This window comes from Motacilla alba, chromosome 10 (genome assembly GCF_015832195.1).
Source record: "Motacilla alba alba isolate MOTALB_02 chromosome 10, Motacilla_alba_V1.0_pri, whole genome shotgun sequence".
In the NCBI taxonomy this organism is placed as follows: Eukaryota; Metazoa; Chordata; class Aves; order Passeriformes; family Motacillidae; genus Motacilla; species Motacilla alba.
In genome coordinates this window covers 14,027,487-14,170,143 of record NC_052025.1, presented here as the reverse complement: position 1 = coordinate 14,170,143, position 142,657 = coordinate 14,027,487, and the positions used below count along the sequence as shown (strand labels likewise).

The window sequence follows — 142,657 nt, the reverse complement described above, 5'->3', positions numbered from 1 at the left end:
GCAGTTGTTTGCTCTGACAGAAGTGTTTTTGTGCCTCCTGCGTGTCTGTAGGAAGAATTACACTGCAGTAATTATGTTGGCTCTGCCAGTCAGTGTCCAGGTAGTGTGGGAGCTTTGTGCATGTACAAGTTCTTTGAGTAAAACACTGGGCATTTGCTTTCACTCTGGAATCCAAAGTCCTACCTGTATCTACATTTTGCAGCCTCATCAATACCCTTTCTTCTGTATATGTCTATATGCTGTGTTATTTTTCATTTTTATTTAAATCCAGGGCTGCAACTACTGATTAACCTCCATGTTGTGCTCCTTCTAAATCATTACTCTCTGTAACATTTAATACCCCAGTCCTTCTCATTACTTAGCCAAAGGCTGAGAATTTGTCTCTGGGAGAGCTCAGCTATTCCCTTTTCTCTGATCAGCTGGAGCCTCCATTCAGACACACTCGTGTATTCAGGGCAGCTCGGTTTTGCTTTACGGTAATCAAGGGGAGGTTAGGGGGAAGACTTGGTTTGTAGCCCAGAGACCTAATTTGGAGTCATTCAGAAGAGAAATGGTGCCAGAAAGCATTTGGTTCTTGCATACAGATTAGTTCTTCAGAATTGGATCCAAAAAGTTGTGAAAAATTGTGTGTGAGGCAGTGGAGAACTGCCCATTTTTGCTTTGTTTTGTTTTTCACTGAAGGTCCTAATGATGTCCCTAAAGTAAGTAAATAAGCAAGAAAAACAGCAGCACTTTGAAAAAGTGACTTCTCTTGGGGCACACTTCTTAAAGAAAAAAATTCAAAATTAAATCCTAGAGCCATTATGTGCTTGCATTTTAAAACCTGTTGTATAGATTTGGCTGGAACCCAAATTAATAACCCAATAAATCATTTATGTGATATTAAAGGGTTTATACCAAGCATGCTCACTGGCATGGCTTTCTGAAACCCAGTTGGTGCTTTTTTGTTGTTGGTGATGTCAGTCAATACTGAAATCTTATGTTAATTAAAAGAACAAATTTTTATTTCTTGCAGTTTTTTTAACCCAAATGCTTTTGCCTTTCATACAGAAATAACAAGCTTTGATCTGCAAATGCTGGATTTCAGCAGTGCATCTGGAGCTCATTTCTGGTTAAAGCTTTTCAGAGCATCATTCTAGGGCTGCAGCTTTTGGAGTAGGGGGTTATTTTTCTGAGATGAAAGCTCAGGCTCTAGAGTGACTTTTACCAAATTAGAAGGTCACAGTTATTAAATACAAAAAGCAGCAGTGGAGATTGGTAGTTTATAAATGCTGCTACTCAGCATTTAGAATAACAGAGCTACTGTATTAAGCTGAGAAAAACTGGTCTGAGGCATAATCAAACCAGGAAAGAAAACCCTTGCTTTTTTTTTCTTTTTTTTCTTTTTTTTTTTTTTGGTCTGTATGAGTTTTTAAACAGTTCTTTTTTATAACGGCTTTGGATTTGTGCATCAAATGTAATTGTTTTTTTTCTTCTTCATGCCTTGGGATAAATCAGCATCCCATTAGGTAACAAAAGTTGTCCATCCCTAAAACCTGGTCCTGGTTGTGTGAGGAGAAGGTTTGGACATCCAGGAAAACCCACCTGACCACGCTTCTCTTTGGGTGTGCTGGAGCTTGGTGGTGGCTGTGGCTGTTCAGGAAGTGATGGGGTTTTCACATTGGCTTCTGTGGTCAATCTCAGCATGAGAGGTCCTGAGCACTTCCAGCCCCACCGAATAATGTCCCTCACTTTAAGACTGGTGTCTCCTGGATATTGGCAACCAGGCTGTTTTTCCAGGTGCTGCCGGTTCCTTTGGGCTGTCAGCTCCGTGCCAGCCGCTGTGTGGTGGAGCTGGGATGTGGGGATATAACATTTCCCCTAACCCACAAGCCTACAAGTTCCCATTTCTTTCTTTCTTTCTTTTCCTCCCTTCCCAGAGAACATCCCTCGGGAAACACTGATGCATTTTGCGGTGAGGCTGGGTCTGCTGCGGCTGACGTGGTTTCTGCTCCAGCAGCCGGGTGGAAGAGGAGCTCTCAGCATCCACAACAACGAAGGGGCAACGCCTGTGAGCTTGGCCTTGGAGAGGGGCTACCAGAAGCTGCACCAGCTTTTGACAGAGTAAGGATGATTTGGTGGTTCTTCTGCTGGTTTTCCATTCTCTGCCATGTTTGGCTTTGCTGTACATTATTACTCAATGGTGTCTGAGTGCTATATTCTGTCCTTAAAGGCAATTTTGGTATAATTTTGCTTTTACCGTTCTTGCTAGCAGCAGTGAGGGCAGTCCTGAAGGTTTAGGGGAAATGCAATAATTTTTTTGGGGGGGGGCGTTTCTTGTTGCTCAATATTCTGCTTCCAGCTGTCTTGTAAAGTCCAAAGTGAGTCACTGTAATATTGACTAATTAATACAAATCTTATGCAAACACAAATGAAAAAGCTTTTCTTCAAGCAAGCACAACTGCCCAAAAGAGGGGAGCTAACAGGCATTGTGGTGGTAGTGGACTGTTGTTTCTTACTTTTTAGAGAGGGAGTTTTTTAGTTAAATGAAATAGTGATCACTATATTGAAATGAAGCAGCACCTTGAGATGAATAGGCATTTTACTGGTGTAGGTTAAAAAAATAGGTAAGAAATAATGCAAATATTTAAAGGAGAGCAGAATATTTAACAGAAACAGGTCTGTTGTAAATGGTCTTGAGAAAAAGCCAGGTCTTACAACACATAGCAAGTAACTAGTGGCAGGAGCATTCATTGCACTGCTTTACAAGGAATCCTTTGGAAGATGGCAAGTTAGTTTTGAGCAGCAAATGTTTGGAGATCTAGCTTTAATTTCTGAGGCTAATAAAGACAAAGAGCTTAAAAAAAGTCTCAAGGGGGCTGTTTGTATAGGAGAAAAGATTTAGTCTCCGTGTGTGTTATTCTGATGCCTGGTTCTCTTAAGCTTTGTTATAAACTTTGTCTTTCTGAATTGATTTCTCAGATACTTGGAGTTTATGTTGAGTGACCCAGTGTCATGTTTAGGAGTCTGCTGTGTTGTCCACATTATCACGCAACATTCCCTGTTACCAGTTGTAAATTATTCTGCTTTCTGTACTTGTTGGGTTTAGTGTTTTGGGGCAGAAAATATGATCTGTATTGCTGGAGTGATTGCATTTAAGTTTTATTCTTAAATTCAGGCAGCCACTTGGAAAGTGAGGGTGAAGGAGAAGGTGTAGGGTGGGATGGGACCTATACCCAAATACCTTCTCTTGCCACCCTTGCTGGCATCAATTCAGAGAGGATGACAGTGTTACATTATTCTCCATCAAGGTCAGTCATACTGTGAAAACACAACTATCTCACAGGCTATATTGTAAAAATGGGATGTGCAAATTCATCCTGTAACTGCAGCAAGGTTCTCCAAAGTGAGACTAACCACATTAACAGGCTTTACATACTGTCAGAAAGCTTAAAGTTGATTACAGAGCTCACAGCAAATACTGCAATCCTAATGCGAGTAGAGCTGGTAATTTAAATAAAAATGGGAAGTAAACAAAACTGTTACAACAGCTATTCATGTATTTGGTGAAGTATTTCACAACTGGCTCCAGTTTTGGAATGGCAGTTCTCACTCAGTGGAATGAGAAGAGGACTGGGATTCCATGACACTGTCCTGTGTCATTGGCTTTAAGGAATGCTGCTGGCCCAATCCATGGAATTTCTCTGATGACCTTTGCAGTTTGTATTTGAAAATAAGACACAAGCAACTGCAGATAATCAAGGTCCCAGTTCTTGTTCTTCTTGGTATATCCATAAACTGTTCTTTGTGATTTGTTTTCCTCTTGGACTGCTGTGTAGAAATACAATGTATAAACATCTGACAGCCATGCCACAGGTCCCGTGACTTTGAGAACTCTTCTATTCCCATGAAGCCCTACAAACAGAAATCCATGGATACTGGAAAACCTGGTTCCCTTTCTCAGTGAGTGGGATGGTGGTGGACCATTGTGATATGACCTTGGGACTGACTGGAACAGTGACATGGGGATGGCCACAGCCTTTCCCCACGGGAGGGTGATGGTGACAAAATGGGCACACCCTGATTCCCCAGCAGTGGTTTTTTTCATTATGCTGAGAATTTTCTGCAATAGGATAGGATCAAGACTTGAAAATCCCTCTTGGGAGGAGAAATACTGAGCTTCAAAACATAGAAAATTCTGTGAGGAGAGTGAGTGTCATTTATGTGCTGTCAAAACACAAAGGACACTGTACAACCTCCTTTCTGCACTCTGCCTGTGCTCACACTGTATAATCCATGCACACAAATTTGGCACACAGCTCGTCCCACTCAGCAAAACACAGAGCAGCAACACATGTTAGTGAGGGCCCCTACAAAGGAGTCATTATTTTTACAAGTAATTAAACTGCACTATGCCAAATAAATGAATGCAGCGTGTTTTGTGATGCATTATCCTTGGGGGGAATTTATTGTTCTCTTGCTTGCTAATTTGCAGGACCCTGCATTTTACAATGATTCTCCCAGCCAGCATTGAGAAGGGGTGAAATTTTGCCATAATTAGGATACAATCATTAAAGAGCAGACATAAAACCTTCTCCGTTGTTGTTTGGCCTTGGTTTGTCTGTGAAGTAGCTTGATTCAGTTGCAATGTAAATATTTCTCTCAAAAACTAATTTCACTGGTGACATTTTGAATTTCTGTTTATCTGATGAACTTCCCCTTCTCAGCTTTTGCAGTATTTCATGTGAAAAAAATAAAAGATGCTTCCTATGTAAGTTTTCCATCCCTGGAAGTATTCTGCTCTGTGGTGTGCACTGGCTTTTCATCCTCAGACAGGAAAGGTGCATGGACTGGTTCTTTTGGAACCCAAACAGGAGCTGTCAAGGAGCCCGTGTAGGTCACCAGGGATTGAGAGTCAATAGCAGCATTCATTAATAAATATTCATGTAAGCAGATAAATATTCATTATCAATAAACATCCATCAGTTGTGTATCATTCCTGAGTTTTATCTCCAAGATGAAAACTGCAGTAAACAGTGTCCTGCAGTGTAAATGGAATAGGATAGTGCAGAAGTGCAGTAGTTTTATAGGGGTAATATATATATAAAGATTTCTGTAAAGATAACTTTGGAAATTGCACAGTTTGCAAAGCCTTTGAGTTTCAGCTGATTCCAGAGTGAGTGGTCTGTGGTTGGAGCCTGTTTCTCCTCAGTGCTGGAGCTGGGTGATGCTGACTGCAGGGTGCTGGCTCTGGAGAGGCAGCACAGTCATTAAACAGGCTGGTGGAACTCCCTGAGTAACTGGACAGCTGCAGAGTGCAGGAGTTGGTGTTTCCCAGTGCAGTCAGGGCAGTAACACAATCCCCTGCCAGCTCCATGTTCTGCAGGGCTCTTACAGCAGTGGGGAAAATGGCTTCAAGGCACTGGGGGTGTGTGGGATTGCTGGGGTTGGAAATGCTGCTTTGTAAAACATACAAACGCTGATCTGGTTGCTGATTTTCTTTCTGTCCAGTAACACTTCTTCCCCCAGCAAAGCCAAATGCTTGTAGTTCCTTCACAGCTGAGAGTGATTTATGTCCTCTGAAAAAGGGAAGCAAGAGAAAAATAAAGCCCATTTAAAAAAAAATAAAATTGCATTTTTCTAATTCCTGCAAAGAGTTGCAACAGTCTCTGAGTTTTTTTACTGTAAACTTTTTTTTTTCTTTTGCAGGTTTCTCTGCTTTTTGCTTTAAAATGTTTCTGCACAGCTCTGGGATTGCTTTTCCCTTCTGATTTCCTGGTAACAGTCAGGAGGCTCACTCTGTGAAACTGTAAATTAGTACAAGTCTGTATTTTCAAAGTTAAAATGATTTCATTAACACACATGAGGAATAACTCACTGGTAGCAGAAGAGTTTTGTGAATGTTTTTCAATTCATGATTATCATTTGCTATTGTTCTGATTTTACATAAGTAATTGGTGAAGTCTGGGCTGTAATCTCCATGGTGCCTCTCAAATAAGGATGCTTTTTCAGTGACTTTACTTTTATAGCTAAATCACTTTTCTGCTTTTTGAGCCAGAGCTGCAAGAAGATTTGCCTTGTACGTATTTTTTTTTTTTTTCCACCCCAATTTAGCAGGGCCTTTAAGCAAGTGTTTAATTTCAGAAATACTCAGTTTATGTTCAGCAGAGTGTTTAAGCATGATCTTAAAATCAGTCACATGGTATACATGTATTTTATTTCTGGCTAAGCAGAGTCAGAGGCTGTAACGTTTATTGAATTAGTGCTGATGTTTCTCCATCTGTTCTTCCACTCCAAACCAAGCAAATCCATTTGATTGCTGTTTGGGGAGCTGGCTTTGAGGTATGGCTTGTTGTGGTGAGGCAGGAGAACAGTTGACTTTGTATCTACAAGTGATAGCACAAGATTAATGTGTTAAAAGGGATTCAAAAATGTTTGAAGGGCACTGGAAGAGGACTCAGGGAGGTGTGTGTTGAGGAGATGCTGCTTAGCTATAGACAGTAGTCTGTCTAGGGCAGTGTGGGGGGGCCAGTGGTCTACAGGGTCTAGTTTTGTAGCTGTAGGATTTTCAGTTGAAACACCATCATTTAATAGCTTTAACATCATGATTAGAAAGATGTTGAGGTGCTGTGGATTTCTTCTGGCCACAGCAGAGGAGCAGACTGGGAGTAGGAGGATGGGGCAACCAGGTGTGAACATGGTGGAGCAGGAAGGTTTGAGTTTCTCTCTTCCACCTACTCACCCCACATCAGGCTCCAACTTTTACTGACTTCCTCACGTATTCCCACATCCCTGTGAAGACTTTTCATTCTTTGGCTCCCTCCTCTCCTTTGTTTTGTATGTAATCACCTCTGAATACAGAAGAGAAAGAAGGCTTAGTCCATGTGATAGGAACAGCTTTTTAATGTTTATGTATTCCCACTCAGAAATTGTAGTCCTGGGAGATCATGGAAACAGACCTGTGAGGATGAGAAAGAAGAGATATAGAACAGATTGGAGAATATTTGCAAAGATATAAGAAGAAATTACTTTCCTTCCCCCAGCAATCCTGATCTGGAAGTGTTCCCAAAAACTATAGGGGCCATAAGTGCTGGACAGCCTTGTATGGTTGGTAAGTGATTATGAGAGACCAGCTCTGTTTCAGGATAAATTTAGAAAATGCAGATAAGTGCTTTCCCAGAACTGCTGGGTTTTTGGCCTCAGGCATGGGCTAGCTGGATACCCGGTTAGGATGCTCATATTTAGTCTCTGGAGCAGATTTGCTCCAAGCAGTGACATTCATAGTCGGGGTTAGAGTTTGAACAGATGATTGTAGAAGAAGTCTTTGTAATCTGCTGTGTCAGAGGCAGCCAAAGGCATGGCTTCTTCTCAGGGGTGTGTTGCAGTGCCAGTGATCACGCTTGCTTGCAGCATGTGGAGATGTTTTGCAGAGACAACTCTTCTTCCATATCACTTGTCCTGATCTGAGGTGCTGTTTTTAGCTGTAAACACTGCTTGCTGAAGTATTCTCCATGATGGTGCTTTTTAAATTTAAAATGCAACAAATGGCATCTGTTTTCACTCTTGAGTGGGTTTCATAGATTCACCTTAAATTCCCTTTGTTTACTGATGAGTCTCCAGGTGGACATTGGGTTCTTTGTTGGACCTGCAGCTCCACATCCTGAGCAGGGCATCCTTCTTGTTAAATAATGCTCTGAAAAGAGAAAAAATGGAAAATGCATTTAATAACAGTTACTCTTATGGAATGCAGACTGTACTTTTTGGCAAATATAGTTGATAAGAGTTTGTAGCTGTATTTTGATACATTTTTTTAATGTGTAATTAACATTGGGGTCTAAGAAATGCTTGGGTGTAGAAGTACAGACCCGTTGTGTTTGGAAATACTGGACATGTTCCCTTAGCATATGTGCATTTGCAAACAACTTTTGAAGGATCAAGCCAGCTTTTCTCTCTATGATTTGCTGCTGTATAGTGTGTTGATCAATGAGAAGTTAGCATTATGTATTTTGAATTGAGTTATAAAATATTTAATCTGATATTGAAGGGTAGGTTATGCAATCCTGAATTCAGTTTGGTATCAGAACCCACTACTGAGTTCATGTTTGTGCAGGGCACAGTAAGGGGTTAGTCATTATTTCTACATCACATGAACTTTTAACTCTTTCTTTCAACATCAAAACTCTTCATATTAGTGAGCAGTATATAGGTTTTCCTTATATGAGAAACATACTTTTTTTTACTATCCTGGGGCATTTGGAACACTTGGAAACACCTGAAGTATGAATTCTGTGTTTATTAAATATCTTTCAAATTTGAAAATAGTTGATTTATTTTAACCCATTCTAGCACATGCTGATTGCATGTGTTTTCTGGGTCTCATATACGACGAACATGGATGGTTATAAAAACGAGGAGGAGCAAAAGTGTGTGCATTAGTGTTTTGTATATCACTGAAGATTGTGGGTGCAAAGTTGGTCATACAGATACAAAGCCTCCATTACTCTAACACTTCTGCAAATAACACTGAAGTTCTGTTTGGTCAGATTTCTAAGATTGGTTTAAATGCTGGTGACTGCATTGAGTGTGGGTGCTGGGTTTTTCCAGGAGGGATTGTTGGCTTGATTTGAATTGCCTGTGCTATGGGCATGTTGCAAAATCACCACCAATCCTACCCCTGTAGGCACCATTCCTTGTTTATACCAGTCACAGTCTGTCTGATCTGGTATTTTCACTGTGATACCATAATAATAGTAATAAAAAGAATGTAAGATTAGAATTCAATTTAATTGCATTTCTATTTTCCTTACAGATAAGAGCATCTAAATTATGGCCTTTTCTTAGCTTTTCATGCAGCCATAATGGTATGGGCTTTGTTTACATTTTTTAAAATAAATTTTTCCTTTTTTCATTTTTTCTTTGCCTCGTGGATCTAGGGGCTGGTGCTTTCACAAGAAACCCACAGCTGTTGTCAGGCGTGCAGTAAGATACTAAGACCTGGCAATGTTACTGAGCTTGTTCTGTTTCAGCTCAGAAATCTGGAGGGGATATCCCCAGGAAATAACACCTTGAGTTCCCACACTGCCTTCCTCACCCCTTTGTGAAAATGTGGGATAGATCTCCCTAACGTGAAGTTTTGCTTAACTCACTGAGGCTTTTTCATTCATCTTCTGATCTCTTCCTCCCTCCTCTTCCTCTCCCTTGCAGCTCAAACCTTGTCTCTTGGTAGTGGAAAGCACGCCTGCTGCAAGCACCAGCACCTTGAATTTCAGACCCTTGTTACTGAGCAGTTTCTGCAGCTTTTGAGGCCAGGCAGAGCTTTTGATCAGGTGGTGGTTTGTTGTTTTTTGGGGTTTTTTTTTTTTGGTTCTCCTTTTCTCACTTATCTTCCCTCTTCTTAAAAATCTCTTGCCTGTATCTGCCGGAAGCCAGGAGCCGTGCGGTGTGGGCTTTCCTTTCCTTTTTCCGCTGCTCACTGCCTGCTCCCCTGCCAGAAGAGGAGAGATTCAGCACACAAGTACAGTGTAGCTCTGCTTTGAAAAGGGACCAGTCTACTTGGCTGGTGCTGGGAGGTTTAAATAAAAAACACTTCCTACTTACTGTCCCGTCCCAGCTTGGATGGGGCTTGGAGCAACCTGGTCTAGCGGAAGGTGTCCCTGCCCATGTTGGGATGATCTTTAAGGTCCCTTCCCACCCAAACCATTCTGTGATTCTGTAATCTATCATCTTGTCTTACATGTCAGATGAGCAGGAGGTGATCCTGTAGTTTCAGCCATCTAATCAGCTCCCAGATGGAGCAGGACATGGCCTGAGAGTGTTTTGAAGTATTTTTGTTTCTCCTCTCTCTCTGTTTGGTATTGTCATTCTTCTCTAAGCCACCTTTCTGCAGATGAAGGGTGGGCTGGTAAGTCTGTTCTTCATTTCAACCAAAAATTTCCCTTCTGGGTTTGCCTTCATGGCACAAAAGACTGACCAGAGCTGGAGGACTTCCTGCAGGCTATTTCAGTGGCCCAAGGCATGGTTATGCAGAGGGGAGAGCTAGTGAACGTTATCAGCCTTCTCAGGCAGTGCTTGCTTTTTTAACCAAGATACTTTCTTCTGTGAAAGTTGAGCTCGGAAATGTTTCTTACAAAATGTTCAGTTCACTGGTATCTGTTACGTATTTTGATGGGAAACTGTTGAAAAGGGAAGATGAGAAAGATTCGACCCAGGATGGTTAAATCTCATAAGAAGACAGATTTCCGTTGTTTCTGGCAAAGCACAGCAAACTGGATTTTTGTGCTGAACAAAAGCAGATTTTCAAACTTCTTGGAGGCTGGAGTTTGTATACCTATTTTTGCTAATAAATCTTCAGTAAGTATTTGCATATCTGTTTTTATCTCTTAGTAGAGCAGCTTGGATAAGCACTCCTATACAACCACTACAAAAATTCCAAGTCTGGACAAAATAAGCATCTTTCACAGCCAGGAAGTACAAAATGCGTAACAGCAAAGCTTTTTTCCTGGAAGAAAATGTGTTTTTATCATCTCTCAGTAAAACCCAGGACTTGCAGTGAGACATGCAGGAAAGGCATGAACAGTGAAGCTCAGTGCATGAGGGCAAATGAGCAGGAGTGTCTTCTCAAATAGCCTTGGAAGTGATTGCCTGAACAACAGGAACAGTGGTGGGAAAATGAGTTAACCCTTGTGAATCCTCATTTGTCCTCTCTGCTTCAGACCATTAGTGCTGGGATGGAGCAGAGTATGAAAGGGATGGTTTGAAGCAGGCAATAGATTGAACCATTCTCTATCTCACTGTTTAATATTGTGTAACGAAGGTGACTGCTATTGAAAATGAGAGCTTGGAGTTTGTACTTGGCTGGATGTGAGAAACTTCTTGCTTTCTCAAAAGGTATAAAGCTTTTCATAAAGTGTAACACAGACTGGCAGCTTGAATATGAAAAGAAACTGCTCTCTTTGTAAGCAAAAGTGACTGTTTGATCCATCTGGGCCGTGTGAAGGTTGCGGATTGCTGGAGGGGTGGACACACGTGCGGTGTTGCAGGGGACTCTGCCTGTCATCTTGCTCCAGATTGAGCCTTTTGAAGTTGCTGAGGGCCCTTTGAGGCTCAACAAGTCATGCAGGCAGCTTTGTGGGTGCTGATTTGGAGATGCCTGTGAGGGTCCTTGAAGCTGATGAGAAAGTGGAGCAGATTCATTGCGCGCTGTTCTTTAATCTGGCTGCTGTTGTCCCCGTGAGTGGGTGACTGTGGGCTTTGTGCTCACTGCCTCGTTGTACTCTGAGAGTGGCCCCCAGTACAGTGGTTTCTCATACATGACAGCTGAAGAGAAAAACACTCCAGACAGAAATGTCTGTGTTTTCCTGATAAAGGAAGGTCATTTCTTTAGTTACTTGTAATGGCTCAGCTGACTTCAGTGCCTCTGTTGATTTATACCAATCACCTCCAGACACTGGCTGCTTCCTTCTGTTTCTCTATGGAAATATTGATTCTGCTTATATCAAGTGTAATTCTGCTGAAGTCAAGTCATGACTGAGATAAATCGTAGAGAATGGTAAAGCCATAGTAATGCTTTGTCTGAATTTCTTTGCAGATTTAACCCAAAATGAGTCACAGCAAGGGGAGTGTGACTGTGCTGGGCTAGCGCAGGGGCAGCCGTTGCCTCCACCATTGCCTGCACAGGTTTCTCTGCCTCTGATGAAGCTTTTGACCGTTTCCCCACCCTGCTCTGCCCATTTCTGTTGCTGATCATGGTGTTTGCTCATTATGACTTTGCTTTCTAGATTGCTTGGCTTCCCAGAGAGATAGCTCTGTGGTTTGCTGGGGGGCCCTTGCCCATAAGAAAGATTTGCGGATTTTAAAGCAAGACCTCTCAGCAAAGATTCTGAAAAGTACGTGCAGTTTTACTTGGTTGATGGCATGCATTTGTGTTTATGTACCTTTCTTGAATTCCTAATTATTTAAAAACAGTCACAGCTCTGCCTCTTCCAAGGGAATTTGTAGCTGGGCAGGAAAGGGAGATCTGAAAATGGTTAGTCTCAGCAGCAGGGAGGGGACATCATAGAATCACTGAGTAGTTTGGTTTGGAAGGGACCTTTAAAGGTCATCTAGTTCAATCCCCAAACCAACTCATATATGGGGCTGTGGGACAGTAGATGCATCCCTGGTAGAAGGAAGACAGGGCAATTTCCATTTCTTGCACCCCTGAGAGGGTCAGTGTCATCCCCTGTTCGTGCAACATTCCTGGGGTTTGGCTCCGTGTCTCTCCTCAGAGATGCAGGGCTTGGTGGGGTGGTGCACAAGCTGCTCTCTTGGGGATGATCAAAACAGGTTTTGGGTTTCCTGAATCAGTTCTGATTCAAAATGAAATCTGTAAACCTGATGGTGGTGAACACCCCAGTGTTTTCTCACCACCTCAGTGAGCCGGTGTAGCTGCTCTGCAGTTTGGTGAGATCTGAGGAATTACTGCTTTGAGTGGTGCAAAATCAGGGTTTGATGTTCAAAAAGAGAGGACTGAATAGAAATTTCTACTGACTTCATTTACCTACTAAGTTATTTTTCATTCTGATCTACAGCATCTTTTTTCCTTTCTTTCCTTTGGATTGGTAAAAAGAAAGCCCATGATACTGCTGCAGAAAAACAGCTGTCTCACAACACCGAGAACATCTTGCACAGAGGCAATTTCACAGAGCAGGTTTAGTTCATTTCAGTAGTAAAAAAAATTGCTTCAATTTGACGGCTGTTGGGTGTTTGTGAGCAGTGTGTTGGCTTTGGTGGAGAAGTTGTACCATGATAGTTTTCATTCCTTCCAACTTATCCCTTTGCTCTTCTGCCTTTCAGGTCTCTGCTGTTCTGTGACAGCTGCTTTGGTGATCTTCACCTGTGATAAATCTGATTTTAAATGCAGTTGTCGTGCCCTTAGCTACTAGTCTGTCACAGTCTGGTGTGGAAACCCAGAGCACTGGGAATATTTCTCTGTCTGCTCTGCAGTGCCCTGACCTCCAGGGGAGCACTGACTTAGACCTCATTCATGGAGAAAGCTTCCTAGACTTCAAGATAGACTAGAATCCACAAAAGTGTGAAATAGATTATAGAGAGTAGTGTAGGGGTATCACTTGCTGAGAAGTTTAGGTTTTGGGATTTTTAGTATGTTGTGGATGGAAGCAAAATGGAGGGCACAGGGTGTGGTCCTGGGTTTCTTCTTCATGCTGCTTCCTTCTTCTTCATGGGTTTGGGTGGCATTTTGCAATTGAGCAGAAAATCTGCATCGAGTCCTCTTTGGGATCAGTTATTGGACTAAAAGGGAAAATAATCCTGGTGTCAGTTCTTAATTGGATAGTTTAGTCCTAAAAGACCCTGCAACAAGAGATTGTTAGCCATTTTGTGCCTTTTTATGAAAAGCTACCGAACTCATGGTTGTGAGACTGTTTTACTTATAAGAAATAATAAACACTTGAGTCCAAACATTAGCTACTGTCTCAAGTGTCTTCAAGCCAGACCCAGAGAAACTGACAACTGGTACCCCGACAGTCTGGGGTAAAAACCACTGATCTCTACCTGAGAAGGACCTTGTGAAATAAAGCTTATGGCTGGCATTAGCGCTAAATTGCATTAATTTTCAAGACTGAGGAGTGTGTGTGTGTATCTGTCTGTCTGGCCCTGGAGCTGGTGCTGCTCTGCTCACTCCCATGATTAGATGCTGTCCAGAGTGTGTGTGTCCTGCCCTGCGAGATCCCTGCTGGCCTGCCCACTAACCCACCCTTGTTTTGCAGGGAGGGAGCCAGGGAGCCGGACTCGTGGAGCACCCTGTCTCACACCGTGCACTCAGGGGACTACAGCGTGAAGCACCACCGCGGGCTCGACGTGTACCTGCTGACAGCTGAGGCCAAGGAGGGGACAGCAGCCAGCTGGGAGAGGGACATTCAGCACCTGCGGATGCACATGCAGAGCCATCAGCACCAGGTGAGCAAAAGGCTGAGGGGATGGAAGAGAAGCAGATCTGGCTGGCTGCAGCCTGGCACCTGGGGAGGAGTTTTACGTGTCAGCATCCTTCAGGGCATGTTTCCCTAGGTGTTTTCTCTGGATTCATTATCAAGCATCCAGGGGAACACCTGTCCATTTGCGTCTTAGTTGAGCATGGGGAGATCTGACTAAGCTGTATTAGGCAGCAAATGTTCTCATTCAGAAGAGAAGCAGGCTCAGGGCTCTGCAACACCAGCTCTGTTTTGCCTCTCTATGCTCCCAGCTCCTGCCTGATCTGTTAGTTTTGGACCCACTTGGATGGGCAGGAACACTTTCCTGGAGACATGCTGACCCTCTGCCTGTCTGGCAGACACTGGGCAGCTTAAGGCAGGCTCTGGAGTGAGGCTGAGGATGTGGACTTTAAACACTGTGGGGACATCTGTGTTCAGATGGAAAGTTTGAGGTCAGAGAGGAGACTGAGAAGAAAGTTTCTGAGATGGGAGGTGGAAAAAATGGCTGTTTCAGTAGCAATTCAGTGTAGGACTCAGAGGGCAAGCCTGCCTTGGTCACACAAGGTTTGTGTCAATAATGGTCCCTTCACTGTGCTCCTCTTGAACTCTATGGTGGTTGGACCACAGGAGCTGTAGGGCTTTGGAAGGGCTTTCTCGTGCTGCTTTAAAATCCATGCCATAGGGTCTGAGTTGGGGAGGTGAAACATCAGAACACTTGTGCCCTTTCTCAGAAGCACCCACGTGTCTGTCACCGTTGGCATCACTTGTGGGTGTTCCTTCATCAGCTCACATATCTGGGGCTGCAGAGGTGCAGGATCTAAACAACAGGATATTTTTGTGGCTTTAACTAAGGGAGGGGAGAACTGTTGTGTGCAGCCACACAACAGTTGGGCTGGGGGAATGAGCAGAGGAACAGGCTATCCTGAGCCATTTTCAGCCTTCCTGAGTACCTGAGATGTTGATTACTCCCAATCTCAACAGGAACTGTTGGCATGAGTGACAAATCCAAGCTAACTGTGAAATGTCTTCCCCTTTCCATCAAAAGACCCTAAGCCATGGCAAGCATATCCATCTCACTGCTTGTTTGCTCATGCAAATGCCAGATTGGGAACATTTTGCCTGACAATGAAACCAGAAATAGACTTTGCTTTCCACCACTGTTTTACTTCACATCTAATCTGATTTGAATTTGGAAAGCAGCCCTGTAATTATTTCATTTAGGTTTATTTTGGGTCAGTTGAAAGCCTGTTGGCTTCCTTTGGTGATGGCTGTATTTTTCCGGCTATCAGCAGAGTGACTTCACTGTGAAGATGCTGGGGCTGCTGTGGCCCCTCCTTTTGAAAACCCTGCTTGTTCCCAAGCAAGTGTCACTGTTGTGTGTCTGTCCATCCTGGCTAGGATGCAGGAGCACAGTCTCCATGCTCTGCTGTGGGGTTACAGCCACCAAAGGCTTGGCACATGTTTGCCCTTGCAAAAAATACCTGCAGCCTGTGGGTACCACTGCACGCAGAGCCCCGTGTCCCATCCCTGATGCTGCACAAGGGATGGAGATGCCATGCTGCTGCCTCCAGGGCTAACCTGGCTTGGGATGCCTCAAAACCAGGGAGGCATAGCTGACAGCATAGATGGGAGCTGGGCAGCAGGGTTATTTTGAATAGCAGGGTGATTGGTGGCAAACACCAGAAGTACATTTAGTGGTCTGTGACTCAGGGAGTCTGTGGCCAGTGCTCAGTGTTTGCAAACCTCAGAGTGTGGAAAGACAAGTAAATGCAATATCCTTAAGGACGCAGTGATGATTTTAGCCACTCTTAGTATATGCAATACCCAGAAGTTCCCGTGATGCATCAGTTAACATAGTGGCTGCTTTAATTATCAGGGTGTTTAAGCTGTGAAGTTCTATTTCTCTGAGAACTAAAAACTTAAACAAAATTTTCAGGGAGCTGTTCAAGTTAGACTTCTAGTATGTGTGTATTTTTTGGAATCCTTTAACAAATAAATGCAAGAAAAGCTCAGATTTTACACAGCTCATTAGAGTTTTATATATGTGGAGAGTCTCAGGCACTTACTGAAAAACCAGTGTGACCTTGGAAAGCTTGTGGTGCAAAGCCCCAAGCAAACCTGTGGGGAGCTCTGTTGGGTGTACACTGAGGAACTGGGGTTGTTCAGTAATTTAATAAGCCACTATTTCTAAGATGTGAACATTGATATGTTCTCTTCTACAGAGATGAGAATATGAAAGGAAATATTGAAGCAGACAGTTCTTTTTAAGTAAAGGTTTGTTTGTATCAAACTGTAAAAGCTTGACAAAGCAGGTACTCTGGAAGGAAAAGGCAGATTAGAGAGGAATTGATTATGATCCTACTGTTCCATGATAATGCATGTATTAATTTTAATAATATGTTATAATTTTGAAATTTTTATTTCCAGTTAGGAAATAAATTTCAGATATTTAATTACGCCTGCAGTTCTCAGGAATATATTAGATTATTAGTTCAGTCCTGTGAGCAGGAGACAGTTGGTGTGCTTGGACATTGCCAGCCAATGCCCATGTCTGAAGTAGCATTTCCATCAATAGAAAGGAAATTGAGGAATGCTGGCAAAAGATGGGGAGTACTGGGTGGGGATCTAAAGATGCTCTTAAGCAGCATTTGCTTGAAGTCCTTTGGGACGAGGCTGGTATATATTTGCATTATTTGGTAGACTGAATTCTGTTCTTTACTGATTTTGAATTTAAGTGCACTCAAGAACTGAGACTACAGCTTCTCAAAGAGCAATTACCAATATTACAGTTCTTTTCAGTGATGGCAGATGGTGCAGCAGGGGGATGGAGAAACAAATTTCAGCTTTGGGTTGTTCAGGCTGGCTTTAGGGAAAATTCTTCACGGGAGGGTGGTGTGGCATGGGAGCAGACTGTCCAGAGAGGCTGTGGGTACTCCATCATTGGAGGTTTGGCAAGATAACGTCAGGGTTGACCTGATGCTGCAGTGGCACTAGGCCAGTTTCAGGCAGGTGGTTGGGCTAGATGACCTTTAGATGTTCTTTTCAACCAGCGTTTCTGTCATTCTAATAATTTCAATATTACCTTCTGCTAATAAAACCAACATGTAAAATACCCACTGCAGTACATTTGTAGCTCTTTCCTGGATGACACCAGGAATAGGATTCATGTGGAATAGGATTAGGTAGATACAGGTCTTGAGTAACTGCATGACAGAATAAACTTTTTTTTTCTTTTGTGTGTTGTTACAGAGTTTAAGGCAGCAGACGGAGCCTGTGCTGGGAGATTCTGGAGACAGCTGTGCTGAAGGAGCAGAGGGTCATATGACCACCACCTCTCAGAGCCTAGAAGAAATGGCAAGAGAAGAAAGGCAGGAAAATCCATCTGATCTGGTTCACCAGGACATTGGGCAGCTCTCAGACCAAACCCAGCAGGAGGAGAAATGCAACAGCAGCAGTCTGGGAGCTTTTAATGATGCACCAAAAGACATGGTTAGCCCAGGGGATGCAAACAACCCAGCCAGCTTCTGTGAAAGTAAAAACACAGAGATATTGCGTGAAAAGGAAGGAGAGGCGGGGCTAAGATCTGCAGAGGGTTCTGGGACTATATCAGATGAGGACTGCCCGGTGAGCCTGTGTGCAAGTGTAAATGGTGCTGTAACTCTTCCATGCTCTGGAAATACAAATGAGGAAGCTGGAATGACATCGGCTGGAGTTGACCTGGATCGGGCTGGCGTGAGCAGTACAGACAGTGCCCATCAGGAAGTGCAAACTGCTGAGGAGCTTGCTGTCAGTGCTGCTGCTGTGGCTGCAGCTGCAGGTGAAGCCCCAGCTTCCTCGGAGGGCCTGGATGTGGCCATGGGCCAGACTGAGTGCAGGAACTGTGCCGGGGCACCTGAGAGGGCTAAGGACCAGCGGCGGGCAGAGCATGGCCTGGCAGAGCCTGGTGAGAGGACTGCAAAGCTGCAAGAGAAATACCCAGCTAAGGAGGAGTCATCCAGCACTGCTCAGCCCTTACTCAGTGGTTTCAACAGCACTGAGTGTTCGGATGGGGAGGATGCAAATGTGGGAGTGGTACCGGCCTGTGACGGTGCAAATGCAGGTGGTGACATTGGCAGTGTCTCTGTTGACCTTTGCAAGACCAGCAGTAACAAAGAGACTGATGTGGACTCGTGCACTGCTCAGGTAAATGGTGACTTCACGGAAAGCCAGGGTGATGCCAGTGTCACAGCAAGGCAGGAGGTCACTGCAAGCACTGCAGAAGCATTGCCAGCAGTGAATGGAGTTCCTGCATGCCCATCAAAACCTGCTGCTGGTTTGGAAGTCCATGGCAGCAGTGAGAGTGGGGAGCAAGAAGGGCTCTTGGAAGCAGGCTGCACAGATGGAAAATCCAGCCTGCCCTCACCTGAAGGCAGTGTGGCAACTGATAGCGCTGATGCTGAACCTGAAAACAGAGATGTTGGTGGATCTAATGAAAGTGGTGCAGAAGCTGCACATTGCCAGGAGAGTGGTGAGATTGCTGACCATGGAGATGCAGCCGTGGAGAGCAGTGAAAAGGAGCCAGTAGGAACTGATACCAGCAGCTGCAGAGATGGAGGAAGCAAAGATTCTGCAGGCGGTGGTCAGGAAGTTGCTGCCTGTCCCCCTTCTGCTGCTCAAACTGGTGTTAAAGCTGAAATGGGCAACAACTTCAAACCAGACACTGCTCAGCAGGGTGAACGTGAGGAACGTGAGCCTGCATCGCTCCCTTCAGAGGATGTGAGCGCAGGCCTGGCAGAGCAAGAGCTTGCCCAGGCTGGAGCAGAGAAAGCAGAAAGCACTTCAGAGCAGGAGGGGAGGAGCAGCAAGGTGGAATCTCCCCTACCCAGAGGAGAGGGGCCGGCTCTGAGTCAGGAGGGAGATGCTGTAGTGGCACCTCCCGGGCAGGAGGCAGCTCTGCAAGGTAATGACCCTGGATCAGCTCCATGTGCCAAGGGCGCAGACTGTGCCGAGGATAATTTAATAGGCACACCCTCTGCAACTCATAATGAGGAATCTAAACAAAACCAGGAAGCGGTGGCGGCGAGGGCAGGCTCGGCAGAGCTCGCCTGGCAGCACGGTGGGGAGCATGGCGGGGTAGCTGCCACTTGGCCCGGGGACCATGCTGGGGACGAGGGCTCCCCGGGTCAGGGCCACTCGCAGCAAGTTGAAGGAGGCAAAGCTGAGCCTGAGCAGGAGGCTTATGTGAATGGCAATGAGCAGGTTTTGTCGGAGGAACTTCTTGCTGCTGTTGTGAAACCCCCCTCCTGCAGTCTGGAGGGGCCTGTGGTGGGCAGCAGCAATGTGGATGCTGGGCTGAAAGCGATGCACCAACCCAAAGAAGATAGCAGGGCTGCAGTTGCAGCAGAAGGCACCATGCATGGACCTGCATCAGCAGATGAGTCACTGGGTGCAGAGAGTGACCCTTGTCTGAATGCTGAGCTGAACCAAGAACAAGACCCCACTCAAACCCTACAACAAATCTGCCCCCACAGCAGCACTGATGAGTTAAAGGATGCCTCAGAGGTGGGAGCCCCGAGCAATGCCTGTGAGGGTGAGGAGGTGCCGAGGCCGGTGACAATAGCCCCTGTGGCAGGGTATGCAGAGCAGCAGGAGAACACGGAGAGCGTGCTGCCCCGGGCAGCGCTCCAGCCCATCGCAGAGGAGCCCACGTGTGACAGCGACTCCAGCACCGACACCATCTGTCCGGCTGGGGACAGCGACACTGCTCCTGCCCTGGCAGGGCCTCAGGGGGAGGGCTTGACTGAGCCCCATAGAAAACAAAGCCGAGCTGTACCTGCAGTGCCCTTCTCGCCGTGTTCCTGCCACCTGCAGCCTGTGGAGTCACTGGAAAATGTGGGAGTAAAGAGTTTGGTATCGGCTAATGGTGCCTCTTCTCTGGATAAAGTTCCTAAAATGGTCCAAAGTTTTGATGCAGTGGTTTTTGCAGCAGAGACACCTTGTTCCCCTGAAGTACCTGCCACAGAAAAAGTGGGGCTTGAGCCCCAGACTGAAGTGGATGCCAGAGCCAGCCTTAATGGACAAATGGATTGCAGTTCCTCAGCAAAGAAGAAGAATGTCAGCCTGGCAGTGCAAGGAGCTGAGCCTGTTACAGGTAGGAAAAATCAATTGGTGTTTTACTTTTTAGTTTTCTTTGTAGGCGTGTCTCTGTCACGTCATCAGCAAAGGAAAGGAAGTAAGAGCTGGATGCTAGTGTTGGAGAGGAAGTGTTTGAGGTTTTCTGGGAAACAAAAAATTTGTAGTTACGTATAAAAACTTCCAATTCAAATACATGTTGCTTGTCTGGCACTGGAGGTAAGAACAGAACATCCATTTTCTATGAATTTGTACAGAAGAATTTCTAGCATAGAAATTTCCTCTCTGGACAAGAAATGAATGGGCTTGAGCTATTTGGATTACTTTATCTTAAAGTTACAAGCTTTCATGTGGGCATGAGGGTTTATTTCCTTGGTGTTACTCCTTTGCTTTTTCCCTTTATTTTTGCTGATGTGGAGCCAGTGGATACAATGGGACTCTCCTGATTTTCTTTGTTTGTCGACTTGAGCCAGCTGCCAGTGTCCCTCTGAACTGCCCGAAGCTGCTTCCTAATTGGCAGCATTAGGTCATTTAAAACAGTCAGTGAGCCCTTCCCCCCGCTGCCTTTTCCTGGCTTCAGAGGTTTTTTGTCAGGCAGAGCAGCTGGTGGTGTTTGCCAGTGCATTTCAGCAGTGCTGAACTCGGGTGATGAGTTTTACTGGCTCCTCTGGGCCGGGAAGTGGGGCTGGCGTTCCCCATGGATGAGTGGTGATGGGAGAGAGCAGTGGGACTGAGGGGACTGCATAGAAGCCTCAGGTCCATGCAGCAGAAGCTAATGGAAAACATCACCAGGTAATTCCAGGAAGGGAGATAAAGGGGTACATTGAATGAAAAAGAAATGGGTTTGTTGCTCCAGCCTGGGATTTAGTGGTAGGTGAATTTGGTACTGAAGCATGGAGCTAATCTGATCTGTGTATCCCACCTGTTCAGGCAGCTGTTAAAAGGAAGCAGCTGAACTTTTTCAGTTGCCATTTTTTCTTTGCTCTGAGAAAATGATACAGTGCCTCTTGCTTTCCAAGCACCTAACAAACAAACAATCAAACAAAGCATTTAAATGCTTTAAAGAAAATCTGCCGTGATATAAATCATGAAGTTGTGAAGTTATAAATCTGTTTCACTGCCGTAATGCTGAGAGCTGGTTCTGCAGTCTAAGTGCAGCATGGGATGATGGTAGAGAGCTTGTTCTGATATGTGACAGCAGAATAATTGAGGGCAGGAGAAAGGCTTGGAGGGGAGGGGGGTGTCAGTGGAGGGTCCAGCAAATCCATTTTTAGTTGAGTTCGGGATTTTTAGGTTGTTTGTGTGTCAAGAGATAACCAGTAAACATGAGTCAAGAGATCACTAGTAAATAAATAGAAAGATCTAAAGGTGGATTAGAAAACTGTTTTCAGAAAGAACCTGTTTTAATGCTGTGTTGGTTTGGCATTTCAATAGATGGGAGTGGTAAGTCAATACTTGGCTGGACTCCTTTTCCTAGGAGCCTCTGGTTCTGCCAGCTCTATCTGTACAGTCCAGGTCTTTACCTCTGGTTGGATTCTTGGAGCCATGACACTGCCTAGGTGAGGTTTGAAAATGAAAAGGGACCAGACAGTCCAATAAGATAGTAGCTAAAGTAGGAAAGTAATGTTAAGTAATGTTAAGTCATCATTCTGTATTGGGGTATGGAAAGGGGAGAAAAAAAGAGGTGATCCTGTTACTGATTTAAAATACACAAGGATTTAGGGCTGAAAGGTCTTGGAATAAAATGGTCTGACGTGTCCTTAAGCAGATATTGTTTATGTGCAATGAGATGCCACACAAAACAAAATTTAAACTGTAGTATTTTCTCTTGAAGTACTTTAGGATTATTTTGAATCAAAATGTTGGGGAAGCCCAAATAAAAAATTTGCTTTAAGCAGAGGCAAGTGACTGCTGTGAATCCAAGCTCACCATTTGGAATATTTCTGACACTAAACTCCTATAGAGCACCATCTAGAACTCTGATATGCAGTAATTCAATAGAACTGATTTGTTGTTTATAATTTTTCATGTTGGTGTCTAGCCTTTGGTAGCACGTTTTTTTATATGAGTTCAGTGGCAGCCTTCAATTTTTTTCTGCTTTGCCACTTCTGGGGAGTTTTCCCTGAGCTCTGGATTTGTACAGAGGATTTTGTATCTGTGCCAGAGTCGGACTCGTCAGTTCTCAGGATGAATCACATCTTTTTTTGGTGGAATACAATAAAACCTTCCCAAAGGAAGTGTAGGTCACAAGGCCATTTCTCAAAAACTCGTGTAGTCAGGGGGGTTTATTGTCATGGTACTTTATCAGCGATGTAATCAGCTGATAATTGCTGCTGCCATTACTCCAGATCATTTAATTTTTTTATTCATATTGTGGAGCTGCTCCCGAATATACACCTGTTTATCTCATTGCCTCTGCTTAGTTTCCGCCTACCCCCAAAACAAAGACTTCAAAAGGCCAATTTCCTTATCCAGACAGGTATCTAGTGACTGGTCACAACCCTGACGGAAGCTGATGAAGGTAGATCCTGCTTTCCTGAGGCATCTCCTCCTACTGTTAGCTTTAGACTCAGAACTGCATTAGAGCTGAGTAATGGGTTCTGCAAGCACATCATCTGCAAGTCAGGCAGGTAGATGCTACTCATTAAAAAGGAAAGGAGTTAGGTTATGAAATCATACCAGTAGCCTGGCTGGGTGAGAAGAGATGCCATGTGCTTGTGCTGACAAAACACCTTGGAGTAGTCGCAATTTCTTGGCAGAAACCAAACCAAACCAAGCAAGGTTACATTGTATGGTTGGGGTCTGCCATTTAAATACTGTAATTACTGCTCCTTAACTATTCTCCTGGGAGAAATATCTCCTGTAGATCTCAACATTTCAAGAAAATATTCCTTGACAGAAGAATATCACCTTATGAGTCTTCACCTCATTTCTATTGATGGCACCCCTGTTAGAGTGGCAGGATGAGCAGGTAACAAATGTCACTAATGGTGCCACATGTGCAATAAGAGGCACTACTCCCAGAGGCCTCTGTGATAGCTTTATAGTGCTTTTCCTCTGGGATATTTCTTAATAGAAATTTAGGAAGAAGTGACAGTGTGAAAAAAATGAATTTCATCCTGAAGGCAAAGTGTCTTCATTCTTTTTAATTTCCTCCATTTCTTATCCAGCAGGGTGAGCTTGCTTCTCCCATCCTCAGTGCACCAAATGTTTCTTGCTTGTGTGCTCTGTCTTTGGATCAGGATCTCAACCATGGTGGCATTGCCATGACCCTGAGCACATCTCCCAGCAAATTGAACTCACAGAAATTTGTAGCCTTATCTCTGATTTTTGAGTCTGCCCACAAATTCATGCAATCGAGGCAAAATCATTGCAAAACCAGATGGTTCCAAAAAACAAGGGTAGACATTAAAGGCAGTGGAAAACCATTTGCTACAGTTGTTAGGATAATTTCCTCATGAAAATGGGAGGCTCCTCTTGCTAAATCCCTGTAGGGCTAAACTCACTGCAAGCATGCATCACCCTTAAGAAGGCGTTGTCATCCATCCAGTGTTTGTTTTTAGTAGAAATGAGAGAGGGAGTGGGATTAGAGGGGGGTTTAGCCATGACACAGCCACTCTCCATCTGGGTGGCTTTGGTCAATCACTTCACTCCTCTAAAGTGTCCTGTGTGTCATGAGAGTCCTTAGCTTAGGGATGAAAGAGAATGACGATGTTGACTTCCTGCCAGAGAAAGGTAAGCAGGGGGAATCCCTGGGGAATGGTGACTAATGAAAACTTGGCTGGGCAGAGGAAGCAGCTGGGACCTGAAATTTGTACAACTGTGGTGGTGACACCATCACGGGAGTGTGGAGAAGGGGAAAGTCAGCTGGGACTTTGTAAACTCCAGCAGCAAAGATTTTGTTTTCCTAGTCCAGGGGGATAATTCTCTCATCCATAAGGCAGTGCAGGTGGGTTGAGTTTCTGCAGCTTGTGATTTTTTTTTTCAATGCTTAAAATAGATATTGAGGGCAGACAAGGCTAGTTTCTTGTGTTATCTTTGGGTTATGGTAAGGAGAAAAAATAGCAAAAAGTTTGATTCTTTATGTAGATGAATGGGAGCCAAGAAAATACATGAACAAATTACCTGCAGATGTGCTTGGCCTCACCTACAGTTTGTCAGGCATTTCACCCTATGCTTTCTGCTGTTTCATCGTTTCCTTCAGTCCCAGATAGGATAGTTGCTATAATGAATATCAAGGAAGCAGTGAAGTCAGCAATGAACCCAAAATTTGGAAATCAAATGGCCTTCTAGGGGTTCAAATGGACTTGTTGAAGGGCCTTGTAGGTTAGGTTTTCTTTTCTTTTTTTTGGGTGGGGGGGTGACTGGTTTGAGTAAACAAAAAAATGTTAGTAGCAATGAAAGAAGTTTGTTTTTAAATTACCTTTGTGGACCTTCTGTTTGCACAGGGACATTGGAAATGACAACTGAAGACGAGGTGGATTTCCAGAAGAACGGCACAGAGGAAGTGGTGAGTGCAGGTGTTGTCACCTCGTCCTTTGCTGTGCTTTATAAAGAAATGTCACGGCTGCAGTGACGTGCTGGTTTCCTTTCTATAGCCTCTGCAAAGCTGAACGATGTCCAGTGACATTGCTTTAGCCTTTTAAAGATAGCCTGGGCTTTTTTAGCCCTCGCATTTTCAGCTGCTGCATTCTGGCACATTTATGTTTTCTCAGCCAGTCACAGACAGATTGAGCCAAGAGGTTCCTCGTGGGGCAGGGTTGTACCAAAATTTGTGTATGATTTGACAAAAGCCACGTCCTGGAATGCACTTGAGGTTGGTGATGCTGTGTGGGGCTAGCAGCACCTTCAAGGTCCCTGCTGCCGGGTGGTCCTGGACAGTCTGTCCATCCCTTCTGGTGCTTTGTGTTTCCAGGGAGGTTTTGGCAGAAAGGTCCATGGCTGTGGTTTATGTTGGTGTGTGCACAGACTCCAAGGTCTAAAGGCATCATGGGCTGGAAGTGTTTGTGTCTTAGCTGGAAGAAAAATGAATAATGGGAGGATATATAGGGATCAAATCTGGGGGGGAAATGCCATATTCCTCATGTCAGTGGAACAATATAAAAAGCTCATGCCAGGAATCAGAAATCCATGGGTATTGAATTTTTTTACTTGTGCTTTGCCATATTCAAGGATTGTCTGTGATTACAAAAAAAAAGAAAGGTTGATATTTAGCTTTACGTGAACATAATTTTCATTTAAAGCATCACTAATACAATTTCTACTTTGTCAGTAGCTTTGTCAGTGATTTTTCTGGTCTTGCCTTTCCTAGATGGATTTGTATTTGCTCCTGTATTTTATGTGTGGTTTCGTGTTCCTGAAAAAGTGTTTTGTAAATGGCAAATTGATGGCAGCCTTGTGTTGAAGCACGTTGCCTTTGAGCAGCTGTGTTTGTGTCTTCCCCTACCATTATGAAGCTGTTAAAAGAGAAAATATTGTTGGGATGAGTTTACGCTACTGGGTGGAGCTCCAAAAATCTTTGCTCATCATGCAGCAAAGCTCTTTGAGCAGCAGAACAGTCTTGCCAAAGCTTGTAATAAAATCAGGTTTATTATGTTTTTAACAAGTTAAGGCTTAATTTCTGTAGCTGTTTGCTTGGTGAGTTAGCGAGGGACTAGAGAAAATAACTTTCCAAGCCAAAATTTGTGCTGTCTGGTATGGAAGTCCTTCATTACTGGAATGTGTGAGTGTAAAGATGCTACTGATTTTTTTTTTTACTGGCCCTTTATTAAAGATAATTTTCCTGACCAATATTTCCAAATCTGGTAGTGAAGTAAGAAGACTTTAGAAAACGCAATTTAGGACATGGCCTTTTACTTTCAAAGAAGGAGAAAAGAAAAAAAAAAGTATTGAATTTAGCTTCCATTTTGCATGTTTTACAGGCATTTTGGGTTTTGTGTGTGCGCTTTCTCCTCTTCTTCCTCTCCCTCCCACCCTGTCAAACACCTTCAAACACCTCTTTAGAAATCTGGCTTTTCTGAGGCAGGAATGGGAGTGCCAGGGGAATGGAAAGTTTGCTGCAGGACTGACAGGGTTTCCTGTTGCTACGTTCAACAGAAACAAAATAACAACTGCACTATATTTAGGTCATTAAAAAAAAAAAAAAAAAAAAAAAAAAGAAACAACCAAAAAGGAGTGGAAGGCCTATAAATAGAATTTAATTCACACGTGTGGGCGGCTGGGTCAGAGGTGGCCGGTGAAAGCCACCATCATGTTTTTTGCCTTTCCTGCCACATCCTGACTTTGCTATATTTAGTGCTGCTGCATTTTGTGGTCAGGAGGTTTCAGGTACTTGGGCTTCTCGTTGCAGAGCTATTTTGTGGTTAGTAACGGTGGTTATCTTAACTTCCGGCAAATAGAAGTGTTATTGCCTACCCCTGGTCAGGAGCTTGCAGGTATCTTGCAGCCTCACTGGTGCTGTCGGCAGCTTTGGGCCGTGGGAATTATTGCTAACTCCTGTTTTATGGGTGAGACATTGGCGCACTGCTTTTCGTAAGCACAAGTTACTCAGAAAAAAACCAGTCTTGGAGTTGAAAAAGTGCAATTTCTTGTGTAGTTCAATCAGGCTGAAGGACAGTAGCTTGAGTACTCTGGAAAGAGAAGGGGGAAAACTCTTTCTTCTAAGCTGGGTTCTGAAGAATGAAAAACTGTGAAGCAGTTTTAGAAGTAGCTGGATCTGTGATGCCAGTGTTACAGATATGAGATCTCATACTTTCTCCTGTAGTTGTTTCAGAAGATTCTTGTACCTCATGGAAAAGCTGCTGTTAAAAAATGTTTAGGAAAATAATGATCTGTAGGGTTTTAAGCACTGAAGAGAAAATAATGGAAGCATATTTTTTCCAATTAAAATGAGTTTTTAAGTAATCTATTTCTTAAATTTCCAGAATCTTTTCTCAGAGTTTGTATCTGTTCAGCTGTAAAACTCAGAACTTCCCAGGCTTGTTGCATGTTGCTTATCCTGATGGAGACTCTCCTGGTCCTTATCTTCCTGCTTAGTTTGGGAATCTTGAATAGAGCTGGGACAATCACTTGATGTGATCTATTAAAATGAGACTTTAGTGTTTTTAAAATGGAATAATTTTTAACTGTGATGAGAAATTTGGTTTGGCTTCTGCCTGCTGCAATATTAAAATAATTTAAAATGGAGCCTGTGGCTTCAGTATCATAAAAGTAAAGCAGCAGTTTAAAATGAGCTGTACCCTGATATGCTTCTCTTGTGTTGATCCCAGAAATTGGTTGTGATTCATTATTTACCGAATCTTTGTCTCCACGTGGCAGGATGGATAAGGTTGTGCTGCTGGGTTGTCTGAGCCTGTGACTGAGAAGTTGTAGCTGGTTGACCTCAGGACAGAGTTCACTGGGAAGTAGCCTTCCCATTGCATTTATTAACTGTATTAGTTAGTTCCTATTGAATTGAATGCATCCTACCTTTACCAGAGGAATCAGTATTTAATTAATGTCTGTGTTTTCAAAAATTGCCAAGAATGAAGCTTAGAAAATTCTTGCACTTAAATCCCTCACTGATCCAAGTAGTGCAGTAACAATTGATATATCAGCAAGGTCACTTTCTGAGGGGAAACTGGCAATATTTTCAGTCATGATTTAGAAGATGGAAGTATGTTTATAACACTCGGATGATATCAGGTCAGGAGGGATTGTAGGCACTTGGGAGAACAGGGTCAGGGTTCAGAGTGACCTTAAGAAATCGGAGAGCACATCCAGATAAGAGATAAAAGCAGACAGTGAGTGCTGCATTTGCGAAGGAGAAAACAAAATGCACTTTTGCCAAGTCAGGTTTAAGCTGGAGAGGGATAGGTTAAAATAAGGCTGAGGATTTGTAGTGGATTACAGATGAACCAACTGCAAGAGCTATTGCAAGAGAGACAAATGTTGTTTGGAGTTATATTTGAAGGAGTCTCCTCTGTAAGGTGCGGGAGGTGACTTACTCATGTGTGGCACTGTGGAGCCATCATCAGTGCCATCAAATCCAGTTTGGGGTGCCCTGCTCAATGGAAGACACAGGCCGGTTGGAAAGTGTCCAGAAGGGAACAATGCAAAGAGATTAAGAAATGTGAGAAGAGATTGGGAGAACTAAATTTATTCGATGCAGCAAAAAGAAAGCCATTGTGCAATCCAGCAGTCTGCCAACATGTAATAGTGGTTATTAAAGTTCCAGATTTCCATGGCAGTTTAATTTACTGATTTGCTAATTTGCCAGGATGATTTAGGCTGGATGTTGTGAAAACATCCTGTTACCATCATAAAACTGTTGCAAGACCACCTAGGGAGACCAGGAAACCTCCTTCCCTGGGAGTTGTTGCAGATAAGAGAGATGATGCTGTCAGGACTGAGCCTTAGGTCTGTTGTTGCCCTTTGGTTTTGGTTTGTAGGCCCCCATGTTTGTGCTTTGCTGAACAGGGAGAAGAGCAAGGAACTGCTTGGCCAGAGACTGGCAGGTTGAGCACAGGAAGGGGACTGGGACAGCAGGGCTGCAGGAGATGAGGGTGGGGAGAAGGGGATGGACTGAATGGGATGGTAAAGAGCCTGTGGGAGAGAGTAGTGACCCACATGACACTGAGATGAGTGTTGGGAAGGACAGTAGGTGTGAAGAATGCAGAGATTTTTCCTTCCCCCAGTTGTAATCCCTCACATTTCTCTTCCTTGGAGTCATCGGATAAATGGATAAAATTCTGGCCAGGGTGTACACTTTCACTCACCTCCTGTGGCTGGTGCTGAAGTGCAGAGTCTGGTGCAGTTCCAAACTACTGAACCTTGCTGGTGACCCAAGATAAGGGATTGCTATACTTCTCCAGGCTCTAATTTATTTTCTTAGGAATTTAACTATTTTAATGAACTGCTCACCCTGAGGACCTGACAAAATTCAGGTTGTCTGTATGCACTGAAGTTCATTTTCTCCATATGCATGGGTATACACATGTACATACTACGGGATGGGGGTTGCAAATCCCTTTTTTCCAAAGGGCCTGCAGAATAGCATAGGAATTTCCTCAACAGCTTGGACAATTTCAGAGCAAGTGGCTGAGGTGTTGGAAACAAATCAGAGCTGGGTCTGGTGGTGGAAAGTGCAGCCTTAACAATAGGCTGTGTTTCTCACCCTGCCTCTTTAAAATCACTTGTGTAACCCTCTCTTTGTAAATGTTGTCCTGTAACTACAGTAAACATGGAAAATTGGAGCCAAAAGGGAGCCTGCCCTAAGCCTGGCATTAATGCTGGAGGCTGACACACACTTACCCATCGGCTCAGGGCTTTGGGCTAGTCATCTGCCAAGCCCTTTCCCACACCCACCAGCATCCTGTGTCTGCCCTGGATGCTCAGAGCAGAGGCTTTGAGCTCTGTGAGGAAATTGTGTCAGCTGGCCAGCCCTGAGTGAATTCATGGCTGTGTAGGACACATCACCCCGGCTTTCGCCGGCTGCTCTGGCCATCGCCACACAGGCTGCAGGGAGCGAGAATAAAAGCTGGGGGAAGGAAAAGAAAAAGAAATTCAAACCAGGCTGAAGTTCTTGTTTGGCCTTTACCATTACTCATGCCTTGAAGGCATTTATACAACTATTGTGGCAGGGTTTTTTTTGTCCTGCACTGAATTTCTCTGGATGCTGCATTTCCGATGCCTTTTTATCCAGACTGCTGATAATCCCTAGCTCAAGACAGTAGTTTCCAAGCTCAGTCACAGGATTCATGGATGTTAAGGGGTGAGGCAGGAAGGTGGGCACAGAGCCAAATCCTCAGCTCAGTGCAGGGATGTTGCTCCCAGGTCTGGCTCGGGGCAGATGAAGGTGCCCACACCGCCCCCACCGTGGCCACGGGGCTTGTGCCAGTCCCCGCTGATCTCTGGAGATGGTGAGTTAATTCTCCTCCCCTTTGCCTTCCCCTTCAGCCTCTTCAGAAGCAAAGATTGCTGCCTGATACTCTGCTTTTTCATCATCTCCTCATTTTCTCTAACAAAACATCTGGCTCTGCCAGCCTCTCAGTCACAGCGAAGTTTATCCCTCTGTTTTTTTCACACTCATTGTTAAAAGCACCAAGACCTACCTGCACTTTCATCTGTAGATGCTGTTGCCTCAGAGTTGTTTGTATATTCTGGCTATAGTTTTGAGATGGTTTAGATTGAAGACAACTGTTTAATAACTACAGTTCTGCAATGCTCACTTACGGCTTTCTTCAGACAAAGGGGTTCATTCATAAATTATTTTACATCAGTGTATTAAAGTAGCTTTCAGAGCCTTTTTAGGATCAGGACTCTGTTATTTTACAAGTTTGTAAAATACAGACCTAACAGATTTTAAGTATAGAAAATCCTGGGTTTGGAGCTCTCTTCCAGCAGTTTGATACATTGATTTTTTTATGCAGTCATGATAGTATGGATCCATACTTTCCATAAAATAATGGATGTTTAAGACTGTTAGTCTAGCAAAGGAATACTGGCATTTAATATTGTACCTTATGAAGGAAAATACTGTGCTGTTTCTGAAAGGTCCAATCTCTTTTATCCTATAGGTTCTTTTGTTTGCGTTTGAAATATTTAAAAAGTTTTGTGGTGTAACTGTTGCACAGTAGACATGGTTACTGCACACTGAATTCCTGGTCTAAATATAGAGAAAACTAAGGTGATAACGTGGGAGACCAAATGTGGACTTTTGATGGAGGCTGCATTATTATGACAAATGGGTGCTTTGGTGTATCAGATCACTGGGTTTTTATCCTTCTGAAGGAACTTATCTAGTTCCATTCTGATATTTTGGAAGCCAGAGTTGGCCCCTTACAGTGTAGACAGGCCACTGTTTATGCTTTTCTATAGATTACATTTTTTTGCAGTTTATTGGAATTTACACCACTTCAGAGAAAAACCTTATAAATGCAATAAATAGATTTTTGATTATATTCCCTTACATTTGTTCTGGGTTTTTGTGAGTAGTCATGGGACAGACAGGAGAAATGAACAGGAACTTGACCACTGATGAAGCAGGCTCTAACAATATCCAGGCATAGCATTTCTGATTTTAACTTCCAGCAAAGGATAAAAAGAATGATGGGAGTAAGAAGATAAGAAGTACTGTCCAACTTTTTCCATAGAAACATGGAATCAAAATGCCTGTCACCTCGTGGTCCTTTCACAGATTTCCCTTTTTGTTACTGTTCTCAGCCTTTTCCCACCTATTTTAGGTTGTTTGCCTTCCCTTATTATATTATTTTCATGCAAAGGTGGAAAGCTGTTGTATTTCCTCCATCATCTCAGCTGTTTCTGCTCAGTGTCTGTTTCTGCCTGGTGTTACATACACATCCTGGTGTGGCCCAGGGTGACTCAGCTTGTTGCAGAATGTTTCTGGGCTCAAACTGCTGTTAAAACATCACATGAGATAAAAGCCTGGGTGATAACTAAATGTTTTCCTCTTCATGCAGCATCTTTGCACTGAGCAGACTGATGGCTCTCTGGCTTGGCAGGGACATCTTTGCAGTTGTACAGGACAGACTGGTGGTGGTGGGGAGGTTTTTAAGCTTGGGGCTGTGAAACAAGAATAGATGATTAATGTTGCAATGGATGATTCAAATATTGTAGTCTGCCCAGAAGGACTGTGTCATTTGGTGTCCAAGAATGTGATATCTAAAATAAAAGTTTGGGAAAGAGTGGGTTTGGCTGAGCTGGGGCAGCTGCAGGTCAGAATTAAAACCCCCAAGGCCAGAGCAGTGCCTTGGTGTTGTGTTTGGCTGTGGGCAGTCATAGCTCTCGTTGCCATAATACCAAATTAATGGGAACTTACAAGAATAGGAAACGTCTGAATTTTGGTAGAAGACTTTAGTCATAAATTATGCCAAAGAAGAGGTGATGTCTCCAAATGACATGTACAAAGCATGGATAAGAGTGACTTCTTTTTTGGAACCCCGGAGCGGGTAGACACAAAGGATAAGAGTTTCTTCTCTGTGCTGCTCTACCTCCTTTCCATTGCTGCTTTGGCTTTTTACTGCTGTGTTTTGGACTTCTGCTTTGGAATAACCCCAGCACGGAGGCTGTAACAAGAACATAAAATGTTTTGCAATGGTTTAATAAAATATACTTCATCAGCTGTATAGGAATTAGCAGATGGGAGCAAATTCTAAACTAGGCTTTCTTTTGCACTTGGTCTCTTGCAGATAATAAAGTTCTTCTTCCACTTCTCTTTCTGCTTCACTTATATATTAAATTTATGCCTAAATAAACATGTACTTGATGTAGCAAACTTTCTGATTTTCTCTTGAGCAGTGGTGAACTTAACTGGTCTCTCCCTTCTTACTGACTGTGATTATCATCTTAGTGCCAGTGATGTACTTGGTGAAAATGAAGGCGGTAGCTGTGCCCAGGAGACTAATCCAAAAAACAGAGCCAATATTTCTGGATTACCTTGTTTGCTTTCTCTTCTGTTTGTGTAGTTTGAAACAGAGGAATTGTTGTTATTCCATGTTTAACCTGAGTTATGCTGCTCTCCATTCAGATCTGCAGAAGGTCCGATGGGTGGCTTATGATTTCCTCAACCTGGTTAGATATTACTTCTCCCTAAAGACTTTGCCCTGATACCATTACAGCCACTTAATAGTAATTTCTCCTTATTTTTGCACTTAGTTATTTGGGGGCATATTCTTACCTGCATCTTTACCAATACCACGTGCCTCCCTCTCCTGGAGCATTTCCATCTTCCCCCCTGGAGCACCAGTACTGTGTTTGCAGGTACCTGGGGGCTGGCTCTGCCTGTGCTCTCCCTCCTCATGTGGTGTCCTTCCAGCTGCTGAGATAAGAGGCAGGAACATGGAGCCTCGCCCCTGCTCGCTCATTAGTCTGAGCTCTGGTACTGAGTCTGCTTAGCATCAAGTGACTTGTTTGTCTTGTGTCTGAGACTGTGCTTACCTCCATAAATCAAAAAAAAAGATCATAATCCTGAACTACTTGACACTGAACTTTTGCTAGGTTTCTTAACACAGCTGGATATACTAAATGCCTGAAAGTGGTTAGGAGGAATATTTCCAAAATACACATTTTCAAAGACTGGAGGTGCAGTTCTCTGAAATGTTAGTTTCAAGCTGAGATCATCTTCTGTTTAGGAGTATGAAATCTCTTTTGCCTTTCCAAAATAATGGACTGATTCTTACCAAAAGCATGGAGAGGGATGGGCTGTTAAAATCTACTGAGATTACAGAAGGATTCCTTGGTAATTTGTTCCAATATTTCTTTTTTTAACTTACTGGCCATAACAAGGTGAGGACATGCTTACTGATCTGCTTGCCCGGGAGGAGTTAGATAAGTTTTAGCTTCAAATGCCTGCACTCCAGGGTTAAAACAGAACAGTTATGTACCTTTTTGAGCCTTTTAAAAGAGAATGAAGGTTGCTTACATCATGTCCAGATATTCCTACCTGGAGATAATCAGAGGGAGGCATGACTGTAAAGATTGGGGTCTTACAAAGGGAAAGGGTGAGAGAAACTCCTCCCTGCAGCATGGGCAGAAATGGGTTTTAGGGCATTTTGCAAATTCTGTATTTTAATATGTTTTGAGGAGATGTCGAGAGGCAGCTCAAAAAGCTTTCTTAGTTCATAGCTGTATATTTGGGGGACAGTGTTTGATTTTTCTTGTCAAGCCTTGTTTATTTCTTCTTTTCTGTCTTTGAGGAAGCTGAATTTTACTTCGTATGCTATAAACGATAGAAAAAGCACCCAAAAGACTGTAGATGGATCCTCTGCCTTTGTTATAAATCTATGTATATAGACTAAATAAATAGCTTCTTTCTGGGCTTAAAATCCTTGCAGTGCAGCAGACAACAAAAATTTGTGTCTTGGAGTAGCTCCGAGAATTCTTTAATGCTGAAATATCTCTGCTTGAGAACCTGGGGCTCTCCCTCCTCTAGATAAGCAGTTTCTGTGAAAACTGTTTTTTTTATGACTGTCCTGTTGGGCAAGCATTGGCACAACTGACAGAGGCTCTAGGAGTGCATGGCAGGAAAATAAGAAGTTTGAAGGTAAGATTAAACAAGTCTGTTAAAAAGAGCAAGGGGAAAGAAAAAATCTGTGCGTGGGGTATTGGCTTTCTTTGGCTCTTGACAGTTTGAATGTACACTGAAAAAGACTAAAGCTCTTTAAAAGCTTTTTAAGTTGTTTTCTTCTCCTTGAAGAAAACAGAATTTTAGATAGAAACATCTTGTTTCAACTAGCAGCTGAATTAAATGTTGAAAATAGAATATTTTGGTTGAATTTGTCGTTTTGGTTTTTTTTTTTTTTTTGTTAGGCAGTCATTAGATTCACAAGAAAAGTACATTCTGTTTTTATGCAAGCCTTCCTGTGAGCAGTGCGTGTTCTGTGTCTGGGAAGGAGCACTGTCTGAAGCACCAAATATCTTGTGGCAGCTTGACTCTTAAAATATATTGTGTGTTATCTTTTACAGAGGATGTTGGCAGATGTCTGGATCCCAGCAGTGAAATAGCAGGAGGGGAGGCAAGGCAAACCTGGGGTTTATTGTGGATTGCTGTTGGAGGTGCAAATGGGAGCCAGGAAGACGGGCAGTGGAGGGTGTTTTAGTCCCTTGTATGGGCAGAAAGCAGCAACAGCAGTGGGTATTTTAAGCCAGTATTTAGTGAGATGTATTTCCTTTATTTCTTGTCTGAGTCTGGTGGGCAAGACCAGATGTGGGGGGCAATCAGCCTTTATCCCCCCCAAACTCCCAGTGCAGGGGAGGGAACGAGGTGCTGATTGCAGCCACTAAAAAGACACCAAAGCCAGGAAAGGAGCCCAACTTTTATTTCCTTCCAGTCTTACCAACTTGCCTAGCCAAAATAGAGCATAAAATAACAACAGCTGTTGAAAAAAGTCAAAATTATGTGCCTGCATCAACCGATGTTTCCATAAGCCATTGATTTTTAGGTTGGCCCAGCTTAAATGCAATATGAAGGTGAAAGTCAAAAAGGTAAAATCTTATCTAGGAGATGTTTCTCTGGTTAGGAGAACTTTATAAGCTGTCAGAGAAGCCATAAACAAAGTTGCACCAAAATATATAGTGGCTTTTAGTTTAAATTGTGAAAATATTTTGCTTTCAATAGCTTTCAGATCTTTTGCTGGGTATTTTTGCTTATGCGTCTGCATTAAGTAAGCCCATTTAAGAAAACCTGATCCTCTTATAAACATGGAATAATGACAGTATCCCACATATGGGTTTCATTAATTTTTGCATGTTTTGAAGTTGCCTTTTTTTTCTCCTAAAGGCAAACTTCAGAAACAGAAGAGACTAGTGCTGCATGATAGCCAAAAAAGACTAACTGAAGAATAATAACTTGAAGTAGTTAAATTATTTAACTGTTGTATAACAGATTTTTTTTTTCAATAGAGAGGGATGCTGCATAATCTGCATTCCTCCCAGTTGCTGTTAGCTGTTTTCTTTGATGGAACTGGCATCAGTTCTGCTGGTTATCTGCAAGCTTTTGTGCTCTTGAGTCTTGTAAATGTTTTGGATTTTAGCCTGAAGAGAAAGCTTCAGAACATTTTCCTCTTTCTTCCTAAAAAAACAAAACCAACCCTTTCCTTGTAGTCACTGGCGAGAAATCTCAGATGCTCCATTTTCCTTATCTGCAGCACAGCAATTTGCAGCTCCTGGGACAGTCCAAATCAGAAGGATAACTCAGGGAAATTGCAGGATATAATAAATGCTGCTTTTTGACATTTTTGGTGCCATTTATCATCATCCCTTGTCTTAAATGTATTTATCTATTGAAAAAAGCTGTCAAAGATATGGAAATGCATAATCTCTGGCAGGTGGGGAATGAGAGAGGGAAGCACAAAAACTCAGCAACTAAAACTTTGCTAAAGCACCTGTATTGGCCCGACATTCCCATGTTTGCAGGGACATTCCCTTGCTTTAACTGAGTGGAGAGGCACAGGAGCAGGGCTTGGGACCCATTATTCCAGTTAGGATTTAACCCTGCAACAACAAATGTTACTGTAGAGGGGTCTTTGAAAAGCTGCTAGAGGTGTAGGATATGTTAGTTTATAACCTTAGAATAAATATTTTATTATTTTTCTGCAGCAGCATCAACTGTTGAGAAAATTCCTTACTAATGATGATGCTTCCACGTATCTGGCTGAAATTATACATGTTTTATGCCCTGAAATTCCTTTAAGAACACTTTCTAAAATCGGGCTGTAGGGGAGAATATACTCAGCATGGATTGATGTAGCAATCCTTAATGATGGCTTTGTGGGCCCAATGAATCCTTACCCTTGTATATACATCCTTAGTCCAGAGGGATGAAAGTGGGGTAAAAATGGATAAAACCAGGGTTTTTTCCACAGGGTCAACATTCTCTCCTGGGCTCTTGAGCTGTAAAGACATGTTTGTTTAATATTCTTTACAGAGGACTACCAGGGAAACGGATAAAACAGTGAGCAAAGGAATACTCATGTGGTCCTAAAGCAGACCTCCCAGGCAGGAGCTGGATTCCAAATGCCTCCTCTCAAAGTTTGCATTGGATTTCATTTCAGGTTTCCAAATGCATGGAAAGAGGGCACAAAAATACTGGTTGAATGAGGGTGTAGGTAAGAGGGTGATCTGGAGTGGCTGTTACTGCTGGGAGAGGGGCTTGGCTGCACTCAGAGCATCTCAGTTACCTGTTGGGGCTGAGATCCTCCTTCCCACAAAGCAAACAGGAAAATTGGAAGGGCAAAACAAATGCCACAGAGTCCTCAATCCACTGCCTTCATTAGCAGCCAAGCAAAAAAGCTGACAGGGAATATGATGGGTGCCTTTGTACAGCACTCTGCTTTCCCAGTGCTTCCCCTCCCAGATTTTCAGTTACAAGATGAAAGAAAAGATAACTTTTTCCCTTTTGACAGGGTGCCTGGCCAGGACAATACACTGGGTCGTGCGGGCTTCCGAAGGGCTGGGTCCTGGGGACTTCAGTTAAAAAGGAAAAAAAAAAAAAAGAAAAAATAAAAGAAGGGAAACTGAATCATTTTCTGGCATGATTTATTCATTTGAATGACCCGTCTCTGTTTTTCAGTTAGATTACAGTGCCTTAAACTGTAGGCATGAAAGAATGGTAAAAGCTGAATAATTTCCTCAGTTCAAGATGTGTCATTTTTATATTGTCCATTAATTTCACTCACTCATGCCATACGTCATTTTTGTTGGGCTTTATCTGCCAATTCATCTACATAATCTGCTACCCTGTCTCTGTTTTTAGCTGAAGACATAATTCATCAGCTAGAACCATCCACCAGGCATTTCATGGCACTGATCTCGTGTTGTGCTGAGGCTTCCTGGAGAGGCTCAGATGATGTCTGCCTGCTCCTGTGCCCTGCCCACAGCAGCAGGGATCATTTCAGAGCCCAGGGATGTTTTACTGCACTCTGGAAATGTGAGGTGCTTTGTTTTCCTGCACAAAAACTGAACTAATTTTTAACCTCATATCTTGAACTGTAGAGATTCAGTCTTTCTAGAATGTGTTACTATTGTGTTTTCAGTTGTATAAATCAGTACTTTCTTATATCCTATATCTATCCCCAATCATGTCAAAATATGCCTTTACATTATGGATTATATAAAAATGGAAAAGTCCTTTGATTTTTGAATTTGTAAGCTTTACAGATAATGAAACATCCCCTTTTTCTTGCATTTGAGACAAATGCAATGGTCTCTTCCTTAACTTCTCTGTAGGACAAATTATTAGACATTGCTTGATTGGGCTTGAGCAGGCCTTCAGGTATTTGAGGGATGGTCTGTGCAAACCAATTTCAAGTGACTTGTACAATGTTTATGGTGGTTTAAAAACTCCTGTAAATGCAATTTGCTATTTTAAATACTTTTATTTATGTGATTATCTTTCCAGATCCCCAAAACTGTAATCCTTCCTTTATAGGAGAATAACAGTAATTAGCAAAGATTATCACTCATTGTGTGCATGTAAAATTTACATGTTTATTGGCAGCAACTGAAAACCATAAAGGAAAACATAAGCAAATCCATTGTGACCAACTTTGGTGTTGGATGAGATCAGAGAAGTGAGCGTCATTTCTTCAGCAGCAGCTCCAGGCTGGGCTGTGCCAGCTGTGAAATCAAAGCATTATCCTCCATCCACTTGTTTTGGTTGCAAATTGTATTATTATTTACAAAAGTCCTCATTTTTTGGTGTTTGACCCAATCTGTAAGTCATTAGACCCCGTGCCCTGGTGGGAAGTGCCTGGAGCACAGGAGCAGCTGACAGGAGGACACAGGCGACGTGCAGCTGATTTGTTGCTGCAGTTCATAGCTCAGGTGCTCCTTGACAGCCTCTTTTGGGACTGTTCCTGCTTTTTCCACTCATGTTTTCCCTTCCCTATTTTCAGGATGTTGAAACTCACAAGGCAAAGCAACATGTCCAGTGCTTGACAGCAGAAGTATTTCTCTCAACTCCCATAACACGCTAAATAAATATCTGTGGGCTGGTCCAAGATCCCACAGCACTTCAGCCAGCTAGACATCCCAACTGCAGTTATTTTTGGTAAAGGAAGAAGCAGATCTTGCAAAGTGATGTAGAGTCAGCTGAGGGGTTGCTAATCTCTTGAGTGGGTTGTGTTTCTCCTGTAGCCATTTGGGAGCTGTAAGATGGGCAGTTTACTTCCTCTGGAAGGATGTTCAGGCATGCTCCGTGGCTGACCAAAGCTTCAGCATTTTTCTGAAGGTTATTTGGACAATAGAAATTCCTGAAAAATGTACACCGAGTCTCTGAGAAATATTAGAAAAAGGGAATGTCAGGAAGTGGCTGAAGGTCTCTCAAGGTGTTTTTGTGTTTTCTCAAAACACATGCTCCATGTATCTGTGCCTGACAGCTTTCCAAGCCCTCCTCATTCCCTCATGGCTCTTTAGCTGTTTCTGTCTGGTTCTGTCTGAGCTCAAACACAGGCTGCAGCTGGACAGTGGATTGTTTGATGTTAAATTCAGCCCAGTCGTGTTGTCCCAAAGCATTGCTCCATGAGGAAATGCCTCTCTGCAGACCTTGGTGTGAATATATGATTTAAATAGGGAAGTTTTGGGAGAGTCCCAGGCTGAAGAATAAAACTTGTGTTGGTACTGTAGATGATTTTTCCCTAGGAATAAATCAAAGTGATGAATATGGAGGTGTTTTAGAACCAGGATTGTGAAGGTTTGTTGCTGCATCACTGACCTTCCCCCTTGGATTTGCCACAGGTGATGGGGGACTGTCCATGTCCCTCTCTGTGACTCCTTTTCTTTCCATGGCCTACCTCGTAAGGGAATTCAAAATCACAGCCAGCCTTTTGGAGCCACTTCTAGCTTGGTGGGACACTGGTGGATCGTACCAGAGGGATGAAGCTCAGGACAGAAGTGCCACCACCACACAGGGATGCAGACAGAGAGGCACAGTGGGACTGGGTCAGCCACTAAACTCCTCTCAGTGTTGCAGTGCTCCCGCAAACGTGAGAAATGCCATGAGATTTCCAGGGCTCTTGACCAAGATCCATGGTGTGAGTGCTTGCTGTGGTCAACAGCAGCCTGGTCTGCTTCAGAATCCACATTTGAGTGTCCCTTGTGGTCTGGTCTCACGTGGGTGCTGACCTCCCTCCCAGCAGACAGGATGGATGTGCTCTCCTTTCCAGACTGGACGTGCTCCTCTTACAGGCTTTGCAGCATTAGAGTACAGATTTCCTTTGCCTTATTTAGTTTTAGGAAAAAAACTATTTGTTTTGTCTATCCTTGCAAGAGCCAAAAATGTAAAATTTTAAAAAGCCTTCCCAAAAAGCTGCTTTCTTTTAAGAAAAGAGCAATTGAAATTATAATTCTTCTCTCTTACTGTCTGATGAATTTATTATCACCTCATTTTAGTGCCCAGAAGTGGGTATTGCCTTGCTTAAAACAGGAGAATTTTTTTCCTTTCATCTGTTCCTATCAGAGTTGCAGTTTAAAAAGTTAATGCGCCTGAGTATTTCTGCAGATTGCATCATTGCAGTGTTTCATAACGATATGGCAAAAGTAATTTGAAACAGATAACAATAGTTCAGTCTGTTTCAGGATAACCATGATTTCCTTGTCATTAAGAGGTCTGTTAGCGGGTGGAGGAGGAGGAGGAGTTTTATCTGGATGAGTTACAGATCATATGGCGTGATCAAGTGCGGTTGTTCTTTTTTTTCTTCCCCCTCTTTCCCTTCCCTTGAAATCCGCAGCGCTGGACTTGGGTTTGGATATGAAATGATTGGATTGTTTCAAACTCCTGGCTGCACAAAGTGGCTCAGAGCTTCCAGATGTTTTCAATAAGTACCCAGAACTGTCGCATCAGCAGCCGGTGGCCGGGGCTGCTGCTCGCGTCTCCTCTCCATTTTGAGCAACTCGCCAAAAAAAAATATTATTTACTTGTTAGAGTAGGTTTTTTAAAATTTAATCTTTATTTTCTAATTGTCTGTTTAATTGTGTTTCAGAGCATAAATGCTATATACTGTCTAAACACTTGTATGGCATTCAAGGACTGCCTAAATAGCTGGACAAAAGAGACTGGAAGCTTTTGTTCTGCTCCGTCCGGGCTGAGTCGTGTTCTGTGTCTGCCTGACAGTGCCTGTGTGGATGGCAGGCTGTGTGCAAAGCAAGATTTCTAGCCTGAAACAGTGCAGCAAAAGCCCCACCTAATGTGGGAAGAGGGTGATGGTCTCCCAAGGGAGAGTGTGTCTGGCACATTATCTTCTACTTGTTTATATTTTATTCCCCCCCTCCCCCCCCACTTCCTTCAACAGCAAAGTCTGGAAATGAAGATGAGATGCACTCTGGGTGTCTGTAGTCGTCACTTGGCCCCCTGATCTTGTGAGTCAGGAACAGAAAAAAACAGAAACAAAAAAAAACTACAAAAAAACCTCTTGGAACAAATTAGGGATTTGGAAGCTTAAATTAAAAAAGAAGAAGAGAAGGGAGAGAAGGGGTTATTTTTTTTTTTTTTTTTGTGTGTGTGTGTGTGCGTTGATTCTTTCCCTCTGTGGCTGAAGGTGTAGAGGAGTCAAGGAGATCAACTGACAACCTTTACTAGATCTAGACACATAATTAAAGGAGTAAGGCAGGTCATCATCTTGATTCACAGGACATGCACCAAGTCCTGGGACACATCCTGTGCCCGGAGTCATTCAGCCTGGTGTGGATCTGGTAGCTTCCCTGGCTGCTTCTCTCCACTTGTCTGCTCCTTCCACATGAGCTTTCTGTTCCTTGCTGCCCCCTGAAAGCCCACAACTGGGTTACTTGTGGCTTTTGGCCATTCCAAAATGCTTGTGCTTACCTCAGGAAAATTGGCCTCCTGCTGTGAAAGCTGCACATTTCCCAGCATGTCTCCCATCTGCTTTGACTGGAGATGTTTCTCATTTCCCCTTACCTGCAAGAAGGGTGAGATAATAAAGACTGGGTGTTGATGCGGCTGCAAGTTGGACCCATCTTGCATCTCTGTGGAAGATGCATTGTCACTGTTAGTGATGCTTACCTCCTCTGCATGGTGGGCATTCCTTGAGCCCTGCAGCTGGACATCTCTTTCTGGTTGCCAGAGGAGCTCTGTGGATCAGAGGTGAAGTGCTTTAAATGGAGTGTCTGGGCAGAGCTGTGCAGTTGTTTTTAGGATGAATCTTGGCTGGGTATACCAGCAGCTATAATTAAATTGATTAAATCTATCTGCTATATCAGTTTAAAAAAAAAAGTGCTCCATAATGAAACATTAGAGCATCATTAAGACACTGTGACTGTTGCAAATTCCTACACCTGAACTAAATTCACATACTTTGTTTATGGGTTCCTGTCTTTTAAATTTAGATTTGAGGAAATCCCTGCCTTTTATGGTAGTGTTTGAAAGGCTGGAATGCTGTCACTGCCATTTCTGATTCCTTGTCTCAATGGGCACATGACTGCTGGGACTCATTACTTGTGGAGAAAACTGGTGGCTCCAGAAAGTCCCCAAAGTACGACCACATTGTGTGTGTCCTAATACTGAAAGCAGAAGCTCTGCTCATTGTTGGAGAGAACGGAGTCATTGGCGGAGATCTTGAGCCAGGGATTGTAGCTGTAAGACAGCCTCGTAGAGGAATCCTCCTCAGTTCAGCTGTTGGTGTGGTGAAGATGAAGCTTTGGGATGTGAGGGAGAGACTGGAGCATAAGGGAGGTGTGGGGAGACCCTGGCACTGATTAGGTAAGAGTGTACCTGTGTCCCTCACTGGGAGAGCTCACCTGCTGCGAGTCCCGCCTGCTCCAGCACCTGAGCATATGCTCAGGTGCAAGGCCCAAGGCCAGCCTTTGTGTCAGGGCTGGCCACGGTGTCATCCAGTCTCAGGAAAAGAAGGCCTTTGCTTGGTTACTGAGTCTGCTAAATCTGTAGGGTAGCTGTGCTTTTGTGTAGTGTGACTGTACAGATCGGGGTGGCTCATCCAGGAGCTCACAGTAGTATGTGGCGGTTCTGTAAACTCCTGGGTTTTGGTGTTTTACCAAACAGGCACAGAAGGGAGTCAGGCAGGCTGTGGTGCAGTGTGTTCGGGCAGTCAGAAGACTTGGTAGCCCTGAGAAAAGAGAAGCTGGAGGTCTTGCTTTCAGCAGACGGGTTTAGATCTCTTCTGGAAGACTCATCTTGCATTCAGATGCTGAGAACTTGCGTTTTATCCGTTCCAGTAGGCTGCAGGGTTTGAGTCACCTTTGCCAGAGTTTAAGCTGGTGGCCACAAATCTCTTTGTACAACCAGGGAGCCGGGACCACCCTACAGGAGTGGATGAAAAGACCTACAACCCCCTAACTAAGCTCCAGGAGTGGAGCAAATCCCAGCAGCAGGAGGTGGGCCAGTTCTCCCGGCGCTGACGAGGGTGGCTGTTGGAGATCGGCCGTCAAACCTCGGGTTGATAAGTCCTGTTTCCAATTTTGTGTTTTCTGCTTTGTAACTTGGGATTTAAAGGTGCTGCATTTTCAGCTTTCCCATCTAGCAAAACAGCAAGTTAAGTTCTGGTCGCTACAAACTCCCAGTCTCTGAAAACTCTGCTTCCCCTTTTCTTCTCTCTTTTTTTTTCCCTTGCGTTTTGAACCGCCCCCATTCCCTTTTGAATCGGTGAATGAGAGAATGTCTAAAGCCAGGGAAGTATGGAAAGATTTCATCCCTGGAGAGGTCAGGGTGGGGTGGAAAGCGGAGGGGGCTGCAAGGGGGCAGTTTGAAAACAGGAAACCATGTGGCAGTGAGCATGCAGGGCCCAGCTGATGTGAATGAGCTATTGAGAGCAGAGAGACTCTCACTGGCCCCGGCATTACAAAGACAAAAACTTTAGGGTTTCCCTCCCCAAGAAAAAAGCTCTCCCTTTCAAGCTGGAATAGAAGAGGGAAGATTGTCTTTTCTGGACAACTAGTTGCTGAGATCTTTGCTCTGTGTTGCAAACAAACCAAGGAAAAAGTAAATGGCTGATTTCCTTTTTTTTTTTTTTTTTTTATGTGCACTGATTAAATCATAAGTTTCCATTCCTGGTTTAGGAAAGCATTAACTTTGAAACTGTCTTTCATTCACCTGGCCTGGGGGAGTGGGAAGAGTCTTTTTACCTCTTGAAAAACACGTCCCTTTGCTCTCAGTCTCGTTTTGGACCGAGCAAACACACCAAGTGCCTGCAGCCAGAGGTGGAAGAGGCTGGCAGTGAAAAGCTGCTGCTTTTTCTTTTTCTTCCCCCGCTCCCTCCTCTTTTTTTTTTTTCCTCTCTGTGAATCATGCTCCCACAACTGCAAAGTAAATTTGAAAGCCGGGAGAACACTGGTGCAGGACTAAAAAGGCAAGCAGTGACGTCCCAGCCCAAATCAGGAGGGAGTGGCTTTATTTCATTATTTTCTTTCCTTTTGCCCAGTGCTGTCATTAGAAATTTAAACTTAACGCAAACCCAAGCCGTCTTGCCCGGTGAACAGTGAACTGACTCGGAAGGAGGAAAGTACTTTTTTTGTTGTTGTTACTTTCAGTGCATGAGGGCGTGAAAAACAAAACGCTTTGGTGACAGTCTTTGCGTTGGATACGGAGATTGGTTTTTTGGTTTGTTTTTGTTTTCTTCCTGAATTAGACCCATCGTGGCTGAGCCTACCTTCTGCATTTCCACTTGGAGTGTCAGTATTCCTGCTGCACACATCTGGCTTTTGTTCTCTTTTCAGGCAGGATTTTCATTCTGGTGCTTTTTGGATATCAAAGTTGTCTGGAAAACATTTTTTTGTTATTATTACTGTAACAGGAAGGCTGATACCATTCTTAGCAGTCACAAAAAAATAATCCTATATGTATAAAGCTGTCTTCAAATATCTTTTGTTTGCTATAAGTTCCTGCATTGCCTGTATAAGCAAATCTGTTCCGAGAAGACTTTATCAGCCAGGCGCAGCGCTGGGATTTTCGTTTTCCTGTTGAGAAGCTCGGGCAGACTGGTGTGCTGAGACACGGGGACTCCTCTGAGCACGGATGTGAGAGGTCTGGGGCTCTTGGTGAGCCCAGGTTCATGGTGGGGTCTGCTCCTCTGCTCCCAGCTCTTTGGACAAAATGTACGAGCGCCACAAGAGGCGATACAGCCTGTGCGACATTTCCAAGGTGGACAGGACTGTAGATGTTGTGTTGTTAAAGGTATGGTGTTTGTATATATTTATTTATGGGTTCCCTTGCCTGTCTCCAGGGGATCGATCTGTCCCTTCCTGTACTCCTGTCCCTTGGGATGATGCAGAGGGGAGGGACAGGTGGAAGAGCTCTCACCCTTCAGCATGGAGGTGGTTTTGAGCATTATCAAACCATATCATGTCAAATATTATTATCTCTGCAACTAGATAATCTCTTGTAGCATGCACTCTTTGGGAGAGCTCCCTGGCCATCTTCCCTGCCCTCTGCCCTTAAACAGTCCCTGGTTTGAAATCCCAGGTGGGCTATTTGTGTGAGGGGAAAAGGGTTTCCACTTCCATTGCTTGCTTTTGAAATGGAAAGGCACATCTTCCCCAAAAGATGCATTCTGCCAAAAAAAGGCATGGTGGATCCTCCTTTGCCTCTGGTTTTTGTTTGTGTTAGAAGGGTTGCTGTCAGTCTTCTTGTTTGGGTGTGATTTTGTCTGAGGATGGGTTGGAGCGAGAATCAGGAGTGGCTCTTGGCTAATTGTCCCAGTGTGTTCCTCCTCTAATCTAAAATTAGCAAGTGCTCCACCAAATGGCACAATGGCAGTCTGGGAATGTCCTGTCTCTGTAACAGCTTTGTGGAGCTTCAGCAGTTTCCTGGCAGTGTGGATGGAAATAGGAGAGAAGCCAGAGGGACTGCAAAACACAGCCCAATTCAGAGATCTTAACTGCTGGAAGATCATTTCCTTTCCTTCTCCCTTTTTCTCTTTTCTCTTTTTAGCTGAAGTGGGATTCTACATGATCATATGGCTTCCTTTTTTATGATTTTTGGTTCATGCTCTTGTTTCCAAGTCAATACAAAAATATACAACAAATTTATTTTCAATTAATTCTTGTTCTATTTTATCTGCACTAAAAGAGACCTAGCTGTTGTTACCTTACTTTGTTATGAATAAAAGTGTTTTCCTTTAAATCAATGTACCCAGTGGTTTTGGTAGCACAGATAGCTGTAAGTTGTTTTCTCTACCAGCTTAATTTTTTTGAGTATTTTAGAACTCTGATGTTACTAATGCTGGTTGAGGATTGAATCCCATGATATGCAGTCTATAGACACAGTATGAGTCATTAAAAATATTGTTGTATTGTGCACACACTCTTTCTGTGAGAGGACTGCGTAATAATTCTTGGGAGGAGACCTGGTACCTCTGATAATCTTGGTTGCCAATAAAAAGCACAATCTTTTTCTTTATGAAGAGTATCTGAATGCCTGGGTTGAAATACAATTCACTAGAATTATCCAGCTTCAGTGTTTCTGATGTCATCAGTTCCTTAAATTAGTTTTTGTTCAGCAAAGCTTAGATTTTATAACAAAATGTGGCTCTTATTAGTTCCAACTGGTATTTTCCTAATTGAGTTTCAGAACTGTGGGTTACACTGTCTGTTCTTGCAAGTGACTCAGTGTCCATATATGTGTGCGTGTGTGCACGCATTGCTGCTCCCAACATGGGCTGTACAGCCTGCAGATGTTTAAAATAGGAGGGTGCTGGTGACAGCTATAGCTACAATCAACTCTAGCTCGATTTTCAGTCATCCTTCATGTTTTCTCTGGTTTCTATAACACAACTGGTCGATGAAATTGAATTTTGATGACCTAGGGATCCAAGCCAGTGCTTGAGTGCGTCAGTGGCAGATCATCTCTTGACGTTAATGGGAGTTGGATCAGGCCCTTAATGAGGGAGCTGGGGGTGGGGTTTCTGTTGGGTTTGGTTTTCATTAAAATACTGAAATAAAACTGTACCTTATCTAGGCCATTGTATTTTGGGGAGTTAAGAGGAGAGGGTTTCTTAAATATTGAAAAGCAAGTACATGTCCTTAGAAAAAAGCAAACCCAAATCAGATCCATCAAGAGTGTTTGAGCTGATGAAATTTTAACAAGATACCTGCAAAGCACCAAACAGCTTTCAATTTGGCTGCAGCTTGACTCAGGCAAGCTGTCATTTCTTGAGTAATAGATGAATATGTTCTTTGCTTCATTTTAAGGTAGGGAGCTCAGTAATCATGGAATTGTTTAGGTTTAAAGGACCTTTATGATCATCAAGGCGAGCCATTAACCCTGCACTGTCAAGTCCACCTTTTAACCATGTCCCTTACTGCCACGTCTGTGCATCTTTTAAATATCTCCAGGGATGGTGATTCAGTCATGACATAGGAAAGAAAATCAGCTGCTGAAAAAGGACAATGGGAACAAGTGGTGAAGAAAAAAATTTTGGGTACTAAGTGTTTATATAGATGAGATTATATTTGCGTTGATTGCATCCATTCTGAGACACAGTTACAAAAGAACTTTGGTTCCTACCCATACTTTCGTCATCTGAAGGGCCACTGTCTTGAGACTCAAATTTTCCATGTTTAGATTGAGCCTGAAACAGTGGCTTGTGAAGTTATGAAAAAAATGAACCTCAGCAATTTTGAGGGTTGATGCACACAATTATTTTTGGCTTTAGCATAGTTTCTTCCTCCTCTCCACATATGAAAAAGCAAGAGGCAGCAGGTTACCAGCAGTGTCCCAGTCCCTGTTAGAGGTAGGACTTCATCCTAGGAAGAAATTCCTTGCTGTGAGAGATGTGAGGCCTTGCCACAGCTTGTCCAGAGAAGCTGTGGGATGCCCCATCCCTGGAGGGGTTCAAGACCAGGTTGGATGGTGATTTGAGCAACCAGGGAAGTTGTCCCTGTCTATGGGAAAGGTGTTGGATTTGCGTCATCTTCAAGGTGCCTTCCAACCCAAACCATTCTATGACTCCATGATTCTGTGTCCTTTACTGACTGCTCCAGCAATGCAAACTCGATGAACTTGGATCCTCAGCTTAGTGAATGCAGGGAAGCCTGGATGATGCAGAAACTACATAAGAATTTGCTGTCATTGTTCCTGCTGGGTTTGCATAGTAGCAGATGAGGGAGAAGTTGTGGGGTGTGTGGGATGTCTGCTTGTCTGAACATTTTGCTGAGCTCTGAGCAGCTACGTGCAGGGTAAAGCAGTCTGTGCTATGTTATTGCAAGCCCAAAATGGGAAGTCTCAGTGTGCCCATGTGTGCCTTGGCAGCCCTGTCTCATTTTTAAGTTGTGCCTGCTACCACAAATAAAACTGCATGGACAGGATACAAAAACCACACTGGCTGGCACCTTGCAGGCACGTGGGAAGTCAGACAGGCGTTCAATGGGGATGAGCAGGCAATGCTTTGCAGAGTTACAAAGTAAGAACTGGGCTTGCTTTGGGAAGGGGAGACTGAGTAATCACAGCTGGGAATGTCTTCTAACATTTTTTGCCTATATCTGCATTTGACCTCTGTGTGTGAATGCTGAAGCTGTTAAGGGTAGGCATCAGGAATAAATTTTTTCATAGCTGGGGCAATGAGGTTTGATTTTTCTGCTTTTCAGATAAACCAATCCATTTCAGAAGATCAGAACGTTATTCATGGAATTAAAACCAGCATTAATAATTAATCAAGGTATTTTGAAGTTAAAAGGACAGCACTATTAATTGTTTTTTCTGCTTCCTGGCTGCTCTGGTAGCTTTACTCCAGCTCCAGAGAAGATCCTCTGATTGATCCCTGCCTACCTAAGGCAAAGTGTCATTTATAGCATTCTAAGCTAAAAGTAGTCTGTGGAGAAGTCCCTGAATTAACTGGAACTAGGCTTCCTTACATTTTTATGTTGAAGTTTTTCTTCTTTATTGACTAATAAACAAGTTCATTTCTTCTTTGGAGTTGTTCTGGGGGAATAATATGCCCAGCTGATGGGTATGTGGTGTTCATAAAACTTTGTGGGCCTAAAATGACTAAGCTTTAATCCAACATCTGTCCATGCTGTTCTGGTCATTGAAGGATAGAAGGAAAGATGTGTCTTTAGAATGATGTAGAGATTAGAATTATAACTGGGAGGGCAGCTTAAATTATAATATTTTGTTTTCACATTGGACACATACATGTTTGTGGGAATTTTGCTCCCATATTAGCTAAGAGATGGTGTTTTTGGGGAAAGAAAATGCTGTTATTTTTGAAGCTTAATTAAAGTCTGTTGACTTTTATTTTTGCTGGTGGAGGACATTGCAGTGCCAAGGGCTGGAAAACATACTTGGGGCACACGTTCCTTTTCCCTGCTGGGACGTTGCAAGGGGATAAATGCACTCTAGGACTTTAGTGTTGCTCTTGCACCATAAAGAGCTAATTTATTCAGTCAGGTAACATGTCCTTGATTGTAGGAGCCCTTTTTTGTGAAATCCTTTTATATAGTTCTCTATAGTACTGCTGGCTTGTTACTGTGAGAAAGGTCAGTTTGGACCTCCTTGAAAAAATGTCCTGATACAGTGTCACCAGCTCTGTAAAGATAAAAGATTCAGTGTGGCATATTCACAGTGCTAGAAGAAAAAAAAAATCTCCATAGAAATAATTGCAGAAATGCAAGTGTTGTCCCTTTTGGCATACATTCGAGAATGTCTTTGGGTTCTGCATGCAGCTGTTAATATCATCCCACAAAGCTAAGAAAATACACAGGGAGATTACCAAAATAATTTAAATAAAAATTAATGTGGAACTTGCAAGCAAATTGATATCTCTGCTCCTAATATTGTCTGGCAAGATGATTGCCAAAGCAGTGATGGTTGCTCTTGATGTGAGTTTTGTGTGTATGGAGTCTTTCTGCAGCAACAGATGTTGAAGGAAAACAGTGGAAATTCCTTCCCCAGATGCCCCATCCTTCATGCTCCTTTTCAAACTGTTTTGGAGGATCTTGAAAGGTGGTTCTTGTGAAGGGGGTAAATCAACTGTTGCTTTAGTTTCTAGTGCAGGAATTGCAGGCAACTGGATAATTTCATTGTAAATGGAATTGTAAAATTAGAAGTTGTTCAGCATAAACATTGAACTCCAGTTATGTGTACAAATTTCTTTAATCCTATATGAAATTTTCTGGAACAGGAAATTCCTAGAAAATAATTACAGTATGCATAGAACTTTAAAAAAAAATCACTGTATCATTTCTGCTTATGAAACAAATTAATTATAATTGAATTTAGAGTATTGCTTTTTTCTACTACTTTTATTCTACAATGGATGTTTAAAATGGATATTACTCAGTGTGGTGCACAATAACTTAATGATACACCAAGCAAGATACAATTACTCTCCTGAATACTTTCCTATGTGCAGTAGTATCTGGTTTTAGCTGCAAGGTAGATCATAGTCTGGAAGCTGGGGAAAATAAAAGGAGAAAAATGGAAACTTGCACATTTAGGACAAAGTTAAAATAATGTGGGGGGAAGATGAATCTCCAGGGATCTGCTAGGAAATGAAAGTTAAAGTCATCTGGTTCCTTGCGCTCTGGAGATGTTGATTTATATCACGACCAGTGAGGTTGACAAGTGCAAACTTTTGCAATAGCGAAAGATTTCCTGAAAGGTCAGTGTGTTCTCTTTATTGTGAAATAGAAGGCAAGAAGAGTTAAAATAAAACCAGAGGGAGAGGAAAAGCACTTTTAAATGCTGGAGATGAAGGAGAGGTACATAGGACCCAGGTAGTCCCTGGCCCCCGAGGTGCCTGTTCCTAGTGAGCCTCCAGCACACGGCTCTGCCCTGGATATTCTTGGAGTATCTTTGAGAAGGAGGTCCTGAGCCTGGTTTTATGGGCAGGCACCACCCTACAGGGGATTAGATAATTCCTTGTCCAAGACCAAGGGGAGAGGAAGGAAGAACCTGGGAGTGGAGTCTGGTGTCACTCACAGTTCCTGTGGGACAGAGGATGCCTCAGCCTGGGGTGTCTCACAGCTTGTCCAGCGATGTCCTTTTCTTATGCATTAAGTCACATCAAGTTTCAAGTTCAGGGTCTGCAGGAAGATGTCCCCAGGAGTCAGGAAATACCTGTGTGTGCCCAGAAAGAGCAATGGAACCATCTGCTGCTCGCAGCTCCAGCTGGTGTCCTAAAGGCATCTTTGGACATTTAGCCTGCTGGTGTTTCACAGGCAAGCAGAAAATCCTGCAGGATTCAGTCTTTGGTGCCTGGGGATGTGCTTCCATGATTCATTCTGTGTCTGAGCTGCAGATAAACACATTCAGGCTTCTGTATGGAAAAATAGCTGGTTCTCTCCTGGCATTTCTTCAAGAGCTGTGTATTGAAACTCTGTTCCCAGAGGCTGTTTCATATTCCCTCTGCCATTGGAACAGCACTGCACCCTCTGCTCCCGCTGCAAAGACTTGGGATGCCTGGAGTCAACGAGCTATAATCAGTGTGGGCAAGTAAGAAAGCGTGGGGCTTTTATCATCTACTGTGGCCACCAGCCTGTGGTCCTGTTTTTGGGCTTCTCTCAGCAAAACAAGAAACTGGGGAGAAAAAGGGAGGAATTTTCTCACATCCAATGCAGATGTGTCTGCAAAATCCCAAGATAACCTCATTTCACATTTCTCCATGCTGGTACATTCCCCAGCTCCTGATGTTCAGGTGCTTTTATAAAGACAATTTCCTCTCCAGCTGTCACTGTCTGTACCTGTAGACACTAGTCCTGAGTAAATACAAGCAGAATTCAGGTGTTGAGGAGGGATCCCAGTGCTCAGTGTTGTGCTGTGGATAGTGGGCTTTGTGTTTTGAGTATCTATGGACCACCCAGTTCCCTTAGAGCATGCAGTAAACCTCCCTCAAAGCCTGTCTGGGCTCGTTTTGGCCTAGGGAATACTTGTATATAGTAGTGGTTTCCTTTGTTTTTGTTTTGATGGTGATTATTATTTTTCCTGTATTAGGGCTACTGAGATAAATATTTAATTTCTAATGTTTTATTTTGTACATAATCAAGTATATCTGAAGCAGCACCTTAAACCTCCGTGTTACTCTCTCATTACTTTTTTTTAATAGAGAAAAGCAGACGTTTTCAATACTTGGCAAGGCCACAGGGCTGAGGAGAGAGCTGGCTGGGAAATTGGAAAAATGCTCAAATCTTTTTTGAAAAAATGCCAATGTCTATAATGCATTTTCAGTGAATGACTCAATTGGTTCTATTCAAGGAAAATATATAATGTTAATTCAGCCTAATATGGCTTATTCAACAGACAGCTTGAACCTCTTCCTAGTTTGCTTTCTTGCTGCTAATTATTAAATGGGATGTTTAATTATTCATTTCCAGTAGTGGATACCAGTATAAATCAGGAGCAGTTCCTTTGAATTTGATGGTGGCTTGTTTAAAATTAAGAAGAGTCAGACTCTTCTTAAGGAGGAAGGAGGGAGGTGCAAGTCAGTCAGAACGAGACAGAATTTGATTTTGCATCTGAAACAGGTCATTCCTTCATTTGTGTGGACTTGAGCACATTTGCATGTGTCTTTCTATGTGTGTTCAGCCTCCACCTCTAGATTTGCCTTTAATAAAATACAGGAAAGTGTGGTGCAAATTTATTCTGCTTTGTCTGGAGAGAAAAGAATAATAGCATGGTATTTTTTGACTTTACAGTCATCAAGTGGTATTTATTGACTTTGCAGCTCTTTTAACACTAAAAAAAAATTCTGTGGTTAAGTTTAGGTGCTAAGGTTAGATACCACACAGCCTTGCTGAGAACAGGGAGTGTCTTCTGTGAAAAGAATTAGAACATGACCCACTGTCCATGCAACAGTTAAAATGCAACATCCTTGTGTTACTTTGGAAAGCAAAAAACCCATTGTTTTGAAGTTTTGCTTACAAATCCTTTTTCAGGTTGAAGATTGCTTCTCTTTTCTTCCCTGCTTCTCATTTAATATGGATGTATTGTATGTAAAAGGCAGAAAATGGATACACAGGTGTGTGTGGAGCAGAGGTGCAGGGAACACTGAGATTCTTAGATGTGTGTACATAAAGGGGTGTGATGGGGTCTTGGGTGAATATCTGTATAATGCAGTCAGGGAGTAAGAGCTGCAAAGTGTACATCATCCCTAGGAAAAATTGCCTACAAAATTCCATGGAGATGGGAGGGACATCCAGGTGGGCCATGCACTGAGGTCATCCCAAGACCTGATTCTGGTAGAGCTCAACATCTCCTTCACCTCTCCTGGGAGACTCCTGCTCATTTTTCCCCTCTCAGAACTTCTCTGTTCCTTCCCTGTCTCTGTCAGCAAGAGCTGCTGACTGGGGAAGGTCATGGCATCCTCTCCACTGGAGGATTTTGAGGGCACGTTGGATTAGGACCTCTCAGATGATAATTGAGCCTAACTTGGCGCAGCAGGCAGGGACTAGCTGACCTGTCAAAGGCCCTCCCAAACCCCATTTTGTCATCGCACAAGTATGGAGGAGGACAAAGCCTGAGGAAGAAAAATGTGCTGTAGCAAGTAGCTGCCAGGTCTGGGGGAGTGCAGGGTTGCCTGTGTGGTGTGGAGAGCAGGAGGTGCTGGCAGGAGCCCCTCGGGTGACGGGCAGGGGACGCAGCCAGAGCGGGGAGGAGCCAGCCAAGGGCTGCACTAACACGTTCCATGATCTCAGTGAGAGAGGAAACAAGGACGTGGGTCATTAGTCAAAGCAGCACATCGGGTCAAGGGTAGGAGAGGCTTGGTTTTAATTTATTTTAAAAAATAAATAAGAAGAAGGCAAAACCAGTGCATTTCATAACATAGGAGAAAGGAGAACATTGAGGGGATGGGAATACAGCAAGGGGCTGCAAAATAGAGCAGAATCATAGAGGAGATTTGAACATAAGTCAGAGGCTAAAAGGAAATAGTGAAATTTTGCTATTTGAGAGGTAGGAAAGGAAATTATTTCAGGAGATAAAAGGAAAGCCAGAGAGAGGGTAGGAGAAATACTTGACTTGTAAAATCAGGCTAAGTCATCCATTTCAGTAGCTTTCTTTTAGCTGCAGCTGAACATGTGAGATCCTGTGTGTTGAGACAGGTCAGGAGGGGAAGTAACTTCTGGTTTTTGTGGTGTGGGACAGGTGAGGTTTGCATGCGTTTGACAGTAAGTAAAGGCATTTGGCTCAAAGAAATGGCAGAGAGAGTAGAGGGGCTTCCAGAGTCTGCCAGCTGCAGACAAAAGTGATGGGAAGTGAATGTTGAATGAGCCAAGGATTGTGGATAGTCCAGCAGACTTCTGAGTCAAAATGTTGGACAACACAACCCGAGTGAGGAAGATGAAAGCACAGACAGAGGGAGGAGGAGGCTGAGAACAGATCAGTCATCCTTGCTGAAAAACTGGGAGTCATGGAAAGGGTGAAGGACGGGGTGAGGTGATAAGGGCTGATGTTGAAATAAACCATGTGATGTGTCTTAGTGTTAAAATGGGTGTTTCTATCATCATCATTTCAGTTAATGCAGGCCCAAAGTGCTTCTGGTTCTTACCATGACTTGGGCACTTCCCAAGTCCTGTATTCCACATCACCAGAGCACTTTGCTATCACTGAGCTAATTATCTGTACAGCAGTATGGGTGGTAAGGAATTTCTATTCTGTAGGTAGTGAACTGAGGCATAAAGCAGAAGAGTATTTTCCTGCAGTCCTGCTACAAGTGGAGGTGGGACTTGAAGCCAAGGTTATCCAGTCCTTTACTAGTAGCTTAAACACTGACTCATCCTCCCTCTGATCTCCTTCCTTGAGCAGAAGCCACCTTCAAATCAAACTTTCCATGGAGAAATAAAGGGTTTTGGCATATTCTAATGGTTTGTTTGGTGATGCAAAGAATAAAATCGTATGTTACTTTTGACATTTTTATTATTGGGAAAAAATTAAGCCATAACTCTGTATCTGCTGGTTGATGCAGAGGGATATTGACGAAGAGACTAACAGGGGTGCTGGTGAGAGTGGCCTTTCCTGATGTGCTGTGATGTGTTTTCCAGATCAACCGTGGGAGCTGGTGTCCACTGGAGCCATGTCCTGACCCCTCCCTGCTGGAGCGCAAGCGCACTCGGGAGTCTCCAGGTGAGCCAGAGCAGCAGCCCTTCTCCTCTCCTTTTCTATCCTCCTTTCCTCCCTGCTTTTGACATCCTGGCCATGATGGCCCTTCTCCTCTCCTTTTCTATCCCTCCTTTCCTCCCTGTTTTTGACATCATGGCCTGGATGGGGAAAACACATAAATTAAAGAAACTGTGTAATGACTGTGCTGTGAGTCATTGTTAGCACATGGCTGCAGCACTTGACTAGCAGGGAGCTGTGTAGTGTGTCACCATCTCAAATAACTCTGCATTTCAAGTGCTTCAGTATTTTGATTTTTCCCCCTTCTTTTTTTTTCTAAATAAACTTGAAAGATGTTGCAAGCAGCACACAGACATGGTTTCTAGCTAAAAGGATAATTTCATAAAAGAAAAAAGCCAGAAATTTGAACTCCTAAATCCATAGTTAAACCCAAATGAGTGGCTTGAGATTTTTACGGTTTTTTTCCCCCCCCCTCTCTGAAAGTTGCCATGATTCCAGGCTCAGGAAGCAGGAAGGCTGTTCAGAGCCATGGTTCCCACACCCTGCCCACCAGCTGTGCCAAGCTCCCATCCCAGCCCTGCGTGCTGGCTGGTGCTTTCTGGCTCTTCCACTGGGACAGAAAATCTAGTCTGGGCAAGCTTCAAAGAAGGGTTGGTGTCCAAGATAAGAAAAAAAAGCATTTCCTTTCACTGGATTATGCATGTTTGAAACAAATAGAGTAATTTATCAGGGCCCTGAATAGGGACTTTGCTTAGGCTGCTCATGGAGAGGAGGCTTCTTGCCCTGCTTTCCTTATGAGCGGTGGTCTCACCCAAATATCCTTCAATTTATCTGAGACTTGAAAGAAACTGACTGAGTGTCAGTATGAAATTTAAACTCAGTCTTTTAGACTGTAGGCTCAGAAGGGATAGTATGTGTTAGTGACTTGAGGGGTTTATCCTAAATAGAAGTTCTAGCTCACATCAAAGTTAAATAAATGCTTTTTTATTAAAAACAAATACTGGCCTTTTTAGAAGAGTCATTAACACCAATAGCTGTTTCGAGAGTGTTTTTACAAGAGAACCTGTGGTAATGCTATTCTCTTCTTTACCAATGGTATCTGTGAATCCTTTGCCTCTTGGTACAGTATTTTTATGCTTCAGGCAATAGTTACTGCACACCATTTGTCTGCTAAACTGCATGGACTCATTTGACTTGCCAAATACATAATCACATATTCCTATGGATCACTATCAGTTGCACACCTATTAATTATCTAATGCAGTATTACACTACAGAAACATAATATTAACTATGTAATTAGGTAACTGTATATACAAATTTATATTAATAATTATAGTAATACATGTCTGTAACACACGCATAAAGAAATAGTTTTTTAGGTAAATGTGCTCTCCAGATGGACTGAAGCAGCAGAATGATCTCAGGTTATGCAGGTTCTGGCCTTTCTAGAAATAATATTGTTACTGCACAGGCATCCTCCTGCTGCTCTGTGGTGATGGGCAGCATAGAGAGGGCAAGAAAAATCTGGCAACACCTTAACAGTAATAAACCACAAGCTGCCAGTGTGGCTAACTTAAAAGTACAGTACTTGATAAGGAATTAGGCCTTTTTCTTCTCCTGAAATGACTTGCAAGGACACAGACCTCAGATCTTAGAAGGTAACTACAGGAATTTGAGCTTCTCATTTTCTGTCAATGCTTTTGAAATTAGATGTGCAGAGGAGTGTAGCAGATACATATTTATCAGCATGGAATTGAGGGGCTCAGCCCTGGCTTGGAAGACACAAGCGTTTGGAAAATGTACAGAAGATATTGCTTGGAAATGTTCTTCCTAGAGCTTTTTTCTCTGTATTTTTTTTTTTGCCTTTATATTATGCACAGAAGTGTTGCCAGGGGCGTGAGACACAGAGCCTGGCTTTGTGCAGTGTCTGTGTGACTCAAAACAAACCCAGCCAACTGAGAAAAGGGGAGGGAGAAAATGGAGAAAATATGCACACCTCCAACCAAAAGTAAAGGGAAGAGAGGGCTTGGGAATGAGTTTCTCAGTACAAATGAGCTGAGGTGTGTGGAGGGGTCCCCATCACCCTGCTCCTCATCCTTCTTCCTCTCTGCTTCCTCTCCTCTGCCCCTGGCAGGCTCCTCCTGAGGAGGCTTTGCTGCCTCTCATGCTTTATCCTCTGGGTGAGATATCCATCCACATCTGAGCTGTCCCCACTCATTTTCCAGTGGAACGTGGCTGGAGCCCCTTTGTTTTTCAGTCTGGGCTGTGGACATGCTGTGCTGGCTGCCAGCTGGATGAACAGCACCTGGCCCACGTCCCCACAGCCGCTCCGTCTCTTCTTTCCCTTCATCCCCCCCTTCTTCTCTCCCCTCCCTTCTCCCCCTCGGTGATGGAAAAGCAGTTCAGATTTTCCAGGTTTACTGAAAGGGGAACAGGAGCAGCTGCAGCATCCAATAAGTGCTTTTCCAATTCTCCACAGTATGGAAATTCCTCTGCAGGGTAATGGGGTTTCTGACTGGCTTCAACTCCCCCTGCCCTAAATGGGGTCAGCCCCACCACTATCAAAATAATTCTGTTTTCTCCAGAAGTGGAGTCACTGCCATCAGTTGGGATGTGGCCAGGGTGTTCCATAGCTGCTGTCAGGCACAGATTAAGGATGGGGAAGGCAAAGAGGTGACCTTAAGCTACCAAACCTGTTGTCCTTTCAGTGATGTTTAAGCTTGATGTCACCAAGGATGGAGTTAGTGAGGTATAATTTAAGACTGAACTAATATTTTATTGCCCTGGCTCTTCTCCAGACAGCTGAGCACATTTTAGATCTGTTTAGTTAGAGGAGGTGCAAAATAGCACCTTTCTAAAAAAAAAAAAAAAAAAAAAAAAAAAAAGCAACAAAAAAATAGAAAATACTTTGAACTGGGAAATTTGTGTTCAATTTTTGCCAAAATTAAAATTTATACTTTTGCCTGAAGGGTGAACAAATAAAATATGTACAGGCATTTCTTAGGCAAATACTTGTCTGGCAAAGGTTTTGGAGAGGGGGCTTTTGCAGGGGCTGCAGTCTAGTTCTGTACTTCTGATTAACCCAGTGCAAACAGCTGGAAGCATTTGAGAAAAAGAGAGATGCAACATGCTTATATTTAATGTCAGGAGTTATGAAAGCTGAGAGGTTTTTTAAAAAAACACTTAATTTTTGAATCTTGAAAAAGTAAAGCTTGTAATGGAATTCACACTAGTGCTTTTTCAGTAAGTGGTGTGTAAGAGATTAAATAATTGTCCAACTATGCACTTAAAGCACCTTGGCATTTAGAGGGAATCGATTCTTTGAGAAAGAAAGCAAATATTGACAAGTTATATTTTATATTTATTGAATATGAATCTAATTTTGCATTTGTTGAAATCAATAGGAAACATCCCACGTGCACTGTAAGGGATACCTCATATGTAGTACATTTATCAGCACCTCAAGCTACAGGTGTTTACAGCTGTTTCATGCAGAATTTCAGTTTGCACCATGTACTTCAATGATGCACTTAAAAAGGAGTTTCAAACTCTGGAATAAATCATTTGAGAGCTCACAGGCAGTTTTGAGAGGTGAACAAATGTATAAAGCTTTATTCGTAAAGCTGTGTGTTTTAAATCCTGGAATTCACTGGGAGAATGAGAGTCTGATGTGTGGATGCCTCAGGTTTTGACTCTTTGTGCTTTGCTCCTGCAGAATGTGAGAACTTCTTGGAGGATGGGCTGAGCAGCGTCTGTGCCTCGTCACAGGGTGGTCTTAAAAGAGAGTCTGGGAGTGAGTCTGACCTCTTCCCCTTGCCTGGTGATGGGATGGAAGACCTTGTCTTTGGGAAGGTAAGAAAGCCTGGTTAGGATATGGTTAAAAAAGCCCCTGATAAACCCATACAGCACACACAGATCATCTTGGTTTCTCTGGTGAGTTGGAAACCTGGAAGTGATTATCCTGGAACCAAACAGAAGGGAAGGATCCGGTCTCCTCCTTGGATGCAGCAACATGAGGGATGTATTTACTTGCAGCAGAATTCCAAAAGCTGTGCAGCCCCCAGTGGTTAAAAAAATGGAAGTAATTTTGTCTGTCCAAAAGTAAATCAGGCACCAGAGGAAGAGTTGAAAAGGTGGATTTTCTTGCAAGGTCATTAGGGATTGCACAGACGATATGAAATCCATCTTTAGCTCATGTAACAAAGAGCTTTTCTCCAGTAAACCGTGACCTCTGTGCTGATACCTTCAGATTTATATGCTGTAATTCTCAGAGGAACCAGTGTTTTTCTGTAAATTCAGTGTCATAGGAAGGAAACACTCATTCTAAATACTTCAGGCCAATTCCTGGGAATAGTTTTGTTGCCTAGGCAACATACCTCTAATGCCTGTTTACATGCAAGTAGAATGAAAGTGTTTTCAAGTTTGCTTAAAATCAACAACAGAAGTCATTGCTAACCTTAGTCATCCCTGTACCCTTTGTGTTGCTGAGGAGGAGTGGGAGAGACCTGAGAGGCAGAGCTGGCCTCCTGAGCAGAGAATGTGCCTTCCTTTGGCATCAGTCTTTTGCATCTACGTCAGAGCAGCCTGAATTTGTTCAGGGGGGTCATTAGGTTTTCGCTCTTGAAGAATTGTCTTGCTGGTAATTTGTACTCTTCTTGGCATAAGCAGATGATGAAAAAGCACCCAGAAAGACTAAAGTGATGTAGAATCAAAAGGGATGTGATCCTTCTTTAGAGCAGCCATCACTGTGGTCTCCATGAAATCTCTCTCTTTGGTTCAGCTGCAGCTCAGAGGTTTGAGCAGGCACAGCTCCTGCTCTGAAAAACATAACTCTCAGAGCAGCTTTCTCACTGGCTTTCTGAGAAATGTATTGATTGAAACAGAGTTCTGTTTGCTGAAGTCAAATCAGATGCTGGTGAATATTTTCCAGCAGGATGGGAAACACCACAGCCCAGGCTAAGTGATCTCATGTGCTATAAATGAACAGTAAAGTCATCCTTCATGCACGTGGTAGGGCACAGAGCTCACCAGCCTCGCCCTTTCCCATCCTGCTGTCAGAAGGATCTGGGGCCCTGCACTGTGAGAGGACAAGGCTGTTTGGCAGAGCAGGCTGTGTAGAGTGACATGGACTGTGACAGGCAGCTGCCATTTCAGCCTGATTTAACGCTTGTTTGGGAAAGTGTGGGGGAAGAGTGCAGTGGGAACACAGCAGATTTTGTATTATACAGAATTTTAGCTTTTCCCCTTTCTTATGTAGAAGGATTCCTTCTTCAAATACAAGAAAGAAAGATGAAAATGTAACCAGAGTAGGTAGTGCAGTGTAGCAGGGATGCCATAGGAAAGAGAGGAGGTGGTGGGGAAAGCAGGTCTTCAATTGCCAGTGGAGAGAGGGCAGAGGCAGGAGTTCTTTTCTTTGTAGAAAGGGAATTCCTTAATTTGGTAGCCTTTGCATTGTTCTCATTATACGGTGGGTTGCAGACTTTGTCTTCAAATGGCTTCAAAAGGTTCCTGAGTTGAGTTTAGGAAGTTATTCAAAGCTAGTCTCAACCTCAGTTGCCTTGTCTTCGTTTTCCTGACCGATTTGATTCCTTGTCTCCTTTCTCAGGATTTATCTGAGTATTTTTTCTACAGTTAAAGTTATTTCTGTAGGACCAGAAGAACTAATTTAATATTGCAAACTTGTTCCTTAATTAAATCTTTTTTGGTTTTACAGTACTGAATACAGGTGGTAGAAATGCAAATTATAGATATTTTTAATGACCAGCAAAATAAATAGTGGCTGTAATCTTTCATCCAAAAAATAGTGTAAGATGCTTGTCTTGGTTATAGTTGATTATTTCTAAATGTATGAAATAGTACAGTTTCTGTATGAAATTGGAGACAGAATATGCTTATGGACAAAAAGAGGATCTCAAACCTTTCAGTGTCATGGTGATTATTGTTATTACTAGTTCTGTTCTTGTTTCCCCTTTTTGTGGAGCAAGAGTTGAACTTTTGTCTACTAGAGTTGTTTTTTGGTTTTGTTTTTTTTTTATTGTAGAAATAACTCCTTCTTTGCTGACTGCTTAATGCATTAAAATAAATGTAGGGAGAACAAGTTGCTGTCTGTGCAAGGTCTTTGGGCTGCTTCCACTTGAAATGCATAGACTAAAAACCCTGGTTCTCATCCAGGCCCATGAAGAATTGGGGTCTGTGGGGTCACAGAATCTGCAGGTGCCTTACCCTGTCCCTGGTGTCTGGTGTGTGCTCCTCTCCCATCTCCTTCCCTTCTCCTGTGCTCGTTTCAATTATTTTTCTCTCTAGGACATGTGCTGAGCTGTGGAACATGAGCTGTCAGCTTCAGGGAGCTTTAACACTAAAAGCTGCCCTTTTTTCAGAATATACAGGCTATCACTGAGATTCAAAAGTTGCTTCCAAGTCTATGGCTTCAGCAAAATGCTTTTTTTTTTTTTTTTTTTTTTTTTTTTTTTTTGTTTGCGTCAGCACTTCATTCCCATGTCCTCCTCATCCTGCTTTTCCCTCTCTGTCCCAGACAGCCATCTGGGCAGGCTTTGCAGCATCCTCTTCTGGAATGATTAATGCTGCATAAGGTCATTTCTCACAATCATCTGGCAACATCCTGGGGTGGAGCCCATGTGCTTTGCTCATCTTAACTTTCAACCAGCCACCGAAGTCCAGCATTACTGGGAAGCTTTTTAATGTGCCTCTTGGGAGATGATTCAGATGAAGGGAGTCAGGGACCCACAGATCATTGTCAAAGGAAAGGGTTGCAACTCAGAGTCTTGAATATTGTTTAATTTCTGCCTTTGTTTTGGTTTGCTCAAAGAAAATACACAAATACATAAATGTTTTGCATTTATTTTCCAGAGTTGTTGTATCTCTTAAAAAAAAAGCAAACAAAAAAAACCCTAACAGCTGTGCAAAAAAAAAAAATAAACAAAACAAACTACGCAAAGTAATAAAAATTTTAAGGGAAAGGCTTTCACGTCCACTCCAAATCATAAAGGTTATGATAAATAATTAGTAGAAGGCCACTGCTGAGGTTAATTTTAGGGAATCTAGAACCATAGGCAAATTCAAATTAAAAAATTACTCTGCTCTATTATATATCAAGCCAACTAAGGGTGTTGACTCCTTTAGTGGAAAACTTCAGGATTCCAAAGTTTAATTTTTTTCATCTTCTTTTTTTTTTTAAATACTCCAACACCTTTAATGTCTTTGAAGGTCAGGGGACAGAGAAAGGTTGTGTCTCAGCACTTTGCATGTTGTCATCATGGAAGTGATTGAAAGAACATTTGAATTCCCCTTATCAAGACCTCCTACAGTGGAAGGATTTAGTTGAAAAAGTTATCTTATACCCCCACCATCCCAGTGATTTCTGTTATTCATGGAGAAGTTCATGTGTCCTTTCTCAGAATACTCACTTTTACACCTTATCTTATTTTTTCTTAGAAGCTTCTCAGCAAATACTGAGGGTAAAGAAAATGCTTATTAGCAAATGTCTGTAAAGGCTCTTTTTGTCCACCGTTAAGTCCTAAATTCATTGAGGTGCAATCCAGCATGCCTAACTTGGAGAAAATTAGAATTTCTGTAATGTTTCCTTTTTCCTGTAAGAAGAGAACACAGTCTGTTCTGCAAACATGGTATTTTCTTACTCAAATGAGATTAAAGAGCAATGCATATTTACTGGCCAGATAGCCAATTTTTTTTCAGTGGTGACTACAATATTGATGTTTTTGATGTGTCAACCACACTTGGCATTTTTCAGACAGAGTCTTCTTTCATATTAACTGTTTTCCTTTGTTTAAAAATAAAAAATCATTGAAATGACGGCAGAATATTTTTAGAAGAATAAGCATGGGCCACGAGTTCAAGGGAATTGTTCATTGTGTTCTGTCGTCAGTCGAATGCTCAAGGTAAAACTTAAAATGGATCAAATGTATTTCCCCTTTTTCAGACATCTCCTTGAGCTGCATTTTGTGATAAAAGCCCTAAATCTTCCTTGTTAGGGAAGTGAGTTTTGTTGTGCATTTCAAACTGCAGCAGTATTCTCATCTGGGAAATAAAATTTCCTCTTTTTACTCTAATTCCTCTCTATTTAATTTGGTGTTCTGCCCTATTGTTTCTAGATTTGCATCCAGATTGAAAGTTTCTGACCTGTCCCTTACTTCACACAGCTGATGGGGTGAGGTCAGTCCTCTCCTCTCCTGCTCTGCTGCCCCAGTCCCAGAATCACAGAATGGTTTGGGTTGGAAGGGACCTTAAAGCTTATCTTGTTCCAACCCCCTGCCATGGGTAGGGACACCTTCTGCTAGACCAGGTTGCTCCAAAGCCCCATCCAGTCTGATCTAATGTCTGACAGTATTTTTCTGTCTTAGAAATGTGGCAGACTGTTTCCTCCACTGTAGGAGTGTTATCCACATAATGACTACTTGATTTGTCTGTATTTAAGCAATTCAGTAAGCTCTCATCATGACTCACACAAATATCAGATTATCTTGAATACTGCTGAACATCATCAAAAGCTTCTCAGGGCTTCCATTTCAGCTCTCTTTATTTTAAACCTCAGCTTCCTATTCAAATGTATCAAATCCAATAGTTCACTAGTTTATAGAACACAGTTTTCTGAAATTCACTGTTAATATTTGACATACCTTGATATGAAGTGAATGTTTTTGGAGGGATGTATTTGTAGTGTGGTTTTAATGCTTTGTGTTTAAAAGGTTCTTGTATTTTGGTGTTGTGCTGTGGATGCTGTCTTTTTTTTTTTTTTTTCTTCTGTTTCCCTTTGATGGATGTGAGAAGGGAAGCAGTGTGACAGCATGAAGTTAAACCATCTCAGGAACATTATTGTGTACCTGTTAAACTGAACTAAGAATAAAAAATAGCTGAGCTTGAAACAGGGCTTCTGTCTGAAAAGTGAAATATTTGAATAGAAGATATTTTGAATATCTCAGTTTCTTTTTGTTCAGTCAAATAAAAAGCTTATAGCTTATAGTGTGTGCCCCTCACATAAAGCACAGAAAAACAAGTCTCTGGACTGTTTAACACCACTCCTGCTCATCCTTCCTTCCATGTGGTCTGATGCCCATCTTTCCCTTCCAGGATCAGGATTTTGTATCCAGTTGTCTTCTGCCAAGTGCTTGCTGACAGCCTGCAGCCCCTGGAGCACTCAGCTCCTGCCCAGCCCCCTGAGCCCACTGTGTGAGGACAATTAACCACCAGGGCTTTGCTGACTGCTCTGTGGTGTATGGCCTGACAGAGCACTCTGCCTGTTATTATTTTAAATGATACAGGGCTCTGCAGCAGGGTAAATTGAAACTTCCAATGTCAGTCCCTCAGGGCAAACACCATTTCAGACTGGAGATGATGTCAGAGAGGTGCTTGTGTTTTTTATAGTGGCCACATGGAACGAGGGCTCTTCTGGGGCTGTATGGTCAGCATGTGGCCTTTGACCAGAGAGAGCCAGTTTGGCTTCTACATACTGCTTTTGGAGCAAACTAAACCCAAAAATTACAGTATGACTCAAAATCTCTAATATAGAATGACTCTTCCCATAGAACAATATTTTTTGATGACAGTTGGATTAAAAAAATTCTGCAAACCCTGGTATTAACTTTCTGCTTAATGGAAAGTAGTTGGGGATGGGGAATTAAGCTTATATTTTTTTCTGTCTGTTTTCTGCTGCTGAGTAATTCTGCTTTTTGTGTTGCATGGTGCAGTGGAACAGTGTGTTGCCCTTGAGCTCTACAAGGCCATCCCAGTCCCACAGGAGAGTCTGGAGTTTGTCATCAGGAATTGTGATAACCCCCTTCCCCATTACTTGCTCTCAGTGAACCTTTGGCAGTTTTATGGCACCTTGATTGATAACAGGTTTAGCCAGAAATGGTGAGAGGAACAGGATTTGCTGCGCAGGATGAAATATAGAATTGGAGAGAGGAAGGTAGGCAGAGGATCTGAGCTGGGAGCCTGGGAGCCAGGGACTTGTAGAGTGGAAGAGATCACCCTGCAGAACATTTCAGCCTCTTTTGAAACCAGAGCAAAAAGTCTCAGTTCTTTGATGGTTAATTTGCCTTATGCCACCAACTGAGAAATCTTCCAGCTTGTGTGAAATACAAAATGTTTGCATTTATTTAAAATGTTGAATGTATTCACTCCATTGGAAATGTTCAGGGCCAGGCTGGATGGGTCTTTGAACGACCTGATCTGGTGAACAATGTCCCTGCCCATGGCAAAGGTGTTGGACTCGCTGATCTTTAGAGGTCCCTTCCAACCCAAACCACTCCATGATTCTACTTTAACTTACTTTTAATTTTTCTTACCCCAGCAGCCTGAAGAGGAGCAGTCTGCATGTGATGTCACCAGCTCCAGCTCCTCTGCAGAGGACACCATGTCTCTGGAGAGGAACTCATCCCTGGGCAGCGACACGTCCCTCCCCTTCCCACCCATGGGTAGCTTCGCCCAGCCCAAGGACAGGCACAGCCTGGATGGCAGCTGCACCAACATGATGTCCTCAGAGGGAGGAGAGAAGGAAGAGGAGCTGGACAGCATCACGGACGTGCCCACGCCTTCCTCTGTCCTGCGCAGCTCCATGCGGCCGCTGTCCCCTTTCCGCCGGCACAGCTGGGGGCCGGGCAAGAATGCCACCAACGAGGCAGAAATCAATCAGAGGAGGTGAGTGAAGAGCTGCTTTGATTTACTCTGCACCCACTCATGCATATTTATCTGAGCTTTAAAGCTGGTGTGATAAAACTGAGGAGTTTATCGCGTCACTTTTGATTATTTCTTTTTCATTTTGAAGAGGTTAAGACAATCTCCTAATGTATGTTTGTTTGGTTTTTCTTAAATTAACTTGCAGGATTAAAGTACTTAATACCTACAGTATGCTTGAGCTGTCCAGAGTAAATGGAATTACCTCGGGACAGGTCTTCCATTAGAACTGTCACCACCCCTTTCTGTACAAAGGAATTACTGGAGTGTTAAATCTCACTGACCGCAGAAAAAACATGACCATCATTGCTCTGATTGTATTAAGGGATAACACAGGCACCAGGGTTTAAAAAAAATCTGTGGAAGCTCTTCATAATGGTGTGATGGGTCCTACTTTGTGTTTCACAGAATTGGTCCCCCCTCAGTCCCTCATGCACAGTAAGTTCCACCTAATTCTTCACTGATGTCCCTGCTCAGGAAGATTCAAAAGAGAAGTTTTCCCATCTGTTCTTTCAGGAGGTACAAGGGGCAGAGGTGTACGAGCCACGTGAGTGTGTCCATGCTGGTGCCAAGTGACTGTAGGAAGAAAAGTTGCTCAGTCCCCCATTTCAGCGGGGAAGAAGATGGAATAAAGGAAGATGCACACCAAAAAGTAGTAATAGGTGTGAGGTTCCCTGCCATGCCCTGCACTGTTCAGCTGTTGGGCTGCAGGGTGCTTGGGGCCAAACCCTGTGTATTCTGAGCCCAGTGGAAGTTTGGCCAGTGTTTTTAATGTGCTTTAATGCTCTCAGAGCAGGAATGGCCACTTGCTTTAGCAGGGTCAGGGTGCCATATCCTCCCTACAGCTCACAGAGGCTGCAGGCCCAGGTGTGCAGGGCAGTGCTACTCTCTGGCTGCCTGTTGTGTCCTCGTGGCAAACGTTCTGCTGTTGACAGAAACAGAGGCATTGCATGTGGGGCTGGATGGCATTAAATTAAAACTCACCACTCACAACAGCTTCCTGAAAATTCTGACCCCTTTGGATAATCCAGGGCGAGGCAGCAGCCTCCCATCAGGAATGTATGCATCCTTTACACACAGCAGCTGTGGGTATCACTAAAGGAATATCAATTCAGGTTTAAATCAATGTTGAAAACCATTCAGGATTTTATAAGTAACAAACAGTGAAAGATTTTTGTTGTTGTTGTTGTTTAACGCTGTCACCTTTTTTTGGGCTTCATTCCTGGTCCCCAGGTAATATTTAAATAAATTAAGAAATCCTCATCAATTTTTAAAAGCAACAAAACAGTCAGCATACCTGCATGTTTATGACAGAATGAGTCCATAAGCTCATAAACTCATTTGGGGAGAATTATTTTTAAGTGTAGGGCCCAATGCATCAGGATTTCTGAGGGTAATAAATTGCATAGCTGGCAATCACTGCTAACACTGAACAGATGGGGTTAAATTCTCCTGCATCACACTTTGGAGGCTGTTTCTGATATGGGAAAATACATTCATTGTAAGTGTAAGAAAATCTGAGTTAAAGGAACAGTAATTCTTCTCATATGTTCTCACATTCAGCTGCAGCTACATAAGGATAGCTGTCATGTAGGGTAATTAAAAAAGAAAAGCTGGGTGGGTCTGTGGTGCTGATTAGATTCATGTTTGGTTTTATGCTTCTTTTAGAAAGGAATTTGGAATATTTGCTGTGTTGTTTTGTTCTTTTCTTTGTTCTTTTCATATGTGGCTGTTGTGATGTTGAGACTCTGGTTGCTTAGTGAGAAACAACAAATACTGAGGAAGTGAAGTGCTAACAAGTGACTTTCACACAAATCAGTTAAATTCTGAGTGTTTGCTTATTCATTTATTTCACATGCAGTAGATGCTTTTCCAGTAGAAGGGGAAATGTCCATATTGCAACTTGACTTTTGCAAATCTTTGAAGTGGAGTAACACTGAGCACAAGCCTTGGCTGAGGTTTGTCCTGCTGATGGGCAGGAGCTGTGCTGCTCCCACCACCCTTTGTGCTCCCTCCTCTGGGCACCCATGGCATTTCTCTGCTCTGTAGGTGAGCAGCTTGCACTCACTAAATGAGGAGAATAACCAAATAAAGTGTAATTGCCACCAAAACCAGCCCAGGGATCAGAACTGGGCTGTGCAGCCAGGAGGAGGAATGGGGTGACAGAGTGCACCATCAGCTGAGCTCTGAGAGGTGCTTCCTGCCCCAGCAGCGACTTGCAGCCCCTGTCTGCAGCAAAAATAGTCCAGACCTTGATGACAAAGATAGCTAAGTCAAGCTTAGATAGAGGACCAAAAAAGTCTACAGAAAAAAAAAAAATCAACCTTTTGTAAAATTTGGTCTTTTTCACTGTTATGTGTTTTCTCTTTGTAAAAGGGATGAGCGTTGTTCACAGAAGAGCTCAGGAAAAAAAATAATAGTCTTAAATGAAAATGTGATAAGATGCTCAGTTCCCCTTCTCTTCCCATCTCTCCTCAAATGCACTTCACAGATAATCCTCATGTCTGCATTTTGCTATTAAAAATAGAAAGAAAACCAACAAGGCTGCACAAAAGGATGCTCATCCTTCAGTTAATTCCTGACATTCATAGCAGATTTGAAATGCCTGTCTTTCAACAAAGCTGCAGTGTGTGTTAAACATCCAGGCTGGGGAAAGAAACACCCTCATGTTTCACTGGTGGATTAAGCACTGCAGAACTGGAGCTGGTGTTAATCACTATTGCTAACAGCTTCTGTCAAAGTGTTTGGCTTTATCTAAACTTTAAACTGACCTGGCTTTGGCAGCAGCAAAGTTGCAACATGGTCAATACCTGTGCAGCCTTCTTTCTGTACAAAATACAACCAACCAAACCCTAGATTTATTTGTAGAAGAGAGGAGAAACACAGAGACTCATTACTTCCTTTCATATTCCATTTTGTGTTTTCCCTGTATGTCCATTCCCTCTGTCTGTGTTTTGGGGATGTTAATCCTTTAGCTGCCATTTGTTAATTTTTTTTCATTCAAGCTGCTGACCATTCTCCATGATTCATTTTCAGTTCAATGCGAATTCTGGGGGATGGTATAAAGAAGCCTCCCATTCATAGGAGAAGGTACAAAGCCAACTAATGTGACTAACTGTTTTGTGTTTGAATGTCTACTAACTCCATCCTCTCATGTCAGTAAACCTGTAGTACCTCTGGAAGCATTGGCATTGAAGCTGTGCATCCCACCTGCTGCTTTTTCTCTCCAGTATGATCCAGGGCACATGCTCAAGCTGTTTTCTCAAGGACATTGTGTTAATAATGAAGAGAAATCTGAGATATGATTTTGTTGGCCTTTGCCATGTGCAAGATTTGGAGTTGGTTAAGGCAGTGGTTAACCTGGGAGCATGTGTGTGAATTGGATTTAAAGCACAAGACTTGCAGGAGGGGCAGCTGGGGGAAGGGATGGGTCAGACACAATCTCAGAGTTGGAGAACACTCTGCAGATCTGCAGTTGGTTGAATTAAATGGCTTCAATTTTGCTCTTTTGATGGTTTTTATAACCATCTTCCTAAAAAATAGAAAATAAGGTGTGTTTTTCTCTTCTGTGTGTTTTTCCTCTCTATAACAAACTTCCAGTTTCTCATCCATCCCACAGATACACAGTTCCACTTATTTAACCTTTGCATTGACTATTAGTACATAAAGGAGGATACTTAATTTTTGACACAGCAGGTGTGGGACATTTTAGGCTAAAGTAAAAGGAGAAATTGAACTTCTGTCCTTCAGTGGTTCAAGCTTGTCTCGTCTCCCATAGCCTGCTACCTCCCCTCCTGTGCCAGGTTAACTCAGGATTTCACTTCACCTGGAATATGGATGGGGTGTTGTGTGTGTAAACAAGCTACCACATTCCCACGTGTGAAAAGAATGTTACCATGATGTTATGACCAAAAAAAGTCACTGTGCCTCACCATGCATCAGCATCAGTGAACCCTAGCAGTGCTGTACAGTTCAAAAGAACATTCTTAAAAAACAATTTTTTTTAAAAAGGCACAAGGGAGAACATGCTTTTTTACTTCTAAGAAGCCACTTCATTTGCACCACTGCAGGAAGCAGTGCAATGCTTGTCTTCTCAGCTCATGCAAATGATCCTATTTTTATCAGTATTCTCTTAAGGCTCCTCTGTAGGAGCTGTGTTATTATTTAGAGTCAAAATATCCTGAAACTCTGAGCTTACATGTAGAATACAGAAAAGATCTAGAATACCTAGTCATATCTGAAATGTGTGATAATCCCTTCATAAACACTTTCTCACTTTTTCTGGTCTCTAAACCATTTTGGAATCGTCCTCTTTAACCCCACTTGCAGAGCAGGAGCCTGAAACTGATTCCAGCTGTTGATGCTCTCCCGCAAGGCTGATGTAGATAAAAGCTGTCTTCCTCCCCAAGCTGTCTTCTGTAAAGGAGTTTTGCATGCTCTGCATTGATCTTTTTAGGATTTTATGGTGTTGCCAACAGGCTGTGGGTGGCTCCCCCACAGGACTGTGGTTCTGCAAGAGTGCTTTCCACAGCCATTGCCAACAGATCCCCCTCCTTCCTTCTCTGAGATCTCAACACTTCCAGGTTTCCTCCTACATACGCAGGGCTCCTCTTCTTCCCTCCCTCTACTTTTCTTCTTCCTTCCCCTGCAGTTTTAGCATTTGGGATCATCTCCATAACATGGCAGTGGTCAGGAATAGAGGCATCTTTTAAAGTCTAGTGTAAACATTACATGATTAATGAGGAGAGTTTTCTTCGATTGAAAAGGCACCACACAAAAATGAGTGGCTTTGAAAAGCAAGGTGACATAAGGATGTCTCAAAGGGTCCACCAAGCTCAGTGCTCTTGTGGCCACAAGCAGATGGCCTGGAGAATCATGTGTGACACCTTCCTTGAGATGCTTTCTCTGCTGCCCCTGAGCAGGTCTGAGTGACCCACTGGGAGGCTGAACCCAGGCCTGAGAGTGCAGGTTGTGTGTGATAGAGATGGATTTCCTGTGTCCTGGACTTGGTTCCTCTATGATTTCACACAAATATTTTAGTCCCTGCCATCCCCCACCAGTACTTAAACATCTGCCTTTGTGGTTGAAGTCGGTGAGGATGATGAAGTACTTGGAAATATGGGCATGTTATGGGAATGAATGTTTTCATGATGAATGTTTATAGTACTGTGCTGAGAGCTCCTGGGGAAGCACACCTTGTGGGTGCAAAGCTTTGGGGTGTCCTCACCCAGTTAACATCCTTTATAAAACAGGCAGCAATTATCTGAACTCTGCCACTGAACACCCTTTCAGAATGTTTCCAGTTGTCAGACCCTTCCAGAATGTTTCCAGTGTTGCAGTGTGTGTGGAAACAATATGAAATGGCATGACGTGATGCATTCAGTGGGTTTAAATCTTCATCTGTGCCCTCAGAGGCTTCTGGCACTCACAGTTCCTTGTCCAGGAAGGCTTAAATTTGTTCTGCTCTTTACATAGGCTCCTGTCATGGAGCAAAGCGTGCTCTGGCCATGTCCCCTCCTTGCATGGATCTCAGACCAGGACCTGGGAGCAGGACTTGTGCTTAGGCGTAATTCCCTTCAGACAATGTATGCTTCCTGAACAGCTTTTTCAGGATTTAGGGATCATATAAATGTCATAGCTGACAAGAAGATGGATTTCTCTGTTTCTGCAAAACCTGCAATTGGGCCATGAGCTAACAGAGAAAAAAATAACAAAAGCAGTCTAAAATAACAACCAAATTATTTGCATTTCTTACGTCTTTCATGATACAACTTTGGGACTCTTTTGGGGAATGGGAGGTGAAAGGTTTTTTAGTTAGTAGCACTTTTGATTTAATCCCGAGTCAATAGTAAGATTAGCCTGGTTTTTTCTTCCAGGCTCTTTCACTGACTGGCTGTGCAGTATTTAAGAATGTGTCTTTCTCCTTATTTTTCCACGCCTACCCTGAGGTTATTAATATTTCTATGGAGGGGACTTACACTATGAAATATCTGTGAGGGATTCTTTTTCTGATTGAGAATGAGAGTTCCCAGGAAAATACTAATAATTACTAACACAACAACTGTGTGTGATTACTTGCAAATTGGCTTTGGTATGTTTTAGCCTTCTTTTTTCCCAAAAACCTCTCTTCCCACAAGGAGTACTTTCTCCAGTACATTGTATAATCACTGATGGGGTCAGTTTGGGGGAAGTGTGAGCTGTCCTGCTCCCTGTTCAGTGGTAACCTTGGGCATTTGGGGCACTGTGATGTGTTTGTTCAACCAGACGTGTGCTACTGCATTATTTCTGAGTTTGTTGGGAGTTTTTTTAAGATACGTGAGAGTGAGAGTCTTTTAACATTCCCCATGTTCCATAACAATCCGATAATCACTGCCCTTTTCCTTTCTTTGCCTCTTTTGCTGTTCCCAGTTTGAGCTGGTGTCCCTCAGGCGTACAGTACATTGCCACGGGTCCTGACTTTACTTGTAGAAGGTATGGTATGAATAAATGTGCAGCAGCACAGGAGCTCTGCAAGCACCCTGTCGTCAGCTTCTCGTGCATCGCCTCCTCCACCGCTGCTCTGGCTGAAGCGTGCACGTGTTTGTTTGCTTGGTCTGCTTTTTCAGCAATTCCTCTTGGGAGTGGATCCTCAGAGCTGGGCTGCAGGTGGAGGTGGTGGCTGCTTTCCACTGGCCTCTGGCAGTAAAGAAGCTGCACTGTTGGGTTGAGCTGCTCTGTTCCATGATGACTTCGAGCCGTGTTTTTTTCCGCAGCAGTGATCAGAATGATAATTGTGGCAGCCAAAGAATCAAACCAAGATTAAGTATGATTCAGCACTTCTCTGTACCAGATCAGTCTCATAAAGGATTTAAGTTCACACAGACTTGCTCTCTGTAAATTGAAAGACCTAGGCTTTTCTTCAAGGAGACTAATGGTGTAAAACCTTCCCTGAAAAAAACAATCTAAACACCACAGATGAAAATTTCCCAGGCTCTTAAAGCTTGCATCTTCTGTAGAAAGTCCCAGCACTGAGATTGGTGTTTGCAGGTCAGTTCTTTACCCGATATTGTTTGGAAGCCAGTCCCCCAGATTTTATGGCTTTATAGCTTTACTCTGGCAGTTTTTGCTGGTTGTGGGTAGAGCTATTAAAACTCTTTTTTCTGAAGAGTACATATTGAGAAGGAAACCTGCCCTTCATGGACAGTTAATTATGTTTGGTGTATATATGCCAGTCAGCAAATTACAGACCAGTATCACTGATCAATATTTTATGGGCTAATATTGGCAGGTTTTAGCTAGTTTTGTCACAAGTACATGATTTTTTTTTTCTCTGCTGTGTAGCATCATTGTTGCCACCTTGGAATGTAAAAAAGAGATATTCTTCTGACATAAATAATCAGTAGAAATGGGACTGATTTCTACCTACAGGTGTTTTAGAATAAACTTTTAAATGTCTGCTGTTGATACACATTGATGAGTCACAATCTTCCTAAAGCAGATTAAGTTATAAATGCTTCAACCAGTCTTTTTTTTTTCTCATTAATTACCATGAAAAAAGGTTTTTTTAAATTACTAAATCTTCTTATTCATGGTTTATTGCAGTTTTTGCTTTCAAGGTGCATATTTATGAGCCTTTTAATGCTTCTAAGGGACTGCAGAACATTAATCACTGCTATGCAAGTCTACCTGAATTTAAAGCTCCTTTGGTTGTTTAAATCATCTGTACAGCCTGTAGTGTGTTTTCTTTTTCATGTGTTTCATGTCAGCTTGTTCACCACAGATTATACCAGTCATGATTAGCCTCAGGTTGGGATATAAATCCAGGGTAGGGCTGGCACTTAGTGAGTATCAAATCAAACACTGGCCGTGGATCTGTGCTGGTGTCCTGGGAGGGGAATCTGCAAAGCTTCACCCAGAACCCACACTGGCATTTCAGTGGGTTTGTTGATGCTTGAGCATGAGGAGCAAGAGCGTCAGAAGCAGAATATTAGAGCAAGATTTATCAGATTAAATAGTCCCATGTGAAACAGGATGCGTTTTGTATAAGTGAGAAGAGAGTGTCGCTTGTCTATCAGCACCTGTCTCTACAGAGTTTGGCCAGATGTTTTATTTCTAACAGCAAAAGTTCTGTATTTTATTTAGCTTTGAGTTATTGCCCAGCTCTGCTGGGCGAGACCTAGCTCCCTCAGTAGATGATAAAATAAAATTGCTTGGGTGATGGAAACAACATTTATTGAATTTAAAAACAAAACCACAGCATGGGTAAAAGAGAAACCAGCTTTGGCAGAATAAATGATATTATCAGTGCCAAAAACTGTGCAGTGTCAAGATTTAAAATAGATTCGAGGATGTGGCTGCAGAGATGAGCGTTACAGCAGCTCATGTGGCTGCTGGGAGGGGTATTGGTCCAGGACAGGCAGCACCTGGTAGTTTGATTTGGGTGGCTTTATTCCAAGGGAGAGCCTAATAAAAAGCTATCAAAGAGAATATGTGGAAATGCCAAAATCTTTAGAAGGGATTTTTCTGGATTTTCCTGTGCACCACTCAAAAAGAGTAAAAAAACAAACAGTAGGAAAGGCAATTGACCAGGAGATTCAATGGTTGTTCAAGCAACAAACCTTTATGTCTCATTAGCAGCACAAAGATGTTGCTGTTTGCTCTGAAGAAAAAAGAACATGCTGAGGAGTAACACCTGCCTTTGCCTGCACACTCCAGTGCCTGCTCTGTGTTTTGTGTTTGCAGGTGCTCTGTGCTGAAAGACACTGGTCCCTCAGATTTTGGCAGCACCTGACCTCTGTGCTTTCTCTTTAGTTACAGCCTAGAAGGCCTTGCTGGAGACTCTGGTGAGAACAAAAAGCCCTCTACAAACCTGGAGGCTTCTTCTCTGAGCTCCAAAGACCTCAGGAGGATTCCACTTGCCAGCAATCAGTCCCTGGTCCTGCTCACTGAGGAGCTCGAGCAAGGAGAAATCAGAGACTACAACCACCAGGTAAAGCTGTCCAGCTACTGCTGGATGCCTGGGAAATGCTACATCAACATTTTGGAAGTCATTTTCCCAAGTGACAGTCTGACAAAGGCTTCCACCTTATATGTGTATATATCTATATATATAATATTAAAAATCTTCTGTCTTTGACATGGAGGAATCTCCAGCTATTTTAAATTTTCTACTTCATTCTTTGGGGCAGCACAACACTTTTGTCTTCTCTTGCTTAGAGGAATGGCATTTTTGGGGAACAAACTGCTAAGCATCAGATTTTTTTTGTCATGTTGAACCACGATCTCATTCTGCTGAGGAGTTGGAGTTACAACAGCAATTTCCATGGCCATCAGAGAGCTTTAACAATATCTGTTTTTTAGTGTGTTGCAAGAAAATCAAGAACACATAGTCTATGTGTTGCATACTTAGTTGTCTGACACTAAAAAGACAAAAGAAAATGTTGCATTTCACCTGTGCACTGTTTCACTGTTTCAAAGTGAGAGTTGCAGTAAACATGAGCCCTGAACTGGATCTGAAGCTGGGATGGTTCTGTCATTCCTGACATACTCAGTGTGGTTCTGTCCTGTTCCGCAGGTGCATCAGACATCGCAGCCACAAGGATTTAACTTCTGTTCTTCTGCTGTTTCATCTCCCCTGACTAAATCCATGTCTCTAATGTCAATTAGCAAACCAGTGCTCGACAGTGAGTAATCCAGTTTTCCCTTATCCACTCTGTCATCTGTATAATTGGGTATATCTTGCTTCCTTCCCAAGGCAAAATGTGCTATTGCCCGCTCATGCTTCCTTTATTACATGAAGTACATGTTTCACTGCTGCATGGAATTGTGGGTGGAAAGGCAGGACTCATTCAGTTTGGTTTTGTTCTTCCCAGTGTATCCCTGCTATTTTCTTTCTGTTAGGTTTCCTTTATGTGGGATGCTCTTTTCTTTCTAAATTAGACTACTGGTATGAAAACTATTATTTATTGAGTTTGTTAACTAAAAAAAAAAAAAAACAACAAAAAAGGATCTGATTTAGCATTCTTTCACCTTTCAGAGTTTCTTCCTTTGATGTCAGGTAAATTCCACTTGAGATCTTTCTTCCCTGCATCTAGACTTTTTTTAAGCTGATACGTGGGAACTTGAGAATCCATGTCTTGATCTCCTTGGAGGAGTTTGTTGCTATTCATTCTGAGTTAAATATTTTGGAGCAATTGGGTGTACTTTATTGAATCTCATTCCTGAAGAAAATAAGAAAAGATGATTCTATAAAATTTTCCAGTTTAGCTTAATTGAAGCGATAACAAGCACTTAATTTTGCAACTTGGCTGAATTGATTCTTTCAGCTGAAAAAGTCATTCAGAAGACTGCAGCTGGATGTGCTTTGGATGTATTACACATGTTTTCATATTATTAATTGCCAGCCAGAAACCCTATTGACATTTTAACTCTTGTCAATTAGTGATGGTGTCTGATCTTTCCTCTTTATTAACGTGATTCTCCCTTGCAAAGCACAACAAGGTGCTTTAAGAAAAGTGTATTATTCATGGAGGAGGCTTGCTGGAGGAAGCTCACAGGGATTGTGCTTTGTAGGAGATGGTTTTAATTTTTTAATTTTTCACCATGATAATTCCATGATTAATAAGGATGTGGCCTAACGGATGTGTCCCCCAGCAGCAGTAACCAAACCCGGGGCAGCTCTGACCTGTGAAGAGACCAGATCCTGCCCTGTGTGGTGGCACTGCCTCTTCCCTCCTTGGGCTGAAGGTCTTAATTGCTGTTTTTAGAGGCAGCAGGCATTTCTTGGCATTGCACCCAGCCTCTGACCAAACACCAAAAAACTTGGCTGGCTCCCTAGAAATGAGCTATTGGTGGCTGAGGGAGCCTGGGTAGCCAAGGCTGTTAAAATGTCCTTTGGCCTGGCATTAAAAATGCCATGGAGCCTTGATTATCCCATCTCCTTCTAGATGCAGCCTGGCCACCCTGGTCCCTGGAGAGAGAAGGACAAGAGAGGGTGTAGTAACCTCTCCAGAGGGGCTGTGGACAAAGTAGCAGGGTTAGTCTTCTGCTTTGAGGCAGATGTCTGTGGGTTTGGGACGCTGAATGAAAACATTACTAACATTCCTCTGAGCTTTATTTTCTCAGTCATTAATTTGTGACATTTTTATAGGAAGGTGGTTTTTTTTAAAATCAGAGCATTTGAGGGGTTGATGTGAGCATCCAAAAGGAATAATCACTTGGAAAATTTAGCTCATGGATTTTTTTTCCCAATGCTGACACCTTGCTGACTACAGAAGCTTCAGTAAATCACCCATAAAAGTTGTGACTGCCCCCTTTCTGGAAGTGTTCAAAGCCAGGTTGGATGAGGCTTGGAGTAACCTGCTCTAGTGGAAGGTGTCCCTGCCCATGGCAGAGGGCTGGAACTGGTTGAATTTAAAGGTCCCTTCCAACCCATACCATTCTATTGTTCTGCTTCATTCTTCCTCTTTGTTCAAACAGTGGTGTTTGAATTGTGACTGTAGCACATGTGAAGCAGTTTGGTGCCTCTTACAAGGAGGTCTTGGTGTATAACTTTAAAAACTAAATCCAGATTAATAAACATATGGAGGGTTTTCTGCTATTTCACTGTTTTCTGTTTATTGTCATATGTGCTGAGGCAGGGGCAATTTCCAGGACCAAGTTCCTAGCCCACACTGCATCTGATGTGTCAGATGTTCCAAGAGCTGATGTGGCCATTCACAATGTTAATCCTTCAGCGTTTTATAGAGGGAGGTCACAGGAGCTGTTGGCTGGAGTGCTCGGAAGAATGCTTTTAGGGTTGGAATAGCAAATTTCCAGTGTGGAGCACTGTTATAAAGCCAGAATTGCTATAAATAAAACCAATGAAATGGAAGTTGAACTGTGCTGGCAAAGGTGGTTCAATTTACAGTAAAGTATTATTGTTCATCTTGACTTTTAGTCTAAATAGACAGTAGACTACAGAAGAAAAAGTCATGTTGCCTAATTGTGTTCTTCAGGTCTGGAACACTAGAACAACTTCTTCAAAAGGCAGTCTAAACAAAACTAATGCATGGATCATCCTAAGAATTCTTCAATTTAAATGTCTTTACTGTGCACATTTTAGTCAGATTGCCTGTTGGCAATTGGCATTTGTGAGTAATGGCTGGAGGAGGAAGTGTTCAGGGGAGTTTGTTCTGCATTGCTTTTGTACCATTGGCTATTCCTTGGACAGTGTTTTTATATTCTGAATTCAGTTTTGATGTATGATACCAGCCATGCAAAAAACCCTCCTTGTACGTGGCTGAAAGGACATGTTTTATTCAAAGAGAGAAATAATTGCTTTGTCTCTCTCTTGGAAGATTAGTACTGATAAAGTCTTCGGCCTGTTTTCCCTGTTCTGCAAGTGAAATGATGTATCCATGGAATGACTTAAAAGTACCTGAATACCTGCACTGAAGATGCTTAATGTAGGTGCTTAAGTAGGACCCTTGGGTCAGACCTGTCCCAGGGGCAGAGGTTCCTCAGCCCTGCCCCTGTCCCCTTTCCTGAGGACACACAGATGTACCATGTGAGCAGTGGGTGTCCAGCAACAAGCTCATAGCTCAGAGGTTTCCTCCTGTGCTTGTATGAAGAGAAGGTGTGGGAAATAGGACCTTTGGGAATCCAGGTTCAGTGAAGAATGGCTAGCTGGTTGATTATTCTCTTTTCAGAGACCGTGTACTTACAAAGAATTGTTGGGAAGCTGCTGCTATGCAAGGGCTGCTCTGAAAAATAAGTGATGGTATATTTGATATCCCATATTAGCAGACTTATTGCTGAGTGTAGCATTATGTTTAGGCATCTTCCAGGCAAGGGCAGAAGAGTGTGTAGTGGGGCTTTTCTTATGTTTAGGCAGTTCCTTTAAAATAAGGACTCTAAAATTTTGCAAGAAGGCAGAAGAGATGCTTGTTTTCTCTGTTTTATTTTGGAAGAAGAGAAGGGAAGTTGAAGTGTCTCCTTTTTAATGCTGGAAATCTTGAAGGGCATAACATTATCAACATTGTTGATTTTATTTAGACATAGAAGTGACAAGAACCTCTCCAGGTAGATATAGTCAACACTTCAGATAGATTGTCCTTGCTAATATTTGGTAGCTTTGCTGTATCATTTAACTGCAGAAAGCACCTTCAAACAGATATCTTGAGTTGTTCTAGTTTGACTCCATGACAGTTCTTTCAATGAAGCTGATGCCCTTTGTCCAGAGATCCATTTTGCTGTTGGTGTTCTGTTTGGAAAGATACCTGCCCATAGTTCTTCACTAAGAGATCCTATGAAAAAATGTCAGCAAAAATAGGGAAAGACTGGAGCCTCGATCTGTGCATGCAGTGAGACCTGTGCCCTCTGAAACCTGCACCCTCTGGAATTTGCACATTCTCAGTTCTTTGTTTCTTGTGCCTTTCTGGAGCCAGCTGCTTTGCAGACTTTTCCTTTGCTTTGCTTTTAGTTTGCTTTGGCTGCTTTCCTCTCCTTTTTATTATTAAATGCATTTTCAAGCATGCTCTAATGTCTGCTGTTAACCCACTTCTCAGCCCAGGCCCGGACTCGACCATCGAGACGAATCTCCTTCTCCTTCAGCATCTCTCCACTCATTCCTAAGTCTAAAACTCTCTTTTCTATTGGCTCTTCTTCCAGTGATGAGGAGGAGGAGTTGGATAGTAAGTAATCATTTTCTGTGCGATGCAGCTATAATGGGTGGAAACACAGAGAAATCTGGTTTTCTGCTTCAGACACTGGAATTTCACCTTGCAAACATTGAACTACCCTTTCCATTGCATGATGTCTAACAGCATTATCTTAGTCCTGGATCTGAATGCTAACTAATGGCAGAATTGAAAGGATTATTATCCAAAGAATCTTCTACATCAGCACCATCATGTATTATCTGGTTAGTTTTAATCTGTATCTATGTGGCAGATATCATCACCTGCCACTTTGAGCAGGTAAATAATCTTTACCTTTTTACTAAAACAAAAATCTTTAGGTTTAGGGCTCATGCCCTGCCTTGAGCTTTTTGCAGGGCATGGAGTTAGCAGAGGAGGTACATCCATGCCCTCCTTAGGTGCCAGTGAGTGCATTGCTCTGTGAAGGAGAAGTGGGCAGAAGCCCTGAGTATTAAATTCTGAAAATCTTCACAGGAACTTCACAGTTCTACTATGCAAAAGCACAAATTGCAGTCAAAGACCTTAAATCCTCAAGGTGTTCACATCTAGGTCCTGATATTGCTGTCAATATAGTTCTGTGAGAAACAGGTGAGAGTTCTCTGGCAGCTTTTTTTTCTCCTGCAAACTCCATTATTAAAAGAAGCCCAGCTAAGGCAGAAGATTGAATTAAAGTAATTTAGACTCCTCTTGTTTTTTTAAGTAGTCTTACCAAAGATTATTCAAAATGCTTCCTATTTCTTAAGCATGTTTTATTAGACTGTTGAAGTAAACCAGACACATTCCTTGCGTCCTTACTGGGATGGGGGAAATTTCTTTCCAGTCCAATAGATTTTGATTGCTTCCTGGATTAAAACAATCTCCACACCATCCACGTTGTACATATCTAAATTCTCCTCCTTTCCATTCCTGGTCTTCACTGTGGGTTTGTCCTTTCCTTCAGGAAAGTCCTGTGCCCAGGTGTGATACTACCACTTCCATATTTAAGCTCCTTCCTTGTTTCTCTGTCCTTTTCTTCTGCTTTTAACAAAACTCACAATTCATGGTCCCCACAAAGTGAACTGCAAAGACACAGCTCTGCATTCATGTGATGCCCCACAGTAAAAAATATCCTTAGGTAAACTTTTTGGTGGAGTGAGTTTGTTTGTTTGTTTGGTGAGTTTTGTTTCTTTAAGCATTTGGGTTATTTTATTATTATGTATTGTTGTTTTTTTTTTTTTTTTCTTTTAAGCATCCAATCCTTGATATTCATGTTAGGGTATGACAGTTTTAGAGGATATTTATAGTAGCCAGTATTTATCTTCTCTCCCTCAACAGTGCTCCTGTTAACAAGGATCATTTAAGATAATGTCAAATATTGTCTCAAACAATGATATTGTTTTCTTTGCATATTTGAGGATACTGTGGTGACTTTTAGAAAGGTTGATTTAGCCACAGCTCTTTCTGAGACTGCTTTGGCAATGGGCATTTTTCATGGAGTAATCCCAGACCAGTTTGTTTTTTCACATCTTTAGGGTTCATTTCTCATAAGAGGATGAATGCGTGAACACTGAGATTGCACGTGCATTTCAGTTACCATTCCTCAACCTCTCCATTCCTGCTTTTTCTTTTGAAAATGGAGAATTAATTGAAGTTTGTCTGGTGATACATTGAAGACATGGATTTCAGATGGCTGGACAATTATTATGAAGCCTTTGGATTTCTTGAGCCACAAAAGTTTAATTAATGACAGCATTAAGGCATTGCAAGCTGGTTTCAACATCCTAGTCTAGTCACTGCTTTCTGCAAAATGGATCTTGATGAATTATTTCAAGTCCAGCTACCATATGAATTAATTTTTGTGGGTGCTGCTTAAAAGGTGTTCAGATAAATACAGCAAATTTTGGCTGCTAGCCCAGGTTCGTTGGACAAAGACAGGAGTTCTGGCTTTTGAAACAAAAACTTGATTTTTTTTGGGTTCTGAAGTCAGATTTCAGTTTTGTTCCTGGTCATGACAGGGAACAAAAACGTTATGAAAATAAGCTTTCCTTCCACTGTTCCACTTCAGAAACAAACCAGAAGGTGAGGAGATGTGTCTTTTTCTGTGTTTATCTTCTGGGGTTTACAGCTTGCAGCAGTGTTGATCATGTGATGCTATATTATAATCTAAAATATGAAATCATAAACAGACCTTAATTCTTCACTGGATCCATTTTGCCTGCCAGCATCAAGAATCCCCCATTTTTAAGATGAAACAACTATTGAAGTAAAAGATAAATGATACATAAGTGTAGTTCTCATGGAGTGTGTTTTCTCAAGGTAGTGAAAAGCAGTCACAAATATCAAATTATTGCAGCTCTTGGTTCAGTGTTTGTTCACATTTCTGATGTTAACTGCAAAGAAACAAAAAGGTTTGGGAAATTCTTAAATCCAGTCAAAGTGATGAATCTTCTCAAAAAAAAAAAAAAAAAAAAGGGAAGAGTATGGAGGTCTAACCCAGATTAAAAGCAAGCTAGAAGTGAAATGGGAACCAGAGTTACTGGAGCTTTAACCAAGGATTTGAGAGTCTGTAAATTACTTATGTGGTCCTAGTAGGCACTTAGGTTTATGTTATAGTTTTATATTATAAAAATATAATATCACTGTTGGAAGTTGAATAGTAGACTTCATTTCATACATATTACAGTATTACTAACTTTGGTGTATTTGGGATAAATCATTAATGAGGTGAAAGATTTTGCAAGGGAAATATTAACACAGCTCTCCAAGCAGGGTTTAGGTAACAGGGTATGCCTGTATTTTAGTTTCTCAATATGAAGAAATTATATTTCTGTCTCAGACTCTGTTGGCACTTGAATCAGTGGTTAGAAAATCTGTATTTAAAGCATCGTATAGCATGCACAGTTTTTCCTAACGCTCATACTGCTTTTGGATAGAAGGCCATCTTTACCTCTAATGGCAAGTAGCTCTTTTGCATTCACCCTTAGTATTAAGAGAATTTGAGCTGAAATACTGTTTTTCTTGGAGTATATATGCAGAAGCCTAGTAAGGTGGCAGTCATGCTGCTTCTTGAACTTCAGATAGGGCTGCAAACAGTGCTTGTATGAAGGGGTTTTTTGAGTCCTGGCAAGCCCAGTTACTTCAGAGAGAGCCCTCTGTCCTGGATCATTTCATCCTGATTTTTCAGTGTTATTCAGTGGTTCTGGTAAATGGTGTCAGCTCCCAGATCTGCTCCAAAATGCGTTGTGCAAGAAGATTTCTTGGGTAGAGAGAGTCGGTGCCACTGGCAGGGCTTCAGCTTCGTGTTGAAATTCAGCCTTTCCTCAAGCAGTGTTTCGTGACGAAGCCCCAGGCTGGTAACATTTTGTGGAAAACAGAATAAGGCTTCCCTTGTTTCCCTTACTCTTTACGAAGTGCCTCAGGATTTTGATGGGAAAATGAACTACAGTTTTATCAAGGAGAAAAGTTTTATACATGAAACCCGGATGTGCTGTACAATAGGTCCTTTCTAGTGGAGTATAAATAAAAGCATTGTGTCAGAATGATTCTCATTTATACCTATTGTCATTGAATTGGCAGTTCTGATTCAGCCACCCTGATTTACCAGCAAGTTTAACAGTTGCATGGTCTTTACTTAATAGCTGAAGAGTGATAAAAATACTAAACAGGCTTTCACCTCAGCATCTAATTTGAGAGCAGCTAAGGATACAGGGAACAAGCTTCATCCTGATCGCATGAAATCTGTTCTGAACACCCACTTCCAGAAAACATTTCCCTTTCCTCTTGAACCATCCCAATATGCAAACCATGTTTTTTGGAATCAGTGGACTAAGGTTGCAGTCTAACCTGTCCCCCCCCTCCCCTCCCATCTTTTCCAGGTGCACAGTCGTTGGGCGGCTCTGTGGGCTCCTCAGTGCAGAGGTACAGTATTGCAGTATGCACAGTATTGCAGTAAATACAGTATTGCAGTATACACAGTATTGCAGTATGTACAGTATTGCAGTAGATACAGTATTGCAGTATGTGCAGTGCAGTATTGCAGTATACATAGTATTGCAGTATGCACAGTATTGCAGTAGATACAGTATTGCAGTATACACAGTATTGCAGTATGTGCAGTGCAGTATTGCAGTAGATACAGTATTGCAGTATGCACAGCATTGCAGTATGCACAGCATTGCAGTATACACAGTATTGCAGTATGTGCAGTGCAGTATTGCAGTGTATACAGTACAGCATTGCAGTATATACAGTATTGCAGTAGATACAGTACAGTATTGCAGTAAATACAGTATTGCAGTACATACAGTAGTGCAGTATATACAGTACAGTATTGCAGTAGATACAGTATTGCAGTACATATAGTACAGTATTGCAGTGTATACGGTATTGCAGTATATACAGTACAGTATTGTGGTAGATACAGCATTGCAGTATATACAGTACAGTATTGCAGTATCCTGGGGACACCCTGCCTCTGCTGGGAGGACTCCTGCACTGGGCTCTGGGCACCCCAAAGCCTTCCTGGCACCAGGGCACTTCAGCAGAAGTTGTGAAAATCAGTCCTGTGTCTCTAAAGGCTGAAGAATGTTTTAGATCACGGAATATGAAAGTCTAAGTCTCATCTCTTTACAAGGCTATTTATTCGTAGCTAATAACATCAGATTATGCATTAAAAATGTGTTTGTTGATTATGCATTATTGCAGGGTATTGGTTTACCCTGAGTTTTATGTCACACTAAAAGTTCTTTCTGCCTGTGGCTAATTCTCTCTGTCTCTCTATAACAAAGGCCGTGTTTTTGTATGTTACTTTCCATCCTTGCCAGTTGCACAGAGGAGATAATCTTCCTGGTGGCTTTCAAGGTGCTTCCCTGCAGGAAGGATGTTTGTGGCAATGGGTGTCTGGTCTCGGTGCCACTGACAGCTTTGGCTTTATTTTCTGACTTGGAGGCTCTTCACCTCTGTTTTCTGCTGTCTTCTCCTCCTTGATTTAATTAGTATTTGTGTTCTGCTTTTGGTTTGTGTTGTACTTAATATTGACAGACTGTGTCCTTTAATGCAATAATAGTTTCCTTATTCTTCTGTCAGAGCTGAAGAAGTCATAAGCTTGTGCATGTGAAGGCTGGCAAAAATTATCTGCGCTCCTAAAAATTCCTAAATTAATATTCATAACCATTGTGGTTTATTACTTAATATTGATATTCTCATTTCTCAGGGGAGGCTTTGCAGACAGTGCGGTTTCTGTTAAAGACATTCACTGCCTTTTCAGCGTTCATTAGATGCCTTTCTCTGGAAGGAAATGGTTCTTTACAGCATTAATGATTCCTGGTTATTTGACAAGGGGAGCAGCAGAGGGTGCTATGGCATGGCCTGCTTCAAAACAGATATGAGGAATCCTTGAAATTTATCTCAAAATTAGTGGATTGGCATTTTGTCTTTACTTTTCCTTCTCTGGTAAAACACTGTAAAGCACCTAGACTGCATCGGCTAATAAATGCATTTGTCCTTTAAAAAGAATTTATCCATTTAATAGATGCATTGGGAAGGAGAGAAAAAAATAAAAACAACTTTTATCTTTTCTTAATTTTATTTTAGCATATCTGAAGAGAGCAGCAGTGTCTCTGCTGGTAAAGGTGTAACAAAAGTCAGCCGCACCTTCAGCTACCTCAGGAATAAAATGTCCAGCAGCAAGAAGAGCAAAGTAAGTGCTTGTTGTGATTTGTGGAATGCTCATAGGCAGCAGAGATGGGTTCTGTGTTTAAGTCTTTGCCTGACTTTCTTTTTTTTACTTCCTTCCTTCCTCTTTGTTTTTTTAAAAGGGCAAGAGTGTCTGTGGGGTGATAGGAACTGGCTTCAAGGGGAATATTAGCACCCCAAAACTGAGCCCAAGGACAGCTGTGTGAGGCTCAATAAAGCCAAGTGCTGGGTCCAAGATTTGGGTTACAGTGACAATGTTGGGTCAACAGTTGGACTGGGTGATCTTAAGGGTCTCTTCCAGCCTTTATGATTCTTTGTTTTCACTCATTTCCCCAGAGAATAAATTTTGCCCTGGCATGTGTTAGGGCTTTGTAGTGATTAATGAGTATAATTTTTACAGAACCTGAAAACCTATAATAAAACAAGGGCAGGAGCTGTAAGAAGGGACTGGCTGCTGAAGACTGTATTGTCTTCTCATCATTTTTTTACTTTTGCCACAAAGTTCCTGTGCACTGCAGGAGCAGTTGCTCGAACAATGAATTTTAGTGATGGCAAATATTTATATTTTTCCCTTTTTTTCCATTCTTGAAACCCTGAAATTTAATTTGCTGGAAGTTAAGCCCTGGTCAGCAGCTGAATTTCCTGGGAACAGTATTGATTACAGAAATAATTACATTAATCCTAAATACTTCACACAAATGGGCTGTTGTTGCTTTAGATTGTCCCTTGAAGATTAATATATGTTTGGAGATTTTCTTGGCTTGGTTGGATTTTTTTGCTTGAATCTCACCTCGATTCATCTGTCTGACAGAAGCTCAGAGCACTTTACTGTCTGGTTAGGTGATGTGTGGTTAATGTGTGGGTAAATACTGTTGGAAGGCCCTTGAGAGGTATGATGACTCACAGATTCTTGCCATGGATCTGTCTTTCAAGATAGCCACAAGTGGCTCAGAGCTGCTTCTGAGCAGCTTTAGGACAATGCTCTTCCCTGCTGCAAAGTGCAGTGTTGAAAAAGTAAATCTGTTACATAGAAACCTCTGTGCAAACACCAGTGAGAAGTTGAGGGGCATTTTGCACAGACTGTGAGTAAGAATGGAAGTTCATTAACTGGTTCTTGCACTTAGTGTGAGTAATTTTTGAAGCAAGAACTGGAGAGAGACGTAAGAGGTCTGGTTGGGACAGAAAATATAACTGCAGTGCTTTTAGATGCTCGCTCACTGCAGTTTGATTTCACTGATTTCATGATTGTGTCTGAAAATGTTGATAAAGAGTTGTCCAAAACCCCAGCCACAACATGCACTACAAAAATTGCAGCTCATATCAACTCATATTTTTACTAATTAAAACCCAAAATATCATTGAAGTTATTATTTCTTGTCTGCTCGTGGTGGAATGTTTGCATTATGTAGAGTTTTAAGGCTCCACCAGTACATTTAAATAATTTGACCAAAAAATTCTTTGGAACACTGATTTCTCAGAAACATTATAGACGAGAAAAACCTGTAAGGGTTAGAAACAGAACCAAACAAAACAACAAACCTTGAAAGAAGAAGTTTGATACAGGAACTTGGTTTCTGGTCTGTCAGGAGGGAGGGAGGCTTCAATGTCTTTCCGGCTCAGTTTTACTTATCTCCTGACCTTCAGAAATGCAGTTTTCTCAGATGAAATTAAGTAAAATAAAGCACATCCGAGCCTTGTGGAAAATGTAGAGAGTTATGTAAAAAAACCTTAAAAATAGAGGGGTGTTTAGAGCACTAACTGGAGGGGACACTGATAGAAGTTGGTGTGAATTTACCCTTGCCTGGCATGTTACTTGGGATTATCAGTGAATCTCTTGCTATGTGCAGAGTGCCCTGATTCACATTTGCAAAATCTTAAACATGCTCTATCTTTGTCAGTTCAGGAAAAAACTGTCTTTTTTTTTTTTTTTTTCATTTTGGTCAAGACTTCCTGAGAAATTACAGCAATTAGCATGAGTAATTTCTCTTTTTCGTTGCCTTGCACAGTAACAAGGCAGTGCTGTGCCAGCAGCAGCATTTCAGGGTGCATGGTAGGAGCTGCAAGTGTTTGAAAGGATTAGGAGACAGGGAATATACGTGACCTGCAGAGCAGGAGGAGCTCAAACACACAAAACCTCTCTGTCTGGGCAACTTCTGCAGCGCTTTGTTTGCTGAAGTACTACATAGCAACGCTGAGGTATGCACAAATTCACTTTTTCTGTAGCCCAAACATTACAGAGTGTTTGATTTACTCCCCTCTACCTTGGAAAAAGGTAGTCTTATATTGACTTGTAAAATATTAATCACATCCTTTTCTGCCTGTATGGGTTTGGTTTTTAGTTTTTTTGGTTTTTTTTTAACAGTGGAAGCTAAGGTAGGGCAAGATGAAAGCAATAGCAAAATAGCTAAAATCATCTTTAAGGAAGTCAGCAATTTTCCTGCCCCTGCCCCTCCCCTTTTGCTCAACTCCTCCGTGCTGTGCCTCCTGTCCCCGGCCCCGCTGCAGCCTCCAGCAGCGCCATGGGCTAGTGGGGAGCAGCTTCTGGTGGGGAGCAGCTCTCCTGCCCAGGGAAAGGATGTCCATAAAATGGAATAGATTCTCAGAAGTACCTCAGATAACGGTGAAGCTGGTGGGACTGAAGCACTGGGAGGTAAGAGCTGCGTGCTTCCTGGGGAGTGGGATCCGCTGCCGCGGCGTGGCTGCGGTGCCGCCGTACCTGTCATGGTGGCTGCTCTGGCACCTCGCTTGGGCCACGAAGCCAGGCTCCAAATCTCACTGGCAGCTCCAACAGCACAAATATAGTCTTGTTTCTACAGTCCTTCTTTAAATAAAGTTCCAGTAACTGCCACAGGAAAAAAAAAAGCCGAAAAAAATCTCATTGTGAGACCTTGTCCTTAAGTGCAGTGGCTGGCAACCCTTCTGTGGAGTTTGCTGTTTCCTTTTGAAAGTGGTGCACCGATTTCCTGTTTTTCCTGGGGCTGTTCAGCTTTAATTGAAATTAAAATTAGACTTCAGAATTGCTGGGTTTTGCAGTAAATTTCAGGTAGGTTTAAAGTATAGCATGGGAAATCTCCTTTCAGCATGAGAGTCACAAGGTTTGGCTTGAGCTTAGAGTGTTCTTTTCTCCTGGAGCTTCACAAGGCTGGGAAGTAGAGCAAAACTCCAGGCATCAACTTGGTACCATCAGCCCAGACCTAAACTGCAGAGTTTTAGTTCCTGAATCCTGCTAGGATATGGTTAAAGATGGGCAGGTCAGTGGGTGGAAAATGGGGCTGTGGAGGTTCCTGTGTGGTGTGAGCCAAGCTGATGGCTCAGAGGAGGCGGAGATGTGATGCAATGCAGACTCTTTCTGGCAGCTTTTTTTGCTTCAGACAGGATTATTCCATATGGTAATACTCCTAGTTTTGCTTATTTGCGGAACAAAACAGCATTTGGGGCCAGTAAATAGACTTTCTATTTGACACTTAGCAGGGAGAGACTCCGACACTGGCATGTTGCCTGGGATGTGTTGGGAGAGGAGTCCTTAGGCTGAGTTCCTCATGATGTGAGTGTGTCATCCAGGGCTCAACAGTTTCCCTGCAGTGGCTGCAGAGCTCCATCCCTCTTTAAGCCACTTCATGGCAGTTGCTCTCATGGGCAGCTCTGCAGCTCCCTGATATTCAGGCTGGGACAATATTAGGCAAAGGGCACGTGGCATATAAATAACAAAATGTAAAGATAAGCTGACAGAAGCCTTTACCAGTTTCTGGTAAAGCTTCTCCTTCAGATGCCAGGAAATCTGCAGCAACAGTTAAAAGTACAGACCTGGAGTTGACTCATAAACATTTTGTAGGTTGGTATATGGAAAGATGAGGAGTTATTGTAATTCAAATTCAGAGTTTTTCTGTGGAGCTTGCTTTAAAATTTGTTTGGAAGAATTCCAAATCCATGAAAGGCTGCAGGGAAAAATGTTTCAGATTTTTAGTATTTAGTATTTTCTATCTAAGGTAGAGACAGAAAAGAAGCAAAAACTCTGCTAAAAGCTGGAGAAGCTGTCTGTGCTTGTCATCTCTCCAAAGCTGAGTCGTAGCCTGTGGAAGATGAGAAGGTCTTTTATGGTGTAGCTGTTGTTCCCCAGCCTTTGTTTGGTACTATAGGTCGAGAGTTTCTGAAAGATCCATTCTGCCAAAAAGCTTCACATAGTTACTTGGGGTTGCATGTAACTGTTGAAAAAGTTGCTAGTTGGAAGGAAAACAGAGGTGGAAATATTTTGGCAGTAAGGCTGTAGAGGCACTGAGGAAGAGCTTGTGTTCTCCATTAGAAATGCAGTTGAAAATCACGAGCCTTATGGTTTGGCCTTAAAAATTAGCTGTGTTGAAAGTCTGATACACACTGCATGTGGTATTTGTATTTAACACAATTTATTTAAAGTGCTGAAGAGGCTGACGAGAGCCCGGAAAAAGAAAAGTGGTAAAGTCATTAAGCCAAGCAAGGATAAAACAAAGGTAAAAGGAAATAAGTGCCTTCAGAACAGACTCGGTGTCATCTGCAGTGGTGAGACACCTGTGTGAGTCAATAGTATGTAAATCCACTGCCACAGGGGCTTTTTTAAGGGAGAGCTGTGCAGACACATGGCCATTGTTCAGGTGCACCTCGATCGATACCCTCGCCGTGCCAAAGGCAAACACTGAGCAATCTGTAACTAGGGAAGAGACCTCTGCTGAGTGACGAGGCTCTTGGTCATTTTGTCTCGGCAGGAAAAAGAGAAAGATAAAGAGAAGACTAAAGAGAAGGACAAAGATTCCAAGGAGAAGGAAAAGGATAAGAAGCTGTTAAATGGACATCTCTTCACTGCAACCTCCGTTGTAGCCCAAGCAACCTGTTACCACTGTATGAAGCCTTTCAATAAGGATTCGTACTACTGTGCAAGTAAGTCAGGGGAGTTCCCCCCCTTCCTTTTATTTTTTATTGAATCTGGCATGGAAAATGCGAACTTTATACTTTATTTTCCTTTTGCTTGAGGATGTGAGGTGGGAGGGAGACTTTGGAGATAGTGATTCATGGAGCGGTGTGTTGCCTTGTGGAAACTGGACTGAAATGAGTTGTGGCTACATGGAGGTGTCCTGAAACCTCTTTCCTAAGCCTGAGCTTAGCCATCACAGCAGGCCATGGGCTTTTCTACCTCTTGTTGGGCTCTATCAGTCAGGAGAACTTTGGTTATTTCAGCTGCACATAGTGGCTTGAAGCTGAGGTGCTTTGATAAGATGGACAAAGGACAGGGACAGCTGGCTTGGATCATGGCTTCTATTTCCAATAGGGGAAAAAAAAGTCCCTGCCATCTGTGGTGTATTGCTTTAGTTTTCTGAAATACTGCTTTGGTGAACCCACAGTGGGAACCACATGGCACAAAAAGGAAATGCTGACCCTCTGCTTCCTTTTAACAAGAAATTGCATCATAGATCAAATGACAGCTACCTATGTGCACGTCAAGGACATGCACAGAACAGGCAGGGTGGGAACCTCACAGAGGGTTTCTCAGAGATTGGGGATTTTGTTCTCATTTCTTATCAGATGGTTTCTCCTGCCTGTAGCTCGATAAGGTCAGTGGTGTTTGTGTGGTCGAGACCAGAATGTTGCATCATTCATGCAGTAACCCAAAGCTATAGAACATGCAGACAAAACCCATTTTTTTCTCACTATAGCTCAGTAGAAAAGGCTTTCCTCTCCTCACTATTAGTAATTTTTACTCCACTAGCTTAGAAATGAGTCAAAGCAACTGCGGGAACTGCTCCCAGGCTGGAGCCTTCCCTTCCTGAGCAGGGGAAGGAGCAGCCAGCTGAATCCCAAATGGCACTTCTGAGTTTCCTGGAAGAGACTTCAGCAGACAGAGTTGTTTGTCTGAGACACGCTCTGTGTCAGCCTAATGGGAAATGTAAAACGTCAACAATTACAAACTCTCAAATGCATCCTCTCCCTTTCCCCACTTGACTTTCTTAACAGCTTCTGAAGCCATGTAGAAAATCAAATCTATCCCAGTTTAATGCTCTATATGCTAATGAGTTAAAATAACCCAACAATGTCCTATGTTTCAGCACAGATGTTCTTTCCTTGTTTTCAAGGTATGATGCAAAATTGTTGCATGTTTCCTGCACTGGCCAGAAAATGAATGTCATAAAAAATGGTGAAGGCCTATGTTGAGAGCTCACATCAGCAAGTGGTTCTTTCTCCCATTGCATCTAAAAATCAACCTCGGATGCTTTGGAAATGATGGATAAGCAGCAGCAGAGGCTCTGATATTCCTGTGCTGATGTAGGCTGGTGCTACCACCACTGCTCTATCACACCTATGGATGACTTTTGATGTCTTTTAAAGCACTGGGTATTTTAAATTAATGTCTCAGCTTTTCAGTCATGCCCCCCAGCTTCCTGAAATGTCTGCTCAGTGCTGAAAGATTGTGCACGCTCTGAAACAAATGGGCAAGCAAAAGAGTCTAATTTTTAGTAACGTTCTGCCTTGTCTTTTCTACTTTTTTTTATGATCAGTGATGCAGAAAATAAGGTTTTGAGGGTTTTAGTTATTAATACTAGTGACACACAGGAGTTAGAGGAACTTCTTTCTTGCTAAAGAGTTGAATTGGAGGAGTAAAGTCCCTACAACCAGATTTTTTTAACATAAAATATCCAAATTTTTTTGCCAAATGGTACACACTAAAGAGCTGTCTTCAGGCTTTCAAGGCTTGAGTGTGAATTTCATATTCTGAATTGTCTCACTGCCTCTGTTCATGCACCAGAGGAGCAGGTTTTGTTCCTCTTCCTTGTTCGGTCTGCAAGCTTACGGCACTTGAAAATTTTTGCAAAAGTTTTTGGTTGCTTTTTCTGTCTTCTCTTACACAGGAAATTGTGAGACATTGTCAGAATAGCAGCACCCTTACCCTGATCTCTGTCAAAATATCATAATTACTGGCTTTTATTGAGTCATCCCAAATGTAAGAGATTCTAGAAGTCTGAGCATATTTTGTCATTCTGGACATTGAATTTTTTTGTTTTTTCTGTTTCAAGAAATAATTCAGAACTTCACACTTACTGTGTAACATACATGTAAAATACAGTTCATTATCTCTGTTAGTGTTGTCACGAATAAGTGGAAGTATTTTTCTCTAAGCTACTGGATCTCATCTTGAGCTGTGATCTTTTGTCTGCCAAAAGAGTTAAAGCCTGAAACCCATTTTTCAATTCTTATGAAAAAAAAAAAAAAAGGCAGTTTTAATCATCTTTGAAAACTTTGATTCCCAGAAATCTGCTGGCAGAAGTCATGGGCAGACTCAGGGTATTCAAAAAAACCCCAAAAAAAACCAAGCCGCCCAGCTTTTGCTCTGGCATATATGCAGCAAAGAGTGGTGTTAAAGCATGATGGCCTTTGCACTGGTGAATGTGGTGCTTTTGGACCAAAACTTCAGTTTCCAGCAGGAAGTCCCAACCTCAAGATTCCTGACAGATGCTGCTCCTGTGACCTTTTCTGGTAACCCTTCAGTACAGCAGCACTTGGATTCTGTGGTCTAGATCTTATCCATGGTGTCTGAGTTTGTGTAAATTAATTTCCCCATCCTCTTCCTGTCTTCTAGATCTCATAGTCCTTGTCTTTATGAGAACAGTATTTGTCTTTTCAGAGAAATATTGATTATACAATTGGTTTCTGTTTCTGTCTCCTGCTTCTGCTTTCCACCTTACTTTCAGAGGGATAAAACCATCAGGGTTTTTTGTTTTTTTTTTCCTTTTTTTTTCTTTAATCTAAGACCTCTGGCAATTCAACCTTGTATTGATTTTTAAACAGAACTTCCTGTTAAATTCTGTGAGAAATTCTGTGAAATGTTATTAACAAAGGGCTAATTATCCTGGAAAGCAGCCTCTCTCTCAGTATTTGTAGCTAGTCATGTAAACCACAATGATGCCTGAAAGTTACAATTCTCAGTTGTGTAAGTTAACAGTTCAGATTACAAACAGCAAAAATTGACCTGTTTTCTGTGGGGTTTTGTTTAATTCATTGGTTTTTGTTTTTTTTTTGACAGACTGTAATGCAATTGTTCACAAAGGCTGTAAGGAGAATTTTGCTTCTTGTGCAAAGGTCAAAATGAAGGTAAGGGATTTCATCTACTCTACTGAATATATATATATATATTCACATAAGCTTTCACATAAGAAAAACAGTTAAATATATTGTTTACATGAGGAACACACAGATTTCATGCTTACCCCAAATGCAAGGAACCTGCTTCTCCAAACTAAATAATGTTTGTGCAATTATGATTTCAGTTCACTTCAGTGTTGTCATCACTTTCACATTTTCGTATTTGCTGCACATTTCTCCATCTGTTATTTTGCCCACTTCATTCAGAGAAAATAAAAAATATATTTAAAAGTACACATACACTGAGAGGCTTCAGGAAAAAAATTAGCTTTTTTTTTTTTTGTTGTTTTAGTTATATGGCACAACCTTCTGGGAGAAGGGAGGAAGTAATTAAAGTGATTTTTTTCTTTTCAGCCACAGAGAGGAATGCTGCAGGCACACGATACCTCTTCATTACCCACAGTAACCATGAGAAACAAAAGTAAGGCAATTTCTTTCCCTCTGCTTTGGGATTGGTCTGTGTTCTTAACTGTTCTGACAGCTGACACTTGATACTGTGAAAAATAAGGTTTTAACAAAGCAGGAATGAGAGCATCCTCTGTGCATGCTAAGCAATATTTGAGACTTCAGAAGTTGTACGGAACTTGTGCAGAGTTCATCCCCTTCTGCAGTGTCTGTGTAGCTCTAAGGAAATGTAAAATCATCTCAGATTTAGAAAAATCACTTGTCTGTTGTAGCTTGCAGTAGGCCTATAACTGTTAAGCCCACAAAATATGGAAGATGCAGCCCATGTCCATGGGTGTCTGATGTGGGAAAGAATCCAACTATGAGTATTAAGTGGAGAGGATTTAAAACACAATTATTGTTTGTTAAAATAGTCTTGGGCTTTGAGGTAGGCAAAATACAAAGTTTAATTTTGAGTAGGAGGAATACTGACAAACTGTTCCTGACTTTGCTGAGATACACACTGCACTGCAGAGTGACCAGTGTCACCAAGGATGAAGAATAGGTGTGAAATAGCTCAGATTGGTTTTCTAGGGCTATGATTTGATAAGCTTAAGTGATAAGCTTTGATAAGATAAATGATAGCTTGGATGGAACCACACTATATAATACAATTGTAATCACTGTGGTATTTATCATGAGGTTCAGAGGTGGTTCTCCAGATAGCAGAAATGCATCTGAAGAAGGAAAAATCTGGAATTAATATGAACTAATTACCCAAAGGTATGTGATGGTGTAATGAAATCAGGATTATCATTTCTCTGTGGTACCTACTGATGAGAGAAACCTATCTCCAAGAGTTTGACCAGAAACAGCAAGACTTACATGACTATGGGCGCAGGGAAATAAAAATATAACGGGGTGGATTGTGACATAAGGTTAATTATCAAAGCAGTTAAATTCAGTTTCCCAGTGTGTTCCTGGAGTAGCAGGTCCCACCTGGGTATTTCAAGCATAGTGCAGTGAGTTCTGCTCAGGGGTCAATGGTCTTCCCTTCCTATGGCTGTTCCTAACTGCTGACACCCCCTGGGGAAGATTCTAGAAAGAAAAGGCAGTGAATTTGAGAGTCTGGATCCTTTTAAGTCGTTCCCATGCCAGTGAGCAGTGGTTGAGGTGTTTGCATGGGCTGACTGTTCTCCCACCCTTCCGTTGCAGGCTCGCAGCCGAAGGAGCGCCCGCGCTCCGCGATCCTCGCGCCCGACGAGAGCACCGTCACCTCCAGCTTCAGCAACAGGAGATCCCAGCAGCCCACTGCACTCTCCAAAAGTGTCTCCATACAGAACATCGCAGGGTAAGGCTCCTCCCTGCACACCTGACCATGTGTGTGTGGGTTATCTGATGCTGCTGGCGTAAAGAAATGCAGGTCTCACTAAAAATAAGTTCACGTGCTGTGACTTGAGTTAAAGGTACAAAAGGGATCACAAACAGAGAAATAGCCATGTTCTATATGATACCATCAGTTGTCTTCTGCAGCATCTGATTGTGTGAGTTAGTTTAGTCACAGCAGGAGTTCAGAGGCACAGCTGAGTTGGCCTGGTAGATTCAAGGCCACTTCCCAGGGATGCTCTGGGCTCCTAGGAAGAAATTCCCTTGTCTTGGGCTGGATACTGTGCAAACACACATTTGCAGCTCAGGTATAGTATTAACTTTTGTGTCCATAACAAGAGGGTGAAGGCACAGAGCTGCAGTCTTCCTGTTTTTAGACTGCATTATACATAATTCATTACAAAAAACATAGAAGAAAATCTAATTTATGGTTCCTACCATACTTGCATATTGAGCAGTTCTACATGTGAAGCAGGGCCTGGCTTATTCTGGGCAGTTTGGATGTCCTGGCTATTCATAGGGAATTTAACTTCAGTGCATTTCCTGATCTTTCCCAGAGCTAGTGATAAGGACTCTCGTATAGCCTTTGGTGTGGCGTTTTTTCACACTGTTTGCTCCAAGGGCAATGAGGATGGGATGTGACTGGAATGGAGTTGTCCAAACTATAAAAGCTCAGGAGTGGTTCTTTATGGAAAGCACCGTCACTTACAGCTTCTCAAGCTCCAGTGGGTAGTTAGTAAACAACACATAAAAGCACATTTCTGTACGTAATCATGCAGTGCTGGCTTTGTTTTTCAATTCATATTTAAAATGCATTTATTCTGCTTATCTGAAAGTACATTTGGCTGGGTTTTTGTCATAAACAATATTGTGTGTTCTGTTTTTCTGCAGAGTTGGGAACGATGACAACTTAATACACACTTGGAAATTCCTGTCGCAGTCAACAGACTCTTTACATAAAATCAGCCGGGTTAATGAATCCATGGAGTCGCTGGTTGATGAAGGTAAGAGATCTCCATGGCATTTATAGGAGAAGGAAGGTCTCAGTGCTGCTTTCCAGAAATAGAAAATCCATTTTCAGCAATTGTCTTCTTTTATAATGGACAATTGAAGTGCATTTATTTTAATCTCAGAATATTAGTATGATAAACTAAAACAATGCCCCACATAGTAATTTCTTTAGCTCATTGAATTATGGAAAAACATTTAGAAGGTTTCAGTTACAGTTGAGTTACTTGGAATTTAGCTCAGGGATAAACATTTCCTCTTCTGTTGTGGTTCTTTATTTAACTGCAATGTCGTTTCATGGCAGATTAGGAATACATTATCTGAGCTAGAATTTAGTCCATGTGAAAATGGTGAACAGGAAACTAGGAAATAACCTTTAAAAGTGTTTTTCATAGTCTTTATGTGGTATGTGATCATTTGTGTCAGTAAAGGAGAATGTGTGTGATGTCTGTGGTGTGACTGACAAAGCCTAAACCTAAATAATTAGACAGGAATCCCAAATGAGACAAACTACCCACACCTTAATGGCACTTATATTGATTTGTGAAGGTGCAGACATGAATGAAGGACAGCTCATGGGAGACCTGGAATTAGATTCCAAGCAGCTGGAGGCGGAGTCCTGGAGCCAAGTAGTGGACAGCAAGTTCCTACAGCAGCAGTACAAAGATGTTGTCAAACGGCAAGATGTGATTTACGGTGAGACATCTTCACTTTTCACTCACTGTAAACAGCTCCTTGATAGGAACACTGCTTTGGTTTCCTAAAAAGCCAAACTTTCTTTCATTCTTGAAGTTCCTAGAAATGTAATGTATTCTGTGAAAGCTGTCTTTTTGCATTTCACATATCCAGAAGCCATCAAAAACCCCAGAAATTGCCTCTCCTCATTTGTCTGCTAATGATTTTCAAACTGGGCTCCACCACAAGCTGCTACCTATGAAGTCTTTTCCTGAGGGATTCAGGAGCCATCCTGCATGGCAAAAAGGGGCTGTGTGGAGGCTGGCAGTGAGGTGTTAGGAAGGAGAAGATACCAGGGCTGAAGGCTGAGACCCCAGCAGCAACATCCAAAGCTCTCTGTTGTGGGACACCTCTTCCCCCCTGTTTCTCCCACACATGAAACTCCTGACTGATGTTACAATTCCTGATGCGAAATTTTCAGAAGCCCAGTTATGGAAAAACTTTCTAATGGCAGCTTTTCCTTGTGCTCTAACCCATGAACTCTTGTCCTCATCCCATGCAGAGCTAATGCAGACAGAAATGCACCACGTCCGCACCCTGAAGATCATGAATGATGTGTACAGTGCAGCCATGGTAAAGGAACTGCAGTACGATCAGCAAGTTGTGGACAAGATCTTTCCCTGCCTGGAAAACTTGCTGCACATCCACAGTCAGTTTTTCCAGCGGATTCTGGAAAGGAAGAAGGAGTCACTGGCAGACAAAAGTGAAAAGAACTTTGTTATCAGGAGGATAGGTGACATCCTAGTGAATCAAGTAAGTGCTGGAAAATGTTTGCAGTTCTGAGAACACAGCTGGAAGCCAGATGCTTTTCCTTCCCTCCTGTTTGTGCCTGTCAGATAAGCACAGCTGATGGCACCTTTACTCTTCACACATACATATCTCCACCTCTGCTTTTTGAAGCACTTTTTACTCCTTCAGAGGAAGGTCCACTGTTGAAAATTAATTTAGTTCATTTTGTGGGAAAGAGAAGCATTCACTGACAGGCACAAAACAGTTTGACCACAGATGGGAGTGTAGACAGGAGCTCACAGCAAAATATGCCCAGTATGTTTCTTGGCTGCATTACTGACCTGGTGTTTAACTCGGGGGAGGTCATTTTACTTTTCTTTATCCATAGTTTTCTCTCTTCTTTTTGTCTGTCTTGACTTTTTTTGTGGTTGGCTTTTAAGACATGGGAGTAGAGTTGCAAATTTTGCTGTAGGTATGAGCTCAGTGAAGTCCCCAGTGCAGCTCTTTACTCTCTGGAGATCTGTTCGCGTGGCTGAGCATGCTTTGGACTAATTTGATTTCGTCAAGTTCTTCTGAGAGCCTGGCAGGCACTGCTGGGATGTCACCCCAGGAGTTCAGTGCAGGCTGGAGCTGTGTGTCCCATTCTTTGCAGTTCTCTGGGGAGAATGCTGAGCGAATGAAGAAAACGTACGGCAAATTCTGCGGGCATCACAACGAGGCAGTCAATTACTTCAAAGAACTTTACTCAAAGGAAAAGCGCTTTCAGGCATTTGTCAAGGTAGGACCTGGCAGGACAGATGTAGCCAATGGAAAAAACGTGTCATTTCTGCACTCTGGGGGAGTGTTTTGCTGCAGAACTGAAATTTTCTTCTTTGTTCCTTAGAAAAAAATGAGCAGCTCCCTGGTGAGGCGTCTTGGGATTCCTGAATGTATCTTGTTGGTGACACAGAGAATCACAAAGTACCCGGTCCTTTTACAAAGGATACTGCAGTACACCAAAGGTAGGGACCAGCTCCTGTATTCTAAGCACATATTTGTTTGTCCAGTGTGAAGTTTGATCCTTTACAGCTGAAGCAGATTTTCTTACCAGCTAATCCAGTCATTGTTGTCTCATTTCACTGCAAAGAGATAAGTCAGTTCCATACTTCCATTTAGGATTAGTTGTTTAGGCACCCTGATTTAGTTGTTAGAAGTCTGTCTGTAGCTAATTATACAGCGACATGCCTAGACTCCATAGTCTCTCAGCTTGCTTTTTTTTGATATTGGCTAAAATATAAAATATGTAGTTAACTTGTACATTTCATCTCTACTGTCTTATATGCAAAGTGTATTAGAATGTTCTCCAGCCTCAACCATGTATATGTGAAAAGTTTTGTGAAACTCTCTTTAAAGGGGGAAAAATGTCTCCTTTAAGTATTAAAAAGATATAGTGTGGGAACTTGGGAGAAGAGGAAGGAAGGAAGTAAAAGTGGGAAGTTAGACTGCACAAAGTCAAATCGAGATGTTTCTGTTTCTTTTTTAAAGAAAATGAAGTGGAACATGAAGACTTGACTCAGTCGCTAAACCTCGTTAAAGATGTGATTGCTGCAGTCAATAGCAAAGTCAGCAAGTATGAAAAGAAAATGCGTCTTGAGGAGATTTACAACCGGACGGACAACAAGTCCATCATGAGGATGAAGAGTGGCCAGATGTTTGCAAGAGAGGACTTGAGGCATCGGAAACTCATCCGAGATGGGCCTGTTTCACTAAAAAACGCAGCTGGCCGCTTGAAAGGTAAGACTCTCCTGCCTTCTGCGGTGGAAGGATGCAGCTCACCCTCTCTGGCTGTAGGATTAGTCCTCAGATTGGTGCCTTCACCCTTGATTTGTTCTTCTGCTTTGATATATTGTGACACCAGCTTTCCCCTGCTGTACCCCACTCCCCATTGCATTTCCAATTCCTTGCATGGGTTCTGGGGTGATAGAGAGCTGCTTTTCCTCCTGGTGACTGCATGCCTGCTGAGGGCTCAGGTGGCAGTGACACCTCAGCCAACGGGCAGAGTTGCTGTGGGATGCTCTGGGCCAGGAGGACACAATGGGGCTGCAGTTGCCCAGAGCATGGATTCAGATCTCCATGCCTGTGCTGTGGCTCCAGGAGTTGTGCTGGCTAAATCTAGAACCCAGCCTCAACTTTCTGGGCCTTTCCTTCTCTCCAAGGGCTGTGGCAGGTCTGCAGCAGTACCATCCCAGTTACACTGGGATCCAGGGAGATGTCCCAGGTATTTGTTGCTCTTGAACCTCTTAAGCTGTTGACACAAACCGTTCAGGAGCGGCTCTGGTGTCCTTGCAGCTCCCTCTTGTTGGATCAGTGTTTTCTTGAGTTGCTTTTTGTTTGTTATCAGGTGGAAGTAGTTTTTTTAAGGTGTTGTGCACTGAAGTTCTCCGGTGAGTTAAACACTAAATCTCCCAAGGAAACTTTCTGCTGGGACCACGGTAGCAGTAAGAGTAGACAGGGCTGTGCCTCAGGCTTGGCAGGAAGGCTGGGCTTCCCTTCCTCCCTGCAGCATTAGCTGATTAAATTATGGTCTGTGGGCATGAATGGGGCCTGGGAGCCTGATGCCGTGCTGTGCAGGGAGGTGGTGATAGCATGGAATTCTGCATGGGGTATGATTTATTTTGAGGTTTTGGAAGCAGGAAGTTTACAGATGATTTCTAGGCACCCGAGACTGCTACTGCCTTTAGATGGTGGATGAAGCAAGTTCTGCTGCTGTTGTGAAATCCTGATAAGCACAGGCTCCATTTGCATTTCTTAGTCATAGAAATGCACAAATATGTCCGTAGTGCAAGCTCCCAGGGAGGGTAGATCCTGCAGGCAGGCTGCAGACCCAGGGAGATATATTCAGGTTATTTTGTGGTATTTGAGATGGAGCACCAAAAATTATAGGAAGAACTTATGTTTAAGGGTTTTAGCATTTCCACTCTTGCATGGAACAGAGAAAAAGGCAGTCGAATGCCAGCTTCTGCAAACCTCCCAGAGCCTGGATTTCATTTTGCAGCTTTGCCTAAAGTTTAGTGGTTCTTTTATCTGGAATGGATTCTGTCTTCCCAAAACAGACTAGAAGGATTTACCCATGGGATGATTTAAGTTTCTGGTTTGCTTCCTTTCTGTCACAAGATTTCCCAAGTACATTACACAAAACCTCTTTGTACTGAGGGGTCTGGGTGGGGCATTACACTTGGTAGTTGCTGTGCAGCTTTATGATATGTTGTTAGGAGACTTGGAAGGCTCTACGTGTACTCTGGGAAAAGACTGATTTAAAATCTTCTGTTGGCTTGAGGTTGTGTTTCCTTCTCCCGTGAAAGAAAGCCAGGTCCTGTGTCTCATGCAGGCTCCCCTCAGAGTTGTGTTTGTCTGAGAGCAGAATTACTGGTGGCTCCTGAAGTCAGTATTTCCTGGGAAAGAAACTGCAGCTGACAAATGTTGTTATTGCACGATAATTTACACCCTGCAAACCACTCATCAAGAGAACCATAAAATCCAAAACTTCCTGTGCAGATATTTTGCTTGAGGGCTGAAATATTGATTGTTTGAGAAAACAGAGCTTCTATTGAATAAATGTCTCTGGCTTTCACTGTTATGCCCATGTCTTAACTGGTAGTGAGCATGTGGCCAGAGAGGAGCACCCCTGCTCCAATGGGTGAGAGCAAATCCTGCAGGATGTCCAGGTGCTGCTGTGTCCTGCCTAATGCAAAGCTGGTTCAGAGCTAACCTGATCTGGCATTTCCAGGAAACTGCCCTTGCTCCTCCTGCCAACTGGGAGGTTGATCTTGCTTTCAGGATTTGCAAAACCAGCCCTTCTGCTCCCCAGCGCTGGTGTTACTGCAGATCTTTCTGGGGTGGGTTGTGTGGTTATACTGCACTGATGTGCTTCTTCTTTTGCAGAAGTCCAGGCTGTTCTCCTCTCTGACATGCTCGTGTTCCTTCAGGAGAAGGACCAGAAGTATGTCTTTGCCCAACTGGTAAGGCTTCAACCCTTTTTTCCTCCTTACTTTTCTATGTGAGAGACCCGTAATGTGTCGTGCAGCAAAGCCAGCAATTGCCTGCTAAACAACTTAATTTTCTTGCTCAGAACATTTTTGTTAGCTGAGCAGACTCCATTCTTTTTGATGGGAAAACATGTCTTCATGCCCCACCTCCCCTTCCTGCAGTGCCTTGGCACAGCTGATAATTGGCCTTGAAAACCTGCCTGTCACTGGAATCACTTGTGCTTTGCAGTTTGTGCACACTGGAGCAGTGACTGGGCTGGGAGGGGGTGAGGGGATAATGCAAATGTTGTAAAAATGAACCTCAGCTGAAGGAAATGTCCAAATGCACTGTGAGCTGATGCAGGGGGCAGTGAAGTAAAATGCACGGGCAGTAAATTCAACAGAACAGCTTGAAAATAAATGAGAAATATATTTATAAGGTGCAGGAGCAAAAATATTAGGTTTGAAGGCAGGCCCCCAAAAAGGGCTGGGCACATGGACCTGCTAAAGAAAACCTGGTGCCTGATGGAGTCTGCTGGGCTGTACCTTCCAGGCATGGTCTAGACTGGCTAAACCTTGTGACCTTTCCACTCTTTGAGCATTTTGAAAGCTGATAATTTGTTATTCCAGTTCCACCAACCCTCTGCACAGGCTCACTGCCCTACACAGGGGAAGCTGATTTGCATACAAGTCCTGCTAGTGAACCACCGGCTGTAGCATGTGGTACAATGCACAAAGGGGCTGACTCGTGTGCAGATGACACAGCAGCCTGGGGACATTGTAACCCAGCAGGCTGATGACACAGAGACCATAGCACACAGTGAACATCACCTCACACTTGAGCTCTCACACAGCAGTCAGCTATGAGCATCTGAGAACAGCAGAGGTTTTGTGGGATTTGGAAACAGGACTTTATCCTGGAGAGAGATGATGAAGACACTGTGTGTGAAGCGGGCTAGCAAGCTGTACCAAGTGTAAGGAGCTGTGACATTAATGACAGAAAGAGTGTGGTCAGTAGAAAATGAGATCAGAGCAAAATATGGTACAGTTCACAAAACCACAAAGTCAAATTAATTATTTTCTTGAAATTGACTGAGGTAAAATTGCTTTTCCTACATAACTGTTGGAGGAAAGCAAACCCATCCCTTTTGTTTGACCTCATTGAAATGATTTTGTTTTTTTGATTAGCCAAGATGTTCAGAAAATGTTTACAAACCTGAGAGATGTAGCACTATGGTTTATTGAGACATTTTCAATGCTAGTTTGAATCTGGGCGCTAGCTCTGGTCCCTCTCCTCACCTATTTCTTTCCATCTGAAGGACCAGAAATCCACTGTGATCTCTCTGAAGAAGGCGATCGTACGAGAAGTGGCTCATGAAGAGAAGGGTTTGTTCCTGATCAGCATGGGTGGAAAGAATCCTGAAATGGTGGAAGTCCATGCCAGCTCCAAAGAAGAGCGCAACGGCTGGATACAGATCATTCAGGACACAATGCACACCATGTAAGACACTCAGCTGTTCTTGTGAGGCAGGGGGTGCACTGGGTGTGTTCCTGTAGTAATTGAGCCATGTCTCCTGCCCAGGGATAGAGATGAAGATGAAGGAGTCCCTTGTGAGTCTGAGTTTGAAAAGAAGTTGTCCGATGAGAAAGTGAGAGGACTGAAAGGTAAAATCTGCCTGGAGCAGAGCTGGGGAGCCACTGTGGAAAAATGTATGGGAGTTTTTGGGTTGAGTTTTGTGGTTGAAGTGTGACTTTTTTTAGTCCTGCATCTAGCAAATAACTGCAGTCCTGGTTTGCAGATTGCCTTCCTTACATTATTTATTTTCCGAGCCTGCTGTGCCAGATTGCCCAGGGCACTACTATCGTGCTGCCAAGCCCAGCACATATTGTCATGCTCCACTAGATGGGGCCAATATCTCAGGAATAGCTCAGGTTTCCTTGCCAAAGCTTTTATTTTGTCTTCATCCCTGTTTTCTGTTCACCCCCACAGAACAACTTCAGCAGAAGGATAAACAGATCCTGCTCTTGCTGGAGGAGAAGACGAAGATCTTCCAGGACATGGCAGACAGTTCTGTGCAGGAGGAGATGCCAGGCTCCAGGCTGCTCTTCAGAGCCAACACAGAAGAGGCTCCAAAAGGAGAGGAAATCATGAAAACTGCAATACATGAAGGTGAGCCAGTCATGTGACATGTAAATTATAGTAACCAACTATAATTGGTTACTATCTGTGAAGGCATCATTTCTCAAGCGCCTTTTTTGCAGGGGACATCTTCTCTTTGTCAGAATAATAAGATAAGGAGAAACTGCTCCTCATGATCTTGTCTCAGGGACAGATCATGAGCATCAGGAAAGGAAGCAGATATTGCAGGGGTGTTGAAAGAGGGCAGGAAAGTCAGCACAGAGAAAACCATGCATTGAACCTGCTTTGGGGTCAGGAACAGCATGGGATTTATCCTTGGCTGAAATTTGGACCATCCAGGCTTTTGCTGTTCTTCAGTCTCAGCAAGATGTGAAGGTGAGGCTTGGGTTCCAGCAGGCACTTGTGGTGCCTGCAAGGGACAAGCAGTTCTGTTGACAAAGGCAAGGGTAGGTGGGAACTCAGGCTACTTTCCAGTATGATCTTTGGAGAGGCTAAAATTATTAAATGCTGTTGTCAGAGAACATTGAGGTTGCCTGAAGGAAGAGAGGGAGGTGTAAGCTTTTTGCAGAGCTCCAAGAGTTGGAGTTAGTGGTCAGACAGAGTGAGTTTTTGCAGGGGCAATGTGTACTGTTCACGTCATTGTCACAGAAACCTAGATTCTTTGTACACCAAATAACTTCTGACCTGAACTCAGGTCAGGCAGGGATGAAAATAGCTCAGAAACCTGAGGTGGGCTTTAACAAAGACATTGCTGCTTTTTATCAGTTGAACGGCTGCAGCACCTGGTGAACAGGAGCCTGGGCACTGCCCTCGGACAGCAGGTCAGCAGCACTGCCATGGATCAGGAGGGAGGAGTTGGCCCCATCTCACTCCCTAGAAGGGCAGAAACTTTTGGAGGATTTGACAGTCATCAGATGAACGCCTCCAAGGGTGAGTAGTTCTGTGTGTGCTCATCAGAATTTGTTAATAACACACGTCATCGTATCCTGTTGCTTCAGAAGGACTTCAGCTGGTGGTTTGGGTTTCACAACTCCTCTCCAACAATAGGTGACAGATTAAGTCACAGATTAGGAAAAAAGCCTATGTACAGGTGGATTTATGGTAGCTGAGAACCTGTGGCTATGCAAGAGTTAAACATCTGAACTCTTCACTCCTCTCTGTGCTCTCTCTAAGTAATACTTGCTATTTTACTTACATGCCACATGAAAGCATCTGGCTTCTCAATAAATTAGTTTCTTCATGTTATTATTGTAATATCTACAGGTCTGTTCTTTGTTCTTCACTTTTCTTCCCAGCAGGAGCCTGATGCTGTTGCATTTACAAATGGATGTGGATATTGCTGAATCAAACACCTTCTCCCCTGTCTCTGCTCTCTGTGCATTTATGTTCCACCTACATCTGCATGTATTATTCCTCCAATTAAGTCTCTCCCAAAGAAATGCGTGACTACTTATTTCAGCTGCATACTTGGCTGCTTCCCAATGCCCTCTTTCTTTGCTCTAGTCATCAGAAACTTCCCTGTCCTCAAATTCCTTTCTCTGTGGTCTTACTCACACTCCCAATACAACCAGTTCTGCTGTGCTAGTGTCTGTCTCAGCACAGCATCGTTGGACCTCGTCTGACCTCCTGCATTAAAGGAGCAGTGTTAGCTCCAGACAGTCAGACATGAGAACTATGTAGAGGCTTTCCCAGCTCTCCTGGCGAGCCCCAAAGGCCTTGTCATCATGATGACAAACATACTCACACTGGAGGGGTTTGTTGAGGGCTGTGCCTCTCTCTGTTGCAACAATGAATGGGACAACTTCGGGCTGTTGCCCAAATCTAAGTTTTCTGGAGAAATACCCTCTGATTCTAATTCAGTAGTTGTAGGGTCTTGGGAGATTTTGGGAAAAGAATGCAGGGCCTATTTGTTCTGCCCAGGAGGTATGAAACCTGGCATTCTCTCCAGTTCTTCTGTTCACAACCTGTGAAACCTCGGGCAAGGCTTATAACCTGACTCCCCTTCATTCTCCCCTCCAGCAAAGCAGAAGGGAGGAGTTTCCTCCTGCAGAGAGGTGGAAGGTCCCAGGACGTGGCGCAGGAGAGCAGGTCTGTTAGGAGGACTTGAGGGTCAGCCTCTAACAGCAGAGCCAGCCTCGGGGGTGGGGGGAGGAGAGGGCCTTTACACCAGGTGTGGTGTCCTTCACGCTGCTGCAGATTCAGGTTTATGTAAAGTCTTTAAGAGTGGCAGAAGGAAAGTTTCCACTGCATGTGTGGGTTTTCCCCATGGGCTGCATCTCAGCTGGCAATGGGAGTAAAATAGTCTTGGCAGGAGCTAGAGGATAGGTCTGTGTGACTCCTTTTGAGCAGAAGGGCAGCACAGGGGGATGGTCAGAGCCCTCATGTCCCCACAGGTCAGCTCAGTCTTGCTCAGGAGCACTGATATGAGCCATCCAGGGGGAAGTTAGAAAGAGAAGCCCAGCGTGCCTTTGAAGATCCAGGTATCTGATAGCTAAGGTTAATGATAAATTGTCAGCATAGAATTACACAGGGTGTTGCACAGCAGTATCTGACCCAGATGTAAATTAACTTGCACAAGAGAGGCATTGAAACTATACCTGCAATAATATACCCTGATATGATTCTGTTATCATCCTCCATCTGCTCTTATGCTGCCTCATGTCTTCTCAGCAAGTATTTTGTGGTAGTAGACAGCAGTGCAGGGGCTAGACAGAGCACCAGCTAATAGCTGAATTTATCAGCACGTTCTCTGATACCAAAGTCAACCCTAATCTAAATTCACATCCACTTTTTCTGGTAGTGCTGACGTGTTCCGTATATTTAGGGCTCAAATTCATTTAGTTAAAATGTCAAGAGCCCTGTGTCCGCTTTTGTGGAACACGTGAGTTTCCTGTATTAAATTCCTCAGACTTTAGCAAGTTCATCTCTGCCTTAAAATGCTGAAAAACTGATGTCAATGCTGGCTTCTTCCTTTAGGTGGAGCAAAAGATGAAGGTGATGATGCTCAGGACCTTCGGAGAACAGAGTCAGACAGCATTTTAAAGAAGGTATGGCTTGATTTGTGTGTCTGCCACCAGTGAGTTCAGATTTCAGGAGTGACAGCTCTAGCTTTAAAAAAATTTCTTGACAATTTCTTGCCTGAAAATTTCTTGAAAATTAGATACATCCTAATAAGTTAAAAATAAAATAAAATGTGAAATATGCACCCAAAACCACTGACTTGAAAACCACTGCAAATCAGTTGTAGCCCTTAATGGCACAGGTTAGCTACCATCTGTCTGCAGGTCAGCCAAAGCATTTGTTTAATTTTGCATTGTTACTGAAATGCTAAGGTCAGCCACAACCTTGCATCTTTTCTTTCTGGGGATCGATCCATCACATAACTGCAAAATAATACCTAATTAACATTTTATTCTATATGATTCTAAATGGCCTAAAAACATGCATGAATTCTGCCAGAATGGAAGGTGGAGGGGAGTGTTTAATGGATGTGTCATTAGTTCAGCTTCAGAAGACATTTGCTATGATTTTTCATTGTCCTCATATTAAATTTGTGATCTTGTCATAGGGTGGAAATGCTAATTTGATGTTCATGCTGAAAAGGGATAATGAGGTAAGAATTGATTCCATTGCTCAGCTGTTCCCTTCATTTAAGTGGCTAGAGAATTTGTCTCAATAGGTGATAATGTAGAAGAAAACACATTTAATTTGTTGAAGCACATCTAGACTTTTAAATACATTAAGCTGAACCCACTGTGTCATTTATTTGTTTAACCTTGGATGTTTAGACAGAGAATTCACTGATTGTCATCTGCTTGCCAGCAAGATGATACGTGCTGATTATAAGCAGCAAGGGTTAATTACCACAGGATGCACAGGGCTGTATTTATTGTGCATCTGCAGACAGAGAGAGTTTAATTTTATGTTGCAGGTGCAGTGAATTGGGGCAATTAGATTTCTATTCTCCCTTTGATACACATTCATAACTCCCAATTAGCATTAATGACAAAATGAGAAGCAGTTCTCTTAATACTGGCTATCACTCCACTACTGCAAATACTGAAGTGCTCTTTTTTGTTCTTGAAATTAATTGTAGGATATGAGAGATTCAGAGAAATTTTTAGCTAGGCTAAATTTAGGGATAGAGCATAACTCCAGAGTAGCTTGCTCTGTATTGATGCATGAGGTGTTTGCATTTCTGTATTTTCAGAAAGCCTCCAAGTACACACCTTCTGCACTTGTGCTGCCTGCTGTAGTTCAGCTTTTCTGCCTGGTGGCAGTGGGTCTTGTATGGGTCAGCTGGGGGAGAAGGGTTCAAATAATCCACATCTATTTAAGGATTGCCTTTTTTTTTTCACCCCTTGAAATTTTTTTTCCTGAAATTTTTAAGTGTTCTTCTGGGCTTCATCTCAATTATTCAGCTTGTTCTTGAGCAAGCTGATGCTGTAGGAAATGATTTGCAGAGACAACCCAGGACTTGCCATGAGCTCTGTGCCAGGAGGTGCCTCTGCAGATGTTCCTTCCCTTGCTGCAATGACAGCTAGGGAAGGGAGGAAGGTGATGCCAGGCATTTCTGGGAGGTGTTCAAGGGATCTGTTGGTGTTCTGGGGACTGATGCAGTCATTGCAAGGGAAGAGTGAGGAGGGTGCAGAGGGATGGCTGTGCAGCTTGTCAGACCCACTGGTGGGACACAGAGCAAGAGAAGATGCTGTCCACGTACCCATCACCCAGTGAGATCTAACAGCAACGCTTCTGTTTTCTTGCAGCCGGTCCTCCAAACCATTACCAGCCTCCATAAGCTGCTCACTGCTTTGCAGGTAGGCTTAGCCCTTCATCCTGCTCCCACACGCTGCTTGCCTGAGCTGCCAGTCGTGCTTTGCCCTTGTCTCCCCCTGTGTCACAACCCTGCATGGCTGGACACCCCACGGCCAGCTTGCAGGCTCAGGGAATGAGCTGCTGCCTAAGGGAACCAGTGCTGGCCTGGATTTGGGAAGCTGCTGGGGGAGCTGCTTTGCCAGCAAGCTCTGGTAACCAGACAGCAGTGCTGGGCTGGGTTCAGAAGGGCGTCAGTACAGCACCCTGAGGTTTTCAGGGATGGGAGAGGATGCTGCAGTGATCTGTGTCTCCTCTCTCCCAGGGCGTGGTGCTGCAGCAGGACACCTACATCGAGGACCAGAAGCTGGCTCTGAGCGAGAGGGCTCCGAGCCGAAGCTCCCGGCCCTCCTCGCTGCTGGAGCAGGAGAAGCAGCGCAACCTGGAGAAGCAGCGCCAGGAGCTGGCCAACCTGAAGAAGCAGCAGACACAGCACCAGGAGGAGAGGAGGAGGAGGGAGAAGGAGTGGGAAGTGCGGGAGAAGGAGCTGGCAGAGCGCGAGGCCAAGGTGGCGCAGCGCGAGGAGCAGCAGCAGAGGCAGAGGCAGGAGCTGGAGCGGGAGCAGGAGGAGCTGCAGGTGAAGAAGGCGGCCTACCAGCTCGACCTGGAGAGGCTGCGCACGGCCCAGAAGCAGCTGGAGAGGGAGAAGTTGCAGGTGAAGCAGGACGTGGAGAGATTTGCTCAAATGCGGCAGGAGCCTGACCACAACCAGGTAAATGACGACGGCAGCCAGGCTCCTAAGGAAGCTGATCCCTGCTGGGAGCTCCCAGCCAGCTCCTGGGTGAACTGCACGCCCCTCACAGCTGCCAGACATGTGGGCACTGGTACTTAAAACTGGCACTTCCCTTGCATTTGATGTGCAGTGCTGCTGTTTTTGCACCTCTGCTGAGCTGCTGAGGCACTGCCAGTGTTGTTGGTGCTTCATGGTGTATTGGGGGTGCCTGGCCAGTGCCGGGCAGCCTGAGCTCTGCCCACTTCCCTGTCTGTGTATTGGATGGCAGAAAGGAGGTGGCAGGCTCCCAGGGAAGGTGCCCCAGGCAGTGCCAGGGGGTTCACACTGCCTGATGTTGGCCTTCACCCGAGGGCTGAGCTCTGGGGAGCAGTCAAGCAGAGGGGACATCCTTCACAGAAACAGCCTGAGTGTTGTGAGTAACCTGCAGCCTCCAGCTGTCACAAAAACCACTTGTGAGGCTGATTACTGCAGGGTAAGGCTGTTCACATGCTGACATCCATCTCCAAAAGCATTCTCAATGCAAAGAGCAAAGAGATGGCATTGCCCCTGTCCTGAAAGACCAAGCACCTGCAGTCCAGGTGTGGCTCAGTCAGCAGTCCTCAGCTCTGCTGGAAGAGGCTTTTGGAGTCTGACTGCTCACAAACACAAAGAAAAACTCACACACAGATCCTGGTTTGGGTATTTTTCAGCAAGTTAAGGTTTATTCCTTTACAACTGTGCAGCAGTCTGACTGAGGAGAGTGAGCACCACTGGCAAAACATGGACTGAATTTAATCCTTAAGCCTGTTGATCATTTGTTTGTTTGTAAGTCACTAGTTCTGACTGTAATTTGCTTAGAGCTCTAGCAGAGTTAGTTTATAAATGTTGGATTGCAGAATGGGAATGATTTTTGATGCCTGAATGGCCTAATTGTGGAGCTGAGCAGTGAGCTCTGAAAAGCTCATCACCAAAGGAGGTCCTGCTCCCTCCCACCTGGCTCCTGATCAAGCCAGAAGTTTTCCAAGCAGCCAGTGAAGCTGTTCCAGCTCCAAGCACTTGAAGACGAGGGGCATGGGTGCTGTGAGAGAAGCTGAGAGGTAAAATGCCTGCAAGGCCTAAGAGATTTAGGAGAAGGAAGCACCTTCTCAAAGCAGGTATCTGACTGACATTGCAGAGCTATTAATAGGGTGTTCAGTCAAGCTTTGTTGGGCTTGTTTTGATCTTCCCTTTGAATGTGCAAGCTCAATTACATCCTGAGACAGCCGTTAGGAAAAAAAAAATCAGGAAAAAGGCTTTTGCTTTCATCTTTTGCTTGGGAAGGCTTCCTTTGACACATGGTGCTCCTGTGCCGTGTGCTGGCGTTCCCTTCCCAGAGAGGCACGCTGCTCCTTGGCCTCCTGCCACCATCTGTGTGTGCAAACGATGCAGGGTGAGTCTTGCTATTGAGATCTTAGAGAATATTTGCCCTTGGCTTGTTGATACATAGCAGAGTGCATGTAGGAGCAAAAGATAGTGGAGTGTTACTCTTTTTGTGCCTCATATTTTCATCTTGAACAGGGAGGGCTTTTCTGTCTTTACTTTGCCTGGATGAGGACGTTGTTTTATCCAGTGAATGGGCTGGATGTTCACAAGAACAACCCCTGTGAGTGGTCTGGGACGTGCCTTTTCTGTCCATGTTCTCTGCTAGCCTCTTTCATGAAACACTTTTCCTTTCTAGGTTTCAAATCTACATGAGAAACTTGCCAGAGTCTCCTCCCAGTCCAGCACTGATGAATCCTCCATGCAGAAGAACCCTTCCCTTCCTAAACAAGGGCACTTTGATGCAGAACTGTCTGTCTCCCCCAAAAGGAACAGTCTTTCAAGGACACACAAAGAGAAAAGCACTTTTCATTTGCTTAGCACAACAAACCAGACTAACAAGGCAGCTGAGGAACAGACCCAGATGCCTACTCGCCTCTTCAGTTTAGCCAAACCAAAGGAGAAGAAGGAAAAGAAGAAAAAGGGCAGGGGACATCGCTCCCAGCAGTCTGGTGAGTGTCAGGGGAGCTCACAGGTGTTTTTCCAGGGTTGGTAAGCTGGATATTTTCCTTCAGCCAGCAAACTTGTAGAAGTCACAAAATGTGGCTTGAAATGAGGATAGTGACGCAGGGATGGGGAAGAGCAGCTGTGCTGAGTGGACTTCTCAGCCTGAAGTGATCTTCCATGGGTGTTTCTGCCTGTTCTGCGGCCCCTGGGGTTATCAGAGGGACACACATTCTTCTCATAGTTTCTATCCTTCCCATCCCATCCTGAGCAGCCTCCATGAGCTGGATTCTCTGCTTCTAGGATGAAAATACTCTGCTTCAGTGTCAGTGCTTTCCGAAGGAGCTGCTGCTGGGATGCTCCTGGCTGTTGCAGCTCCTGAGGCATTGATCTCTGCTTTAGCTCTGTGGCAGTTTGGAAGTGATACCCACAAGCCTTCTGTTGGCCTCTTCCCTCAAGCTGGTCTGTTTTGTCTCTTGATCTGAAACAAAAACATACAGGGATTTTTTTTTTGGTCTGATAGTTTTGCATCCCCTTAGGACTCAGAGCTGCACCTCAAACCTCTGACCCATGTGAAATTTGATCACATGCCCTCGGATGACCGGTTTCATTCATGCTAGCTCACTGATGTTTTCCAGCTTGTGCACAGGAAATCTCACCCATTTTAAGGTGTGATTCCATGGTAGCTCATCAGGGAACTGAACATCTTTTAAGGGGCCCTGTGGATTTGCAGACAGTGGGGTTTCTGTGCACATGGAGCCTCACTCTGCCTGCTGTTTTCCCATAGTGATTCCCACATGCTGTTTTTTGATGCTACAGATTCTCACTCGTCAGAAGCACCTCCAGAGGGTGAGGAGATCTTCTGCTGAGCATGGACTGTTCCAGTGGTCACTCGTGGCATTGGCACCGTGGACATCTCCCTCCCTCCCGTGACACAGCATGCGGCTGGTGCCTGCGCTGGACGAGCATCTGGAGGTTTTAAATAAAAAAAAGTTCTGAAGTCTGCTAAGTGGTGGATAAGGGCCTCTCTCCTGTGGTTTAGGTGAATTCTCCCTGCAGAGGCTGTGCCTGCCAGGCACACAGGACCATCTCCCTGTGCAAAACTGGGGTCAAACGGATTGGGATAGATGTTGTCTGTCTCTTCTTACTGCTGAAGAATGAGAGAACATAGCCTTAAGGGGGTTGTGCCTTCAAATTCCCCTTTTCTGGGGATAAAAGAACCAAAACCAAGCATTTAGCAAAAGATTAGGACTCTACAAATGGTGCGTACACACTGGCATATATAGATATACTGTATATGTACATATATGTATCTATGTATCCACTGGGATATGCTTACAGTCCCTACAGCCAAGGTCCACCCGTGGGGATGGATGGATGATACCTGAGGACTTTCAGGGAGTGTGTAGATATTAAATATCTTGCCCTTACTGCTTCAGCTGTGACACAGTGACATGCACACCCCTTTTGTGCTCATGGGACAGGGGCTGCTTGGTTTCAGAAGGGTACATTACACCAGGAAGCAGTAACAGCATTCAGAAGCAACAACTCAGAGGATAAAAATTAAAATTTAAAATCATTCTGAACGATTTCTGTGGGGCAGAGGAATCAAATGTCAAACTGTTTCTAGAGTCAAGCAGAACATTATTGGGTAGATTTAAAATGGTGCAGAAAAGAGAATTTTGGTAGGCTGGTAAGGCAATCCCAGGGAGCCAGAACAGACGGTTCAAATGGAAACAACAGTAAGCAACATTTTTTTTAACACAATCTCTTTGAGCTCCAGCTCACTCCCTCCCATCCCTGAAGTAAAGATTATGCTTTTGCCAGAATAGAGCAGTTGCATTTGACATCCCCATACAAGGCTAATGACTGAGTGGGGGAGGTGGCTAAAAATCTTCTTTTAGGGATCTTTGTTCTGTTCTTTGTGTTTTTCTTAGCCTGCTTTTTGCGCTGCTGTTGGACTTCTGTTTCTCTGGATTTTCTCACTTGCCCTGCTGGTTTCTGAGGCAGAGTGAGAGCAGCAGTGTCCGAGCAGGTCAGTGAGACGGGGCAAGCTCCAAGGAGATGGCTCCTGTCCCTATGGCTGTGCAATACCAGGCACTTAGGAACCATTTCTGGGGAGAAAAAGGTTCTGATGGACAAACCCCCTGTGGGACAGGTCCAGAGGCCAGCGTGGTGTGTCCCCGTGGCTCTGGGGTGGAGTGTTTGTGCAGAACAGGAAGGTCCAAGGGCAGCTCTTGCTGTGCCAGCTGTGGGGTGTCTGTAGAGTTGTACAATACAGGCATGTGTTCAGTGGGGGAGGAGAAATGCAACAAGACATACTTTTCTCAAAAATCACCTTTCTTCCAAACCCTGTCAGGATAATTACCCAAGTGGATTTGTAAATGGTTACCAGCTTCAAAATAGGTCAAGCTTTTGCTCAAGAGTTTAAAGCTGTCAGGTACATTTCCTTTCCTACCAGTTTGTTTTTTTTTCTTTGAAATAGCAAATAATTTCTCTTCTTGTACTATTGTTTGATTTCAGTTTGCCTTCAGGCTTGTCATGAGCTGGTGACCCGCAGCAATTTTCAGAGTTACTGCTGATGAGTATCAGCAGCATTGATGGTGAGGTGGGTGCTTGGGCTGGGCTGTCTTGGTGCAGGAACCCTGCTTGCTTTGGAAGCTCTCTACACTATTAAAACTCAAAAGAAAAAGAGAAAAAAAATAGAAAGGAAAAAGGGTTGAGATTTATTTTTATTTTGGTTTTTTTTAATATTATTTGGTGCTTGTTCTGAATTGCAAGCAGGGCTTGCAAAAATATTTATCTTTCATTTTATCTGAAAGAGTTTTTTTTTAAAGTTTACTTGGTTTTATTTTTTTATTTCTTTTTACTTTTGCTTTTGTTTGGGGAATAGTTTGAGGTTTTTTTTCTCTTCCACTCCCCCTTTTTTTTTTTTGTTCATTTATTTGTTTTGTTTTCTTACCAAAAGATTGGTAAACCAAATGTTCTCATCTCCCTGTTTCCTACAAACCATGGGGTTGGGCAGTGCTCCTTCCATGCCCAAAGTCACACAATTTCAGCTGAGAGCTTTCTTCAAGGCAGAGCATCTTCAGGCCTAAAAAAGTCTGGAATAAGACACAATGACTTCAGACAGGGCTCCTCCTGTCAATTAGTTTCCATGTCTAAACATTTTGGTTAGGTTTTCTCATTCCCTTTGGAGGCAAAGGAAAAAGCAAAGCATGGAGTGCCTTGCAGTGATATGAGGGTGTAGTTGCTCTCCAGACCTGAGGGGAGCTGATGGAGGCATGTGCTGATGGTGTGGTGTTACCTTTTTCATAAGAAAACCACCAACTTCAGAAAGTCCCTTCTGCCCTGCTGTTCACACATCTGAAAACACTGATGGGCCAAGCTGAAATTTCTGGAAACCAAAGCAGTGTGTGGCTCATGTGCTGTTGTGTGAGCAGAGATCAGGGCACTGGTACACCTGAGTTCCCTCAGTCTGGAACAGCCTTTGCCTCTATAAACTTTTCCGTTTATCCCACTGTCTTTTCTCCATCCCAGCACATGCTATATTCACAGCACAGCAGTGTTCCGTGGCTCTGAGAAGGGCACCAAAAGGCAGGTGAGTGACCCAGGGCAGCAGGATTGAGTCTGCCTGGCTTCACCATCTCTCCTGACCTGTGCAAATCAAAAAGAGCATTCAGTGCCTGAAGTGTAAATAGTATTGGCTCAGTGATCTCCCAAGGTCCCTGTGGTTCCTTGACAGAAACCACAGTTGTGAGTCAGAAATACACTGGCCAGAAATCTTGTGTACCAAGCTGTTTGTGTCTTAAATTCTGGTGGACAGACCTTTGTCCCTGGAGGATGTCTGTTACTGTATGATTCACTTTTTTGGAATTATGCCTCTCCTCCCACACTGCTTCCTCCTTCTTTCACCTTTAGGAAGGTAAGGACTTGTTTTTATCTCTTTTAGCCTTTTATTTTTCCCATCTCAGGTTTTCTTTAGAAAGGCTTGGCATAGGTTCCCAGAGTCAGATGCCTGCTCTGATCCCTGAAGGTTGTCTAGCATTGTCTGCTAGAGTATTGTCCCAGCTTGACAGCACCAAAACCTTTCCTCTTCCTGGCCTTAAAATTGCATTTGCTCCAGTTCCATGCCTGGCATTCATCCCGCAGTTGTTGAAAGCACGTTATTTCTTCAGCCCAGCCTGCTGCTAGTTCCCAGAGCCAGTCCCTCGGTCCATTTGGTGCACCCAAACCACCCTGTTCTTCCTGGGACTCACTAGGTTCAAAAACATCTCTTTGAAGCCCATGTTGTTGGAGTAGGGATCCTGCGAGGGCTCTTGGAGCTGTTTGTGCTGGTGTTTCTTGGAGGACAGAAATCAGATTTGATTTTCTTGGGCTTTTTTTGGCCTGGTCTTTGCCACTGCCCAACAGGAGGGGTTTCAGTGTCCAGGGGAAGTGAGAGTGTGGGCTCAGACAGGTACAGAAGTGGCCAGTATGAGCTGGGGGTGCCAGAATACCCAGCAGCAGAGAGCAGCTGTAGCAAAGGGTGGGAGACTCCGTAGGGCTGTGTGAGCTTGGCCTCAGGTTCTTTTAAATGAAGTGATCATCTCAACACATAACTTGATGTCAGTTTGATGCCATAAAGCACTTTAAATGGAACTGGTCTTGCCCCTTTTAATTACGGTTATTTGGAGACAATCAGTTTTTGCCATTGCTTCCCCCTCTGTATCCCCAGCAAAATCAGAGCTTCAAGTAGGCGTGTTCCTGGTTTGGTTTGGCTTTTCCCCGAGAGGGGAGGAAGTGCCAAGCCTTTTGTATTATTTTTAGACCAAAGTGGGTGTGAATCTGTCTAATCTACAGTCCCACTGCAGATAGGTTAAGTGGCAGGATAAGAGAACTGGCTTCTATTGGCTCAGGTACATCCCCCAGGAGAGCCCTTGTCAGCCTCACCATCACCTTCCTCATGGCAGGTAGGGAAGCAGCCCCCCCAGTGGTTTTCCCTCCATCTCCTTTTCCTTGGAGAAACTCAGAGTGAAGAAGATGTGAAGGGATGCATCCAAATAAGTGAGGCCCTTTCCATGCACCAAGGTGTTCACTGTCCAGGCCACTGTTCACCTCCCAGTGCCCTCCCTGGGACAGGAGCTGTCATCCCCACTGAGGGTGGACTCTTCCCTCTGGAGGTGTGGCAGCACAGTAATGCCATCAGCTTGTGTGGATTTGCATCCAGAGAGTCCAATCACCTTTGCACCTTCCTTGAGTCACTAGGAGACATCACAGCTGTTGCTGAAACACCCAGTTCCAGTCCTTCCACATGCCACCTAGTCAGAAGAGGTTCTTCAGGTGCCAAATCCCAAGGAAGCTGTCTAGGATGTCTATGGCATGGAGCAAGGGAGGACTGGGCAGGGGACACAGGAGAGTATCTGCTAAAATCCCACAAAACATTCCTTGAACTCTGGAAATTATTGTGCCTGCTGGCCAGGTTTGGGAATTTATCATGATTTAGGGCACCCTTTTAAATAAAAAAAAAACCTCCCCTGTTGCTCATAACTCTTGCTTCATTTGTCAGAAGGGGCAGCAATCCACAATTCTTAATTGGTGATACAGCTAACTTTTAAATATAGGCGAGCTGAACTGGCCAAATCTCCTACACCTTGTGCTCTTCAGTCATGAGAAGTGTAACACCAGCTCCCTTCACACCTGCATTTCCAGGGCTCTGTGCCCTTTCCTTCCACGTGCATTTCACTGACACTGATGCTTTGCCCAAATATAGTTCAGCTTCCATTGCTAGGGGGGAGGGGGGAACAGGATAACACTCACTGCTTTGCATACAGCTATGAGCTTTGTATGTATTTAAACTGTTTATAGCTTTCCATCCTTTCCACGCTGTAAAATAATGCTACTATTTTCTTTATCAATATTAAACACTGACTCAAAAAAATGATGAAATAAAAATTACGTCTGGTTCAGTTCGCCTATGGTTAAAGTTTAGCCTGGTGTTTATTTTGTACTAATATGGAATGCACTTGAGTAATTCCCACAACATTAAGGTGTATTGTAATAATCTGATATACCTCTGTTTTTGGTTTGTTTCTTATTGAAAAGAAAAAGAAAAAAAAAAGCTTTGCCTTTTCATGTTGAACCCATAAAGAAAAGTTGGAATAAAAAGATTTTTAAAGAAGAGGGTAAAACCTAAATGCTGTATGTTAATTTGTAATTATGTAAAAAGTGAGCAGGTTATTGACTGTAAAATTCTTCAGTTTTTCTGTAACTTGCCAGAATCCACTAGGTTTTGTAACAAGCTTTTATTTATCTTCCTTTTTAGTTATCAGTACCAACCTCTTGTAAAGTCATTCTTCCACTAAATAAATTTGATTTTAAGTCTGAGTTTTCTGCCTGATTTATTCCCATACCTCTGGTATTTTTGCCGATAACTTTTGCACCAAGGCTGAATGAAGAGCCCTAACCTCAACCTGTAATCAAATGTTTGCATTGCCTTTATCCTCCCCATTCCAGTTGGAACCCACTGGGCTCTAACTTATTTTCCTCCTCTTATAAAATTTGCATTTTACTGAAGGACTGATGGCCATGTGATATTCCTTGGGTTTTCCTCCCCCCCACACACAAGGCTTTTCATCCTTGTGCAAGAAGGGGAAGTGTCACAGCTGTTCTTTGTGCCTCTTCAGCCTCATGCTGAGAATAATGGGAGTCTGGGGGCTGCATGTGCTGGCTGGTGGCACAGAGTTCCTGTAAGCCCCTACCACAGCTCAGTGTCTTTAATAAATCCTAGACAGAGAGGGTTTTGGTTCTGTTGGCTTAGAGAACCAAACATGCTGCATCTCATCACAGGACAGGGTCCACGATGCTGTGTAGTTTAGGTGTTCCCTCGTCTCCTGCAAGAAGAGACCGATCAGAAATGCTGTACCCAGCATCCAGGTCCCCCCTGGGGAGGTGTTGTAAGGAAGAAAAGTCTTCCCTGTGAGGGTGATGAGGCACTGGAACAGGGTGCCCAGAGAAGCTGTGGATGCCCCATCCCTGGAAGTGTTCAAGGCCAGGTCAGACATGGCTTGGGGCAACCTGGTCTAGTGGAAAATTCCTTGCCTGTGGCAGGGGTGGTGGAAAAAGGATCTTTAAGTTCCCTTCCAACCCAAACTATTCTGTGATTCCATGATAAGGTACATGGTGTTCCCAGTGCCTGCAGGCATCGGTCCAGGCAGGAGAGGGTGCCAGAAGTACAGAGCCATGACGATGAGAAGTCATGGAGGACCTCAATGGCTGGGGTTTCCCCACAACCATTTGCTGCTGGATAGAAGTGATCACTGCTGGCCCTGCCCTGCCAGTCCTACACAGGACTCCAGCATCCTCTCCCCAGGCAGGAGAAGCAGAAGACCTGCACCCTTCACCCCCATGTATTGATTTTGAGGCAGAATTGCTTCATTTCCATTTGTTACTTGTCTTCAGAGGTATGACTGGGAAGGAGAAACGACTGCTTGAGGAGAATCAGAAATGTATTCATAGAATCAGAATAACCTGAGTTGGAAAAGACCCACAAAGAGCATCAAGTCCAGCTCCTGACCAGGCACAAGACAGCCCCAAGTATCGAGTATTGATCAAAGCTCTGGGCTGTCAGCTGCTTGGGGTGTTGTGTTGTCCCTCAGCAGGCATCAGGAAACGCCAGCCCCGTTAGGCAGCAGTGCACTCCCTGCCTGGTATTTTCCCCTCCTCTAGCTGTGTTGCACATGCTGTTCTGAGAGCCTGAGTCAGGTCAGTGTACCTGAACCCACACCCTGTCACGCAGCACTTGCTCCAAGACAGGCAACCCCTGGGTGTGAGGCAGGAGATGAAAGAGCTCGTTTATCTCCACAGCTGTTCAGCAGTCCTGGTTTTATTTGCATTCCCAGGCGTCCCGGCTCACCTATTTACTGAAGTTGAATAAAAGCCTTCGCCCAAACTGTCGGCTCCTGGGTATGGCTTTTAAAGAGCACGTTTTCCTGTGGCCCCTCTTGGCTCTGCAGCCTGGATGCCTGACAAAAGCACCCCTTGGGGCACGCCCAGCCTTTGCATGGCTGCAGTGAAACAACAGCTGCTGCAGCTGCTGGGAATGGCAGATGCTGCTCTGATAGAACAGGCATTGGTCACGGGAGATGGGACAGCACATTTGCTGATCACAAACCACATGGAGAAAATCAAATCCTTTCTGAATCAATCTCCTGCCAGGGAAAGGCTGGGTTGCAGAGCTAACCAGGCACCCTGAGCTTCTCTGGTCCTGCCCAGTGCATTCCAAACCCCGCTGTTTCCACTGGCCAGGGGGGAAGTCTGGGCAGGCAAATCCTCTGGCAGAGGAGGGAGCAAAGGACCCTGCTGCTCCAGGACACCTCCATATATTAATTTGACTGTCCTTAACCAGCCTTCCACAATTTCATATACTCAAAATTTCCATGATCCGAGCCATTACAGCTAAGACAATGAAATGGATATTCTCTCCAGACCACAGGGATCAATTTAGATAGACCCAAGAAAGAGTGATGGGTTTCTGAGCATCCCAGCTTTCTTGCCAGCCTTTCCTTGGCACCCAAAGTTAGAGCAAAATATTTCTGTGGCTTTGTTGGATGTGGTTGGATTTTCACTGGCACTTAAAAGGGGTCATAACAGGATCCTTGGAATGGGGTGAGTCTCTAAAAGGAACATTGACAGGCACAGGAGAGGCTCTTGGGAAATATGGTTTAGTGACACCTTAAACATTTGCATTTTCTGCATTTCCCCTTCCCTGCCTGCCCTTGCTGGGTTCAGTCCTGGCACTGCCTTCAGGGAGAGAAACTGGAGGTCTGGAAGGACACAGGTGCAAGCTGGGCTGGGGCTTGCAGACAGGCCACTCATTCATGGAGGGTTTATTAAGAGAAGGAAAGGCAAAACCCTAATTAGGGCAGTGAGTGAGTGAGATGCCTTGTGATCAGATACAAGGTGAATGGTAAAGTAATGACTTACTTTTGCCATTGAAGGCACCTGGGGCTAGCTAATTTGCTACAGGAATGTTAAATATGGTAAATGTCTTGGTTTTTAGGATGTTGAACCATGTAAAAATTAAGTAGAAAATAATATTTGACACTAGCAACTGATATGAGCACCCCCAGCTCTCTCAGGGATGGGCAGACAGTGGGTGTTCTTTGTGTCTCCCCTAAAGCTGCCTTCACACCTCTTGAATCACCCTCAGACCAGGCTCTGCTCTCCTGCCTCTGTTCCAAGGATGCCCAAGGGTGCAGGTTCAGGGTGGGCTCCCCCAGCCCCACTCTCCCTGCACTCTGGAGCTCCTCTGTATGCCAGTACAGAGGGCACTTGTTTCCAGTCCCTTTATGGTCCATCCCTTGCACAGATGCAGCTCAGCTGACAATTCCCAATCCCCCCTGCCCTCTCACCACAGCCTGGCGTCTATCCCTCCGGCGTCTCCAGATGCTCTTTCTTTCCCCTCTCCTTCCACCAAAGGGCTGCTTCTCACCAGCCACATCTTCCCAGTGAGCCTAATTAGACAGGAGCCTAATTAGAGCCGAGCAGGAGCGGTGAGTCATTAGCAAAACCCTGTGGGAAGGCCGGGAGCAGCCGTGATCCCGGCGGGGCGGCAGCGTGGGCAGAGGGGCCGGAGGCAGCAGGAGCTCCCTGGGTGCTGGGAAGCAGCCATGGGGAAGCAGCTCCTGTTTGTGTGTGCGTGTGTAATTCCTCCAGACATGACCCAGAAATGGAGTGAAGGGTGTTTACCCTCCTCCCTGCACCTGCCAGGGAGCTGAGCAGGCCCCAGTGCTGCTGGGCTGGCCTCAGGGCAAGGGGATGGCGGTCCATCCCACCCAGCCAGGGAAGGTAGAAACCAAAAGGGCTTTTCCCGGTGGCCCTTAGGCTTTTTTCTCCTTGTTTGGTTTCTACTCATCCCTTTTGACAACCAGCTATGCCCCACCATGGAGGGCAGCCAGCATCCTGGGACTGGCTGCCTGCTGCGGCTGCAGGGAGAAGGAGCCTTGCTGCAGTGGAGGAGTGATGGCAGCACAAAAGGGCAGAATTAAAATGTTTGCTTGGGATAAACCCACAGGACTGGGGATAGGTATGACACCAGGAGTGAGAGACAAGTCTTTCTATCAGTCATTAAATCACATTCTGGCTGTAAGTGCTTCCTCACAAGCACAGGTTGTGCCGACCGGGCCTGGTCATGGACTGTGCTCCCCAGCAGAGAGGAGAGCTTCCCAGGAGAGACAGAACTGAAAACCCACAAATTACTTGATTCCTGAGCTCTGTAGTCCTCAGAGACTGTCAGGAAGAATGAAAGGACAGGTTGAGCAGCCAGGATCAGTCTTCTTGAACCCTTCCCCCAAATTCATCTGGCGGGGGACACACAAACACAGAGGGGCCCCTGTCTGTGAGCCGCAGCCCTCAGGGGTGCAGCCTGTGCTGGGGAGCGGGAAGTGAGATGTCCAGGCACTGACAGCATGAAAGCCAGGCTTTTTCCACCTAATTGGATCTGTTATTCAGCTGAGAAACACTGAATGGATTGGGTGGGCTCCGAGCTCGCAATTTCAGTGAGGAAGTCGGGACGTTGCGGCAAAGTAGGTCACAGTGCTGCCAAACAGGGTGATGGCTCTCACAACAGCCCAGGATGTTAAATAAGGAGGTGGTGAAATGGAAAGAAAAGAGAGACTGTGAGGAAGGAAGACTAAATGAGCTCAGCCTTGGCTATTCATTCCCACTGGGAGTGCCTGCTGCTGGCTCCCACCTTGGGGCCCCCAGCACTGCTGCCTGTGCCTGGAGGACAGAGGGATGCTGCTCTGCACTGGAGCGAGAGGGATTGGGCCCTGTTTAAATTCCCAGTTGGTTGTGGGGAGCTGCAGGCAAGGGTTTCTCCTGCTCTTGCAAGCTTAACTCAAACACTGCTAACGGAGCAGCATTTCCATACGTGGCATTTCGTGAGCCTGGACTGTCTTCAGAGATTAAAACCTCTTTGGTTTACCCCAAGGGAAAGGGTGCATGGGGAAACAGTTCCATGTGGGATATATTGCAAGGAGAATGTGCAATGCTGAGACATTGATGAATGTGCAGGAGAAGATGACAAGCCACGGACACGAGGAGTTAGTGCTCTGTATGGATATGGATGAATTTGAAAACACGTTGGATAGCTGGAAAAAAGTGCTCCTCTTCTCCAGTTATGTGTTTAAATACCAGAGTCGGCCTCTGGGTGGATGTGGGGCTCCCTCAGACACCAGAGCTATTAAATCACTAGCTACTCTGCTTTTAATTGACTCTCACGACAAAGGGAGTGGGCTCAGATGATAATTCCCTGCAGGGCTTCATTGCAAAGCAGTATTATTTCAAGGGCAGCTGGGGTCAGGCTGGGAAAATGCATATTTAAAACCCAATAAGGCACTAGGAGTTTCATTTAAAGAATACACAGGGGTATCAGCCTTTTGCATCCAGGGACATTCAGCATGCTCAGGCCCTGGAGAAGGAGGTCTGGTCATGCCAGCACCCTGCCTGGTTCCACCTCCAAGCATCTCCCTGCCCTCTCCTCCCAAGTGTTTTTTGGAGTGAGAAGCGCCCTGTTACTGAGCCGGGGAACTCAGGTGGAGAGAGCTCATGGGCAGGCTCCAGCCAGGGCCAGAGGGTGGGTGGAAAGGAGCTGTATCCTGCCCCACTTCTCCCATACGATTGGGCCCTGCAAAAAAAAAAGGAGGTGTGGGATGAGCCCCCTTGCTCCTCCAGGGATCTCCATGCTGGGCTCCTGGCACTCCGTGGGGACGATGTCTGAGCTCCTGACACCCCACAGTGTGAGGCTGGCTACAGAGTGTGGGCTTGTTTCCCAGGAGCCTGGGAACGTACAACTCCAGCACCCCCACCAGACAGGACTCTTTCCTAAGTGCTCACTCCCAGACAAAGCTGAGCCTGACCTGCTGAGATGGCAAAAAAGCTCTTTTAAAAAGGAAAACAAATCACATTTACATTTCTACCCCTGTACCTCCCATTTAAATGCCAGCCTGGCTCTGGCTGTTGCTTTTTTCTGTTACATCCACTTCTATCTCCTGCTCCTCTCTTATTCTGTTGCTGCTAACCAAGAAACCTTTGTATTTCTCATTACTTCTAATTCCATAGCAACAGGTCGCTGCTGTCACAGCAGCTGCTGATTGCTTTTGAATTGTCTCTCAGGCAAGCTCCAGAATAAATACAAAAGAGCAGGTCTCTGCATGGCTCATATCAAAGCAAGCCTATTGCAAAGCCTCCCCAGCTGCTATTTAAAGTCCCAGAGTCGCATATAAAACCTGAATCAACAAAACTATAGGGGATTTCATTCACCTCCCCCCCTCCTCTTTTCCCCCTCTCCTGCTCATCAAACAGTAATTTCTACCCTGAATTGGTTTCCCAAAGGGATCTTTAATGAGCTTTTTCTATGGAGTCTTACACTCATATCTAGCCAGCTCACGTCAGATACTGCTGCTGCCCACCCAGCTCCTGCAGGCAAGGGGACAGGTTCCCTGTCTCCTTTGCAGCTCAGAAATTCAGGCTCCATATCCCTTTGAGACCCTGTATAACACCCATAGGAAGTTTTGCTTCCCAAGCCCAACTGCCCCTGCTACAAGAGGAGGCAAATACAAATTTGCCTGGTGCCGATTCGCTGCTCTAAGCAATGCTCCCACAATCCCAGCTGGAGCTGCTGGTCTTGTAGGGAGGGAAAACCCTCCCAGAGTGTTCCCAGAGCAGGGCTGGATCTCCCTGTGTCTCTGTGTGCTCCTCTGGGATAGGGAGAGATGCACATGAAGAGGAGCGTGGAAAGGAGCTCCAGCTGGAAAGCGCATCTCTCCTGTCAAAAGGCCCCTTTCTCGGGAGCTGCAGCAGCCAAGAGAAGGCAGATCAGGAAAACAGAAGCATGAATTCTTCTTGTCTTCCTTAGAAATTACTGGCTTTCCCTGCAGGAGTACGGCTGTGTCTGTGCTGGGCCCCTCAACCTATTTGGCAGGTGTTACTAGCACTGCAGACTCACAAGTTCTCCTGAAACCATGGCATGGACGAGCTGAGTGAGAGCAGCTGCAGAACAGAGAGCCACATGATGTCCTCAGGACATGAGGAGCCCTGGACTCAATTCCCAGATCTACCATTAACCTTGGACAAGACACTTGACATTGTGCCTCAGTTTCCCAAGCACTGAAGCAATAATAATTACAGCTGGGCTGGTTGCTTTGGAGGCTGTTTGTGAACCACCCCATGGAGCGCCAACCCTGTTATTAGTCCTCGGCCCTGTTATTAGACCTAAATCCAACTTCTGAATGAAGACTCCTGTGAAAAACACACAAACAGTTTCCCAGATCATCATTTTTATTAAAGTTCACAAGCAGCTGAAGGGGAAAAAAAAAAAAAAGCCCAAAAGATGTAAATAAACGTCATCCAGCTCATGGCAGACTGGCTGTGCGGAACATGTGCTCCTCCCGGCAGCGGCGGCACCCGCTGCTCCGAAAAGACCTCTGCTGTTTGAAGCTGTGTCAAGGCTTTTCATGGCATTGCATCATTCAGCTGGCCAGCCTACAGCCCAGCCTCATCCAGGGGCGAGAGGCGAGCCTGGAGAATCTGGAGATCTGCTGTGCAGGGAAGCAGGATGCTGGGGCAGTGCAGGACCAGTCCTGGGCAGTGGCCAGTCAGGAGCTGCATCCTTGTACTGACAGCTGAAATCCACGTGCCTTCCTCCACAGCAAAATGAGGAATGGCTCGGGCTGACAGCTCTTGGATGCATAATCCCAAACACAGTTGGCAGCCAGCGTGCGTGGATAACCTGGGGCAGCCTCAGCCCAACTGCTGGCAGGCAGCACGCCGTCAGAAATGCTCACATCTCTCCAAGGGGAAGCCAGGCTGTGGGGTGCAGCAGGAAGGAGAGGGATAACTCCCCAGCCCACCCTGCAATGCTACCCTAATCCTCTTGCTCTCCCTCCGAGGCCTTGCTGGAGCCAAGGTGCCCCTTCCCGAGGCATGAGCGCTCCCCACTGCACCCCTTCTTCTGCTCCTTTGCTAATGAGAGCCTCACCCACGCGCAGGGAAGCTCAGCAGACCGGCTCTGAGCACGCAGTGGGCTTTATCTGGGGAATATCTCAGCAGTGCTGCTGCTGCCTTGGCACACAAACAGAGCCCTGTGCTCTTCCCAGCAGCTGCGTGTGGGGAGCTACCCGGCCTCTGACCAATTCACAGCAGCGAGGAAATGGGGCGGGGGGGGAAATTTAAAACGGCCCAAAGTACAAACCAAAAAGCATCTGCCCTGTTTTGTCACAGTATGTGGCGCTGCTGGCAGCCATCCCAAGCTCCTATGTTTTAATATTTCAACAGCCATTGCCTCTATGAAATGGCCAGAGGATGGGGAGATCCAGGTGCTCTCACCTTGTTCCCTTTAACAAACACTTCCAAGTCACCCAGGCAGCAAGCACTGCCAATGGCAAGTGCACTGCCTTAGAGAAAAACATATTAATATCTCTTAACCCCCCCAGCTGAGTAACAAAAAGGGCTACCCAGCCATGTTTGCTGATGGATGCAGCCTCCATCTCCCCAGCCCTACTGGTCCAGAGGAGCCCACAAGCCATCCTAGTGCCCCCTGAGCCCAGCCCAGCAAGGCAGTGCTCTCGGCTCCATCCCTGCACAGTGGCCAGTGGTGGGGTTGGGTAGCCCTTGGTGACCCCCTGGTGTGATGCAGGCGGTGGGGTCTCAGCTGTGCCTCCCATCCTGGCGTCAGGAAGGATGTGGAAGTTGCCTCGGAGTCCTGTGTGGGAGTACAGGAGGCTCTCGGTCACTGTGCTGGCTCCAGCCGCAAGAGAGGGGACATGGATGTGACTGGCATCTGGGGAAGGAAAGAGAAAGCTCATTAACTGTTGTGATGCTCAGCTCAGCCCAGCCCACACAGGGCACTCACTGGGGTAACCCCCACCCCGACTCCCTGAGGAGGGTGGAGGTGGAAAGCAGCTGGTTTCTTTAGGAGTTGGGGTGTCCTTTGCTCGTGCAGGACAGGAGAGGGGGCTTCAGCTGGGGAGGCCTCAGAGCCAGGTAGCAAACTTCAGTGGGCATGATAAGGGAATGAAAAATTGAGGGAAAAGTTTTCACTCTCTTTTTTTTTTTTTTAGGGCAGGGAGGAGGGCCCGAAAATTGGAAGAGACAAAACAAAAAGACCCTTTTTCTCTTTTTCCACAGGTTTCTCCAAAAACATCCGTATCACTGACATTTCCAAGGGGTTGATTAATACAGTCTGGGGCCAAGCTCAGACTGCACATGTTTCCATCTGCCCAGGGTTAGGAAAAGCCTGATTTTCATCGACTTTCCTCCCCAGGCCAGCCACTCCCTTCCAACACTGCCTGATAAACTGGCTTCAGAGACAACCAGCCACTTGGAAAGAGCAGCAGCGGCAGAAAAACTGCAATCCCTGTTTATCCAGCCTCCCTATTATATACATGCAAATGGGTTTCCCTAGGAGCCACCAGGAGAAACCAGCTGTGACGCAGTTCCAGGAATTCCAGCAGGTTGCAAGCAACCATCCACCCACCCCAGCAGCGTGCAGGTGAGCAGTAGCCTCTAGGAGCCAGGAGATATCCTGAGTTTTTTTCGGGCTGCTCTTTGCAGGTACACAGGTCTTGGTATGGGAAGGTGCCTTTCTGTGAGCAGGGCTCTGGATGGAGCTGGGAATGATGCACGCTGCAAGGTGAAAGCACGTGGAAGGGAGCCACACCAGGCAGCTGTAAAAGTGTCTTTGCAAAAGGCTTGTTATCTAAGCTGTAATATAACAACCAGGAAAAGCCACAGAATTGACCCAATTCCTAGTGAGAGTGTGGTACTGGAATACAGCTCAGGGCCTGGCATGCAGCCTAAATCTTTGCAGGAGGTCTGGGGCCAAAGTTCAGATTTCAGGTGCCAGAACAGCCTCGAAACCCTTCAGCCTCAGTCACTCGGTGCCCACCCAAAGGCAGGCAGGTGCCACCCTCAGCCCTCACGGGAGCTAAGCACACCAAAGGGCTCCAGTGCAAGCCACAAAATCAGCTCTGAGCTTCTGATGTGCCCCAGGAATCAGTGCCTGAGCAGTGTCCAGCCACCAGCCTCTGCTCCCTACAGTGAAGACTGTGAGGAGGGTCCTGTAGGAGCTAAAAAGCACCTGATTGGGAACCTCTGGGCAGGGGAACCCCTGGTTCCTTGATGCTACAGGGTTTGGGTTGTCCTGTTTGTTTGGAGATGGGAATTCCAACATCTCCACCCCAGGAAAGCATTTGAGGCTCAGGAGGCAGCACAGAGGGATGCAGCGACTCCTCTTTCCAATTCACCTTCCCTGGCTGGAGCATGAAATCTGAAATCACCCCCATCTGTGACCTTGCCCTGAGAAAATGAGAGTGTCACACAGGACAGACAGTGTGGAGAAGCCACTCTACTCCACTTTAATGTGGAGACAGGCAACTTGGAGAACCTGTTCCTGGTGCTGCCTGAAGCACCCCCTCTGAGGAGGGGTTGAGTTGTCCCCAGCAACTGTCTCTGCACAGGACTGTGACAAACCACCCACCACCCTTCCTCAGGCTGGGTTATACTTGTCCTTATCAACACAGAGTCTTGATTAGCCGAGCGCTCATTTGTCATGTTTTGCCTCCCCTATGGCTCCACCACCTCGGGTGGGAGGGGATGTGGCTTTCACATTTCATACTGCTAATCACACTTGATCCCTGGAATTAACTGTGGGTAATAAGCACTAAATTAATGTCACACGGCCTCCTTGGCAGCAGTGCTGGGACCTCTGCTGAAACGTGTCCCCGCTCTGGCTGGGAAGGGCGAAGGCCATGCCCTCGAGGAAGCATTTCCAGCTGATCAGTTTTATGCCTCATATGAAAAGCAGGCTGGGTGGTTTATGACCAACATTTGGCAAGGACAGACTATTTGGTTTTCAGGGACCAGTTTATGGGCAGGAGGTTGTTTTGTCCAAGAGTACAAAGTACTGTCCCCTGCCATGTGATTGCCCAGGACTTTTTCCACCAGCCCACCTCGCTCTGCTCTGAGGGGTGGTTGCTCCTGAGTTTTTCCAGGTGAGGACAGGCAGTTCCATAGGAAACTGGGCAGGTGCTGGCCAGCCTGCCTTCTGGGCATCCCTACTTGAAGAAGGATCCCATAAGGACCAAATCAGGTGTTTGAGGAGAGAACTTCCATGGTGGGAGCTGCAAACCAGAAAGGCCCTCGGCCAGACCTGCAATAGGACAATGGGGTGAACTGGATCATAGCCATAGGATCCTACAGCCAGTTACCCCAGTTTCCAAGCACAGTTTTTGCACAGCCAGGACAGCCAAGGCAGGCACATGGGATGTGGCTGCTGCAGTGTGGGCAGCATGTGCACATCAGGGACATTCACTCACTAAATGAAATAAAACTTACTAAAAAAAAAAAAAAAAAAGAAAAACCACCAAAAACCCACTCTAGAAAAATCACGTGGACAGACATTCTTTCTGGCAAGAGCTTGCATGTATTTTAAATAGTTCTTTTAACCAAAGACTGGAGGCAGAGCCAAAAAAGCACATAAAACCCTCACACAGTGACTTTTCACCAGTTTTATTTGCAGTTCCTAGTTTTCTGTGCTTGTGTCAGGCTCCCGATTACAGGGGGGAAAGAAGTACCAATACAACCCCCACAAAGCTATTTATTAGGTCTGAACAACCCAAACACAGTAGGCAGGAAAAAAGGTAGGAGAGGAAAATAACATCACTGTGACTTTGAAGACTGTTTTTTATTCAGTGGCTGAGGAAACGACTCCCATCTCAAACTACCCCCTATTCCTACTCCCAGCCATGTGGCTGGTGTTGAGTTTTAATACTCAGACACATCTGCTCCCAGAGAAAATTAACTGTCAGCTCTAGGATGGCTCTTAAAGGGAGGCCCCATTGACCTGAGCTGAAAATGATGGAGTCCTCACAGTCTTTGCTGCAATATTTAATAGCCCAGTGACAGTTAATTAGATTACTGAGCCACTGTGACAGATGCTAGGCAACGCCTGAGGAGGAGAATTTGGAAAGGCCATTATCTCACAGTGTTGGGAACACTTTAAGGTCTCATTTTAACCCTTTCCACTCTTGCCCTGCCCTCATGGTGGTCCAACCCATGTTAAAACCAGGTGTTTCAACAAAGGCCAGCGTAATGCCCCGAGTGATTTTTTTTCCCACCTGAGAAAAGCAGGTGGTCACGTTGGGCTAATCCCTGGCTGAGGTGCCAGGAACTCCTCCTCGGTTCCCACCTGGCATCAAAAAAGATGATCACTGGGAGGTGCCAGCAATTTCACCCGCTGGGCGATTCCCAGGCACACCAACCACACCAAGTGGAAAGCAGGGAAGTGAGAGGGTGTTAGAGGGTTTGGGCAGCATTCCTTCTTCCCTGTATTAAGTGAAGTGGATTTTGATGACTCTGTGCAAGAATTTCCCTCCCCGCAGTCCCCACTTTCCAAATAAAACTGTAAGTGAAGCTTGTCAATCCCACACCCATATGTGAGGGTTTCTCAGCTCTTTCAGCTGGCTGGGATGTAGGTTGCAACCACCAAAGCAGGGCTGTGTGTGCTGCTGGCCCTGAGAAACCTGCACACTGAGCTAGCAGACGTGTTACTGACTTCCTGGGAAGGTGATGCTATCTAAGTGCTGCCTGTATCACTATCTGCTTTCACAATGCAAGTTGAGAAGAGTTTTTGGGCTTTGCCAGGCCAGATGCATCTCAGCACCAGGTTGGTGAGGACACGCAAAGCCCTGTGAAGCTACACGGACAACCAGAACGGCAACCAAACACCCCACTGGGGAGGGCAGAGGAGGAACCAGAAACCCTGTCCCAGTGGCACTGCAGGAGCACCTTCCCTGAGCAAGAGAAAATCAGAGCACCAGAATGAGACACAACATCATGGGTTTCCACCAACTTTCTTATTCTCACACAACCCAAAACACTGATAAACACATTCTTCTTCTGGTTACAAAACCCCTTTCCCTCCCACTCAGGTCTGACACAGAAGTCTCAGAAGTTCTGATTTAACAAGCAACTGTTTGGATGATAAATAAACACCAAGACCATCAAATGCACCATGGCTTCTGTGCTTTTGCTTCTGCTACCCACTGAAATGTAAATAGAGAGTATAAAAAGAGAACCAGGATTTGCTGGCATTCCAAGGGTCACTTGCTTGCCTACATATTTAACAGTTCTAAATACATCACCCAGAAAAATCAGCAAAAATATCAAACTACTGAGACATTCCAAAGCACTTGTTGCCCTGGTATCTCCCAGGAGTCACATACAAGTGTTTTTAGGAACCTTAACTCCCTCAACTGCATGGCAATGGGATGTATTCCATGGTGAGAGCAGGTGTGGACTCATCTGCCCATCCACCCCCCTACACAAGGGTGAGGCTGGTACATCCAGCTACCTTGGAGCAGAAGGAGAGAAGCCCCAACCGTCTATGTTTATGTATCTCTTTAGATACTGGGAGGATCATCTGGAAATAAGAGAGCCCTTGGAACTATCTAGACTTACACTAAAGCACTGCAGAGCTGGTTATTCTTTCCTGGCTCTGCATCCCACTTTTAAACGTTCCCTTCCCATAAAATTACTTCATGAGCACCTGTGGCTTCAGCATGGTGTGTGGAGATACAACTGAGGCAAGACAGTAATTTTTAATTTAAGAGGAGGAGACCCTTACCTTCATTGACCTCCTGGAAACAAGCCCCCAGGCCCTGCCCCTCATCACGAGGGCAAGTGCTTCCAGGTGCTGACAAAAGCCGTGGGGATGAGCGAGTAAGGCACCGTGGTGATACAGTTCCACGTGTCTGACATAGGGTCATAGCAGTCCAGCGTTTTGCACCTCTGAGTGCCAAAGTACCCTCCTACCACATAGAGTTTGTTCCCCGAGGCCAGGGCGTGGCAGGACATGCGCTTGGCCGTCATGTCCCCGATGCGCGTCCACTGGTCCGTCTCGCAGTCGAAGCGGTAGGCGGAGGCTGCCGTGAACTCCGTGTCTCCTCCCATGATGAAAATCTGGCTGCCCAGGACAGCGGCCGCCGTGTAGCGCCAGGGCTGCGGGCACTCGGCTTTGATCATCCATCGGTTCTCAGCTGGATCATAGCACTGGACTTTGGACACCATGTCTCGGTGGATGCTGGTCCCACCGAAGACAAAGAGCTTCAGCCTGGCGCTCACCACCGCAGCGTTGCTCACTCCGTCCCTCAACGGAGCCACCATCATCCACTTGTTGGATATGGGGTCGTACTTCTCTACTTGCTTCAAGGAAACAGAAGGAGATGCAGGGAAGACTCCGGCTACTGCAGTGTGTCCACCAACCACATACAGGCAGTTTTCCAATTCGGCTGAGCCATGACCAAACCGAGCAATTAACATTGGGGCAGCTTTGGACCATTCCTCATGCACGGTGTCATAAACCCAAACATCTTTGGAGACCCCGTTCTCTGAGCCCCTGCCTCCAGTGATGTACACTTTGCAGCCGATGGCACAGGCACTAAACTCCTTCCGTGGACTCGGCAGGTCTGCTTTGGGAATAATTTCCTTTGCTTTGTGATCCACTTGGTAGATCTTATCACACATGAAGGTTTGTCCTCCCAGGATCAGCAAGGTGTGCCCAGCTTTGCGAGGCCTGGCACAGAGGCTGGTGACCACCCCATCGTTCTGGAGGATCTTCTTCTTGCACTGAATAGCTTCATCCAGGACAAGCTTGTTCCTTTCATCCACCATGATCAAGTCCTCGCAAGCCAAGGCTTCCTTGAGGCATTCTGAAGGAAGCAAAGCCAGACGAACATTCCTCAGAAGTTCTGGGAGATAAGCCTTCCGCTCATCCAGATCGTATTTCACCCACTGCATGACAGCCTTAAAGACCTTTTCTTCATCCTCGATTTCCAGCTCATCACTGGAGATGAGGTCCAGCAAAGTGTCCTTGGAAAGGTTGTTGAAGTCCTCACTCTTGTGAACAGTCTCAAAGTTGACCAGGCACATCCTCCAGGAGAGCTCATAGAGCCGCCGGCACTGATGAGCATCTGAGAGCAGCATCATGCCCAGGCAGTTGGAAGGGTAGAGGTTCTTCTCCAGGAACTCAGCCGCTGCATCTCGGACATCATGGAACTGCAGCATGTCCCCAGCCTCCAGGAGGGACTCGGCATTCTCCTCGTTGATAATGATCCGTGAGGAGTAAGCAAAGTCCAGCAGTAGCTCCAGCACCTCCGGGTGAAGGCTGTCATGGAAGTTCACCTCGTCATCCAGGCTCTCCCGGAGGCCGTTGCTGAACATGGCCTCGAAATACCTGCTGGAGGCGGCCAGCACCGCCCGATGGCACGGGAACGACCTGTTCCCTGCCCAAAGGGTGACATCGGTGAACATGCAGTGCTTGCGCAGGGTGTTCAGGTGGGACAAGACACAATCCGGGTGGGAGGCCTTGTGGAAAAGCAAGATGTTCATGGAGCCGGTGCTGGTGCGGGATTTACGGTTCTCGTGGACGCTGACGGACATGGTGGCACAGCTCTTGCCTGCAGGGAGACAAAAGGGGAGACCATTATTCCTTTGTCCTGACTGAAGCAAGGCATGGAGAACACATGCATTAGTTATCCAACCCTGGTACACTGGCAGTGGATCTCAAAGCTCCAGGTGACATCCCTGTGGCTCCTGCTCCATGGCTGCTCCCACACCCTTTCCTCCTGCACCCTCACATCCTCCAAAAAATTTAACTCAGGCTCAGCAGGGCGAGAAAGCAGAGCGGGGTGAAGGGGGAAATTCTGCTTTGGTTTCAACAAAGGAGCAACAAAGTGAGGCAATCAAACCCCAAACTTGGTGTAGATTGTTTCAACAGCCCCCAGAGGGTATTGGCAAACCGCAGAAGAGTTATTTTTCCTTAGAAAACAGCATAGAGAGAGCAGACTATCCAGGATAAAGGGCATTGGTCTGTTCTTGGCTCAGCAGGAATTAAGTTTGGCTTCTGATTTTCATGTAGATTACTGCAGGTTTAGGAAAAGCAACTGCTACAGGTTTTATTTACAAAATATTTAATTACCAGCAGAAGCCAAAAGTTTGAACTGATTTTACCAAACCCATTTGTCGCACTTTATAAACTCTATAAAACTCACCAGACACCTCATGTGACTTAAACATTTTTCAGGACAGATTCTATTCAGAACAAGACAAAAGAAAGACATAAATTTTGGTTTGTACCAGACAGGCAGAATCAAACACAAGGCTTTTACTAGCTACTATTTCACTTAACTGCTACTTGACACCAATCCTTGCCTGTAGAAGAAAACCCTTTTGGACTAATCAAATTAATACTACCTAGATGATAAAATCCAAGTAATTTACTCCAAAATACTTTAGGCCAGCTGTATTTTGCTTCCCATGTAACTGAAGCAGACAGACAGATACACATGCACAGACCTCTCTTACAGGACAAAGCTAATACAGAACTCGTCCCGCGGTTTGAAAAATGAACCTGAAAACATCAAAATGGGGCCAACCTTCACTCCAGTCACTGAATTGTTTAGACAAGACAGTTAGGGAAGGCTTTTTAGATCAGTTCTTTTTGTTAATTTTGCTTGGATGGGTTTTTTTTTAACTTGCTCTTCACAGGCTGGGATTTCTCAAGGGTCTCTCCAGCCTGCAAACACAAGGTCTGCAGATGAGCCCAGCCCTCCCCAGCCAGCACTGGGGTCTTGGAGGAAACCACAAAATGCTGAGAGAACAGTCGACGTGCTCCCAGAGTGCCAGTAGGTCACAGCCTTGACCTGGCAGTGACCTGGAGCTGCTCAACCCTCCCACACTCCATGGGTGGATGACCTCAGGAGGAGGCAGATGGCCAGATAAGTTGCCTGACTCAGGCTCTGCTCATGAGCTTCCTGCCCCTGCTTCTCCAGCACCTCCAAAAGAGTCTGAATTAGACAAACAGTTGTGGGCATGTTGCTCCTTCCCCACCTGCTGTCAAGAGTTATTGAGGTTGGTCTTCTCAAGGCCTCACTCATTCCTCAGGGCTGTGTCACAGTCCAGGGAAAAGTCTCTGCGCTTCTCCATGCAGAAACAACAGCTTGCCCAAGCAGCCACAAGTCCTGCTCAGCCTCCGAGTGAGGGCAGGAACACTGATGTGGGTAGCTGGGTGGGAAATGTCCATATCCACGGCCCAAACTCTGGCAGCCTGGGATAGAGGCTGACAAGCTCATTTTACTCGTGACTGGAGGCTCTGCAGAACCAAGGCTCCAAAACAGGAAGGAAAATGCCACTATGGAACAGCACTTTGAAGTGCATCTGAAGGAAATGTTTCCAACATCTACACCCAGCGCAGGAACAACACTAATTTAAGGGGTTATTTGGATTCCCATGTCAACGCCGAAGCGAGGAATACAAATGAAACATTTATGAGTCTGCTAAAAGCTATTGATTTAGGTTCCTATTCCTACAACCTCAGAAACCACCCTGCCACTGCTACGGCTTTCTTTTCTCACAGCTCAGGTCAACTATTCAGTGTTAACCTTTGATTTGCTTATGCACAAAAAGAGAAGCAATTTATATAGGACAGCTATGGAAACAAACACAGACTGCAGGAAGGCAGCAATGATTTTTCTGACACCAAGATTAAAAGCACCTACTCAGAGTGGAAGGAGCAGGTCATTTAGAAATTGAAATGTCTATATAAAAGCTGCAGCAAAGCTATTTTTTATATACACATATGGACACATACATATATCACATGTGTGGACACATACACACACACATATATCAAATCTCAGGCTTCCAGCATCAAATATCTATCCCAGGGAAATTGGAGGCAAATAATATTTCTATCTTATACATATTGAAAATATCCAGGGAATAAATTGGCAGTCCAGTTCCCAGCACTGCTCTATCATGTTCATGACAGGCACCAACTGACTCCGAGCACAGCTGGAATTCTGAAAGCTGAAGAGGCCACAGTCACGGCCCCTTTACTTGGCCTCTCCTGGAGTGGGGTTATGACAATGACACTGGATGTCACTGGTCACAAGCAGGGTTAGACAGACCATTAAACTGAAACTAAGCAGCCCCTGAACTCTGGAGCACAGCCATCTCACCAGAAAGCCTTGCTTGTGGTTTTCAGCAATACCCAAACAGCTTTTTCTGAGGGCTTCTTGGATCCTGCCATAGCTGGGCACAAGCAGAAAAGTGGCAGACACTAATCCTTCCACTCACAAACTCCCCTCACTGCATGCCTCAGTCTGTTAGAGACCCTGACATCATCTCACCCATATCAGACAAACAGAAACTGCAGGCAGCAGCTACTTCATCTGGCAGGTTTCTTCCAAAATGTAGCAGCTGACAAACCTCTGAAGCCTGTAGGCAAAGTGTCTTCTACAATTTCACGATGTGCACAGAAGTGCTTCGATTTAAGCCATGTTTAACTGCAGCCTTGAGCAGGCTGGACCTGTGACACGTGCACTTCTCTGAAGCAGATGCATGCAGAGCACAATTTGGCCCCTACCACACTCCTTGCTCCCTTACCCAACCACTGAGCTAAAGAGAAAAAGCAGAACCACTCTGAATGAGTACTTTACACAAAGCAACCTGTCAGTGGCCCTTGCCAAGCTCCCACCTGCTCTGTGAGAGCCTGGGGGTTATCAGAGCTCCCAGCTGCATCTTCCATCATGCAGGAAGCTGTTGGGAACAGCCGTGTCAATGGGAACAGCAGAAGGCACGACCCGAACAAACTGGGGCTCGAATTTCTCCACGCTGCATTCATTTCTTTTCCCTCGAAAGGCAGTTATTGAAGAAATAAATATCTACTGCATAACCTTTAAAGGGATCTTACTGCAACAGAGGCAGATAATAATCCTTCTTCCATATGGATGAGGGCAGAGGGGCATCAGCTTTCTGACAGCTATCCAATGCTGTCTGCTGGCTGAAGTATTCCCCTGGCTGTCTGAAGCCTTTGTGCAGCCAGAATGGGAAAGACAGGTTTTTTCCAGCAGAGGAAGATAAGGTTGCTTTGAAAATCCTTCCACTCATCCAGACAGGGCAGACAGCAATCCTGAAAGAGGGAAGGAGTTGGCTCAAGAAAAAAAGACCCCTCAAATCTCAGCTCATGAAGAAAACGCCCCAGCAGTCTCTCTGGACAGGACAAAGCTTGCAAAGAGAACAAGGGGAAAAACAAAAGCACAGAGCTGGCCAAACTCCCCACATGAAGAACCACAGCTCTCCTGTCCGAGTGCCTTTTGCCTCCTACAAACCACACCCCAGCAGAGGACTTTCCCTCCCAGGCTGATGGGTCACCCTTCCAGAGCCCTGCTGGAATGGTCCTTTAGGAGAGCCTCAGAGACACTCTACCACCTCTTGAGAAACCCAAGCGCCTCTTAGACAGATACTCTGAAGCTGTATCAGGCCTTGTCCCCAGTCACAAAAGAACTGCATAAGAGAGGACAGCTCAGAAAGGCTATTGATACATGAACTATAATTAGCCAGGCTTGGGGTTTCCCCTCCATCTCAAACCAATGGACTCTCCACAAATCTCCAATTTTATTCACTACCTGCAGGGAATCACCAGCTGAGATCCTGCTTGCTTTCAGGAGGACAAGATTTGAGAGTGATTCAGTTGCTCCCCAGTGGGACTTCAGGGGATCATTTCTGCTTAGAAGAGCAAAACCACAGGATTTATGAATGTTCTCCGAAGATCATAAGGCTGGCTAAAAACCAACAAAGACCCCATGTCCCATGATCCAAAACTGGCACTTTCTGTTTTGCCCATGAGAGAAGCAGCAAGCAGAACATGTTTCTTTTTGCCCCACTCAACCATGAACTATTTAAAGCTGTAAATAAGTAAATAAATAAGCAGTAAGGTTCCCTGCTGGCTCAGCTCAGAAGACCTGGATGAAGCTGCTCAAACTACAGCAGAGTTTCATTTCCAAGAAGCCATATGGGCCCTCTATGCATGGGCTGTACTACAACATACAGACACTCCTTCCAAATCAGAGCAGACCCACCTGGAATGGCCAGTGACAGAAGGCATAGGATTCATCTTTATTTTCTCTCCATCTCACAGTATCAACCCTGTCAGGTGAAACACTGTCTTGAACTCAGTCAAAGTTTAACTTCTCCCTGCAAGCGGTGGGATCAATTCTCTTTTAATTAGTAATGTGCCTGCTCTCTCATCCCAAATATCTGTACCTTTCCAATGCTCTCATGGACTCCACCACCTGCTGCTTAGGCCAGCAGCATTATCCCAGGCCAAAATTACTGCTACAGAACCAATTTCTGCCTTTTTTACTGTGGAGAGTAGCAAAGTAGAAATATAAAAGTCGCCTACTGTGTTGTCTTCACAGGGAAGACTCCTTGCAAAACTGCTTAGGAGAAAGAGCAGTAAGGCAACACGCTGTCAAACACAGAACCAGATACAGCTGTGTTTCAGATGCAATTTCCCAGCACTGGAGACCATCAAAAGGCTTGAGAAAGGGGATCTGTTACATGCAGGCATTCACGTACTCAGAGGCAGCCTGAGCTTCAAAAGCAGAAAAAAACAACAGAAAACAGGAAAGGATGGTGGGGGAGAGAGACATAAAAAACAAGAAAGGGGAAGGAACAAATGTGAAGATGTTTTCTGATGATTTTCCTGTCCTTGCATAACACAGCAGACCGTCAGGTACACAGCTTGGAGCTGCCTGAAGTGCTCTTCTGTCAAGAGTGCTTGAGATGAAAGGAATTAAAATTGCACCTGGCATTTAGTGCAGCACCACGCTTGTTGAGTGTAGAGCCTGGGCTGCTGCCAGGTGGGCAGCACGGGACCTTCACTACATCATCTCCCAGGCATGCCCTCTGCTCTGTCCACGCTGTGTGCCTGCATGCAGACTTTGCTCTCTTGCAGGTTGGGTTCATCTCCAGCAATTCCAGTGAATTTAGTGGTTTGCCTGTGTCAGCCAAATTTGTTCCTGTTCTCTTCAGGATGACTAACACAGCAAAGATGCAACTGGGATTTTGCAGGCTGGAATTCAGACAATGTAACTGCTGTGAATCAGAGGGTATCACTCTGGATTGGCCCTTCCTGACAAACTCTTGATGTTTCACCAGATTTGCAGATAGGCAAACAAAGGAAAGGCAGCTGACTCCATCCCCCCAGTGCAGAATTTCTGATCCTGCCCCAACCTTTGCGAATGGGAGGCATCCTTATCATTTCTTCTCATTTTCTCACTTCCTAGTCTAGCCTGTACATCCCAGACAGAAAACAGAGAGACCATGTGAAAGGCTCCTTCTGTTGGCTCAGACAGAAACTGGGAGGTTTTCCAAGCCCAATTCTGTAGGCTCCAGAAATCAGATTGTCTGGAGAAGATCCGGGTACATATCTGAACATTTTGAAACTCAGTCTGAGTTTCATATCCCACTCATGTTCTCATATCCCATCCTCAGCAGTACCCACCATTCCTCCCTTTAAACTCATGCTCCACTCTGAGCCTACAGCCACAAGAATCTACTAAATGCCACTTACTTGATAGGAAATCAGAACATTATTGCCAAGCTGAACCAATCAGTGAGATTCTTGTTTTGTCTCCCAAAAGCACCGGTAAAAGGGGCTGTAGTGCCTCAAATCTATGACATGCACTCATCTGAGTCAAAGGCAACCATGCCCCGACCATAATAAAAATACCTGTAGGAAATCCTCTTTGCATGCAATCCATGCAGTTCTATTTGCAAATCAGGTACTGGACTTGCTACTCTGCAGCTGAGATACTCCAAAAAGCTTCTTGAGCTACCTGTGACACAATCAAATAAAGTTCATGTTCACCACTAAGCACACTGGCTTTGCTGTTCCTGGGAATACCACGCCCTCCTACAACCACTACCCAAATTGGGATAAATAATGCTTTTAGCCACAGTCCAGGCTCCAGACAATAGCTTTTCACTGCTACGCCTTAACCCCAGCGGATCTTTTCAGAGCCTGTGATTCATTTCAGAGGCTGTGGTGGGGTTTTGTCCTTCCTGCTGCCCTCCAGCTCTGCTTGTGAATACACCCCATTCTGCCAGATCAATCACAGGCGCTTTGCAAAATGAATGGGGGGCTGCAGAGGAGGCAAGAGAGTTCACAATCCCCTCTTCCAAATTATACCCAAAAAGGCTCCAGAATGGGAATAGTCTACTTGACTGCAGTACCTACCCCAGCCCCATCTGGGCAGGATAAAGTCCTTTTCAAGCAAGCCAAACTTGCTAATGTGCTGCAAAGGCAAAAGGCCTTTGGTGCTTCAAACACAGGGGAACCACATGCCACTTCCCAGGGAGAGTTTAGGAGATGAGATGTGGTATACATCAAATTAATGCCAGAACAACCACAGCAGCTGCTGACTCCAGAGATTTTACTCAGATCCTCCCACTCTCCCAGCTCTGAGGCTGGCAGAGCTGAGTGCTCCGGTGGCCTGGCTGACCAAAAGCCCTGTCACGGATGCTCACACCAAACAGGTCTGTCTGCCTGCCTGCTGTCAGGGCAGGATTTCAATTTTGGGCCTGGCCAGTTAAGCTGGGGTTTTGTTTTGCCTTCCCCACTCCCCTGCCAGGCAGGAGATCATGGTACAACTGCCAGGTTTGGTTTGCTCATTTGCAATTCTGGCTGGAGTTCAGAGCCATGGAGATGGGAGGCCCTCACGCCTCCTGAAGGGATTAGCCCCTCATGCTGCTGGGCACGGGGGACATCCATTCCCTGTTAGATTGTAAAGCACTGACAGATATCGAAGGGTCTGGGGCTGCAAGACAGGGCATTGTTTATTGCCCTCTGGCTCTGGACAGAAGGAACAAAAAACCCTCTGATTTTTCCATTTTGGTACTCACACAGCATCAAACCACACGCTCAGCTTGCAAGTTCTGTGCCACTGTGGCATCCCTGCAGCAGCCCAGGCTGCCCCTGGCATCCTGCACACACTGCAAGCAGAGCAGAGTGATTGCCAGTGTGGTACAGTAATAAATTTGCCTCACCACAACGTGACAAGCTATCATATAAAACTGGTAGTCTTTGCAAAGCCTAATGGTCAGCAAGCAGACAGCGGTTATGGGACATGCAGCATTCCCAGGCTGAAGCAATGGGGGAAAGACAGAGCTGTCTGTTCTGGCTGGAGTGATACTAATAGTCACTGCGGGGATATAAAGCTGATAAGCAAAGACAGAGCGATGTGATGGTGGTTAAAGGTCAGGCCAGGGGGCTTGGGGTGGCTTGTTACAGCTAAATGCTTCCTAGCCAGCATCCCTGCAGCCACTGTTTTCAGCAATGCCAGCTGCACTCACTGCAATTCAACTACAGCCTGTGAAAGAGGGGAGTAAATCTGGCCCTCAGGTCAAGGGCTGACAGGGCTCCAAACCTGCTCCTTCCACAGTCCCTGAGCACAGCGTGGCTGCCACGGACACCCTGGGCCAGCTCTGCCTGTCCTGCCCCACCTACTCAGGGCCAAGCCAAGGCACTGCTCAACACTCTTTTGTAATGCTGCCATTTCCATCCGCACCTCGCAACTCTGCCTGTCCTCTCCCACCTCCACAGATGGCCACATCCTGCCCTTCCTGTTTCACTCATCCACCTCCTAAACACTGCCTGAAACTTCCCCTGACTGCTAAGAAGGACCCGAACACCTGCAGGCTTTGGGAATGGTTGGTCACCGCCATAGGGACAAAAATGCTATCATAATTCACATGTGCATATGCACTCACAGATATACATGAACACACTCCTTATCTCCATACCAGACCATGTCCAGCACTCCCTCCAGAGCCAGAAGAGCCATCTTATGGATCAGACTCATGCTCATTTTCACAAATTTGGAATGCATGTTATGCAATATCTTGTCATCTGTCCCCAAGCTGTTGCCTTCACAAATTTATTTTGCCTTGTTCCTTCAGTCAAACCATTTTCAACTGGCCTGAACTCCTGTGCAAAAGCACATCTGAGACACCAACCTCCCTGCTTGAATTACTTGAGCCTGCCCCAAACACAGCACGAGAGGATACCACACTCTGCACACATGCTGAGGCAGGAGGACTTCAGATAACAATCCTCAAATACTTGAGAAAATGAACAAGAAAGAAATGGGAAATTTAAGTTCTTCAGTGCTGAAGCTGCTTACAGTCTCCCATCTCCACATTATGGTGCAATTCTGCAGCAATTTTAACTCTGCTTATAATTCTAGGAATCTTGTGCCACCCTACACCTTCCTGATGCAGAGCAGACTTCCACCTATGCCTCCTCCCCAAGTGCTCTACTTGGGCTTATCACAAAGATAAGCCAGAGCAGATGGCCGGGGTTAAAGACACAAAAGAGACAAAATATGCTTTCAGACAAAATTTGATTTGCAGCAGAAAACAGGTCCAGGAAAACAGAGAGGCCCCAGAAAGGATGGTATAGCATTAAGGAGTCATCTTTGAGAGATGGACAGAGAGCAGAGCAGGAAAGCTCAGGAGCAGAGAGAAGAAAGCAGAGGAGAGCTCAGAACGCTGGATGGAGACTGTCACCAGGGCAGCTGAGCCAACAGCAGCAGCTGGCCACCACCAGAACACATGGGCTGTGTTACACATCTCGGGTTGCTCCTAAGGTAACTTCAATAAAAACAAGTGTCACAAGATGCAGGAAGGAAGAAGAAAAAACAAGGGAAGTTGTCAAAGTATAAAGGTTGCAGAGCTGCTTGTTTTTTTCTTGTGGCTCTGGATCTGTCCTGGAGAGGAAGAGGTACGTTTGGAGGAAGGCTACAAAATCCCACAGCACCCTGGATGAGGAAATCTCTCCAGCAGATCACAAGAGAACACAGGCAGAGATTGCCAGGAAAGGAAAACAGAGCAGTCATGACACTTGGACTCTCCACTGGAATAGTATGAAACATTCAGCTGTCTGCTTATGCAAAGCTGAGGGCAGATTTTCCAAGCACAGGTCTGGCTGGTCTAAGCCCCCCATCCCAACAATCACAAGCAGAGAGATAAAGAAAATTAAGACAAAACAAATTTAGACAACCCAACTACCAAACAGGCTTTTAACTTTTTTTTAAATGCAAAGGGACCTGTGAGGACAGGAGGAGGAGGAAGAACTCTTTTTCTCCTCTGTCAGCTCAGCTCAGTCACTCACACAAACCTGCTCATTTCTCTAGACAAGCTTGTTCAAAGTGATTTAATACTGATTTCATCAGAGGCCACCGAAGTTGTGTCCTTTGGAGCACAGTTTTGAGATATACATATATAGAGAATAAATAAGAGGGAAAAAAAAGTAAAGCAAAATGCAATGCCACTTAACTTTCTAATTCATGAAATTAATATTTAATTTTTTTTTTTTTTTTTTTTTTTTTGCTTTAGAAGTAAAAAGACCTTCCCCTCCCTATACATTTTCCTGCCGCTTCCTGCCTACGGAACACGATGCCCCAAAGCCCTAGGAGCCCCGGGCCGGTACCGGGGGCAGCACGCATGGCCCCTCCTGCCGGGGGCCGGCAGATCCCCGCCGCCGCGGCTCCGAACGCCAGCAAACCCTGAGCTCGGAGGGGGTCTGCCAGCGGCGCGTGAGCCCGCATCTGGGGGGAAAACACTCACCGTCGCTTGGCCGAGCCGAAATCTGCGTGAGGCGCGGAGCCCCCAGCGCGGGCGGCAGGGACGCGGCGAGCGCGGCTGCGGGGCCGGAGCGCGGAGCGAGCGCGGAGCGGGCCCGGCGCGGCCCCGCGCACAATGTACCCGCCGGGCGGGCCCGGCCGCGCGTGGGACCGCGGGGGCGGGGCCGCCCGCCGCCACCGCCACCAATCAGCGAGCCCCTCTCCCGTGACGCATTGTTTCACCACGCCCCCTGCGAAGGAACCGACCAATAGGAGAGGGAGAAGACGGTTAGCGGGCGAGGGGGCGGTTTGTGGGCGGGGCGTGCCGAGCCGTCGGTGCCGGCGCTGAGGGCCGCCCTCCGCCGGGCCGGCCCCGCCGA

At 44.4% G+C, this 142,657-nt stretch overlaps 2 protein-coding genes and 1 long non-coding RNA gene across 3 annotated transcripts; 1 reads left to right on the top strand and 2 right to left on the bottom strand.

Annotated features, from left to right (window-relative positions):
* Positions 1-34,329: 34,329 nt before the first annotated feature.
* LOC119705100 lies at positions 34,330-42,266 on the bottom strand. The gene is made up of 2 exons (XR_005258139.1): positions 41,572-42,266; positions 34,330-41,466 (listed from the first exon to the last, which is right to left on the bottom strand). It is a non-coding gene; the product is annotated as an uncharacterized LOC119705100 (long non-coding RNA).
* A 675-nt stretch (positions 42,267-42,941) lies between these two features.
* Positions 42,942-117,135, top strand: AKAP13 (A-kinase anchoring protein 13). The gene is made up of 30 exons (XM_038147264.1): positions 42,942-44,694; positions 54,495-54,576; positions 58,289-58,425; positions 64,904-65,247; positions 74,074-74,251; positions 74,837-74,945; positions 78,810-78,935; positions 82,796-82,838; positions 84,513-84,618; positions 89,351-89,522; positions 92,659-92,726; positions 93,132-93,198; positions 94,377-94,512; positions 95,439-95,551; positions 96,105-96,251; positions 96,793-97,043; positions 97,672-97,797; positions 97,903-98,020; positions 98,544-98,792; positions 100,941-101,017; positions 102,343-102,524; positions 102,606-102,688; positions 103,014-103,193; positions 103,929-104,093; positions 106,140-106,210; positions 106,732-106,776; positions 107,930-107,980; positions 108,301-108,747; positions 110,465-110,777; positions 111,589-117,135. The coding sequence occupies exons 1-30, from the start codon at positions 44,614-44,616 to the stop codon at positions 111,636-111,638; spliced, it is 4,317 nt and encodes a 1,438-aa protein (XP_038003192.1). The 5' UTR covers positions 42,942-44,613; the 3' UTR covers positions 111,639-117,135.
* A 6,936-nt stretch (positions 117,136-124,071) lies between these two features.
* KLHL25 (kelch like family member 25) lies at positions 124,072-142,437 on the bottom strand. Its single transcript, XM_038147240.1, has 3 exons — positions 142,282-142,437; positions 130,436-132,266; positions 124,072-125,590 (listed from the first exon to the last, which is right to left on the bottom strand). Exon 2 carries the CDS (start codon positions 132,247-132,249, stop codon positions 130,480-130,482), a length of 1,770 nt encoding a protein of 589 aa, XP_038003168.1. The 5' UTR covers positions 132,250-132,266; positions 142,282-142,437; the 3' UTR covers positions 124,072-125,590; positions 130,436-130,479.
* Between the last annotated feature and the right edge of the window lie 220 nt (positions 142,438-142,657).

Excerpts from the sequence above, each read along its gene's own strand:
- AKAP13 (XM_038147264.1), top strand. The coding sequence starts at position 44,614 with ATGTACGAGCGCCACAAGAGGCGATACAGCCTGTGCGACATTTCCAAG. Across the intron at positions 82,839-84,512 it reads GTGGGCTCCTCAGTGCAGAG|CATATCTGAAGAGAGCAGCA; the intron begins GTACAGTATTGC and ends ATTTTATTTTAG. Across the intron at positions 106,777-107,929 it reads TGCTGAAAAGGGATAATGAG|CCGGTCCTCCAAACCATTAC; the intron begins GTAAGAATTGAT and ends GTTTTCTTGCAG.
- KLHL25 (XM_038147240.1), bottom strand. The coding sequence starts at position 132,249 with ATGTCCGTCAGCGTCCACGAGAACCGTAAATCCCGCACCAGCACCGGC.